This window comes from Vigna unguiculata, chromosome 10 (genome assembly GCF_004118075.2).
Source record: "Vigna unguiculata cultivar IT97K-499-35 chromosome 10, ASM411807v1, whole genome shotgun sequence".
NCBI classification, from domain to species: Eukaryota; Viridiplantae; Streptophyta; class Magnoliopsida; order Fabales; family Fabaceae; genus Vigna; species Vigna unguiculata.
Genome location: NC_040288.1, coordinates 6004267 through 6118954, shown reverse-complemented (window position 1 = coordinate 6118954; position 114688 = coordinate 6004267). Strand labels below are relative to the sequence as shown.

Sequence of the window (114688 nt, the reverse complement as noted above, 5' to 3'; positions counted from 1 at the left end):
AAGTAATGATATTTTATGGAGATTTTGGAAGTTCCTTTGGTTAACGAGGACTTTAAACTCGTACAACTACTAGAGGTTTTGAAACATCTGTTAAATATATGTGTTTCCTGATGTTAGAAAAAAATTTTAGGAAAAAACATTGTTCAAAGATGGTTTGCATGAAAAAACTCTAATATAGAGTAAAAGACTTTACGGAGATTTTAACTTCTAGTAATGAAAAAATAAGTCTTAACTAGAACTATTTTTGTTTTGTAACAATATAATATTATTTAAATTTATTTTAAAATTGATAGAAATATGTATATTGATTATATATATTGATTATATATATATATATATATATATATATATATATATATATATATATATATATATATATATATATATAGGGTTAAGTATGTTTTTAGTCTCTGAACTTTGGTCAAAAATTGAAATTCGTCCTTGGTCGAAACTTTGATAAATTCTGGTCCCTAAACTTTAAAAATGAATGAATATAGTCATTTTAACCCAATTACGTTAACTTTTTTCAACATGTCGAATGTGTTCCATGTTAATATTGGAGTTGTTTGTGCCGTTTGACACATTCTCGACTCAATATTTACTGAGAAATGCGTTCGAAACTTAAAAAAAAGTTAACAAAATTGGGTTAAAAGGACTATATTCATTTATTTTTAAAATTTAGGGGACCAAAATTTATCAAAGTGTCGACCAGGGACGAATTCCAATTTTGGATCAAAATTCAGGGACTAAATACATATTTAACCCATATATATATATATATATATATATATATATATATATATATATATATATATATATATATATATATATATATAATATGAAAAATACATACCCTTTTAAATTGGACATAGAACGTACGTATCTTATTTTTTACTTTTGCTATTAGAAATAAATATATACCATTTTGATATTGAATTTTAACTGATATGATATTTTTTTTTCTAAAAAGTTATTTAATTTATATGTCACTTATTAATACAACTACAAACATATTTATCATCTAATAAAAATTGCGTTGAAACACAAATAGTATATTAGTTAGATATCTAAAATAGGTGAAATACAAATCAAAAGTCAATAAAGAAAGTGATTAAATTATTTTACTTTGGATAGTAATATAATTAAATTTAAACATTGAATATAATTTTTGTCTTTAAACTATTATGAAAAATCATATTTTATCTTTAAACTAAATTCTAAAATATTTTTACTGTAAAATAGAAACGAAAAATATATTTAATACAACGATTAAACTCACATTAGTTCACGTCTATTTTTGCCAAAAAAAAATCTATTATTAAGTGAAATAAAAGAAAAAGAATGGGTGAAAATTATTAATAGACAAGAAGTGAGGGAATAATATTAATTATTAATTAAATTATGATAAATATTAACATTTTGATATAAAAAAATGGATTAAATATGATTTAGATCCCTTAACTCTTAGTGAAAATTGGAATTAGTCGCTTTGAAACTTTGGATCAATTTAATCATTTATATTTAGAATTAGAAATAAGTGAATTTTAGTTTAGTTCATTGATCAAACTTTGTTTAGTTTATTTCACATTTCAAACCTATTTTCTAACTAAAATTGAAGTGATGGGTCAAAAGTATAACCAACTCAAATATCAACATGAAATCCATTTGAATTCATCAAATAAACTTAAAACAAATTTGGTTTAAAGGACAAATCCATACATTTCTAAAGCTAGATGACTAAATTGGACTAAACTTTTGGAGATGGACTAGTTCCAATTTTCATTAAAAGTTAAGGATCAAAAATATATTTAACAAAAAAAACATATAATTTTAAATTGGAACACATTTATTTTTAGAGTTAAATATGTTTTTTGTAACTTAACTTTTAGTGAAAATTGAAATTAGTCCCTATTTGAAACTTTGGTCTAATTTATCTTCTCAACTTTAGAAATGTGCGAATTTAGTATTTTTAACCAAATTTTGCTAAGTTTTTTTGCGTTTCATGTTTCATGATAGAATTTGATTTGTTTATACCATTTGATATATATTCGCTCTATTATTAGTTGAGGAATGCATTTGAAACGTCAAATAAATTTAATAAAATTTGGTTAAAATGACTAAATCTATACATTTCTAAAGTTCAGAGACTAAATTGAGAAAAAATTGATCCATATATAATAAGCATTTTTTTTCTGTGTGTATATTTGTTTCTACAAGAATGCTTATTTTTGAAACGTGAAAATCTTTTATTCTTCTGATTTCTCGTATTCTTTCTTCCAAGCTTTCTAGCGTCTCATAAGAGTTTCAAATAAACCTTGTGAAAAATAGTAGTGCTTAAACACAAGTAAGTAATTTGGAGAGTAACTTATACACACTATGTCAAACATCTGTTTTTTGTGCAAAATATGTCAGTTTTGGAAAGTGTATAATAATATGATAGTGCTTTTTTTTTAATTATAGACGCAATAATTTATAACGCATAAAGCTAACGTGACCTGTAAGTAACATAGACTGTATTGCTTTATTAAAATTATTATGATTTGCTTTCAAATTATTTGTCAACTTTTTGAGGATTTAAAATTATTTATCAATCTATTATAATTGAGTCTTTTTAGAATTTTTAATTTACATAATTTTAATTAAATTAATCTATTTTTTCAGACATGATTAGTATATAAGATAAGATTTTACAAATTTTATTTTTAATAAATTTGTCCTCATCCAAGTTGAAACCTTCAACATGATTTTACATTGTAAAATATAATTAAGTGAGAGATAAGACAGAAAAAAAAATTATGATTGGAGACTACGAATGGCGGGAGGAATGGAGAAAACAAATAATAATATCAATAATATTATATATATATATATATATATATATATATATATATATATATATATATATATATCCTATTGCTATTTTTTTCTATTAATAGTGTTTTTTTTAGATTTTTTTAACTCATCATAATCTGTTTTTTTTTCTCTTCTACTTTTACGGTGAAATCGATTTTATATATATTTTTAAAGAAAATAAAATCAATTAAGTAGTTATATGAGTTAAAAACTATTTCCAATATTTTTGCAGGTGAAAGAGTCTAGTTGTTCACCCTCTCATGAACTGAGATTTAGGTTGTCATAAGATACTTGGTCAAAACAAAAATAAATAAAAGCTTAGATGAGACATTATTTTTATATAAAAGGGAAATCATCATATAATATAATAGAAAAGAATTAAGCTTACTAAGTTGATATTTGATAATATTTTATAATTATTATAATTTTAAAACTCTATTACCAACTAAACTAATTCTAAAAGTGTAAAGCAAGGTTTTATATTTAATTGTATAGCGTCAAACTAGCCTACCATATTAAATACTAACAAGTCGCATATTCAATTTTCTCAAAGATTTGGGAATTTACATGAAATCAGAACGCTATAGTTTTCATAATCTGTAGAGAAAAAAATTGTATACTTCCAAAACAATAATGTATAATACAAAAGTGGGTAGGGTTTAAGTTGCGTAATAAGATCTAAAACAGATTTGGAATCTCATTCATGTACTACATAGACATATCCGAAATATATACTATAATTAAGGAAGTTGCTTTCATACAGATCTTTATATAGCTGAAAATCAAAGGATATGTGTGTGTGTGAAGCAAATGATTTATATGCAGTTTTAAAGTAGACTTCCGTTGGTGACCTCATTGATATTAAGTCAGCTACATTTTTCTGTGACTTTTTTTTTAAAGAATAAGAAATAAGATATTGTTGTTTATTCTTTTATTGAAGCTTAATATCATGTTATGACTCTAATCACTAACTACTATCGAGATAGATCGATCGTTGAGTTTAGATTCTCTACTGATTATTTTGGTGTTATTTTTTGTTGAGCATTAAAAATACACTGTGTTGATATTTTAAATATTTTTTTAATATATTTTAAAATGTAAAATTAGTGGTAATCAGTGTACTATGGAAACACAGTAGAGAAACAACACCAAAAAATCCAGAAGAGAATCCAAATTCTTGATTGCATCGACTTCTTTCTAACATGGATGTTTCTCTTTTTGGACCAACTCGCTTATATATTGTGACAATAAAGAGAACTATTCAAATCACTCATAATTGAAGTTTATTGTCATTTCACTCACCATTATCTTTAACATGGAGCTATTACATTGCCTTTGATCTCTTCATATATGCAAATTGCTAACTCATTTACAAAATTTATTAAGTATTTCATTTTTTGAATGACATACTCACGATATTTCATGTTAATGCTAAATAATGCATTATGAGTTTGAAGAAGGATGTTTGATAATATTATATATATTAGTTAAGGGTAGTTTACTCTTTATACTTTTGCCACATTTATATATTTTTATCTTTGTTATATCTCATGTATCTTTGAAGTATTTATATAAGAGACTTAGACATGTCAAAGTGAGCTAATTCGGCTCACACGGGTTGACTCACCATTAGCCGGATTGAAAATGAGTGAACTCAACTCGACTCATTTTATGGTGAGTCATAAATTTTGTAACCCGGCTCAACCCATCACGGGTTGGTGGGTTAAGTGGGTTGGCTCACCAACCCGCGTAAAAAATTATTTATGTATTTATTTTTAGGTATTCAAATATTTAAATATTTTTTTAAGCAACCCATGAGATGACAATCATCGTAAAATCAAGACCAATGTTTTCATCATGCTCACTACCAATATATGATGAATTGTTTCCAAGAAAATGTCCATATAGTCCAAGAAAACATGACTAATATTACACATTTTCTGTCATACTATTCAACAAAATATAAATAAAAAAACTACACATTTTTGTCATGCTAATTTAGAAAAAATTGTTTATAAGACGGTTTCTTAAAGTATCAACATATATAACTTGACAATCAAATTAATTAAACATTCAAACTATTCAAATATTATTGAACAACATTCTAGCATTTAAAAGTATGAAATTGTGAACATATATAATTAGTAGTAGTAAATAATTATTAAAAAACAAAAAAAATTGTAAAAAAATGTTGGTGGGTTAAGTGGGTCAACCCACCCTCAATCCGGGTCGAACCCGTTTAACCTGTGGGTTAAGTGAGCCAGGTTGAATTCAACCCACTTTTGAAAAAACTAAATTTTTCTCAATCCAATCCGGCTCAAACCCGTAGTGAGCCAAGTTGGCTAGGTTGGCTCACGGGTTGAAACCCATTTTGACATCTCTAGACTTTGCGCTCTCTTCCTTTTCATGTGTCATCAATCTTTGTTTCCTTGTTATCAAAGAATTTACCCTTTGATTGGTTGTAATATGTGATTTATACTAGAGTATTTAGATTGCCAAATAAACTAAAGTTGTGAAAGATGTTAGTTTCTAAGCTCAAATGTGATATTTTTTAATGTTATGGTTATAAACTTGCCAAATTTGCTGCCTTAACTTTTACCAAGAGTGTTTCTACCTCTCATACATCTTTTGACTTGGTTCATTTTGATTTATGGGGTCTATTATTGGTTCCTACAAATGGTGAACCCTAATATTATATCTCATTTATTTATGATCATACACATTATTGTTGGGTTTATCTTATGGAATATAATTATGAGATTTTCCTTTTTATATATCTTATGTTTTGTAATATGTCTAAAAGTCAACATAATGTTGTTATTAAATGTTTTTTATCTTATTTGGGTGATATAATTTTTGTGAATTACTTGCCATTAATGATATTCTTGATCAAACTTGTTGCACTAATAATCCTTAACAAAATGAAATCATTAAAAGAAAACATCCCATATTCTCAAAACTATTTGTGCCTTTCTATTGTCTACATTAATTTCCAATGAATTTTAAGGTGAACATTTCCATTGTTGTCAATGTTATCAACAAAATTTTTGTGTTTTCATATCACATCTATGTCTTCCTTTCAAAAGTTTTATGCTAGTGTTACTAATTACTCGTCCCGAAAGTTTTTTATTATGCTTGGTTTGTCTTTTTCCATATGTATAACATAGTAAATATGTATTTTTCATGGTTATGGTGATGATCAAAGGGCTACCGTTTGTTAATCCTATCAACCACAAACTTTATGTTTCTCAAATAAGTCGATGTTAGACATTATTATGAACTTTGACATTTGAGTTATGTTGTCACCACAAAGTCTATCTATTATTTGTCATCACATGAATATTATTAAAATAAAATAAAGATAAAAGATAATAAAAAGCATGGGGGCACCTCAAACCTATGAAAAGAAATTACACTGCATGAAACATAAACAAATTATAACTATTTTGAAAACAAAAATCTAAAGAAATAAATGGTGGCAAGATATCAAACAACTGATATTGCTCCATATGTAAAAATCAAAATAGCTAACTTATCAACACAATATGTAAAAATCAAAATAGCTAACTTATCAACACAATGTTTATCTTCACAACAAACATGAGAAACCTTAAACTGATATATTGAATGAAAGACAAATACATGCGCCACCTTTCTCTTAGAACCGAAGGTATACCACTTGTTGATTCACAAAAAGCTTGATTCATTTGTAGTTGTTGATAACAACTCTTTTCTCATTATGTTGTTTTTCCTAAACACATTTTGTTCTATTTACTTTCTTCTAACTGCCAGAACTCTGTGTACTACATTTTTTCATTTTTTAAGAGACTCTATCTCTTGAAACAACAGGAAATAAGATATTGTTGCTTATTTCTCTGTTGAATTTGAATATCATGCCACGACTTAACCATTGTCTAGGTGTTTGATTGCCTTTGCTTATTTCTCTTTTTTACAATTTTATTCAAATTGCCCATAATTTAGTAATTTGTAAGTGTATGAAGCGTATTGAAATTGATTATGATGTTAAGAGAGGATTTAGATTACTAAATAAACTGGATTTGTAACATACCTTAATTTCTAAGTTCAAACTTGTTATTATTATGGTGCTTGATTTATTTTTACATTCTTTAGTATTGTGAGATGTATTCTTTATTTTGTTATATAAGCAACCTTATATAAAGTTTGAGATATACACAGAAATAAAATATTTCCTAGCGTAATTGTGAATGTAGGTATATACATTGTACGCTGAATCACGTTAAATTTTTATGTCGTTTATTTTTGTCTTTTTTATTCTTTAACAAAACTTATACCAATTAATATACTATTGATTTCTCAATCTTATATCCGGCCATCAAGAATAGTCTTTTAAGGTGTTTGAAGTTTTCCACAAAAAAATACATACGAAAAAGGGTTTCTATATCTCTAACATTAGAATCGGGCGTCAAGTTAAAAAAATAGAGTTTAAGATACTCTGTGAATCAAATGGTATACACAACACAATTTTTCTTCACCGAAAACACCTTTAACAAAATGGGTTTAAAAGGAAAACAAAACACTTCAAGAGATGACTAGAACCATGCTTTGTCAGCACTCCTTGCCAAAAACACTTTTGGGTAAAAATAATGAATACTACTTGTCTATGATGCACATACACGATATATGTATCGGATACGATATAAAACCCTATTTTATTGAGTGCTCTAATGTTAAGGGCTGCCACACTATTGGGCCTAAAGGGTTGGCCCATAGGGTGCCAAGGCCCCTAAAGCAGCCAAGGTCCCTCAATTGCAAGCCATTCTGGAAAATCAGTGCCCTAACTCACCCATTTTCTCTCCACAGAACCTCTGCTAGGGTTTGGAGATCTACCCAAGTTCAAGTAAGCTCAACCTCCGTCTCCCATTCACGTAAGTTAGTTCTCGAACCTAGCCTTTCTAAGTTGTTTTCGTGGTTTATGTCGGGACTCACTATGTGAATCCAATCTCCTTTGTCGTGCCACTGTTTCAGTTCATAGATCTGTCCTTGGAGCTACTGGTTTCGTTGGCTTAAGAGTTGGAGTCCAATATTAGTCCTTTTCGAGGTAAGGGAAGCTAGATTCTTTTTCGCGTTTTTGAAATATGTGGTTTGTTTTTGTTTCTGTTTCATGCTTAAATGATTGGAAAACGTTAGTTTTGGTATATTTCTGAGTTAGGGGTTCAAATATTCATGAAACTGTGATGTTTAACGTCATTTCTCGTATTCTGATGCGTCGCACAGTCGCTGGGCGAGTTCCTTGGCTCGTTGGGCAACTGTGTATTTTTTTTTATATGCATAGTTTTAGTAAAATTGACTTTCCCGACTCATTAATCGTTGGATTGATCTCAAATTTTGACATGTGGTTCACAACATGCTATTTTATGGTTTGACCGGTTGGATCGTCGATTAGATATCTGTAGCTTGAGAAATGTGTCACGCATTACTACAATGATTTTGGTTTTGTGATAATAAATTTTCTTGAGAATTTTGGTATAAGAATTATGGTTGTGGGTTGTGCTTGATTGTATGGAATTGCATGTACTTAAATGTTGACACTCATTTATTTGGGATGAATACTATTTTGTGATATATGTATGTCTTGGTATGCATTTATAAAGTATGAGATGAATGAATTTGCATGAGTGATGTGATTCATGGAGTGTCAATGATGAACTTGGATAAATCTTGGCATGCGATTTCAATGAAATGGTTGGTTATATATGTGGTCATGAATTCGGTATGAACAATAAGGTTACATTGATGACATGGTATTGGTATGAGGTGAAGCTCTATATCCCCGAATTGGGAAGAATGGGATGGTATGAAATCAACATGGAATATTAATGAGGATGGGTTACAAAGGATGGCGTGAGGTGTCAAATGCATGCTCAATATTATTTGTTTGTTTGGAATGTGATTGGTATGTTGTCAGTACGTAAATCCTTGAGATCTCTAGGTGGGATTTCAGGGTCGTGCTTCAGTGGTCGGGACGTAATTCCATGGCCCCTGTTAGTGGGTGTCCATGGTGGTGCCCCATCTGTATAATTTGGTAAGGACTCAAGGTAAGGTTACATCCTGACACTCTAAGGAGTCAGTTAGTCTCACTTAGAGCAGACTGACTCTTGTGGTGAGACTAGCAGGAGGTCTGAAACTCACTAAGGGCTAACCTTGTGTGTGAGGGATTGATTCATTGTAACACTTGTAACACTTAGCTCAGAGGTGAGCAGCTCGGGGGTGAGCAGAGGTATCCACCATAAGTGCAAGCATCCGCTGAATCCGACCAGATTATATGTATCCGGATGAGTCGAGTCAAGTCTTAGTGTATGGATTGGAAGGTCATAACCTGCTTGGATGATGTATGTATATTGGATTGTGAAAGTATATTTGATTGCATGATAAAACTAATTTTGGCTCTACCTTACCCTTCTGTTGTTTGTTGTATGTTCTGTGGTGTGGTTTTTTTTCTTTTGCAATGATCATCAACTTGTTGATGTGAGCAGAGGTGAGAACTTCCCGTAATCATCAGGGTGATGGAGGTTCCGCTGTATAGTCTGCTTGGACTGGATCTAGGTTTACTTGGACATTCCTTTAGGGTTATGGCCCGTGTACCACTGGTCCTTAGGCTTAAAATTCTAAATGTTGATGATTTATATTTTATACTTTGTTATGGCATCGTAGTGTGCCCTTTTCTTATTCGGGTTTTCTCTTGGATAATCTAGAGGAGTAGTGTCTACACTCCAGGACTTTGTTTCTAATACTATTCTGCGTGACATTCCTTTAATTAGCGTTATTAATTAAATGGGGTGTTACATACGACACGTATCCAATACGTTGATACATTTATTTTCAAAATAATAGGATAAGATACATGATAGATACGTGATATATGAATATTAAAAATTTCATAATAATTCTTACAAATATAATAAATATATGATTGTTAATGTGTAAATCCAAATTTTCTAATTAGAGACTAATTATTTTGGTAGCTAAAACTTGATAGCTAATGTTAGTAACCAATTTAAAAAACTAATTCATAATTGAAAATATTTTAATTATCAATTAGAGACCAATTATAATTTTTTGAAAATATTTTAGTTGTCAAATTGGTCACTATATATTGACTAATTATTTTTTGTCACTAAAATTAATAATTATTCAAAAATTTTATTGTAGTGTACTACGACTTTATAAATTAGATATTTCATTGATAATTATTGTTAAAGTATCCTAAAGTATCACATACGATACGTGTCGGACACGAATACGTGACCCAAGTTGAAGTATTGGTACATCATACCTACTTGTTATATTAAAAATAGTGCTATTAGACCCTTGTTGAAAAAGACTCCTTATGAACTATAAAGGAATAAATAACCCAACATTGGTTATTTTCACGCTTTTGGTTTTCTTTTTTATATCCTTAACACTATTGGAAGTTCTTAGTTGCCACTAAGGTGAGCCAAGGGCCCGAAAATTGTTTTATACATTTAAAAAAAATTATAGAAAAATAAAAATATTATTTTAATTTTAGCACATTTATCTCTCTTAAATTTATATATATACACTTATAAATAAAATTTTGACATCCTTAAAATATTTCTTAAAAATATGCCAAATTGGAAAGGTTGACTCCAATGTTTATAAAGGTATACTTTTGGGTTAATGAAAAAAAAATCAAAAAGCTCATAGAGTTCACAAGTCAAGTTCTTTGATCGTTGAAAAAATCATAAATGTTAAATTTGATGATTTTGTACAAACAAATAGGAGGCTATCAAATCTCAAAGATGATTTTGTAAATATATTGATTAAAGCACAAGAAGCAGATCTATATGAGGAAAAAAAATTTAGATGCAATGAAGGGATCAAATAAAAAAAGGCTTCAAATGAAGGTCCATTTGCTTTAGATCACACACATCGGACCCAACACAAGGACTACAGGTTCATTTTGTCTAACCCCCAATGGTAGAAGGGAAATTATAAGTACTAAGGTGGCAAACGAGTCGGTCGGCCGGTTTTGGCTCGTCCTGTTCTTGGTTTGTCAAAGACAAGTCGAGCCGAGTTGACACGTCATTTTTTTTAATCTTTTAAAATTTTGTTTATATAATATAAAAAATTTATTTATTTTTAATTATTTTTAATTTTAAAACATATAAAAATTAAAAAAAGACGAACCAAGATGGACTGTCCCGCCAGTTTAACGGATTGGCAGGTTAAAAATTTTAACTGGTACGTCTTTTTCTTGACCGGCCTAGCCCGCTTTGAGATTCTTAATAAATACCATGTCCTCCTTCAAAGATTGACATCTTTTACTTATGTTTCCCAACTGGAACAAAAGAATGTTGAAGAAGCTTTGGCTATTGAAGGTTGGATCTTAGCCATGGAGGAAGAGCTCAACGAGTTCACCACAACTCAGAGTGTGATCATAACATGGTGAATCTTCCGCAACAAGCTCAATAAAGAAGGAAAAGTGGCAAGGAATAAAATTAGAACGGTAGCACAAGGCTATAATAAGCAAGAAGGTATAAATTTCAATGAAACCTTTGATCCAGATATATGCTGAGAAGCTATACGGATTCAATTAGTTATGTTGCTCATAATTAAAATCATGAAGCTTTTTTTCCAATTGGATTTTAAAATCACTTTTCTAAATGATTTCATCGAAGAAAAAGTCCTTGTAAAAAAACCTCCAAGTTTCGAACATCTTTCAAAATTAAACCAATTTCTTAAACTTAAAAAGACTATTTATAGTCTTAAACAATGTCCAAGAGCTTTGTATGATAGACTAGGCAATTTTCTTTTGAAAAGTGGCTTTGTGAGAGGAAAGATTCATACAACCTTATTCCAAAACGAAAGCAATAAAGATTTTCTTGTTGTACAAATATATATTGATGATATTATGTTTGGTGTTACAAATGCAAGTTTTATAGACTTTCTAAGTTCGTTCTGAGAGATTTTGAAAAATGAGCATGATGGGAAAAATAAATTTCTTCTTAAAACTCTAGATCAAACAAAAAGTGAAGAGCATAAGCATACATCAACAGAAGTACTTCAAAAAGACGCCGAAGAAGTTCAACATGATAGACTCAAAGCCAATGAACACTCACATGCATATAAACAAAGACGAGAATATTAAGAAACCATATCAAATTATCTATCGAGATATGATTGGATCTCATATTTATTTAACTTCAAGCAAATTTGCACTAGTGCAGAATTATATTTTTACCTCGCCTTATAGGCCTCGGTTGGCGAGGAACCGAAGCCTATAATGACGCGGTGGCAATTTTGCAATTACAGGCAACTTTTATGCCTCGGTTCACCTAGAACCCGAAGCCAAAAGCAGTTATAGGCCTCGGTTACAAAAAACCCGATGCCAAAAGGGGTGTTAGGCCTCGGTTAAGAAGGCCCGAAGCCAAAAAGGTTGCCAAAAAGGGGTTATATGCCTCGGTTCTAAATTGAACCGAGGCCATATAATTTAATTAGGGTTCAAAACTGAACCCCATTTCTTCCTCGCGCGCACTGCTATCCTCCATTTCTTCCTCGCGTCGCGGAGCATCGTGTTTTTCTTCGTCACCACCGCGTCGAGGTCGTCGCAGAACCAGATGGGAACCTGAACCCTAGCCACCGTCCCAGACACTTCGCAAGGAAGAAGAAGATCGGTGAACTAGATCGGTACCGCTGCGACCACCGCGAGTCCAGATCAGATCGCGTCACAGGCACCTCGCCACCACCGCGAGTCCAGATCGGTGCCCCTGCGACAGCCCTGCAAAAAACCACACAAGACAGACGCAAATGGAGACCACCGCGACGCGAACCCGTTGTGATGCGAAACTATCGTTGCGACTCAGATAGGTGGTGGCGCGAAGCTTCACCACTGCGATGCGAAGCCTTCTGTGACGAAAGGCCTGACGCGATGCGAACCCACCGTGATGCGAACCCACTACGGCGCGAAGCTTCACCACTTCGATGACGAAAGCCTTCAGTGAAACTTGTGCACAAGCAGAGGAGTTGAGAAAGGAAACAGGGACTTTTGTTCCTCTTCTTTCATGTTAGATTCCATAATCTTAATGACTGAGAAAATCTATGACTTTGGGGAGGAATGCGGTTTGTGGGTGCCGGGGAGGAATGCGGTTTGTGGGTGCCATGGAATGCGGTTGAGAATGGTGACATATGGCCTCGGGTACTACACAAGCCGAAGCCAAAAAGGGACATATGGCCTCGGGTCATACTAAAACCGAGGCCAAAACGTGAGCGAATTTTTTTAAAATGTATAAATATGAACACATATGGCTTCGGTTAGACCTAACAACCGAGGCAGAAGAGGGACTTTATGGCTTCGGTTTACAACCGAGGCCAAATGCTACCCTCTTTTGGCCTCGCCCCAATATGCCTCGGTCCGGGAACCGGTGCAAAATATGAAAAATAACCGCTGCCAAAAGGCCTTCCTGCACTAGTGTTGATATTATACATAACATATGTATATGTGCATGGTTTTAGTCACATCCAAAATCATCTCATTTGAAAGTTGTTAAAAGAATATTTTGGTACCTTGTGGGGTCTACTAATCTATGTTTGTGTTATGAGAAAAATCTGAGTTTTAGTTTAGAAGGACACTCTGAGGCAAACTAAACTTAAGATAGATGGGATAGAAAGAGCATTGGTGGAGGACATCAACTCCTTATAGCTTGTTTGATCTCATGGTGAAGCTAGAAATGAAAATCAATAACTTTAGCTTAATAAGTCATGCCATGTGCTAGAATGTTTGTTAAAGAAGATGTTGAGATCTTAGATGATCTAATCTCTAAAATCCACTAGACAGTCTAAAACCAGTAGACTATGTAGTGGTTTTGATGATAATTTACACTCTAAATGTTATGAGTTTAAAATTATATGAACGTTTTAACGTGTGTTTTTGTGATAAGTCAAGGAAACTTTAGACCATATACAATTTTATCTTTATGTCTTACAAGAGACATTCTAATAGATTAGTACTTGGGAAAACTCACTTGTGAGGGAAACCTCCATGGCTAAACTTCAAGAATGGAAGCTAGAGCAGCACTTGATTTTTTATAAATACAGGGCATGTCCTTGGAATTCATATGTTGATTTTGTAAATTAGTTTTAGAGAGAGAAACTCCTTAGATAACTTTAGTTCTTATTATACATCTTTGTAAAGCTATGGAAGGAGGAAAGCTACTCCAAGTTCTTATTGTATTCATCATCATGAGCAACTAAATCTTTCCTAGTTGGGATTGAATGTAACTTCTAAACTCTTTCTATATTACACTTGATTATATATTTGTTGTGTTCTTGATTTACGTGTTGGTTACTTGATTTGTATTGAATTCCGTGGTGTTTTGGCCAATCATCATACCTTATCAACACTAGATCCAAAGACATCTAGTTTAATGTTTAGATCCAATCAAATCTCCTAATGCTTGGCATATACCTGACATGAATATGTGGCTTTAGTTGGTTTAAAGTGTCTTGTTCTCAATGCAATGGTTCCTCCATCTGGATGGGGACATCCTGTGTCTAATATCCTTAGGTTCTAACTCTCAGACATGAGGTTTGATCTACAATTGAAACATACTTCCAGGAACACTAAAATAAAGAACAGAATTTATAGATAATAAGGGCAATACAATTGAGTTGAGAAGTCAAATTCAATCCCAACACCTTAATCAACATCGCCTCTCTCAACTTAGTTTTAATATATTTTAACAATACCAAACCAAACCCTTTTAATCTATTAGAAGGGTGAACTACTAAGTAGGAGGTGGAAGTTCAAAAGTGCTTAAAAGATCTGAATCAAACAAAAGAAGTTTCCTCTTTTGCAGCCCCAATATTGGAGCTCAAGCCCAAAAATTAAAAATAATAGTACTAGTCAAAATTGGAGCTGAAGCAGCTTCCATGCCATCTTAAGTATGTTTACCTTGGAAAAGATGGTTGTCAATCAGTGATTCTGAGCAGTACAATCACAAGTGAGGAAGAAACCAAGTTAGTAGAGGTGTTGAAGGCTAACAAAGGTGCAATAGGTTGGATGTTATCTTACTTGAAAGGTATTAGTCCATCCTATTGTATACACAAAATCTCGATGGAGGATGAGTAAAAACCTGTGGCTTAACCCCAAAGACTTCTCAACCCCACTATGAAGGAGTTGGTAAGAAAGGAATTGACATAGCTACTTGAAGTTGAATGATATATCCAATATCAGATAGTGCTTGGGTAAGCCCTATGCAAGTTATTCCTAAGAAAGGTGCGATGATAGTGATTGTAACATCCAGTAGGATATTACTTAAAATAAATAATTAAACAAGGCGTAAATAAATACCTCATTTATTAAATAATCCATTTCCCAAAAACACGGGAAATTTTTATAACTTTAAAAGATTAATAGTCCAAATATTCCAAAATTCAACCGTACAACTTTAAGATTAATCTCCAAAACCATAAAAACTGTAATCAAATTACATGGAAATTAAATAAAAATAGTTATAAAATTCCCTCGTACTCTGAGCCCACTCTCCGCCACTAAGCGTCTCCTGGCTCACCTGAAACACCATTTGCCCTCGGATAATAAATTACCCGATCATCGCCACACACAAACAGATAGGGTGAGCTATGCACATAAACATAAATAAATATGAAATAATTTCCCAGCCCATTCATAAATATTTACTGGTTTCCAAAACACCACATTTCCACACTCATAACCAACATGAGTTTATGCATGTACTCTAAATCTGGGATTTCATGTGCTTCCACGACCCTCCTCGCTCGTGGTCCAACCTATAAGCCTATCCCGCTTGTAGTCCTACTTCACGGACTCCTTCGTCCGTCATCTGAACTCCTCGCTCGGACCTGGATCGCATACCCGCCTTTCGTACTATGAACTCCCTCGCTCATAGCATTCTCAAGTTGAGCATTAGATGAACTCCCTCGCCCACTCATCCCAACAAGAGTACATTCGGTGAACTAAATCGTTCACGTTCGGCACGCGGTCCACTTATCACGAACTCCTAGCTCACGACTCAATTTAGCACATCCCAGCTCCTATGGACTTAGTCCTTCAAGCGCAAAAACCGCAAACACATGCATATAAGTCCCATATTTAGGACAACTCAAGCAATACAACTCAAACAACACACATAAACATAGAGTCACATCATTCTCACCTAAGCCAGGGACCTTCGCCTAGGCTAGTCCATTAGCCTCGCTTAAGCTAACCTACCTCGCCTGAGCAAGCGTGAAACAATGACTACATCACGTCAACTCGCTAAGGTGAACCCGACTTGCCTGAGCGAGTCCCATATCGCTCAAAAAAACCCAGACCCTCGCCTGAACGAGGATTCGACGTAAACAACATCATGTCTCATCGCGATCTCTCTTAGGCAAGCCATTCTCACCTAAGCGAGAGTACCTGTCGCTAAACACCCCAAAACTCCTCGCCTGGACGAGAAGTCGCGCTCAACACGTACAGGTTACATCGCGACCTTGCTTAGGCGATCCATTCTCGCCTAAGCGAGAGTATTTGTCGCTCAACACTGACACAGGTCGCCCAAGCAGTAAGCGCGAACCAAAACCAGAAAAGAGGTTCTGCAACTCTCGCTTAGGCGAGCAGGACTCGCTTGGGCGAAACTTGTAGGGTTTCATCTCTGGTCACACACACAACACCAGCAGACATGCTAAAACTTATACCGATCCACACCATTCGTTTGAAAATAAGGCACACCCATATGAGTACAATTTAGGCATCACGTAGACTCCAACAATCCAGGTTCGCACAATTACAACACATACATGGAATAATCTCATCATATTCACACAATTCGGTATAAATAGTCCTATGAAACAGTACCAACACATAAACCCCAAATTCACTTCATGGTAGTACAAAATTCATGACATAAATCCATCACAATCATGCAATTTTCTCAAAAATCTACAATTACGGGTTTAGCTCCCCTCGTAAGACCCGAGAAAATTAAATAGTTATTTAATTAATTATTTAATTATGACGGGTAATAGAAACATTTAAAGCAATTAATGTGAGGAACTATGATGTGGAAAAGTGCTAGCTCAAGTGGTTGAGAGTGTTTTATTGTGTGTGAGGACTTGGGTTCGAGTCCTATGTGTGCCACTTGGGTGTTATTTAAATTATGTGTTTTTGTGTGTTTATATATTGAATACGTAGTGTAATGATAAACTCCTAAAATTGTAGGAGTTATCATGAAATATGAATTGTTTGAGTGGTTATGTACTTGAATTGTTAATTGATTAGTTGTGGGTTCAATCCTTACTAAGAACAAAACTAATTTTTCTTTTTGGCAATTTTAGGTTGCATGGTATTGAAGGGACGTAGAAACCCTAGCTGCATATGAAGATAGTCTAATGGGTAAGAAACCATTCAATAGTGGTTCATGAGTAGTCATTAACAATGATATTAAGGTATTTTCGTTTTTAGCATTGAGCACATTTAATTTGGGTAGTAAGTGAGAGAGAAAAGGCTAGTTGGAGAGGCAAAGAGTACTATAGTGGGTGTAAGGGTCGAATACTAGGTTTTCAGAAGGGAAAAACTGATTGTAAGAGGGTGGAGTGGCTGGAAAACATTGTGGACGTGCAAGAGAGGGTTAAGGAAGCTTTTGGATTGGAGATACATTAAGAATTCGTGGTTTAGCAAGAAATTCCAGGTAAGGGGAGTTGTTTTTCGCATGCTATTAATCGTGTACATCATTTAGTGCCTTGTACGATCATATGTGTTTGAATTCTCTGCTTGTTATGTACAACTTTTCGCATTTTCTAGGTTCAGCCCAGAAACCGCCTGGCGGGCATGCATGTGCCGCCAGGCGGTTCGTCCAGTTATGCATGGTTCTGTTGTCTGGTTGCTTAAACCGCCTAGCAGGGATGAATATCCGCCAGACGACGCAACAGAGTTGCGTTTTTCTGTGTGTTTGCGAGTTGAACAGGGGCGTGGGGACTTCTGATTGTGATTTTTGATATTATGAATTGGTTTAAATTGGAGTCTGATGGTGCTTGAGAATACCTTTTGATAATTTGACATGGACAAAGTTGGATTATTGGAATGGGTAGAACTCGAATTGAGTTGTTAGGATTAATGGTGTATGAATTTGAGGGGATTATGTTAAAGGAAATGGGGACAGTAAATTAGGTGTGAGTTATTGCGTAAAAATGTCTACATGGTATGGCTTGAATTCTGGATCACTTGGCATGACACGGGTACAGAAACCTGGAAATTTTCTGGGTTCTGATACACCGCCTGGCGGCGCCTAGCTTGCCGCCAGGCGATGACGGGAACAGTGACATAATCAATGTTGTTCTTGGGTGGTCGTGAGGGAAGGGTTACAAGTGATATTGGGACTTAAAGATGGGCATAGTAAGAAGTAATATATTTGGGTAAGTATGTATGGTAATGGGAAGAAATTGATGGGAGGATCATGTGATGGGTTGTTGAGAGTTGTGCTAAGTAAAGAAAGAGATTTGGATAATATTAGTTAATTGATTAGGATTCAGAAGTTTAGAATTCTACATAAAGGTTGTTAGATATCTTTGGGTATTCGTTATAGATGTTAAGTGGTTGATGCCTTGTAAGCTTAAATGTAAGTTGTGTGATTAGACAATATTGTATGGAACGAAATGCATGGTAGTGCAGCGTGAGATAAGCATGGTGAGAGTAGACTTGATAATGTTTCTAAATTGTGATATTTGATAGGGAATGGAGTGTCTTGTTACTGTAGCGATGGTGAACAGTGATAGGAGAGTGAAGTAGAGTGTTTAAACATCTCTAGTTTAGGTATAGAGATTATATATGGGAAGGTATGGGGCTGGGAATTTATAAACCCTGAAAGACAGTTGTGCAGTACATCCTAGGGTATTCTGGAATTGCATGATTAGCCGTATTGAGTGCCAAAATCAGTAGCAGGGAGTTACTGGTATGGCGCCTAGCGGTCTTTTGATACCGCCAGGCGATAGAAATCACTATAGAGGTCCCTGTATTGCGGGGCGCCTGGCGGCAAGGGAGTGCTCCGCCAGGCGGTGTTTGGAATCCAGTGGCGCTGGAAGGGCGCTGGCGCCTGGCGGTGGGACGTGAACCGCCAGGCGGCCTGAACCTATTTCGCCAGGCGGTATTGGTTGGTGCGCCAGGCGCTTACGCGGCAGGTTATGAGCTGTGTGTGTTGTTTCTAACTAACAATGATGCTTTGCTTGGATCAGGAGGTGCTGTGCCATGAGCGGGTAGGTTCATGGATGGTGGATAACATGTTATGATATGAGTAGGGAGGTTCATATCCAGTTACTCTCACGTGAGGATACGAGCGAGGTAGGTTCGTATGTTCCGTGCTCACGTTGAGAGATGCCACGTGCGGGGAGGTACGGGGCTGATGGATCACATGTGTTGGACTATGGACGGGTAGGTCCGTAGAGTAGGACTACGAGCGGGGAGGTTCGTAGAGCAGGACTACGAGCGAGGAGGTTCGTAGAGGCAGGACCACGAGCGGGCAGATTCGTGTGAGCATCATATTTCCGAGTCCAAGGCTAACCAGTTGTGTGATTTGAAGGCTATAAAGCCTTGGGGTTAAGGTCTTGGCCAAGAAATAAGTAGAATTAATAAGATGGGTATATGATGTTATCTTGTATTTTATATATCTGTTATCCTATTTTCACAGCTCCCCATTTCTTGTTTGTGTGTTTGTGTATGGCGATGATTGTGTGATTCGTTACACGGGAGCAGATGTTGACACAGGTGGAGCTGATGATATCCAGCCGACGGAGTGAGGGCTAGCTTTGGGGATTATGGCTAGGGTTTTTCCCTTATGTATCTATTATGTTTTGTTATGGAACAGGAACTTTTGGAAACTTGTAATCCTCGGATATTTATGTTATGAGTTTTGACGCGCAATTTAATATAAATTAAATTTCACCGCGTTGTGATTATTATATCGACGTCTTTCGAGTTAATTCATTTATTTTAATTATTTATTTTAAGTAATATTCCTTAGGGATGTTACACCCCTAACCTGGAATTCTTGATTAAAAATTGGGAAGAAAATTGAGGTTCCTTGGTTCACCAATGCTTTAGCCAAACATCAACTGCCAAAACCCTTCTTTTCCCCCAAATTGGCCCTTATATATATATGTGTGTCTAAAATATTTGTAATCCTCGGATATTTATGTTATGAGTTTTGACGCGCAATTTAATATAAATTAAATTTCACCGCATTGTGATTATTATATCCTGGAATTCTTGATTAAAAATTGGGAAGAAAATTGAGGTTCCTTGGTTCACCAATGCTTTAGCCAAACATCAACTGCCAAAACCCTTCTTTTCCCCCAAATTGGCCCTTATATATATATATATATATATATATATATATATATATATATATATATATATATATATATATATATATATATATATATATATATATATATATATATATATAACTTAATGGTGGGTTTATTTCCATTCAAAGGCACTTGAGCTAGTACTCTCAGCCACTTGAGCTAGTACTATTCTACGTCATACTAATCTCATTTAATGTCATTAAAGTTACCACCTCCCACATTTAGTTAATTAATTAATTATTTAATTAATTAATTTTGCACGGGTCTTACCGTGATCCAAAATGAGAACAATGAACTCATTCCCACTAGGACGATGAAAAGGTCGAGAATGTGCATTGACTATAGGAAATTGAACCAAACCATTAGAAAAGATCATTTCCCACTTCCATTTACAGATCAAATGTTGGAGAGACTTGTTAGATAAGTATACTATTGCTTTTTAGATGGATACTCAGGCTATAACCAATAAAAGTAGATCCATTGGACCAAGAGAAAACAACATTTACTTGTCCATTTGGAATCTTTGCATAGAAAAAAATGTCATTTTTCCTTGTAATGCCCCAACAAATTTTCAGAGGTGTATGCTATTCATATTCTTAGATCTAATTGAGAAATGCATCGAGGTATTCATGGATGATTTCTCTGTTTTTGGTTCATCATTTGATGATTGCCCTTAAAACCTCATTGTGGTATTGAGAAGATGTGTGGAAACCAATTTAATCTTAAATTGGGAAAAATGTCATTTCGTGGTGAAGGGAGGAATTGTCCTTGGTCATAAAATTCCAGAAAGAGGAATAGAGGTTGATCTAGCCAAGGTGGAATTAATAGTAAAACTTCCACCACCTACAAATGTTAAAGGAATTAGAAGTTTCTTATGGTCTGCTGGATTCTATAGGACGTTCATTAAGGATTTATAAAAGATTGCTAAGCCTCTAAGCAACCTCTTAATCAAGGATAAGAAATTCAATTTTGATAAAGAATATGAAGAAGCCTTTGCCACGCTTAAGTAGAAATTGAGATCAACACCAATAATCACTACACCAAATTGGAATCTTAATTTTGAAATTATGTGTGATGCAAGTGATTATGCTGTGGAAACTATGTTCGGGCTAAGGAAGAACAAACAATTTCATGTCATTTACTATGCCAACAAAGTGCTTAATGAAGCATAAAGTAACTATATAACAATAGAAAATGAGTTTCTAACTATTTTCTTTAGACTAGAAAAGTTCAGAACTTATCTCATTGGTTCTACAATCATAGTTTTCACTGACCATGCAGAAATCAAATACTTGCTTACAAAACTCGATTCAACGCTTAGGCTGATTAGGTGGATACTCTTACTGCAAGAATTTGATTTGGTGATCAAAGACAAGAAAGGCAGTGGAAATATGGTGGTTGATCATTTATCTAGACTGACCAACTTTGAAATCATGTACAAAGAAGAAGAAATTATGGACACATTCCTTGATGAGAAGCTGCTTGCAATCAAAGAAAGGCCTTGGATGTTGAAATGGCCAATTTCAAGGCAACTGGTGTGATTCCAATGGAATATCAATGGCACCAAAGGAGAAATATATTAAAAAAGGTGGTTAAACACTATGTTTGGGGTAAGCCTTGTCTCTTTAAAATAGATGTAGATGAGTTGGTGAGAAGATGCCTATTTCGTGATGAAATTAAAGATGTTCTATCGCATTGCCATAATTCACCATATAGAGGGCCCTATAATTGGGACAAAACAACAACCAAGGTATTACAATTAGACTTTTATTGGCCTAACATTTTCAAAGATGCTCATGAACATTGCAGAAAATGTGATGAGTGTCAAAGGAGTTGTGTTATCACGAAAGGAAAGAATTACCCCTACAAAGTATGTTAGAAGTGAATTTTTTTTTATTGTTGGGGGATAGACTTTGTTGGACCACTCCTTATGTCCAATAATCATGAGTACATCCTAGTTGTTGTGGACTATATGTCAAAATGGGTTAAAGACATAGCTACTCAAAAGGTTGATTCAATAACAATGGTCAAGTTCCTAAAAAGGAACTTATTTTGGAGATTTGGAACACCTAGAGTCCTTATAAGTGATGTAGGATCCCACGTTGGAGAAAGGAGGAAGTTGCATATTCATGAATTGAAAGAATGAGGCTGCAAGCCTATGAATCTTCTAGGATCTACAAAAGCAAAGTAAAGACATGATGGGAAGATTCTAAAAAGAGAATTCAAAAAGGGGCAACAAGTTTTGTTGTTCAATTCAAGGCTTAAGCTTTTCCTAGGAAAGATTAGATCAAAGTGGTCAGGACCTTTCATTATCATAGATGTTATACCATATAGATCCATAAAGATAGAAGATCCTAGAACAAATAAGAGTTGGGTTGTGAATGGACAAAGATTGAAGATTTATCATGGTGGAGACTTTAAAAGAAGCACCATGTTCACCAAAATTGAAAGATTAAATGAAAAAAGGCATCGAGCTAAAAAAGGTTAAACAAGCGCTCTTGGGAGATACCCTAAGTTGTTTATTTTGTGCATAATATGTTTTTAATTCTTAGAATTTGGATGCATGCAGTTTAGGTTTTTATTGGCTGAGGTGTGTAGAGAGGAAGTAAACAAAGTGGTCAAAACAACGTTCTAACTAATCTAAATAATTTTGGCTTGAACCCCAATTTTTGTTGCCCAACCACAAAACGCAAGATTTAAAGGAGCAGAGTTTAAATTTTCAAAACTGAAACCTATATAAACTACCACTCACCCTTTTAAACCCCACTACTCCTTACTCATTTTGTTCACTCTCTCAACTCCCACTAACCAAAATTCTCTGAGTTTAGTGAATGACAACATCAAACCCTCATTTGCATTTGCTAGAACAAGCATCTAGGTAACAAAATTTTCAATGTTCATCATCTCGAAGTCATTTTCTTCAAGCTTAGAGTTCGTTCAAGCACAACCCACGAACTATTACTGCAAAAATAAACCTTCTTGATTTTCAATGAAAAAGCAATATGATCAAGGAGTTTGCTTGAGTTGTCAACTGCATTTTTAAGAAAATCCAATTTTTGGAATGATCAACACCATGAATTTTAAGTTTTTAAGTCATGCATGTGCATTTAGCTATGAAAAAACATTTTTATGTTCATGTATGTGCATTGATGAGTAAATTGTATTATAAATTTTATTTGGATTGATTAGAGTTACTAACCTAGTTTTGAAGAATAGGGATTATGAAGTTGATGTTTCATTTATCATAAGTGTAGGATGACACCAAGAAAAAACCAAAAGATTGTTGCTTCAGGCAAAAGGAAAGGAATGACTAGCGAGGCAGCCCCAATTGCAATGGAATCTATCGATAGATCATCCACTAGGACAACACCTAATGTTCCTACACCAATTCCACATAAGAAATGTGATGAGCCTAAGTTCAATCCAGGGGAAGAAATAAGGATGAAACAAAAACATGAAAAAAGGCAAGAGAAGGGGCCAGAAAAGAGGCCTAAGCCTGAGAAAGAGAAAATCCAATTCCTGAAATAGTGGGGTGGGGCTTGAGCAAAACAGATCTCCCAAAGTGAATCATTCACAAAAAGAAATCCTTGCTCCAAAAGAGGAGAGGCATGACAGATTCAGATTCCTCACTAAGGCCAAGCAATTGAGATTTGTAACATCCCTACTGCATATTACTTATTTAAAATAAAGAAATAAGAAAAAAACATCAAGCATCAAATCTTTTATTATTCCCAAACGCGGGAAAATTCAAAATATCATTAAACGCGCCAAAACTATTTAATAATAGTAAATAAGATTATTACAATTTTCCAAAATCCAATAAAATAGCAACAACATAATAAATTCCTAGCTTCAACCCAAGCTATCCCCTCTCTCAGTCTCAAGCATTAGAAGCATCACCTGTATCATCAACTGCTCCCGTGTAAAGAATTACACAATCATTGCCAAACACAAACAAAAATGGTGAGCTTAATAATAAAAGAAAACTCATCAATTAAATAATATAAATAGACTTAGTTATATTATTATAGTTAGACCTTAGCCAACTCCTTAATGCCCCAAGGCTTTTCAACCTTCAATTCACACAACATAATTAGCCATGGACTCAGGATTTATGATGCTCACACGAACCTGTCCGCTCGTGTTCCTGCCTCTACGAACCTCCCCGCTCGTAGTTTTACTCTATGGACCTATCCGTCCGTAGTCCAACACATGTGATCCACCAGCTACGTACCTCCCCGCACGCAGCATCTCTCAAATGTGAGCACAGAACATACAAACCTACCTCGCTCGTATCCCCACATGAGAGTAACTGAGTATGAACCTCCCCGCTCATACCATCACATGTTAACCACCTTCCATGAACCTACCTGCTCATGGCACAACATCTCCTGATCCACGTCCGCATCAATGCACAAATTGCACTATTTTCGCTTGGGCTAGAAGCCTTAGCTTGAGCGAGAATGCCTTTTTCGCTTAAGCTAAGCTTTCTCGCTTGAGCGAGCGTGCTCCAGTGGCTCACTGCGAAGTCTGGCTTAGGCGAGTTCTTCTCGCTTGGGCAAGATCGCCCTTCGCCTAAAACCAAAACTCTCGCCTAGGCGGCGAGTTAAGCAAAAATACAAGGTCACGCACGAGTTCTCGCTTAAGCGAGAACCTCTCACCTGAGCGAGATAACATGTCACCCAAAACCTAGGCACTCCGCCTGAGCGAATGGCTCGAGTAGAATCAAAGTCAAGACTCTGCTACTTTCGCTTAGGTGAGCCTTGCTCGCTTGGGCGAGAATATCAGATGTCTTCCCTGTTCTTACACGCAAATACAGAAAAACCATGCCAAATCATGTTTCAGACATTACCAAGCAATTCCAGAACATCAATAATTATCATGAACGTGTATTAAACCCAATTTAACCATCACAATTTGAGATTAATTAACAATAGCCATATCATGCAAAAATCCCAAATTATTCATACCCAAACATATAATAGGCTTTTCCAACACTGTTAGAACAACAATTCTCACATCATATTTACACAGGTACGAAAATTCCATAAGCATAAAATTATGAGACAAGGGCTCTCAAACATGCGCATAACCACAGACACTAAAATAACTCCCTTTACCTGAAAAATCCTTGCTCCTGACGGTCTTTTAGCCCTTTTTCTTTATGATCCCAAATAATCTTGCTTTGCGACTCCAAAAACTCAACTCTCACACTCCTAAAGAAATTAGAATGGTTTTGTAAACCTCTTTTCTCAGTCCCTCGCAAAATTGCAGTCTCAAAACCCTCCCAATTGCCTTATTTTCCCTTTTTATATGATCCTAATTATAGTTAAATGAAAAAAAACAAAAATTACTTTTTCATTGACTATAATTGCCTATGGGTTGTTTTCCCAGCCTCCCTTGGTTGCCCATTGTCTCTAGGGTTTCCCCACCCTTTCACATTCAAACCACAACTATATTAGCAAAAATAAAGGGTTAATTTCGTTCTGAGAAAGATTTGAACACACAACCCTGAAATTACAAAGTTAAAGCACAACCAATTCAACAAATTCATGTTTCGTGATAATATCTATAATTTTAGGATTACATTATCACTGTTCCCATTCAATATATAGCATAAAAAGAAATGCACTATTTAAAACAACATACAATTGGCATACATAGGACTCAAACCCAAGTCCTCTCACATAATCAAGTACTCTTAATCACTTGAGCTAGTACTTTTCGACATCACAACAATATGTATTAAATGCCATAAAGGCTCATACTACCCACATTTATTAAATAATTATTTATTTAATTATTTAATTTTCTCGGGTTTTACAAGATTTCCCCAACTATAGGAAAGATCAATCTTGGTCGAAAGGAGAGTGGAAATTGAAGAAGGTGACTATGAGGAGTTCATGAGACTTATAGAGGTAATCAGGTGGGAGAAGTTTATCAAACCTGTCAGTCACTATAATGAGTTGATAGTGAGGGAGTTCTTTGCCAATGCTTACCCTCTTAAGCAAAAATATGAGAAGTCAATATCATGCTAGGTTAAAGGAAAGAAGGTGTTGTATGATAGAGACACAATCAAAGAGTTACCTAAAGCTGGTGGAGCCACATTTGAGGAGGAAAGAGAAGAATTTTAAAATTTGATGAAGGATGTTAGTCCACAAGGGCTCATTGCCCTTTTATGTGTAGCTGGAAGGACTTTTGAGTTGTGAAGAACTGGCAATCCTCAAAGATCCCTAAAGAAAGCATGAGAACAACAACATAGATGCGGATAACCTTCCTTTTTGCCAACGTGATCCCCAACTCTTACGTATCTAGTCTCATTATTCCTCAAGCTCAACTGATTTTTTGCATCATGCAAGGCTAACTGCCAGATGTAGCTGACATGATCGTAGAGAAAATATTCAAGATAACTTTGTTAGAAACCAGATCCAGAGCACTTCCAAGCCACTTCTCAATCAAGGAAGAAGTTGAGGTTGCCAATTAACAAGGCATATATATCAGGCAAACTGCATCAATACACTAGATAATATGCAAGGTACTGCACTTGAGCCACAACCCAACGCCATTGCACAACATCAACACTAGTAGTTCAAGAAGCTAGAAGATTCCTTACAATCTATTGAATCACGTATTTCATTCATGTAGTAGCAACCAACAAGGCCCAAATGACCCTCTCTAATTCATTCTCTTTAATTTTGCTCAACAACAAAATTTGAACCAACCTCTTCAATGCACTACACGATCCTTGAGCAATTTATGACTTTCACAACTTGGCCCGAGGATAGTCCCTTTCAAGAAGGAGGGGTTGGAGGTGCAACACAAGGAGCACCTAGTTCAGCACCTAGAGAAACATAAGGTGCAGAAGCAAAAATTGAGCAATTGCCTAAGCCACAGCCTAAGCCTGAGCTAGAACAACATAACTCAAGCAACAAGACTAGTATTGATGTTGGTGGATCAGGAAACATGGAAGGCACCAATGAAGCTGCTGAAACCACACAAGAAAAGGACACTAATACTGATAATGGTAATTTTGAGGAAACTGAAGATGATCCCCTCATTTGGACATTCAAGAATGTGAGAGAGGAAGGAAGTGAACAACCTTCCAGCAATGTGGAGGCAGTAGAGCAAGAAGTAGTTGAATTAGAGAAGGAAGGAGAAAGCTTTGAGGAATTCTTTGACTTTGAGAAAGTATCTAGATCATCTTATCCAGAGGAGTAGTGAAGAGCCACCCCCCACCATTAACCAAAATATAGTTCTTTTTAAATTTCTTGCACTTTAAATTCTACATTTTAATTTCAATTTTTAGTGTTTTTATTTCTATTTTAGACTAAGGTGTTTGATAGTTAAGTATGCATGTCTTAGGTAATCTAGTTTAGGATGTAAATACCTTTTGGACATGGTTGGATTAAGAACCAAGCAAGAAAAAGAAAAACACACTTTGAAACTATTTTGAAAAATTGAGAATGTAAGAAATGAAAGAATGAAGAACCAATAGTGTTTAATAGAAATTGATGCAATATAAGTAAGTTCTTAGTTAAAGGTTGACACAAGAAAATAAATCCAACCTTGTGAGATGAGTGAGCCAAACAGTTTATGTGAGAATGAGAGAAAGCACCTAAATGATTGAGCCACGAGTTCTGTGTCAAATTTCTGATGCTTATTAAGCATGATTGGCTTAGAAAGGATCAAGTTCATCACGGACAAAGTGATAATCCACTTCGATATGTTTGGTGCACTCATGGAAAACAGGATTAGTGGTAATGTAAATAGCAAATTGATTATCATAATAGAGTTTTATAGGGCTATGATGATTGATACCAAAACGTGACAAAAGTTCCTTCAGCAATTTTAGCTAACAAATGGTAGTAGCCATAAAACGATATTCTACTTCTGCGGAAGAATGAGGCACAATGTGTTGTTTTTTAGTTTTCCATGAAATGGGTGAATTACCAAGAAGAATAAAATAACCAGTAAGAGATTTTCCAATCGAAGGACAACCAACTCAATCTTAGTCACACCAAGCATAAAGTTGTAAATCTCAATCAGCACTTAACAAAATTCCTTGTCCAGGATTAGCCTTTAAAAAACGCACAACATAGGGCAACCTCCCAATGTTCCTGTCATGTTGCATAAACTATGCAAGTGTATGCACACAATAAGAAAGTTCAGGCCTAGTAATAGATAGGTAGATTAATCATCCTACCAAGCTTCGAAATTATTCTGGATATGGAAGAATAACACCTTCAGCTTCTAACAATTCTGTTTCAGATATAATATCCAATGCATATTTGCGTTGACACAAGAAAATTCCGTAAAGAGTTACTAGTCACCTTAATGCCTTGAAAATATTTCAACGATCCAAGATCTTTCATGTGAAAACATGAACACAAGTATGTTTTGAAGGCTTTGATAACAACGTCATTATTGCCAGAAATCACGAGATCATCCAAATAGACAACACATGGAGTTGCACATTTTTACGTTTTAGTGTAAATAGTGAATGATCATAAGCGGATTGTGTAAATCCATAGTGTTTCAAAGCACCAGCAAATTTTGCAAACTACCATTGAAGAGATTGTTGCAAGCCATACCACAACTTGTGAAGTCTACTAACTTTTCTTGAAGTTCCAGATCGAAATCTAAAGAAAGTTTCATATACACCTCTTCTTCCAAGTCTCCATGCAAGAAAGCATTGTGAACATCCATTTGATGAAGCTCTCAATTTCTAGCAATTGCAAGAGCTAGAAATGTGCGCACAATTACCATCTTTGCAACAAGACTGAAGATTTTAGTATAGTCAAGTCCTTCAACTTTGTTATTTCCTAGTATCACTTGATGGGCTTTAAACCGCTCAACCGAACCATCAGATTTATACTTGATTCGGTAAATCCACTTACTCCCAATAGCTTTCTTTCTAGGTAGCAACGATTTTGTGCAGGTCCTATTATTTTCCAATGCTTCTATCTCGATCTGTATGGCTTGCTTCCATGGTCACCTTTCATAGCTTCAACAAATGACTTAGGTTCAATGCTTGCATCGACAGTCGCCAGAAAATGTCTATGGTGTACAAACGATTTATGTGGTGTACTACCGAAATCCAGTGTATATATTCTATTATTTTATTTTATTTTTTAATATATATATATATATATATATATATATATATATATATAACATCTGAAAATCTAAAGTCTTCACTATATGTCTACATCTAAAAACATTCTTTATCGAATGTCGCCATTCAAAAATAACTTGAGAGTATGATCTGCATTATCAAATGTCGACATTCGAAAATAACTTCAGAGTATTTTTGAAATTTGAAATTTTTTTAAAGGTGCAGAAGAAATATCGAAGTGCAACAAGAAACCCCTAGATCGTTAGCTTTTTGATGACTACATAAGCCAATAAACTTAAGTGTTGAATTGTTAATGTCTAGTTATATTGAGGAAACTACTGATGATTAGGGTTGGGCATAATTTACTAAACTATAGTTAATTGTACTATATTAAACTAAAATATACTAAACTATTCATAATAATAATTGAACTGTACTATAAAATAGTTCAGTTTTAAGAAACTAAACTTATGTTAAGTTAACTAAGTTAACTAAGTTAACTATTGAACTATAATAGATTGAAAGAGCAAAATACCTCAAATAAAATATTGGTATTAGGATAAGAATTGGACTTATGTGTTTTATGTTTTACGTTCTATTCTTTCTCTTTCATATTGAAATATTTATTTTATTTTGTCTTAATTTTTTTCTTTACTCTTTCTTTGAGAAAAATATAAAATATTTATAATTAATTTATTAAAAAACATTATAAATTATTTCAATATCTTATTTTATTTTGAATGAATTTTACTATGTAATGTTATTTTTATGTTATGATTTTACAGAAGTTATTTTTAAAAATTAAATTTTGTGACAGCTAACATTTTTATAATTTTTTATTTATATTAAAGTTTTTTGTAACTTAAATATTGAAATTACTATAATAAATATAAATATTGGTACTAACGTATTTATATTGAAATTACTATACTAAATATAAACATTTTTATAACTTAAAATCTTATGTAATATTATTTTTTAGTTTTAAAATATTTATTATGTGGCATCAACTTTTTTAAAGAGAATTTATTTTAAAAGATTTTTAAAATATTAATTTTAGAACTTCATAAAATTTCTATAACATTTTTCACACAAATATTAATGAATACAAATGTTAAAGAAAATATTAATTTTGAGAATTTTCTAAAATAAATCCTTTTAAAAAATTTTATGCAACATAATAAACATTGTAAAACTAAAAAGTAATATTACATAAGATTTTAAATTTTAAAAAATAAGTTAATACCGATATTTATATTTATTATATTAATTTTAATATTTTAATTACATTTTAAGTTAGAGAAAACTTTAATATAAATAAAAAAATTATAAAATATTAATTGGTGTATTGAAGTATGATGCATATTTCAAGTATTATTTTCTAAGCACTTTCAAATTATAAACTTTAGATTATTATTGCGTAATACAATCATATGTAATTAGTGCAATTCGATTCAAAATAGAGTAATTCAGTTCAAAAGTAGTGCAATTCAATTCAAAATCAATGCAATCCGATTCAAAAATAGTACAATTCAATTCAAAAAGAGTGAAGTTTATTCAAAATCTGTGCAATTCGATTCAAAAACAGTGTAGTTAAGTTAAAAACTAGTGCAGTTCAGTCCAAAAATAGTGCAGTTCAGTTCTGACGTAGTGCAGTTCATAAAACAGTTCAGTTTATAACAGTTCAGTTCAGTTTATATTATAGTGCAGTGCAGGCCAGTTTATTTGTAAGAATAATAGTTCAGTTCAGTTCATGCGAACAGTTTTTTAGTTCAGTGCAGTTTTTAGTAGTGCAGTGCAGTTTGATTTATTTTGTCCAACCCTACTGATGATAGACTTTTTGTAATGTATTTCTAAACGACGAAGATTTTCTAAATATAATATCTCCCTATATGGAAAAACAAATTAGTGATGGTCATTTTAGTATAAATCCTCCTCAACTAGAAAATTAATGTAATAATTAATAAGTGGTATTTTAGCTTTGTTTTATAAAAGTTTTTAATGTGAAGAAACATAAAGAAAATATTGATGGAACTAGTTAAGAAAGTCTAACAATTGAGAAAACTTGTACTAACAACAATTAAAAAATAATTGTGATTTAATATAGAAAAAATAATTCCAATTATGTGAATAGAAAATAATCCTTTATGACAACACTAAAGAACCTATGATAAGATAAATTCCTAAAATATGTAAACTAATTATTCTTAATAATAATTATTTTTTTTACTAATTTTATAATAAATAATTAAATTATCTATTTCATTTAAAATTACTTTTTAAAAGGGTAAAAATTGTATTAATAATTAACATAAACATATATCCCAGTTTGTAACAAAAAAATCAATTTACATGATAAACTATCACTACAAAAAAGTGAACATTCTTGACAGTTAAAATTAAAAATTTTAACAATTAAAAACCGTCACAAATGAAATTTCTGACAGTTTAAGAAACCGTCAAAATTACGTATGTCAAAAATAAATTGACAAAAAAAATCTAACCGCTGGTATTGCTGTCAAAAATGAAAGAGATTACTAACGGTCAAAAATCGCTACAAAATTTACTTCTATTTTTTGATATTTTATCATATTTGGACGGTTAAAAACCACCACAAAATATATCAGATTTTGACGATTAAAAACTGCCACAAAATATATCAGATTTTGACGGTTAAAAGTCACCACAAAATATATCAGATTTTGACGATTAAAAACCACCTCAAAATATATATCACATTTTTACAATTAAAAATCGCTACAAAATATATCACATTTTGACGGTTAAAAACCGCCACAAATTAGATAACATAAATCAGATACATTTAAACTCATCTTTCAAACATTCCTTTTTAAAACTTTTTTAATCTCTTTTCACTATGTTACTATTTTCTTCATATAAGTCCATACATAAAAGGATAACCAACCACATGACCATTTGAGATTCTCATTTTATAACACTGTTGCTGCTATCAAATTTGGACAAATCTTTCACACATGAATCAAAATTTTCTTATATAAAACTAACTAAAAAATAAAGATAATCACACAAAGGGTTATTCTGATATATATCATGCAAAGCTAATACATTCCAGAAGTGTGGCACTCAAAATGTGATATACAGGCACAGGCGTTTAAACGAAAAAGATCAAACCAATATAGGAATCTTTCTCTGGTAATACAATATACTTTTCACTATAAATTATAAACATAAAAGAGATGACTTGTGCATATTCAAGAAATACAGTTCACACCTCTGTCTCACTTTTACTTGTGCCAATTTCAAAATATCTGCTCAAACAAGAAAGGAAAAAGAAGAAATTCAACACAGATAAAGAACAAAAATCAAACACTTCTATAGCTGACGAAGGATATCAATAACAATAGCCCTAATGATTTACTTTTTATAAACATCTTTCAGAACATTGTATATACAACAACATGCAGAAAAAAAAATAAAAGCATCAAAAGAAATTCCCTCCGAAACCATTCTAGCACTCAAAACTAAGGATGACAACAGCAACTAGAAATTCAGAATCGGACACCACATCAACAAGTATAAGAACGATAATCATAAGCAATAGCCAGAAACAAAAGGTTAGAGAAAACAAAAACAGTGCTGTGGCATGAGGGGAATATATAAAAAGTATGATAAAAATTGAAGAAAGACATAGAAAAAGACATCATACAACTGGCCATATGCATCTTAATGAGCTTAAAATCCTCCAGTGTGATACCCTTTTCCTTGTCAAGTGTATTCACCATATCCACATCTTCCTGGTCCAGAAGATGCTTGTTGTAAGGTTCATAACCCCAAGAATACCAAATTACAACACAGATGCATACATAGAGAAAGAAGGAATCTTGGGGAGGAGATGAAACATACTAATGAGATGATGTCCAGAAATTGGAGCCATATTTCTTCAGAGATGAGCGAAACTCAGCCAAAGAGAAACCAGAAAACGGTGGACAATCATAGTGCAACTGCAGAGTGAAGCAACCCCGTTTAGAAGAGGAACCCCATTAAAGATTGATCCAAGATTAAATGTTCTACCTTTCAACGAAGGATGAAAAATGAACGAGAATTGCACAAAACATGTAATATGTTCTATTAAGCACCCACCCTGAATAAAAATTTAGACTTTAGCTTTGAGTATACAAAAGAGAATTTCAAGATAGAAACTAGTTTTATATTTAAAAAAAACAAAAAGAGCTTGAAATGCTGAAAATGATTTTCGTGAAAACATTCCAGAAGGGTCAAGGGACCAAAATCTTTTAGTCTAAATAAACAACTGAAAATTGTGAATGAGATGAGACCCTTAAATGAGACACTGGTTCAGAAAATTTTTTATCATTCAAATTAAACTGGATGTGGGAATTCATGAAAACCTATTTTACTTTTAAAATTATGAATTGTAACTGTATAAATATCAAAATGGACTTATATTAATTAAGTGGCATACAAAATATGTAAATAAAAACAAATATTATTATCACTGCTCGTGATATGTAAATAAATAAACTGACGAAGATTGAGGCGAAGACACTTCCCGTGAACCTTCTGGAAGTTTTGATTGTGAGCCCAAAGGATGTTCTGGTTTAGCCTTGGGAATGTTGGCATCTGAAACAGGCTTCACATTGTTTTGTTGAGTTAATCCAGCTGCATTAGCTTTCAGATTACTTATTGCCTGCCCAAAACAATCATAGCCTTTTAAGGTAAGTTCATTTTGGAGTGGGGGGAATAGATGTAAGAGAGGTTGTGAAATACAAAGGGAAACAAGCCTTAACAAGAATCCTAAAAAATGATACAAATAAGAGTAGCTAGACATGGCCTGATAGAATTTTTACATGAAAGAAATACCATTTACAAGGAGTTTAAAAATTTTGTTGTCAACAAGGTATGAATATGATAGTTTATGACTTCTCTTCTTGAATCTCAGGGGCTTCCATTTACTTGGAATCTAATTTAGTTTCATGTTGATCAAGAAAACAAACTGGAAATAGGAGTATCGCTACAAAATAACTGCTACTAAATTTTTATTTTTGTAGTGACTACCTTATTTCACTTTGGAGGATAAATAGTGTTTACTACTAAATAACTTGCCATAAAATGTTTATAAATCAGGTGAATTTTATACATGAGAGATACAATATGAAAACATTCTATAATTAAATTGCTTAAGCTTGTTTTGCACAAAAATATACTAAGTAGTGTGTTCGTAAAAGTTTGACATACCCAGAAAATTATAACATTAAACCACATTTGAATTATGAAAGAAATATACATACCTTTTTAAATAATTATATAACTGACGGCTATAACAATTCATATACCATTGTAAATATATGTGAAATTTATAATACACACACGTATGTATATATATATATATATATATATATATATATATATATATATATATTATGTTTTATTTTAACAAACTTTTTGATAAATATTTTAAGAAAAAAATGAAAATAAACGTTTACACGAATTATAATGTTAATTTTCGACCATTTAATCTAGTCTCTAGAAATAAATTTATATAAATAAATATATTTATGTTTATGTATTCAGAGATATTTGAAGGAAGACTTACGCTGTGCTTAAAACAACTGGATGAACATTATATTCTTTGGCAAAAACAAAAGGAACAATTCCCTGAGGTAGAGCTGCCTGCCACATGCAAGATCATGCAAACTATTTACCTTTAAATGACCTGAAAAGTAGGAAAAAAAAATATATATTAAAGGGAAAATGACCTGAACAATTGTGACTTTGAACAGTGTGCATCTTAATCCTATCAGAAGAGAAGCCACTGTCATGAGACCCACATGCTATCATGCTCGACTGTGATGCCATAAACACACCTGATACCAATCTCCATCAACAAATATACAAAATTTATACCCTTTAATGCAATTTTAGAATTGCATTTTGGATTTTCTCAGTTTTTTTCAAAACTCATCACATCAAATTAGTACTTCATAACCAGAAACCATGGATTTTTGCTTTTACTTACCTAGGCTGAAGATTGCCATGCCAAGGCCTCCATTGGATAATATTTCTATTGACTGATTAACAATTTCAGGCATGTGTATCCCCACCTGCACAATTATTGTGTATGATCAGGAATTTAAATACAATGATCTTAATGGCATGATGACTGACATGTTATAATTACCTGAAATGTATGCTTGACCAAATAAAACCCGTTAAAGTTGCATATGTATTAGGAATTTTTATTAGCTTCTTTCCCACTTTGGCAAGAATGGGCAACACCTTCAGCTTCCTTTTTGTTCTAGGGTCTACGTCTTCTTCTCCTTTTGATTGTACCTCACGATCTGTGTCTGTTTCTCCTTACAACATAGAAAAATTATACAATTTTTATTTCTGGTTCAGTTTTATGGAAATATCTGCACTTAAATTTTACACCATATGCTAAACAAACATGATATGTGTTATAGTTTGATTTATATATGTTGCTACTAAAACACTGGGATATATATAGTTTCCTAACAAAATTGTATTTAAATATTCAAATGGCATCTAATGAGAAGGTAGAGAAAGAAAAGATCGCACAAAAACATGTCAACATATAAAAACTTATTTGTACAAGCTTATAATATATATAATGTTCAAATATAGTTACTCTTAAAATATATTAATGTTCAGGCCCTATTTAATCTGACTGTCTTAGATCACTTTACTTGGTTGAACAGGATTAACTGATCAATAATATATTATCTATCTATACATATATCAATTATGGCTTATGAGAGAAAAGTAATGGCAAGAAGAAGAATGAATCTAGATCAGTGTTTTGCTAAGTTAATCACTATTTTGTTTCACGTATATTAATTACTTTAATCTCATTCCTTACAAGTAAATTAACCTACTATAAACACCCACCAGCTGAGCCTTGTGATGGTGGTGCAGCTGCAGCAGGCCTGGTGTTGACAGCATCAAGTTCATAAAGAAACAACAACAAATTGTACCAGATCATGCTCTGCAAGAAAATAATCTGAGCAAGGAGAACAACTGCATCACCCTTATACATAGCTTTCATCAGAGGAATTCCTAGAATCAAAGTGTTGGGAAGTGTTGTTAATGACAAACCCGTTATGATCCACTTTAACCCTCCTCGGCCACTGATCTTCGTGATTGCTATTAAGACTAAAAGGGCAAGCAATTTCTGAACAAAATTGGCATATAAGAGTTTGAGGCTCATTTTGTAGATGTAGTTCGAGGAAATTATTTGAAATGACAAGAGGGGGATGGAGAACTTTGCCACAAATTTGTTTATGCCTGAACATTGATCTGGTGTGAAGATCTTCCACCATTTCACAGAAACATAGGCCAGTATCATGGTCACATATAATGGGACAATGGCTGCCACTACATGATAGGCTTCTGCCATTAAGAAACAAAATACACTATGATCTCAAAAAGCATTGAAAATAAAAATGCAAACACCTGTACGATAGTTTATAATGAGGATGGCTGAAGCACCAACTTCATCAGCAATATTTGCCTTTGTAGTGAAACTGCATTTTCCTCGATGCACCAAAATTATCTCGTTGTTTAGCTAATGGTGGAAAGTAATACAAAACTGTCTTATGTCTACACAATATAAAAAGTCATTGAATGCTAATGAGACGGTTCATGGAATGGTTAAGATTAACCAATAGCATTTTAAATGCATACATATCAATTTGGTTTTGCTCCCCAACGGTTATATTTGATTAATTTGTTGGCTAATAGTTGAAAAATGATCATGTATTCATCATTCATCATCAGCAATGGTTTCCCTTTCTACGGGTAAGTGCACTAGTAGTGATGGTCATGGATCCAACAAGAGAATAAGGTCCTGACTAATCTATCTCAGACATTTAATCTTCAAAAGTGACAATCCTAAAGAAAATTTCTATATTCTTCCTTTTTGCCTCACACATCAATCTATGTTGATGATATAGTAATTTCAGGAGATTATGTCACTAGGATTTTTCAACTAAAAGAACACTTATTTAGTCATTTTCAAACCAAAGACCATGCCTATTTAAAATACTTTCTTGGTATTGAAGTGAATCACTCAAAAGGTGTTGTATCCTCAAATCCCTAATATCACCTGTAATTTTTAAACTTTTTAAATTTTTATTCAGGAACCAAATAACTAATTTTGCAATAACATGGATTATTAAGTAACAGTAATAATCTCAATCAATCATTAGTTCATAAATGTATCTAACGGCTAAAACCTTACAAATTCCATTCATAGACAAATAGATTTCAATCAATCACTGCTTAAAAGCTCACTTAGACACACTAAATCAATCATTGGGGCATTGTTCATATCACAAGCAGTAGCAGAACGAAGAATAAAGTAAACATCATTCACAGAGCAAATTCATAAACATGTACCATTGTCACTAGATACTTCTCTGCTTCTTGTTCTTCTTCAACTCTCCAGAACCTTGTTCCTTCTTTTTGTGCTATTTTTGGTCCTTTTCTGGATTTTTGTTAGACATGTCAAAGCCAGTTACCTACACCAAGAATCATTGTCTTAGGATTCCCGTCACGAGCAGCTTCCAAGCTAATTGTAAAACTAGCAAAATCTCAGTGTTTCCACATCAGAATGATATATAAATGGTTTAGACTCATCATCCATATGACCAGTGAGATATGAAAGGCATTTATTAACCAATTCTAGATGCAAGTGTGAATTGTCTTCAACAAAAAAAGGCACGATCTTTTGGTTAATCTCAATCCAACTACACCCTGGATTCTTCTTTAACCCAAGCTCCTTCATCTTTGATCTCACCTTCCGTACCTCATCCCATTTATGTGCAGAAGCATACATATTTGACAAGAGAATGTAGGTTGATGAATCGTCAGGATCCTTATCGATAAGAATTTTAGCAAGTTCAACTCCCAGATCAATATTTCTGTGCAAACGGCATGCAGAAAATAATGTGCTTAGCAACCCAACATCATCCCTGGTTTCAGGGTTTCTTTGTAGAATCTTGTATGCTTCATACAATCTTCCAGCACGCCCAAGAAGATCAATCAAGCATGAATAATGTTCAACTCCAGGTTTAATGCCATAAACATTCATCATTTGACTGAAGTAATAGCATCCCTCATCAACCAACCCACTATGGCCACAAGCAGATAATATAGCAAGAAAAGAAACCCTATCAGGTTTTACATCGGATTGCAACATTTCAGTAAAAAGCTCCAAAGCTTCATAGCCCTGACCATGGGACCCATATGCAGTAATCATTGAAGTCCAAAGCACCAGATCTCTTTCTGGCAACCATTTGAAAACAATGAATGCTTCATCTACTGCGCCACATTTTGCATACATATCCAGCAGAGCTCCCATAACCACTTCATTGTTGTCCAATTTTTTCTCCATGATCAGATTATGAATCTCTTTACCTTGTTCTAGTGCTGCTAGTTGAGAACAAGCTACTAAAACACTGGTACAAGTAATAGCATCTGGCTCAACATAAGATTTTCTCATTTCACTAAACAGGGCAAGGGCTTCAAAAAGTTTCCCTTCAGCCACATATCCAGAAATCATGACATTCCAATAAACTACCTTAGACTTTGGTATTGATTTAAAGATGTTTTCGGCTAACCCTACCCTTCCACATTTGAAGTATAAATCCATGAGAGAACTACTAATGAAAACATCAGGTTGTATTCTGTTTCGTATTATATATCCATGTACAAACTTTCCGTCTAGTAGTTGAGCAGAACGTGAACAAACCATTATTAAACTACATAAAGTAGTCAAAGTTGGCTTGACTCCTTCGTTGTACATCCTCTTTAAAAGGCGAATGCATGGTATGCTGTCACCTCTCAAACCATATCCACTAATCAAGGAATTCCAAGCAACAACAGTCTTTTTAGGCATCTCCTCAAAAACCTCTAGAGCCTTTTCTAGGTGACCGCATCTTCCATACATGTCAACAAGAGCAGAGCTAATGAAACTGTCCAGCAAAGACCCACTGTTAATCAACTCCTCGTGAATTTCCATTCCCCTGTTCAAATCCAAAAGTCTGCCACACGAGGAAATAGCAGTTGTTATTGTAACTGAATCAGGTTCAAATTCAAATTTTCTCATCAGGCTAAAATACCGTAGGGCCTCTTTGAAGTTTCCACTTTGGTAATAACAAGAAATTATTGTATTCCAGCATGCCACATCCTTCTCAGGCATTTCATTGAACAATGATATGGCTTTTTCAAATGCATTGCATTTTCCATACATACCCACAAGAGAGCTTCCAACAACAATGTCCATCATTAAACCAGTTTTTATCAAGCATGTATGGATCATTTTTCCCAACAGAAACCTACACAGCCCCCCACAGGCCTTAATAACACTAGGGTAAGTATAACTATCAGGTTTCAGGTAAGGGTAATGTAAAAACTTCTCAAAAAGGTCTAGGGCTTCCACATACATGTAATTCTTAGTGTAACCTGCCATCAGGCCATTCCACAAGGATATCTCACATGGGTTTTTCATGGTATCAAGAACACACTTTGCATGATCATACAAATGGCACGAAAGATATAGGTTAATCAGGTTCTTGCGTAAACATATATCATTTTGCAATCCCAACGTTACAATTTTCTGATGAATGAGTTTGCCTTGCTTTAATGACTTGGAATTCTTACAAGCTCTCAAAAGGGGTAGTAGTTTTCTAGTATCCATTCAGCAATTAGCAAGAAATACACTACACAAAAACCATAATCATCAATCTAAAGCATGGTAACAAAACAAATAATAACAACAGCGAAAATACAAAAGGGTGGCAAAATCAATAGTGGAGAGCACACCAGCTTATAAATAGCTAAGGCACAAGCAAAAGATGAGGTGAAATACAAGAAAACTCATGAAGCTACAAAAACTGATAAAAGCTTGAACCTTTTTACAAAAGTTAATATCATTCCTTGTAACTTGTCGCAACTGAAATAGCGACGAGACGACGAACCAAAAAAACTATTTTAAAAAATAAATTTTTGTATGTCGTCACCATAGTTTATTTTAGAAAAACTATGGAAAGCCATAAAATAAGATATGCTTTGCGAAAACCGGATTTTGAGTCCAAGAGTCAGTTACGTGTAGGCAAAATATTAGCACTTTACTGCGCCAGCCCAAGGACAGTAAATTTAATTATTAAAGGTACAAAATTTAATTATTAAAGGTACAAAATTTAAGGTGCAAAATTGATATGGTTTTTGAAATGTTTATTTTCCCCTAAAAAATATAAGAAAAGAATGGACAAAAATATTGTTTTACTTTTTTGGGCCCAACAAGGATTAACCCTCCTACATATCTCCATTCACAATGAAGAACACGGTTATGTAGTTCTTTAAAAGAAGAAACTATTTGAAAATTGGGCCAACGGGAGCTGCACTTGAGTGAGAGGGAGTGCTGGTGAGAAGAAGGCTTAAGTGATTGAGTGTTCATATTTTTAATTCTGAATATATATTTTGCTATTTTTGAATATGAAAAGGGATTAAGTACTAAGGCGACGCAGACGGTGACCGGTCACATGAGTACTCAGACAGTTAAAAAGTGTATGTCAGACGGTGCAGACAACCATACAAACATTCAAAAGAGAAGCGTATTGGAAGCTTATCTTTTAATTAATTCATCAGAGAAGAACCAAACACTATATGATGCGAACGCTCGTACAAGTACTCAAAATCTATTTTGAAACTAATTTTATTTACTTAGAAGGAATTGAAATATTAAAATTTCAGCAAACAAACATTTTATTATAAAAAGTGTTCATGCCAAAAGGATTTTGCAATTGGACCAAATGAGAGAGGGAAGCGCCCTATGTATGGACATGTAAAAAGGGTACATATGGAAAACACAATCAGAAATTGGGCCCGCGATTGAGTCCGACCTATGGCCGTAGAAGTAAAAGCTTGTAGCCATTCCCACGAGAGTTTTAAACGTTACAACACCATGTAATTGGATTCTTTCATGCAAGTGAAACCCAAATTCACAAAAGTATTCCAAATGAATTTTAAAAGTTACGTGCATATTCACATTCAATGCAAGAAAGACCGCACACCAAATCAATGACATGTAAATTAAACCTCACATTGAGAAAGGGCCCCACATGTGCATTAATTAAGGAAAACCTAGACTAGAATAGACCACCGCCTAGAACCCACCATTATCATAAAACCATCCAAATTCATTCAAAATGTAATTGACATCGTTCATGCTATGCAAGTTGATATTTCTAATTGTAAAGATACAAAAAATAATATGGCACACCAGAGAAAAAAAGAAAGCCGCGCACATAAATTTAATTTCATGTAAATAAATCATCCAAGGTAGAAACAATCATTCACGATCAGAGTTCCTGCTGCAGTAGAATATTGAGCACACATATAACCACACGAACAAAGCTTCAATCAATCACGAAAACGAACTCAAAATAAAGCAAGCGCCAACAAACATATGCATACCCAGAAACCCGACCCACTCGTTTAATTAAACCAAAGGCGCAATATATAGCATCCCCACCACTATCTTTCCAAGACGGGAACCACCCATCTGCTCAAACATGCCCCCATTGCGATGCACAATACCCAGAATTCCACGAAACCCAAAACTCAAACAAAATGAATTTAAATATTCAAAACACAAAACATATCCCATAACCTAACAAACTCAATAATTTCCCAAAATTTAATATTCATTCTTCCTTTAATCTCCGCTCCCAACTTGGAACGTTACGACCAATCCAGAAACGCCTCCCGAATTCAATCCGATGATAGAATGCAAACACAAAATTCATTCGAAACAAAAAATTAACACTGGTACCCTATAACCAAAGACAGAGACCCCAACCGTGATAACAGAATCCAGAAACAAACACAAATCCCACACGAATGCGAGCCAGCAATGAAACTCTTCAACATTTTCACAGAACTTCGATTTCATATATCCATATGCAAATGTAGTCATCAAAGTAAAAGCCAAAATAACATACATGCTTCCCCTTTCAAAACCCTATCAGAGTCCCCAAAATGCAGCGAGCAACAAATAGAATGAATAAAACACCAGAACAACACCCATGGAGTTGAGTTAGGATGAAACCAGTTTGTCGCAGCTCTAACTTGACTTACGAGAACGGAGAGTGAAACCCTCGTCGGAAATTGCAGCGGAAGCCAAGGGCTCCGAAGTGGCAGAGTGGCGATAAGATGCGGGAGTTGAGCGAGAGCGGCAATCGCAGCGGACCACGGTGGGCTTAAAGACGCTCGAGGTGGTGGCTCGTCGACGCCGACAACGTTGGGATGCTGGAGATGGCAGCTTAGGGCTTAGGTGCTGCGTTATGCGCGAGAGAAAGAGACGGAGAAGCAAGCCGTTCAGAGGCGGCGCAGCGATCGTGATGGAGGAGGTTCCAGGGGGCTGAGGCGAGGCGGCTCCGATGGAAACCCCCAATCGCTGGCACAGCCGCAGGATGAAGCTCGCCGGAGACCAGAAATTGGAGGTTGGTGAGTGCTGGTGATGGTGGGGTGTGAGGATGAGTGTGTTCTGTGTGATGGTTGACGAAGGATGAGAAATTGGGGAGTGATTCTGTGTTGAAGGAAAAAAAAGCTGCAGTATGTTTCCTTGCTGCGTGTATGTCTGTTGAAGGAGAATAATGAGTTCGTTGGGACGGAGAAAAGGAGACTGCAGTGGTTGAGTGGGGAGTGTTTAGGAGGGTTCAAAGAGAAAAACAATGGATATTGGGTTATTAGTCTAATACAAAGAAAAAGAAAACAAGGAGAAGAAGAAAGAAATCATACCGAGCTATTGAGTCATCACAAAAACTTTTTTTTTAATTATATTTTGGTTATCATTTTCGTTCCATAATCTTAATTTGATCTCTCTTTTGTTAAAAGTCTCGAATTAGATTCTCAATTTCCTTAAAATGTATGGTAGATGTTCGTTATGGTAAAATGAAGTAAACATCGTTAAATGAATGAATGGTGACTTGACATTGTTGTACGATGTTGAAACAATAACAAGGGCCATAAATATTAAAGTTATTAATGACGTGAGAGATAAATAAAAATTTGATTTAACATTACAAGCTAATTTTTGAAATTAGGATTTATGAATATTCACCAATGGATAAGCACCATGGGGATTAGTCATTGTTCACGTTCTACCATACATTTGTCCCCTTTTCTAGGTGTAGGTTCATGGGGTTTATGTAGCAGTTTTTTTTATTAGGTTTGTTTGTTTCAATTGCATTGGATTTTAGTTACATGGCATGTTAACCACTTTATGTTTTGATGCAGATTTTTCTTGTGGAGCAAATGACTAAAGGATTGTGTTTCTCTCTATTGACTATAGTTATGCATTATAGTTGTAATTTTGAAGAATTGTAGCGGTGTTATTGAATCTTAAATTTTAATTTAATCTGTAACCTTGTGTTTGGATGGAATAATTTAACAATTCTAAGAAATTGAAATGTCTAGCATTTGAAATTTTTGGATAGGGTAATTAAAATACCATACATTTGAATTTCTTGTTTGGATAAGATAATTGAATTTCTTATAAGATAAAATTTTATTTTAACAATATTTATTTTAATTTATAAAATTTTTAAATTAAATTTAAAAAATATTAATGAACTTAAAGTATTTAAATAATATTTAATAATTCAATTTAAAAATATTAGCCAACTTTCTAATATTAATTAATATTAAAAATTATGGATCAAAAATATTTTATATCAATATCGATTCACTCTATCAAATAAATATATTATTAATTATTAATTACTTCATTTATAAACAATAAAATAATTAAGTATAAAAATCACAAGCTTAATATATAACGTAAAAACACTATCATTAATGTGATATAATTAACCCACAAATATAACATAAATCCATAAATTGATATCACAATTAACCAAACTCATTATCCAAAGTAATGATGTCAAGCATTTTACCATTAAAAAAGAAAACTAAATAACATGTTAAAACAAGTGTTTTCTTATTTAATATGTTTGTTTTATAATTTTTCAACATCCAACTAGTAAGTCTTTCAACACCCTCTTTAGTTCTCTTCAACATCTTGTTTTTGTCCTCTTCAACATCTGCTTGACCTACAAAAGTGCAACAAAATTTATCAATCATAGTGTTGTACAATTAATGCGAATATGCAACAAATTTAACCAAATACCATGAAATTAATCAATCACAAGAAAATATATATTACATACCATGATTTAAGTTGTAGAAATATGCATTAAAACATAATCTTCCTTATGCTCAATTGGAAGGGCTTTCACAATAGCTAATTGTTTTGGCATGTCAGCTAACCATTTAACAGCTTTAGCACATTGTTCCTTAGTAAGATTTGGCATTAAACGCACCTCATCTAGCACTTCTTTGATTTCACTTTCATCAACCTTTTTACCATATACATGTGTCAATCGCTTAAAAGACTCAGCCACATCTTTCATTGAAGCAACCATTAACTCTTTTTCACTAATCTTTCTCCTTTGAGATTGTGTACTAGTAGAACTTGAAGTAGATTGTGCTTTTCTTTTTAAGTTAGAGTTTGGTTCCTCCAAATCTATAGTAGCATTCAAGTCCTCCAAACCCACAAAATTTACTTCAATTACCTCTTTACTCATGACTTCATCAGCATCCATAGCAGTTTCAGCTCCATGACCAGTAGCTCTATCTTTAGCACATAAATTCACTATATCATCCCAATTTGGAATTGCTTTGAATCAAAAATGTCTAGCCTCCTTATGCGACTTGAAAATGAAAAGGAAGAAGTCAATAATAACACAACTATAATTCCATACAAAGGAATTAGACCGTACAATCACTGCTTACTCAAACATATAATGGCATATAAAAAAAACAATTGGTACAAGATTGCATGTAAAAGAGTACTTACAGTGACATATTCATTCCATACATTTTCATCACCAACTGTAATCATGTGTTTGGTTCCATCTCAATCAAATCCACTCTGACCAAGGATGTCACTTACAACTCCATACCATGATCTCCAAAGTTTGATTCGATTTTTAACATTCTCCCAAGTGACTTGGACTTTGAAGTTGTTGGATAACACTGCAGCTGCAACATTATATGCAACTCTTTTCCAAGCTCCGACACTCTTATTGCCCATGTTTCTTTGATCTCTTAATACTTCAGCTAACACACGTTCCATCTCCAAATTCCATGAAAAATAATTTCTTGTTTCATCATTGCTTCTTTCTGTCATGTTTTTTTTACCCTTCATATTTTCTTAACCTACACATAACAAATAACTTGCAGAAGTGATTCTAAAAAATAAACAAGAAATTTACAAAACTTATTAATTCAAGCAGAATTCTCAATTTACTGTGATGATCATAAAGATAATAATTTTCAGTCTATTTTTTTTTGTTAGAAGAATGATTGTTGCATAGCCTGTGCCAATCTATGCCTAGAGATAAAGAGAGAAAAAAATGGAAATGTTATAGGTAGTTTTATGTGATAAAGAAAACAAACAGTGTCAATTAAGTATGTGTATGTACTTTTCAGCAAGATATTGAGAGATGCTTAGAAGAATGGAAAAGAAAAGAATTTCGTGTAACAGGATCGTCATGTGATGTACTATTTTGTTACCAACGCGAAAATTTAATGAAAAACGTTGCTTCCATCTTTGACGGAAAACTCCACATTCTGGTATGATATGACCCTTTAGATTATTTTTTAAAAAGTCTATAGCAGTATGTGTCTGCATAACATGCAAAACATATATCATGACATTATTCATTTGAGAAACTTCTGTCTGCATAATTCATGATAGCATGAGAATAGTATTTCTAATAACAAAAATTTGGTATGGAAGCAACTACTGAGTACTGCTAATGCATGTTCAAAGGGATGAAAATAATTTATATTAAGATATATGGTACCTCAATTTTCTTTTGCTTTTTCTGGTTTCAATTTCCCCAATCTTGAATTACTTGGTAAATGGTTTTGTGTAGATAAACAATGCTGGAACATGCCCACCTAAGAACCTCATAGATTATACCGCAGAAGATGTGAGCAGAATAATGGGAACTAATTTTGAGTCTAGTTTCCACCCAATAATACAAGCCACAGTCATGCTTAGATCCGCGTGCTTTGATGGCCACACCACACCAGAGAAGGGAGAGTTTTAATAACATGAGTATCTAATACAACCCACCACACCAGACCCAAAAAACCCCATTCTAGAACTAGGACCATTCCTTCAAACACAACAGAGATTGTACATGCCATTTCTGAATCAAATATAATAACAGAGGCATGTAGTATCTGCTATTTTAATACTGATAAAAAGAATATCTTAGTATTTCAAATGCACACTGTATATGATTCAAAACCTGAAATTATTGGGGGTGCCGAGTGTGTGAAAAAGAAGTGAGACATAAATGAAAATAGATATGTTGAGCACACAACATAAACCACGACAATTGTTATAATCAAAAGATCATATTAGCATAACATCTATGTAACTCAAAGCAAGAATCATATCTTGAAATTAACACATTCTTCTAAAAAACTCCAGTCTCAATCTCAGATAAAGAAATAATCACATAATGAAATAAGCCAACTAATGACATAAAAGGTGACTTCATCTTTGATAACTAGCAAACATATTCATTGCTAATGTGTCTCGAAATCTTGTCCATTCTTCGGTGACTTGAATAGTTGCAACTTCATCTGTGATATTGTTTTGAACTATTTCCCTTGATAGGGTTAACTCGTCATCTACATTAGCTAAAAGCTCTAGGTCTTGAACTTCTAAAACTTTATCAGTTAGTCCCTCATTTCTGATGAAGTTGTGTAACACAAAACAAGCATTGATAATCCTTATTTGTGTCTTTATATCAAAAAATGAAGGAGTTCTTAATATGCTCCATCGTTTTTTTAATATCCCAAATGACCTTTCTATTGCATTTCGTGCACTTGCATAACGAAGATTAAACAACTTCTTGTAAGTTTGAGGGTTGTTCCCAATCCACTCATTGAGATGATATCTAGTCCCACGATATGGTGCTAAAAATCCAGGACCATAGTATATCCCGCATCCACAAGAAAGTACTTACCTACAACAGTTTAAAGTAAAAATCATAGGCTTCAATTAAAATTAAATTAAATATTATTTTTAAAAGATATTACCAGTTGGGATTTTAAGTTTATTTTGACGATGTAAAGCATCTCTTAATACTCGAGAATCTCCTGCAGAACCTTCCCACCCAGGTAACACATAAATAAACCTTAAATCTGGACCACAAACTGCCAACACATTTATAGAGACATCACCCTTTCTATTACGATATTTAGGCCTATCTTCTGGAGAAATTGTTATCGGAATTTGAGTTCCATCAAGTGCTCCAACACATTTCTACAAGCAACATACATTTATTAATATGTAATGTTTATACAAATGTGTAAAGTTAATTAATCTAGTATAATTATCAATAAACATACCTCAAACCATCTCCATCTACTTGCATCAAGACCTTCCAGGTTATAAGTATGAAACTTCAAATAATCCTTGCTCACTTTCATTATCGCTCTTAAGACATTATTGAATTGTCTACTTATTGTTTCTTTTGATCTATAGTAACTAAATTGTATCACCCTGTACTTAAGATTGTGAGCTAGGATATGTAAAAACATCGCCACTGCCTCATTTATTGGAATATTTTTCGTTCTTACCAATCCACCTCTCTCTTGTAAAATTTTACAAAGTTTGAGAAACACACTTTTACTAACTCTTAGTTGTTCAATACAATCTTTTTCTGTCCCTCTATAAAGACGATTAAGGAAATTACGTCGTTCCAATTCCCAATTACGAGCAGGTTCCTTATCTTAGTAATTATTGTGATACCATACTGCTACACTCATAAACATATAAACAACATAAGCAGCAACAATCATAATGATTTTCTTAAATTCCTCTCTTTTACGTTTCCTTGAAATAATTGCACCACCATTTATACTAGTATCCATTTCTTAACAATATGTTGGCACTGAAAGAGTAAAAGGAAACAACAATTAGTTAAGTATGTACTTGTGGAACCCGACTCATGAGATTAACCACGTGACAACAGCAAAATTCAGTCAATCATAATCTAGAAGCTGGTTTGAATTAATGTAGATGGGAACATGTTAAGAAATACTAATTAAACAACAAAATCCATATTGAATATAGTATCTAAAAGTTATGTGTGTTATGTGAATTTTGTATCTATCTATTATCATCCATTTATGATTACATATAGTATTATGTAAAGGAGCCATGATAGTATTATCTAATTAAACAACAAAATCCGACGTCTGTTTCCTTATAATGTAAAGGAGAAAGACACTAGATATAGGATTAAATTCATACTTGTTCACTATGCTAATTAATCTGAGAAAACCTCCACAAAAAATATCATACCAAATAATTTGAGTGAATATGCCATCAAAGTGGGTTGTTCCATCCTATCGCTTTTACATTTCCTCAAAGTATTGATTAGGTCCAATGAGAACTAAAATACAGTAGATGGACTGAACAACCATATTCTAGGTTGAGTTATTCAACTTAATTTTTAACTGGTACATAGAACTCTCTGCTACAACATTGTCTTCTTTTAATAAAAGCGGGTAGACTGATTATATGGTTAATAGTTTGTGTTAATCAAGTTTGTGGTTAAACCTGCTTTGTAACAGAGCAGAGGTTGTCTGGGATGCTTCCCAAATCCTCCTACGATTAAAGGCCAAGGAATGAACAAAGACATAACAGAGCAGATGTTGCTTGCTTAAGTTTAACACTACAGAAAAGTAGCTAACCTATTCAACTGAGATATGTGAAAAAAGAAAACTAACATTGTGACTTAAACATTTCATCGAATATGTAGTAGGCAAATGGGAAAAAATGATAAACACAAAATATTAAACTAACATTGAAACCTAAATCCCAAATGCAACAACCAAAAAAGGAAGAACAATGAAAATAAAACAAAAAGTAGAGAAGAAAAGGGAACGAACAAGTTGTGATGGTGTGAAGGAAATAAAAATGTGGTGGAAGAGGAAGAATCCTGTGTACCTGTAGAGGAGTAGAATGGGTTGAGCCAGTGAGAGAGGAACAGTGACGGAGCAGAGCCAGTGAGAGAGGAACAGTGACGGGGCACACCAGAATAGTGAGAGAGGAACCGTGACGGGGCACACCAGAATATTTGTGTGAGCAGAGTACAAAGTGTGAGGTGAAGAATTTGAAATTCTAACTATTTTGAGGGCATTTCAATTACTACTCTTTTAGTTAATTAAAATTCTTTAAAAAAATACTTGCATTTCAAATACCTTTTAATTTCTCTGTCCAAACAACACATTTTATCACAAAGAAATTTAAATTCTTTAAAAAAATGAATTGACTCATTAAATTACCCCATCCAAACACACTCTAAGAGTTTGTTTCTGGGGATTTTATAAATTCATATTGGAATTGGACAAGATTTTGAAAATGATTGTGAGGAACGGGTAAACAGATCGGGAATTTAATTTATGTTCATAAATCCTAATTTCAAAAATTATTTTTTAATATTAAATCATATTTTTATTTCTTTACTGTCATTGTTTCAGCACTACACAACCATGCTAGGTCACTGTTCAGATAACGACGTTTACCACAACTTAACAGAAAAGGCATTTGTGATACATTTTAACAAAATTGGGGACCTAATTGAGACTTCTAAAAAAAAGGGACCAATGCCATAATTAAACATTTTTTTAGAAGCTGGCTAAGCAGACGAGCCTAAACTTTTTTTTATTTTTAAATTTTAATTAATTTAACTAATTATTTTTTATAGAATTTTTCGCAAACTTTATTTTATCCATTTTCGTTTTCTTGTTCTATTTTTTTAATTTTTGAAAATATATTTTATACACTCGGATGAAATTAGGTGTTGATGGTTATGCTTCTTATCTAGATTTTACTAGATAATATTAAATTTTGACTTTTCATATTATCGTAGTAAAAAATAAGTAAAGATAAAGACACAAATTTCATCTGAGCTTCAAAGAATGAGAGGAAAAACAATTCAAGCAGGTAGGATAACCAATTATAGAGGCATATATAGAAAGAGAGTAATGGGATTGTTATTAACTATGGTTGAAACACCCTTTTATACACAGGATAGAACACACCAAAAAGTGTAACTAACAAAGTAATAAAAGTAAAAGCTATAACTAATGTAACAAAACAGAGTTCTCATATTTGGGTTAGATACAAAACTTAACACACCTCCCTCAGCCAATGCTTTTACACTGGCAACCCCAATTTGATTTCTCAAAGAACTAAATCTATCAAACTTTAATGGTTTTGTAAGTATTTTTGCAAGTTGGAATTTCGATCTATAGTGGCCAATATTAAGACAACCCTTGCTAACTTGTTCCCTTATAAAATAGTATTTAGTTTCTATGTGTTTGCTTCGGCCATGAGATGATTGATGTCTTACAAGATCAATAATTGACTTGTTGTCCACAAGCAACTCTATTTTTTACGATAACTCAAATTTCAACCCTTTCATCAATGAGCCTAGCCAAGCAACTTGACAAGCTGCTTCACGAGTGAAGATGTACTCTGCTTCACACTAAGATAGGGCCATTACTTGCTCCTTAGTTGAGCTCCATCATATAAGAGATTTTTTGTAACATCCCTACTTTTAATAAATTATATTATTTACTTTATCTTTACTCTAAATATAAAAGTTAGAAAATCCTACGTCTTTATTAGTGTTTTGTATATTATATCAAGATATAGTTTGAACAATGAGAAAGAAATTAAGTAGTTCTTAAGAAACATTAAGAATAAGTAAAATAATAATAAATGACAAAAAAAAAGTTACTAATATATAGATATATAGGTTAAAAAAAAGGAATCTTCTAATGTTAAATCTAAGAGATAAGAAAGGAAAAAAATTAAGTAAAAAGAAGAAGATAAGAATATAGGAACATGAGAATAAGAAGTGATAAGATCGCATTTAATGCATGCAATTATCACTTTGAACCTAAGTATATATGAATGTGATAAGAAAGAGCAAAAGAAATGAGGAAATGGTGATTAAGTAAAAAAGGAAAATAAGGCATAAGGCTTATCTCTTCATTAATGAAGAGAATCTTTGCATTAATTAAATGTGCACATGGCTTTCTTATAAAAGGATGGAATGAAAGAGAAAAATGCAGAAAGAATGAAGGGAAAGAAGGGGAGAGAGAGAAAGAGAGAAAGAAATAGAGAGAGAAAGTTTGACCAAAAGATTTGAAAGAGATCTTAGTCTTCTAGAAGTATTGCTATAGTGCGCCTCTCCAACTAATAAGGTAAGATGAGAGTGAGGTTAAGCTCTTTTTATATTAATCTTGATAAACTCATGTGTGTTATATTAATATTTTATTTATTTTGAATCATATATTATTCTATTTACTTCCATTTAACTTATTTTCATTTATTATCCTATTATATTTATATTATTTAGTCGATATCCAGTTATACATTGATCCTGTTTATTTATTTTATTTAATTTATCTCCAATTATGCATGGGTCCTGTTCCTTTATTTTATTTATCTCCAATTATACATTGGTCCTATTTATTTATTTCATTTAATTTTATCTCCAATTATGCACTAGTTCTGTTTATTTATTTAATTTAATTTAATTTCCAGTTATGTACTGGTTCTATTTAATTATTTCATTTAATTTATCTCCAATTACACATTGGTCCTATTTATTTATTTTTTTTAATCTATCTTGAGTTACACACTGGTCCTATTTATTTATTTTGTTTAATCTATCTCTAGTTACGCACTAGTCCTATTTATCTATGTTATTTAATTATTTCCCATTACGTACTAGTCGTATTCATCATTTCATTTCATTTTATTTATCTCCAGTTTTTCACGGATCTTTATATTTATTTATAATTCATTTTATTTTATAACATTCTAATCCATATATAGTTAATTATTTAAAGTTTTTGCTTTGATTCTTATTTTGTTTTATCATTATTTTATAATTTGAAAAATATAAAAATAAACTAAAAGCAAATATTATTTTATTCAATAAGCTTGGATAAGAGAAAGTTACCTATATGTTTTATTGTTATTTTATATTCTTTGTGTATGGTGTATATATATTATTGGTCAAAAAATGACATAACTTGATAGTCATCACATTTTATGATCTTTGAATATGTCCAAGAGTATGTCAATTAATAAATAATCTTAAGTCTAGTTTCAATAAGTTGAGATCTAACAAATGTCAGAGTGTTTGTATTTGGAAAGTCATAGTTTGGTACACTACGGGATGAAAGGTAGGGGCCATGGTGGGATCTAAAGAAGTTTTACCAAGTAGGTGAGTATCTGGATAGTTCAAAATAATGTCCTAAACTAGGATATTCATAGGCCAAACTTGGGACTATCCGATACCTGCTCGACATCGCCAAGGTTAGGTAGTGAGTATATATCTCTTTTATGGGCCTATAAATGGCTAATATTCTCGAGAAAGAAATAATTATGATTGTACCAATGTTTTTATGAGAAATATTCAACTACCTAATCACTTCCCAAAATAGCTTTTAATGTTCGTAATGGATCATTAGAAGTTAAATATGGATCCATATGTCTAGTAAAATGAGATTGAGTTCTGTGGTTGTAGGTCCAATTCTAGGCCCCTAGTGTATTTATTGTTTATTGAGTTTATTAAGATTGATATTTAAGGCTTATAAAGACCTCAGTCCTTTCATATGTACTTGATGCATGAGTAGAAGAGGAACATGCTCAGTAAGATTTGTTCGAGATATTATTGGTGGATCTTCTGAAGATTGGCTCGTGGATAATTTATATTAATATCTTGAGGAGATATTAAAAATATAGATAATCTTCTATTCTGATGTACAACTCTTAATATTATACAAAATACATATTTTTGTAATATTTCATTAATAATTACAGAAGTGTAAACTATTTATATATATATATATATATATATATATATATATATATGAAGTTATTTTATTATTAATGTCCGCTTAAGGAAAATCTTATTGTAAAAAAAATAATTAATTGTATTTTTATCAAATAATAATTATTTAATATAGTAGTCAGGGCGTTACACTTTCGAAGGAAGAAAATATACCTAATAGTACTCTTCCTATCCCATTTCTCCCCACACCAATCTTCATCTGAATATGCAGCGACTTCCAAGCCATTTCCTTTATCTTCCTTTGAAACCAGAATGCCAAACATATGTGTACCTTGCAAGTAGCGCAAAATCCTTTTAGCAACATTATGGTGTGATATTCTTGGATCATGCATGTACTTACTAATCCCTCCAACACTAAAACTCAGATCAGGTCTTGTATTGCACAAGTACCTCAAGCTTCCCATAAGTTTCTTGTAAGTAGTTAGATCCACTATTTCTTCTTCTGGCTCCTTTTCCAGTCTCAAGCCCACTTCTGCTGGTGTGTTGCCTGGATTACTCTTTTGCATGTCAAACTTTGATAGAACTTCTCGAGTTCAACCAGTTTCTATGTTTGATTATTCTTAATGGAATCAATCTCCTTTTGCATTACTCTCCTTCACTTCTCATTAGTAACTACTTGTTCAAACTCTATTGGCTTGGATTCGACTATCATGGCATAATGAACAAAGTTTCCTTCATCAATGGCAATTGCATCATAAAACAGTTCATAGTCCCTAATATGCAATGGTAGTTTAGTCTTTCTAGTTGACCTTCTTACATTACCATCAGGTGCACCAAACTTAGTTTGCGTTCCTGTGGTCCCAGTATTTCCTTCTACAGCTTCATCATCTATCAAGATATTAGGCAAATCTGTCTCTAGTTTATGTGACTTCCACTCCCAAACAACAACTTCTTCCACTATAACATCTCTACTTATGGCAACTTGGCTTGTTTTGGTGAAAACAACCTATAACCTCTTATAGAATGGTAACCAACTAGAATGTGTGTTGTTCCTTTATCATCTAGTTTCCTCCTCAATTGGTCCGGTGTGTGTTTGTAGCACACTAAGCCAAATACCTTTAGATGACTCACATTCGGTTTTATCTTTGACCATGCTTCCTTTAGTGTCACATCCTTCATCCTCTTTGTACGCATTCTGTTCAAGATATATGTGGTAGTTATCACAACTTCTCCCATAAGAACTTTGGCAAATTCTTACTCAGCATACATCTTACCATATTAAGAATAGTTCGATTCTTTCTCTATGTTGTTCCATTGTACTCTAATGTATAAGGAGGAGTGAACTCATGAGTTATTTCCTCCTTTCACAAAAACTTCTAAATTCATTAGAAGTATACTCTCCTTCACCATCAATTTTAAGCAAATTTATCTTTCGTTCACTATGTAGTTTAGCCATCTTCTTGAATTTCTGGAAAATCTCAAGCATTTCACTTTTATGTTTAAGGAGATAATATTTGTTGCCAATCATCTATGAACACAACATAATATTTGTTGCCTACAAGAGTTGTTATTTCATTTGGGCCACACACGTTAGAGTGGATTATCTCCAACACCGTTGCTGACTTCGTGGGTAGAAAGGTATTAAAGTTACCTCTACTTTGCTTACATTCAATACATTCCTTGCATACGGTTTCAGGAACATTAACATGTGGTAGGCCATTAACCATTGTACATTTTCTTAGCTTGGATAGGTCTTTAAAGTTTAGATGCCCAAACCTCAAATGCCATAGCCACTCTATGCTATCTGTTGTAGCCGAAAAACACTCATGCTTAACAACACTTATGATGATTTGAAAGGTTCTATTTGTGAGAGGTTTGCCTTGATTACAAGTCTTCCATTTTTGTCGAACATGTTGAGGCAATTGTCTGCTAGTTTCATCACAAAGCCTTTCTATAGAAGTTGACCAAGACTAATCAAGTTAGTCTTTAACCCAAGTACATATAACACTTCTTCAGTTACCACTTTCTTTCCATCATCATTCCTCAAAACCATTCTACTAAAGCCTTCTGCCTTTAAAATTATGTTATCTGCAAATTTTATTTTCCCATGCACTACTTCTTTAATCTTTACAAACCACCCCTTCCTCCCGATCATGTGAATGGAGCAGCCTGAATCCAGGTACTACAATGCATTTTCTAATACGTTTTCACTCGTTCTTGCCATTAGAATTATAACTTCAGAATCTAAGATGTCATCCTTGGCGTGAGCTTTAGATTTTTGATTCTTTGGCTTGTTTTTTGCACCAACACCCTTCCAACACACCTTGGCAAAGTGTCCAAGTTTGTGACAGTTATGGCATCTCACTTTTCTCTTATCAAATTTCCATTATGTTTCATCGTCTGAGTTGTTGCCAGACTTGTCACTAGTGCATAATTGCATTTTTACCTCGCCTTATAGGCCTCGGTTGACAAGGAACTGAAACATATAACGGTGCGGTGACATTTTTGCAATTACAGGCAACTTTTATGTCTCAGTTCAAGAAAAACCCGAAGCCAAAAGGGGTTATAGGCTTCGGTTAAAAAAAAACCGGTGCCAAAAGGTGCTTATATGCTTCGGTTGAACAGACCCGAAGCCAAAAATGTGGCTAGAAATTTCAAAAAAGCCACTAATCGTTGTCTTTGGCCTCGGGTGGCACTGAACCTGGGCCAAATAGGACTATATGCCTCGGTTATTAATTGAACCGAGGCCATATAGTTTAATTAGGGCACAAAAACGCGAACCCTTCTATTTCTTCCTCGCGCGTCGCTGCATCTTCTCCATCTCTCTCTGCATCTCGCTAGTCTCCTGGATCCCCTCTCCTTTTCACCTCACGCATGAACAAAGCAAACATCACCACCCATCTATGCCGCACCCATTTTGACCGGTGAGCTCTTCCTGTCTTCTCGCCGTTCGTCGCAGCGGCGCCGATGATGGCTTGTAGTGGTGGTTCGCGTTCATCGCTGCGACAATGGTTCACATTCATCGCTCTAGTGAACGATTTCGATTACGATCCCAGACTTGTCCCAAAACTCAGCGATACTAGAGCTTCTAGTTTCTTCTAGCACTCTCAAACTTTTGCCTAAATCTGACAAGTCACCGGAGCCGTCATTCCCGGTGGAGAACTCAAACGCGCCAGAACTGCTCAGCTCGCCGGAAAGCTCCCCGACGTTGCTCTACGAAGCTCGATGCTCGAATGCGATCACGGAGGTGGGAGAGACCGTCGTTTCGGACGCTAACTTGAAACCCCTAGGTTCGGAGCCAAGGGTTCTGAGAGGGGGTTGCGGCGGCGGCAAAAGCGGCTGCACAACCAGCAATTAGAGAGCATAGGAGAGAGGAACCTGGGAAACAACAGCAGTAATAGGAACTATGTTCTCTTAGGGCAAGAAAATTCGTGAATGTCGGGGTGGGTCGTATTGGGTGCACTTCGTATGCCTTAGCCATGAATAATAGGACAAATGGATCTTGTGTTGAAGAGATGAATGCTGCAACATCCATGAATGCTCCTTGCACTGTTTCAGGTTTCACTGTTACAAATGCTTCTTGTTGCCCAACGGGGACGAATGTGCTGTGTGTTCCTAATCAAACACTGTGTCAGAATAGAAGTCAGTATGTGTTTTAGGTGGTTGGTGATTCAAAATGTAGGAGTGATGTTGTGATGGTTTTGTGTGTTTGATTCATGTTTGTTAATTAAATGGTTCTGTCAATGGTAATCATCTTGAGGACAAGGAGAAAAGAATTTATGATGATGAACAGAGGAGCGTGCTGTGTCGCGAAAAATTTAATTGAAAAAATATTTTTACCATATGGCTTGGTTCTCGTGGACCCGAGGCAGAAAAGGAACTATATGGCTCCGGTCATTTAGAACTGAGGCATAAAAGGGACTCTATGGCTTCGGGTAAGAACCGAGGCCAAAAGGGGTACCTTTTGGCCTCACCTCAAAATGCCTCGGTTCCATACCCGAGGCAAAATGAGAAAAATAACCGGGGCAAAAAGCCTTTACTGCACTAGTGTGTGTTGCTTGTGCTTCACCATATTTGCAGACCCATCACACCTTTCATCTTATGAATCTTTATGTCTGGTAGTGTTTTTGCCACCATTTCTTGAACCTTTTCCCTTTGCTTTGTATTAGGATCGATTACACAAGAATTTAGTTCATTACATCTAATATCAACAAAAACGTCTAACTCTCCATAGTGGAGAATCTAGGGTTTACAAAATGAAGAGATAAGGAAAAGATGGAAACCAAAGAGAATATGAAAGCCCTCTCTCAAGGTTCTTAGCAACTGCTCCATGCTCCAATTGCACCTCCCATTTGCGTCTCCATCTCCAATTCACAACACATCTTCCTCTCCAACCCCAAAAGGGGAAAAGTCACCATGAATGGAAGAGAAGACCCAAGGAGGAGTGGAAGAATTTCCCAACACCCCTAGCAACCTCCAAGAGGTCTTCCAAGCTTCTAAAAGTGTTTCTGTATCACACAAAATGAGGAATCCCCTTTACCCTTGTGAGAAACATGTTTAAATACCCATTTTTGACACATCAACATCGGTGTCGCCCGACCCTAGGTTCCACTGCCCGACACTATCAGTTAAAATGTGAAACCATAGCTTCTTTTGTAGATGGTGCCCGACCTTGGCTTTTTGGACTCTTTGGCACCTGACCTTTTGTACTAACGCCCGACCTTAACCTCCCAGTCTCTCTCGAGCTTAGTCTTGTGTACTGGTGCTCGACCCCACACTCTCCAAAATACCACTGGTTATTTTCTATTATAAATTGGTTATTGACATTAACTACCAATATTTTGGTTACCAAAGAAATTGATTTCTACATGGATCTTTAAATTGTTTTGTTACTAAAATTGGCCATTATTTAAGTTTTTTTTTGTATATATGTTAGTATTTTTAGTGAAATTGGAAAACCAATTAAAATATATTTTGTTTTAATAGATTATTACACATGTTAATCGAATATTTCAGTTTTTCATTTATTTCAGAAAATAACTTAAAACCGTGTTAATTGATTATTAAAGAAGGTAATATGTTATTTTATGAGATTAGTTGAAAACATTTTTTTTTCTACTATCTATTTTAGTCAATTAACAAAGCAGATAATTGATTATCCTGTTTTGAAACATTATTTAAAGGATTATTGGTGAAGCAAACAAAATATATATTTCACACGTTTTAAACTTTTTGAAATAACTCTTAGTTGGTTAATTTAAACATTGTGTACTAAATTGAAATTCTCGTGAATATCTTATGTAGAAGACACTAAACGCATAAAGTGAAAGCTATAAATACATCTTTAGTATCAACGTATTCAAGCATCATCATCGAAACAACTCCCCCTTGAAGTTTGAATTTACTCTTAAAGTCTAACACGCACTTCCTTCATGGTGGTAAACACGTTCTTTGCCTTATTTGTATTTTGATATACGTTGTTAAATAATCTTGAGAAATGCATTTTTTGTAGATTAAGATAAAAAATATTAGTGTGGATAAATGAAATGATAATGAAAAGATTTATATAGAAAAGAGAAACAATTTCTATATTTTAAGACAAAATTAAAGTCACATAGATTATAACATTTTTGTCATATGATAATTTGAATTAAGAATGATGTACTATTTATATTTTATGTCCCAAAGACTTGCATATTTATACTCTAATACAAAACCTCATATTTTCTGTTAATTTTGTTTTGAATTTGTTTTTGTAGAAAATACTTATAAAATTTGTTATGAAAAAAAAATTACAAGAAATTATTACCAATATTTTTACAAAATATTTTGTATAAAACACTTTTCACAACAAATTTTATAAGAAATATTTATGAATTTTATAATTTTGTACAAATAATTATCTACGAAAAAGTTACCTGCCAATTAAGATTCTTAGAAAAAATAACAGAAAAAAATCTTTTTTTTTGCAATTTTTTTAACAAATTTATAAGAAAAATCCTATATAATATCAGAACTTTTAGTGGTGATAACACGTACGTAGAACTAACATAGACTTAGTTGATAATAATTTAAATAAATATTAAATATATATTATATTTGCATTATTCTAATCATACTAATATAAATATATTTATATTTTATATAATTTATAATATATGACCGATAATTATATAACATTCCATAATATATTAATTTAAAACATCACAAGCAGACATGTAAGGTGACAATTTAAATTAAAAAGAATGTTTAGGTGACAAATAAAAAAAGGAACATGTTTCAAGTTCAATGGTACCTACTTTTAAGTTTGTTTCAATGTAATACCGAAATTTGAAATTGTGCATCAATGTAGTACACTCCGTTAATTTTTTACAAACGTCGTTAATGGCGTGCCAAGCCTTTGGTTTTTTTTTAATTTTTTTTAATTTAAAAAAAAATTGCCACATGTCAAATCTTTGGTGTGACAGTGACATTGTTAGTAACACGTGGCAAGGTACCACCACGTGACAAGTAAAAAAAAGGAACATGTTTCAAGTTCAATGGTACCTACTTTTAAGTTTGTTTCAATTTAGTATCCAAATTTGAAATTGTGCATCGATGTAGTACACTCTGTTAATTTTTCATGTTCTTTTCCATTATGGATAGCAATGGTATGACCAATCATTGTAGGTATAATGGTAGATGCTCTGGACCAAGTTAATATTATATCTTTTTCCGCTTTTGTGTTAAGCTTCTTTATTTTTAAGGATATTTTTAGTGAACGCGTCACAGTTAATTACTCCTTTTTCTTGTAAAGACGAAGAAACAATTTTTATTTTCTCTACTATTTAGTACGACGACGAAGAATCAAATTATCACTATATTTCTTCCTTTTTCTACTTCTTCTTCCAAGTGCAGGAAAACCGCAACAGCCTCTAGTTTATTTATTTATTTTTTTAATAATTTTTTTGAATTTAAAAATAAAATTTGTCACGTGTCAAATCCTTGGTGTGACACGTGGCAAGGTACTGCCACGTGGAAAATACCTTGTCTAGTGTCATTGTCTTGATTTCAACTTAGTCCCCAGATATGTCTATTTGTTTCAATTTAGTACCCATATATGTTTATTTGTTTCAATTTAGTCCCCGCTCTATTTGTTTAAATTTAATACCCAATTTTTTTTTCAAAATAGAGAAATATTGTCTCTCTTCTAAGACAAATTTTTTTATTTATATAAATGCATATTGATATTTGTTACTAAAAATGACTTATAAAATTAAGTATTGAAATTTATATTAAAGTTAATGGTAAAAGTCATGAATAACATATTTATGTTTTGTTATATTAATATTTGTTATACTCATGAATAACAAAGTTTTGGTAAATTTGTTATTCATGGCTTTTATCACTAAACTTAATATAAATTTCGATACTTAATTTTATAAGTCATTTTTAATAAAAAAAAATATAACATTTATATAAATAATAAATTTGGTCTTAAGGGAGACACAATATTTCTCTATTTTGTAAAACAATATTCGGACAAAATTGAAACAAATAGAGCAGAGACCAAATTGAAACAAATAAACATATATGAGTACTAAATTGAAACAAATAGACATATCTAGAGATTAAGTTGAAATCAAGATAATGACACTAGACAAGGTATTTGCCACGTGGTGGTACCTTGCCACGTGGCGGTACCTTGCCACGTGTCACACCAAGGATTTGACACGTGACAAATTTTATTTTTAAATTCAAAAAAATTATTAAAAAAATAAATAAATAAACTAGAGGCTGTTGCGGTTTTCCTGCACTTGGAAGAAGAAGTAGAAAAAGGAAGAAATATAGTGATAATTTGATTCTTCGTCGTCGTACTAAATAGTAGAGAAAATAAAAATTGTTTCTTCGTCTTTACAAGAAAAAGGAGTAATTAACTGTGACGCGTTCACTAAAAAATATCCTTAAAAATAAAGAAGCTTAACACAAAAGCGGAAAAAGATATAATATTAACTTGGTCCAGAGCATCTACCATTATACCTACAATGATTGGTCATACCATTGCTATCCATAATGGAAAAGAACATGAAAAATTAACAGAGTGTACTACATCGATGCACAATTTCAAATTTGGATACTAAATTGAAACAAACTTAAAAGTAGGTACCATTGAACTTGAAACATGTTCCTTTTTTTTACTTGTCACGTGGTGGTACCTTGCCACGTGTTACTAACAATGTCACTGTCACACCAAAGATTTGACATGTGGCAATTTTTTTTTAAATTAAAAAAATTAAAAAAAAACCAAAGGCTTGGCACGCCATTAACGACGTTTGTAAAAAATTAACGGAGTGTACTACATTGATGCGCAATTTTGAATTTGGGTACTAAATTAAGACAAATTTAAAAGTGAGTAGCATTTAAAAATTTTAAAACCAAACTGAGTATGTTCCGAGTAATTAAGCCTAAAATAAATAATAACAAAATTTATCATTAACTGCCATATATGCATTGTGTACAAAATGAAGTATACTTTTAGAAATCAAAGATAAAAAATAATAATGATCAAGAACCTTAAATAGTTAAGAAATAAAAAATTGACCTTTTCGGTAAAAATAAATTATTAAAACATGTGGGCCAAAGTGGGAAGATTGGCAAAGTAAAAGAATGATAAGGAAGAGATGCTTTGTCTTTCCGAGCAGCAATGCGTGCTGACAGTAGAAAAGATTCAACAGTTGTAAAGTAAAGTAAAGGAAGAGATGTTTTTGTTTATTAGGAGGAAAGGAATGCGTGTTGAAATGGATTAGTATGAGATTGTAGAGTGTTCCAAGGTTTTACTCAAAAGAACAAAGAAGAGAAGAAGTTAAGTCTGAATGGTATGCTTCATTTCAACTCTAATTGCAGAGAGCATTATTATCTATCTGAGTCTTTGAAGGTTTGTGGAAGATTGCATAATTAACACACATATCTTCAGGTAAACACAAATCACATCCATCAGCTTTTCATCATCTGTTTTCTATTTTCAATTCTCGGGTTTTCTAAGAGATAGAAAGTTAAGTCTCGGCTTTTCAATTCTAATTGCAGAGAGCATTGTTTCAGTCTTTGAAGGATTGTGGTAGATTGCACAACACACGTTTCTCCAGGTAAACACAAAACACATCCTCTTCTTTTCATCGCTTTCTTTTCCTCGACTGATTTTAAGTATTCTTTCACATCAAATAACGCTTTAATGATAACGCTTTAGATTTATTTGCATCTCGAGGATTGTGCATGTGTTATGGGCCACATGGAAGAATAAAAATACCATTTTCTCTGATGAGTTAATTCATAATATTAAAGTTGAAGTTTCTAATTTTACTTCTAAATTTTGGTTCCAGTTGAATTAGAATTTCAATGGTTAGTTTGTAAGAGATAACCTCTCCAAGTAATTAGTAAAAACATATTCAGCAATTTAGACAAGTAAGGTTTTGAATTTTGAATGAAGTAGAAGAAAATAATCTTGATATTTCTTATCCCTTGCATTAAATTCGCCATATATAGTTACAAATCTCTTGTTTTGATCCTCATAAGAAAGATTTTACGTTATAATCTTATATTTCCATTTGATTATTCTTTGATTCATCTTATGATATTCAATGATATTCAATGCTTTTCAAATGATTAATTAAGACTCGGAATAGTCTTACCATGTTTTAATACTTAGATGAAACAATTAATTTCGTTCAGGCGATTATTTTTTTCGTACTTTTCGTTCAAGTTTGTGGATCCACAATCCTCTTCATAATTATCTTATGCACGAGTTATATTCTCAAATCTAGTTTGTTTTTCTTGTAATGTCAGAATGTGTCAAATGAAACTTTCCACTATAAAATATGTTGGACCAAGAGTGTCAAGTAAGGTCATAAGGTTTATCGAGTTTGGTAACCTTGCATGAAATAAAATGAGACGAGGTCTTCGTGTTCATCTGTTGTCTGATTTCATCAAACAAAAGTCCAGTCTCTAGTTTTGTCAAACAAAACTCAACCTGTGTCACTATCTGGTTCTATGCAATTGTTGTTCTTCATCTTTGGTCTGCTATATTGCTATATTGTTCTGAGTTGAAAGAGTTTGTCCATCTTTCAGCTATTGCGATGATTGATCCCTTCAACAGCCCGGTCCATTTAGAAGCTGGTGTAACCTCAATCGGTGCTTTTATCATGTTCGTTTATCATGTCGCAAATGAATCATTTGGGAGTCTAACCTTTATTGATTTGATGTCATATGTTGGTGCTGCCCTTCATTTGTTTATTTGAAAGTGAAGTGAATGTCGTGCTCCCCATGAAGAATACATATCCTGACATGTTTTTTCTGTCATCAACATCTCAACATTAGTCATTGTCTGAGTAGCCGACTAGTCGGTAATCATCCGTCCTAGTATAGATCAGGACAAGTGACACTATTTCTCTCACGTACCTTAGAATTCTCTTTAAGGCCTTCCAATGAGTATACCTCGGTTCCTCCACATACCGACTTGCTATTCCAACATTCAACATTAAATCCGGTCTAGTATTTGTAAGATACCTGAGACTTCTAATCAGACTTTAGTATTTTCTTGTATCAACTCGGTTTCCATCTGCATACTTAAATTTTTTTGTGCCCGGTTCCATAGGGGTGGAAACTGGATTGCAACTCATCATCTTAAAGTTCTTCAAGATATCCTCAGCATACCTTTCCTGCGACATAAAGAGTCGTCCTTCCCTTGAACGACTTCCAAACTAAGGAAATACTTCATAAAACCTAACTCGGTTATCTCGAACTCCTTCTTCATCACTTTTTTAAAAGCTTCAATCAGCTTGGCATTATTCCCCATGAAGATAAGGTCATCCACATAAAGGGCAATGAACATCACATCTTCTCCTTTCTTTTTGACGTAAAGAGCATGTTCATAAGGGCACTGCTTATACCTATTCTTCTTGAAGTAGGTGTCGATTCTTTCATTCCATGCTCGTGGAGCTTGCTTCAAGCCATAAAGTGCCTTCTTCAATCTCAACATTTTTTTCTCTTCGCCTCTTCGCATGTATCCGAGTGGTTGTTCAACATATACTTCCCCCTCCAAGACTCCATTCAGAAATATCGACTTCACATCCATTTGTAAGATTATCCATCTGTGTTGAGCTGCTAAGGAAATAAGCAGCCTAATTGTTTCCATCCTCGTCACTAGGGTGAATACTTCATCATAGCCGAGCTTTATATCGCTGAACTTCACCTTCAACATTTGTTTTCTTCTTGTACACCCATTTTACACCAATAGGCCGAGTTCTTTTGGGTAGATCGGTTAGCTCCCATGTGTTGTTGCGTTCGATTGCTTTGATCTCCTCATTCATCGCCCTCTGCCACTTCTCCTCCTACACGACCTCTTCAAAACTCAAGTCTTTTGAATATGCAAGGAAATATATAACATGTACTTCGTCAATGGAGTTATATATGTCTTGTAAGCTTCACGCTCTAGGCTGTAGAGGTTTATCTTCTTCATCAAAAGTCTCACGATCCTTCACAACAGGTGATGTATGTATTTTCGAGCTTCTAGACTTCTTCTTTGAGTTTTTCCACTTCCACTTGCTCTCTTCATCAATTTGAACATCTCGACCCATAATCACCTTCTTTGTTATTGAGTTGAACAAACTATACACCTTGGTTTTTCATCGTACCTAATAAATACGTACTTCTTGATCTGATATTCAAGTTTGGTCATTTGTTGAGTTGGAACATGACCATAAGAATTGTTGTCAAACATTTTGAGGTGACACACACTCGACTTTCTTACACTCCAGACTTCTTTCATCAGAATCGAGTAGCCTTTCCATTAGCTGGCCCATGCTCAATATGTTGCTCTTGAGATCGGGTACATAGTACACGTCTCTAATTTCTCCAACTCGGCTATTCTTCTATAGGTACCAGATTGTACCACGACCCTTTACTGCCATCTTTGATGCATCTCCAAATTACATGTGCCCGACATCAACTTGGGTGAACTCCTTAAAAAGATTCTGATCCCTACACATGTGGTTGCTTGCTCCTGTATCAAGGTACCAAACTGAGTTGTCAGAACAACTCAGACTTAGCTCAGCACCTGATCTCCTGCACACCATTAATACTCCTTCTTTCTCAGCGTCGTTTGAAAGGAAGTTTGTTTCCTTCTTACTTTCAAATCAGTAGTCCTTTGCGAAATGTCCAACCTTCCCACAATTGTAACATTTAACTCCTAGGTAGCAGTCTTTGGCAAAATGACCATACTTCCCACGTTTGAAGCACACAACTCCTAAGTTGTTCAACTGAGGTCCTCGGCCTCTACCACCACGACCTCCACCTTGTCCTTATGCCAGTTTTGTTGGCCAACTTGTTCTTGACCACTTTCATATCCTCCTTTGCCCCTACCACCTCAGCCTCAGGTGTTCTGAGTATAAGGAACCTTCTTCTCCCTAATGGTTGCCTTTGCTTGGAGTGCTTGATCAAGGGACTCTTCCTTCTTCTTCCTTCTCCACTGCTTATGCGCTTCAAGTGACCTGACAAGCTCTTCCACCAAGAGCGTTGTCAAGTCCTTGGATTCCTCTACTGCGTAAACTATATTCTCAAGTCGTTGGTTAACGACCTCAAGATTTTCTCCACCACTCGGCAAGTGAGCAACGTCCCTCTATTTCTACCGAGCTGATTCACTACGGTCTCTACTCGAGAGACGTACTCGACAACCCCTTCAGCTTCCTTCATCCTCGTCCTTTAAAGCTCGCCTCTAAGAGTTTGAAGTTGGACTTAATTCACACGGTTATCCCCTTTGTATGTCTTCTCCAGAATATCCCACGCTTCTTTTGAAGACATATCATTTGTTATCTTCTCAAAGCCAGACTCATCAACAACTCGGTACAACACATATAAAGTCATTTTGTCCTTTGCTCGTGTTGTTTTTAACATAGCAAGTTGGGCTATAATCAGTTCTCCAACGTCATCTGGTTCTTGGTGCCCATTTTTTACCACCTCCCATGCTTCTTGGGAACCAAGAAGAGCCTTCATTTGTAGGCTCCAGTTATCATAACTTACACCTTTTGATAACTCTGATAGGGGCATGCTGTTAGCTAAGCTGACCATCTCGATCAAACTCTCTAACCCACTCAGACACTCAGGTTCTTAAGCTCTGATGCCAATTTGTTACAAATAAGTCTCTCAGGATAAATACTCTCTATATTCAAATTTGTTGTATTTTACAATGAAGCACTACATGGTCCTTTTATAGGCCTTTGGACATGATCCTTCAACTATATTCATTAAATATAACAACTACCTAAACCAAAATTAATGAACTCTATTGCATGCTTAATCAATACTAGACCCACTCTCAACCATTTGCAATCTCCTAGACAATTAATATAACAACTTCCAACTACCCGCATTTAAGTTTACCCAACACTGGTGCATAAATAGTGGAAAATTGTATATTCAAGGTCTGCGAGTACATGTGGTGCACTTGTTTCATTGGTCAAATATATCCATATTAGTAGTGTTCCCTTTCCGTTTTGATTATTCTGAGACGTGCAACAATATGGGTTGCTTGGTGGTTCAATTAATTTTGCCACATTTTCGAATTGGATCATCCTGCTACGTAATTCCTTCCCACACTTGCAGTTGACTTACTAAATTGGTGTAAGAGGGATTGAATACAATTTTTGCTGCATAGGCATTTCAAAGGGTTTATGGCACGCCCAATGGGTTCACATAGTACTCCAACTAGAATTCGTAGTCAAATTCTCTCTAACCTGACGAGCATGATGAGGCATTGAGGGAGGATCCAACGTTGATGCAATCTTAAGGAGAAAGATATCTACATTTAGCTTAACATCATTAGAAAAGGAGAAGGAGAGCCTTAGAACAACCCAACGGAAGGCGCTCAGAGACGACAAGTAGGTGCCCAACGCAAATTTCATAACAAATGTTTTCACAACCTACGTGCATGTCGCTCAACGACAAGGTATTGGCACTCAACGCTCATGTCACATGTGTGCCTCTCGAGCTTGTGTCATGAGTATGATTATGCTCTACATAGCGATTGATTTGTTTTATACTTTGTTTAATGGATGGTAATTAGGTGCTTTGTTTAGAGATTATTTATTAAGTGCTTAACTTTGTATAGTTGGTTTAATACTCTATCCCCGCTAGATTTTAACTATAACTATAAATAAGGAGATGTATTCAATGTAAAAGGTAGATTTGGAATATACATGCAACTGTTATTGACATGAATTTTGGTGCACAATGCATGTGTATGTGAATTTTATCTTGAGCAAGGGGTTCAAGTGGTAACTCCTCCACTTATCTATTTCAAGACCTTGCCTAATCACTAACGGTATAAACAAGCAACCTTGGCTTGCCTATGGATTTCTACCATATACAATATTCTTTGGTTCCTTGTAGATATCTTAAAATTCGTTTGCCTAAGCCAAAATGTATTTCACTTTGCTTTTGCATGAATCTTGATAAAAGACTTGTAGCGAAGATGATGTATGGTTGTGTAGACGTCAGATAAAGTAGACTTCCAACTAGACTTTTGTACCAAGATGCATTGACCTTTGGTGCTCCATCCACCTTTTGTAGTTTCTCATTCGTCACTAGTGGTGTGCTTACAGGTTTACACTTGTACATCTTAAATTTCTTTAGTAGATCTTTTGTATATTTCTTTTTGTGAGATGAATATTCCATCTGACTTACCTCTATGCCAACAAAATAACTCATCAAGCCAAGATTAGTCATCTCAAAGGTCTTCATTATATCTTCTTTAAATTCCATCAACATCTTTGTATTGGTTCTAGTGTAAATAAGATCATCTACATATAGAGAGACTAAAAAAGTATGCTGACCTTTCATCTTAATGTATAGTGTAGGCTCACTTTTGCTCCTCTCGAATTCTTGATTAGTGAAATACTGATTGATTTTGTTGTACAATGCACAAGCACCTTTTTTCAAGCATATAAAGCTTTCTTCAATATCAAAAATTTGGCTTCTTGGACTTTAATCACAAATCCTGGTGGTTGTTCTATATAGGTCTCTTCTTCAAGGACACCATCAAGGAATGCATACTTGACATCTAATTGGTAGATGTTTAATCCTTTTTCTGTTGTAAGGGTTATTGGAGTTCTTATTATGTCTAGTCGTGCGATTGGAGCAAATGTCTCATTGTAGTCTACTCCTAGTTGTTGTGAATAACCCTTAGCTACCAACCTCACCTTGTGTTTTTGGAAGGTATCATTGGGGTTTAACTTTGTCTTGAAAACCTATTTAACTCCGATGATATCTTTATCTTTTGGACAATCTGTTAGCTCCCAAGTGTTGTTTTTCCCTATTATTTTTATCTCTTTTTCCATTTCCTTGACCCATTCTTTTTGTTTTGTGGCCTATTCAAAGGTTCTAGGCTCTAGTATGGCATGTTGCAAGATTCAAAGATCTGATTCGTCTCAGAGTGAATTCAGGCGATGATTCTTCTTGATCTTGGGATTATAATAGCATATTGATCATTATCTTCTTGGCTTGGAGATGGTTGATTATTGGGCATGTATATTGTCTTCCTCTCAATTCGTCCCTCTTCCCAGTTCAAAGTAGCGTTTTCATCTACTTCAATGTCTCTGCTGATAGTTAACTTCTTTGTCTAAAGATTGTAAACTTTATAGCCTTTGAATTAGGTACTGTATCCCAATAAGATACCTCGTACGGTCTTGTCTTCTTGTTTGTGTCTCTTTTGGTCTAGAACATGAATATAGCAAACAAATCCAAATACTCTTTGATGTTTAGCTAACGGTTTCTTTCCGCTCCAAACTTCAATTGGAGTTTTGTCTTGAACTACTTTATTAGGAAATCTATTGAGTAGGTATACATCAATGTACACTACTTCAGCCCAGAATGTATTTGGTAGTCGTTTCTCCTTTAACATTGATCTCGCCATCTCCAGGACTGTGCGATTCTTTCTCTTTGACACACCATTTTGTTGTGGAGTATATGAATCTGTAAGTTGTCGTTCTATGCCTTTATCTTCACTAAATTTGTCAAAGTCACGAGATGTGTACTCATTTCCACGATCACTTCTAAGTACTTTTATTTGTTTTCCACTTTGTTTCTCGACATGGGCCATGAATTTCTTGAATATTTCGAAGACTTCTAACTTTACCTTTAAGAAATAGACCCATATCATTTTAGAGAAGTCATCAATGAAGAGGATGAAGTACCTGTTGTTGTGATGTGAATGTGTCCTCATTGGTCCACAAACATCGATATGAATCAACTCCAGTAAGTATTTTGCTCTCTATGCTTTTTCTTTGTGAATAGTAATCAGATTTATTTGCCGAGGAGACATCATTCGCATGATTCATTATTTTTCTTCAAGCAATAATGGAAGCTTTAAGTTATGTGTGTTAAAGTGGCCAAATTCCCTATGCCAAAGCCACGAGTCATCAATTTCTACCTTCATGGCAATATTAGTTTTAGGTTTGAAGCTAATGGGAAAACTTCTATTTCTCTTCTCCATTTTTACTTCACTAATTTCTAACCTTCTACTATCATAAATTTTGCATGTATCTTTCTCAAAGTGAAGAGAATATCCATTCTCCATCATTTGGCCAATACTTAAAAGTTTTCTTTAAGATTGGGAACTAGTAAAACGTCCTTGATGAATTTCGTACCTTTCTTTGTCTCCACCATGACAATTCCTTTGCCTTAAGACTCTGTTGTGGTGTCGTTTCCCAACCGAACTTTGGCCATGTGATTGCTACATCCTCTATCAAAGTACCAACTTCCTCCTCTGCTAAGAGATTCTTGATTGGTATAAAATAAGCATTGCTCTTGATTATGTTCTTTGACAAAGTTTCACTAGTGCATTTTAGAGTTTTTACATCGTAGTATATGTCTCGGTTCCTGTGCACCGCTGCATATAAACATGCGGTGGCATTTTTGTAATTAAAGGCACTTTTTATACCTCCGTTGTTATACTAACCGAGGCATATAACTTAAAAAATTTTACGAATTCGCGCTGTCCACAAAATTTGAAATTTTTTAACCGCTTTTATGCCTCGGTTACTACAGAACCGAGGCCTAATAGCTTTTTTGCTTCAGGTTTTTTTTACCCGATGCAGTTACTTGGCTGTATTTTTTTTTAATTCACTGACAAAATATGCCTCAGTTCTTTTATAACCGAGGCAGTAGGGACCTTTTTGCTTCGGGCCTATTGCCAATCGAGGCATATAGTAAGACAATATGCCTCGGTTTCAAATTAACCGAGGCAGTATGGCTTCATAGGGTTAAAAAAAACCTAAATCCTTTCGCAGCCGCGCAAACCATCTCGATTTTCTTCTTCTCCGGGCATCCCCACACAACATCCGAATCTTTTCTTCATCTTCCACTGCGCCCCAACCTTCATTCTGGCTTCACCACCGCTGCACTGCCTCCAACCATCTTTGCTGCAACGAACAACCACAATCTTTGCACTAGATCTTCATCTCTGCACCGCGTTCCATCACGAACCAAGCAGCATGTATGTAGGTCTGCACCTGCAGCACCCATCCACGCAGCGCACCTTCGTCAGAGAAGAAAACGTGGCCACCAACGTTCTCTACCTGTTCGATCCTCCAATCGCAGCCACCATTGAAACCAGATCTGCGACGCATCCGACAAACATATTCTTCCTGCACCGTGAGTTCGCGCCACAATTGCTGCACCTACTACTCCAACCATGTCCACCATCGAGGAGGTTATTCCGACACCGTCAACAATATTTTTTTTTATTTCTGATACACCATTAGGCCTCGGTTGGAGAAAACCGAGGCAGTAACTACTTTTTCTACCTTGGGTTAATAACCGAGGCATAAACGAGAGTCTTTTTACCTCGACAGTATATGCCTCGAGTGCGAACCCGAAGCCAAAAGTGCAAAATAACCGCTGTCGTTTCCCTTTCCTGCACTAGTGTTTGCTTGATGCTTATTTTTATTATGGCAATACTTCTCAACTTGACCAAATTTCTTGTAGTACTGACATATTGGCTTCCCGCAATGCCAACAATCTTTTTCTGCATGACTTGACTTATTGCAAATGCCACATAAGGATATTTATTTTTCTTGCTTCCATAGAAATTTCTAGAATCTCTGCTTCGAGAATATTCTTCTAAATTTTTCTTTCCTCATTCTTCTTTCCTTTTGGACTATAATTTGAGCTTTGATTGGAAGTCATTCTCGATTGAATTTGTATCAGCATGATTATTAAATTTTGCTTCGTGCACTTCGAGGAGACCAACTAATTTATTTATCGATAGAGAAGATGAATCTGAAGAAGTTTCTATCGAAGTTACTATGGAATCATATTTTTTCTATGAGCATGATAAGAATTTTTTCTACCACTCTTTTTTTCTTAATTTCTTTTCCATATAACTTCATTTTATTTGCTATTTCTTTTATTATACCATAGTAGTCTTCAATGGTCTCAGATTCGTTCATTTTGATGGTCTCAAATTCTCTTCTTAGATAATGTAGTTTAACAGAGTGTACCTGTTAATTCCTTCATTGCTTTCAATTTTTTCCAAAATATCCCATGCACTTTTTGTAGTTTCTGCATCCACGATCTTCCTGACAATAGTTTCTCCAACAATTATTTGAAGAACAAACAATGCTTGGGCATCTTCTTATTCAAAATCTTCAAGCTTTTTTCGCTCCTCCTCAGATAGTGTCTCAGTATTATCTAGTTTTGTATAACCACATTGAACAATATCCCACAATTTTTGTGAGATAAAATATGTCTTTAGTTGAGTTTCCAAAGGTAAAAAATTTCAGCAGTAAAAGTTGGTAAGGGGACATAAGAAAAGTTAACATTGTTAGAAGCCATGGATTAGGAGAAAAATGTCTCTTCTTTTGGAAGTATAAAAAGAAGGTTTTGAAAGTAATAGGATAATTTTTCTATGCCCAATAGATGACCGAATGTAGCTTTGGTACCACTGTTAGTATTTAGAGGATGTGAAAGAAATAGTTGATGGGATAGAGAAAATGTGGAGATAGTAGAATGTGAAAGTAGTAGTTGAAAAAATGTATTTTGTAGTTGGGAGTAGTTGTACTAGATGTTGTGTTAGTTGTTGTCTTACAAATGGTAGTGTATATGGGTATTTATAGACCCATAGATTATTCAAAAAATCCCTAGCTAGAACTTGTATAAATAGTTCTAGATTTTTCTACCTATGTAGAATGTTCTTGACTTTTCCTCCTATCTTAGGCTTTTCTACGATAGTCTAGAAGTTTCATGGCATTTCTACATTTAATGGATACATGGATTATATTTGTTAGGACTATAAACATTTCATGTTTGTAAATAATAAAATGTACTATTCTAGTCTTTCTTTAATTTATTAAAAGAAATAAGATGTTATTAACATTAATTTATTTAATTTGATTTAGATGGCGAACATTGCACCTGATTTGGCAAAGTCAATATTAGAGAAATTGATTAATGCAACACTGGAACAATCACGCTATATTTTTTGCTTAACATGCATTACTGAGGACTTTGAAAAGGAAAGGGAAAATTTGATAGCAAAAGAGGAAACAGTGAAAGAGCGTGTTAGAGCAGCAAATAGAAGAGGCGATAAGATACAAAGAGATGTTGTACTTTGGCAAAAACAGGCTAAAGACCTTCTTGAAGAAGACACCAAAAAGAAAGTGACATGTTTTTTTGGATGGTGTCCTAATTGCAAGCGACAATATAGTAGGGGGAAGGAATTGGAAAGCAAGACAAAGGAGATTAAAAGACTCATCATGGAGAGCAACTTTGAAACTGTTGGAATCATTCGTGATGTTCCAGGCACTGAATATCATTCTTCTCAAAATTACATTTCTTTTAAAAGTAGAGAGTCGAAAATTGAAGAACTTTGTAACGCATTGAGAGATCACAACAAGTATATGATTGGATTGCAAGGGATGGGGGGCACAGGTAAAACAACATTAGCAAAAGAGATGGGCAAGAAACTTAAGCAATCCAATATTTTTGATCAAGTTGTTGATACCACAGTATCTAATACCCCTAATACAAAAAAGATTCAAGATGAAATTGCAGGACCCTTAGGATTGTCATTGGAGAATTGTACTGAATCAGAGAGGCCTAAAAGGCTATGGAATAGATTAACCGATGGTGAGAAAATTCTTGTAATTCTTGATGATGTGTGGGGAGATATCAGTTTTGAAGAAATAGGTATTCCATATAAGGACAACCATAAGGGTTGTAGAATTCTTGTGACCACTCGCGATGTAAACATATGCCATAAGATGGAATGTGAGGAGACAATTCAACTTGATATTTTACCTGAGGAAGATGTATGGAAATTGTTCCAAAAGCATGCTGGTTTAAATGATAGTTACCCCAAAAGTGTTCTTGATACAGGTCGCAAAATTTCTAAAGAATGTAAAGGATTGCCAATTGCAATTGTAGTTATCGCCGGTAGTTTAAAGGGCAAGCGACATCTAGAACAATGGGATGTAGCTTTAAAATCCTTGCAAAATTTCAAAAGCGTAGCTGGTGATGATGAAAATAAGAGAAAGATTTATTCATGTCTGAAGTATAGTTATGACAATATGCAAAACAAAACAGCCAAGAAATTATTCCTTTTATGTTCTTTGTTTCGAGAAGATGAAGAAATATATGAAGAACTTTTGGTCAGGCTTGCCATAGGAGGGGGTCTCATCGAGAAAAATAATGATGATTACAATTACGATGCATATCGTAAGGAAGTTATTGCAGCAAAATATGAACTCATAGATTCATGTTTATTATTGAATTGTGCATCTAGAAAAGTCAAAATGCATGACTTGGTTCGTGAAGTGGCTTTATGGATAGCTAATAAAGAGATTCTGGCAGTGAATACATCTAAGAAAAATGAAATGACAATGGTTGACAAGGGGAAGCATATTGAATATTTATTATGTGAAGGCAGAAGCATGGACGTGTTTTCCTTGAAGTTTGATGCATCTAAACTTGATATTCTAATAGTCTACTTGAACGGAAATTTTCATGCAGAAGTCCCAAATTCATTCCTTGAAAATATGATAAGTCTTCGAGTTTTGTATTTATCAAACATGACCTATGGAGCTTCGAAAGCAACTTTGTCATTACCACAATCAATTCAATTGTTAACCAATCTTAAATCTTTATACCTTGAAAGTTTCATCTTAGGTGACATCTCTATTTTTGGAAACCTACACGGTCTTGAGACACTCGAGTTAGTTACATGTCAGTTAGATAAACTGCCAAGAGAGATTATAAAATTGGTAAAACTTAAACTGTTAATGTTGAGTTACTGTGACGTCGTAGCGTACGATTTCTTTGAAATAATTGTACGTTGCACTTCATTGGAAGAGTTGTATTTCGTTCATCGTGATTTTTCAGAAACGTGTCATAGTGTAAAGCTTCCTAACTATCAAAGGTTTTGTATATCAGAATATTTTAATTCATCCCGTTCCGAATGGTTTTTATGGAGTTCCATAGAACTGTCCGAGGCTGATAGCGTTTTTTCTGAAGAGACATTCAAGAATCTAGTGCAAAAAGCAGAAATTGTTTCTTTAAAGAGACTTCAAGGAGTATGGAAAAATCTGATACCTGAGATTGTTTCTCCTGACGATGAAGGTATGACTAATCTAGTTGAGATTGGTTTGAAAGACATTTCCACAATGAGATGTCTAATTGACAATACTGATTCTCTTTCTCAAAGTGTCTTATCCAGGTTGGTTAACCTTGAACTTAGAACAATGGAAAATTTGAAAGAAATATGCAATGGACCCCTTCCCTTTGAACTTCTGAAAAATTTAGAATATTTCATTCTATATGATTGCATGCATTTAGAAGGCTCATTGTTTAAGAGCAAGATATCGCTCTGCCATCTTAAACAGTTGTATATAGAAGGTTGCCCAATGTTGACATCTCTTTTTGAGTGGTCGACCACACAAAGCCTATTGTTATTGGTGGAATTGCATATATCAAATTGTGAACAACTGAAAAGCATAGTAAGAGATGAAAACAGAAGAAAAGATTCAATAGAAGAAATAGTGGATGATAGTATTATTTCAAGGTTTCCAAATTTAACCACTCTTGAAATCTGGGAGTGTCCTCAATTACTTTTTATATTTCCTATGGCTTTCACTCGAAATATTCCAAAACTCGAAAGAATTAATGTATTCAGGTGTGATGGGTTGAAATACTTATTTGGTCCATACCAACATAAGCATGAAGAGGAAGATTTATACGAGGAATTAAAAGACGTCATATTCACTAATCTAGAACTAATGATTCTAGAAGACTTGCCCAATTTTGTGGATATTTTTCCAAAATGTGGTGAGTCAAAGTGTTTACCAGTGAAGAGGTCAACTTCCAAAGATGAGACCAAGGCACAAATAGAATCAAACCCCATGAAATGTAAAATCTTACATTGGATCGATAAATGTAGAATCAAAAGGGGAACTACCAAAATTCCTTTGGGTTCAAAGAATCAATTGCAAGACTCTTCTCTCTCACCGGTAACCTTCTCACCCTTTTTTATCTAATGTGGTTTCTAACTTCTTTTAGTGCATATACTTTATCTTAATACAAATGTTTAGCATTTTTACATAATAATGAACAATCATATAACAATCGGATCTCAATTATTTCAATTAGATTGACACTGTTAATATTTTATTTGTGGTCAAAATTGAGAACAAACTTTTTAGAAATAAATTACAGTTTATTTGATATTTCTTAAACATGACACTTTTTTTTTACGGTGGTGAATGAGTTGCAGGTAAATGAGTCCAATGCAAATGATGTGATTCCACAAGATATGAGCTTGACTTTGACAAACATTGGAATTGATGTGAGCTCCAACATTTTTGTCACTCTACAAAACTTTACAGAGTTAACGATTGAAGGATATGTAAAAGCTAAAGTATTATTCTGTGCTTCTATGCTGGAATGCTTTCCGTATTTGCATACACTTGTCATATCTGGATGCAATGAATTAGAACAGATAATTGGTGAGGATACAAAGAATCAAAGAAAGCCATTTTTCCCAAGGCTGAAACTACTTGCCATAAACAAATGCAACAAATTGAAATGCATCTTTCCCATTTCAACCTCCAAAATGCTTCCCAATTTAGAAGTTTTGATAATCATACAAGCATGTATGCTAGAGGAAGTATTCAAAGGGAACAGTGATGAAAAGGTTGAGATTCCAAATCTGAAAATTGCAGTATTTGCTGAACTTCCAAGCCTTCGACAGGAGATTCAATTTCTTACTGTAAAACATTGTATTGTGAAGAATTGCCCAAAACTTTCCTTGTCTTCATCCCTTCAAAGTTCCCACGATTTTCGTACTTCTATCGCAGGTACTATATACGATACCATCATATCTTTTCTAATTATTATAATTAGTTTAAAAATACTGTGAAGAGTCTAAATGTTGTTAGTCTATACAGGCATTTTAATTTATTATTATTCGAAAGACAACATGTATGTGTTTACAGTTTTAACTTTAAAATTATGATTCCTAAGCATAGATATATTTTTTATTATTCTTGTGATTTCTTTATGAAGAGGATGTTAATCTTTCCTATAGGATCTTTGGGAGGAGATATCCCATTTATATTAGATAAAGTGCTTGGTGAGCTTGATGAAATGATTCGCAATGAGAATGCAAGGACTGAAGACTCTGCAAGTGGGATTGAAGTTGGAACAACATTATTGGAAGGGAGTGAGTTGACTTCATCACACAACAATGATGAAGACAAGAAACATCATGAAAATGGCATTGAATCAAAAGAGTTGGAGGATGCAGTGAAACAAAGCAGAGAAAGAGTAGAGGAAGAACAACAAATTCTTGGAAAAGCTCCTCCTTTTGGGATATCATCAATGCCAATATCACAAGTAATTTCTTTTTAGGTTTAATTACCCTGTTTTTTCTTTTAGCTTTATTATAGTAGTAGTTCAATGAACAATTAACATGGAAACCCTTATTTCATGAACCAATAACGTATATAACACAATAACAAAACAAAATCATACTCTGTATAAATTTTCATTCCAACTTAGACTAAATACGAAATAAAAACAGTAATTTAACAACTTTTAGAAAAATATTGCAACTATAATTAACATTGAGGTAATTGAAGTCGAACTAAGGAACTGATTTTTTTTTATGCATAACGTGATATATCGTTCTTGCAATTAACTTTTTTATGTTTTTTTTTCTGAAAATTGCACCCCAATTCAAGTGAAAATATTTAATGGTTAGATTTTAATACTAATCTGGTCAGTTATTTACTCTTTATATCTAACATTAAAACTTTGTAATGGATATTGCTAAGTTCCCTTTTTGAATGACCTAAAAGATAATGGTTTCACTTAATGTATGCAGGAAAATGAAGAAGGACAAAACATGGAGCCTGCTACAAACAAAGATGTTAATGATGGAGATTTTGAGGGAACATCTAACACAGTGGTTATCCATTCTGAGAGTAGTAATGCTCCAGGTTATTTATGATTCTTTCATCTATTTATTTTCATCATAAGTCACCTCTTTGATCTTGTTTTCAAAATAATATTTTTTATACGTTATTTTATTAAAGATGATGGCGTATACAAATTTTAGAATGTAGGGCTTTTCTTATATATATTTTTTATAATTTATTGCATGCTAATATCTTTAATTTACAATTAAAGGTATTTTATATTTATTTATATTTCATTTAGATGATTTTTTTTCTTTATCTTTAATTGCATTCTAATTTATTTATTTTGTGGGAAATAGATTACTAAAAACATCTATAATGTGATAAACTAAAATTAAACATATGGGATTAGCATCCCAATTAAATCCACCCAAACAAAGAATATCGATACCAAAGTGTTTGCTGTGCGTCGACTTGTAACCCACTACCTTCTAAACATAAAAGCTATCCAATTTATGTGTGGGACGTTACAATGGACTCAACTAGAAACTAACACTCGTCCAAAAATATTCTTATATTTTCAAATTATTTTATCTAGCGTAAGATAACATGCGTTATAATCTTGCTAACATTTCTATTTGGAAATTGATGGGCAAAAATAACAACACAACCAAAAATATTAAAGTATGCATTGTAAATAATTTTCTCAAACTTGCAAAATTTTATGAGGAGTAACAACAATAGAAAATGATAACCGTAATAACAAAATAGAAGACCAATATTTTTAAGATGGAAAAACCCTCTTTATATGAGAAATAAAAACCTACAAGCATAAGTTAGTCGATCAAGTTCCACTCACATCAAATATGGGTACAAAAGAATCTAATCAAAAGTGCAAACAATTTAAACTAGCCAATGAGTAAAACCATTAAAATAGAACAATAGTGTGGAACTAATTAATTTCTCTAATCTCACATCACCAATTAATGATCCCACCGGTCAAAATGAAGAACAATATGTTAAAGTTTCAACATGATCCAACAATGAACAAAATAAAAAGAACATTTTTACAAAGGTTGCTCAAGATTGCATTTTGCACTCTCAATACATACCAAGAAGGCCCCTCTTACTTAGGTTAAGTGAGTAAAAAATGGGCTTGACTAATTGACCTTTTAGACACATAGTTGGAAGCCTAAACCCAACATCTGCCCCTCACAACTATGTGGTGGTGATCACCAATCCAGTAATTTCCCAACACATGTCAAACTTTTTCCTTAGCAGTGTCTTAATCATCATATATGAGCACAATTGTTATTTGTATGAACTTTATCCAACTCCAACAACTTAGCACACAAAAATCACATATCTGATGATACCTAACATACAATATGTTTGGATCTAGAATGAAAAGTTGGATTTTTATCGAGATGGATAACATTTAGACTATCCACAAATAATGGGTAATTGTGCTACACAAAACCAAGCTCTTACAAGAATTTATTCATCCATAACAACTCTTCACATGCTTTTGTAATGACAATGAACTTTGCCTATGTACTGGACAATGCTACATACCTCTGCAATCTTGATTGCAAAGCCATAATTCGTCCCCTGCAAACTTATTCAAATGTCTCCAACCATATCTATTTTTGAATAGCCCACCAAAATAGTTATCACCTCCAAAACAAAGCCTAAAAAACGTACCATTGAATACATGAAATTGTCCATCGTAGATGCATATGGAACTTTGCATATATATGTCTTATTAACTTCACTTAACACTACAACAACAGTAAAATTATCAATGGAATTTTACTGACGAAAATAAATATGTCGGCAACTTTAAATTATCGATGAATTATACCGACGAATTCTAAATTTTTAATTATCGAAAAATCTATTTTCGCGAGTAATACAAATTTTATTTACCAACAAAAATGCCTATTATCGATGAATTTGTTTGTCAATAAATTTGTCAAAAAAAGAAACAAAAAATTTCTTACCCAAATCTGAATCTATTACGGACTAAACTTAAACCCAACCAAATACCCTATAATTTGATTTCGTCCATTTTAGGGGCAATTTCCTCCACTAATGAAAGCAACCATGAGAGAGTTGCTTCATTCTTGATGCAAGTTCCACCTTCATACAAGCTTGTCACCGACATGCCGATCACTACTGGAGGCGGTATCAATGATGTAATCCTTCCTTCTCCGAAAAGGTTGATGCCCTTCTTCGCTTTAGTACAGTAGCGAAACAGAGAACCCAAGGTTTCCTCCCAATGACTCCAAAACGTGTCGTTGTAACTTGCTAACACGCTGATCCGAATCGTCGACGTTGTCGACTCGATCGACGCCTTCCCTTTTCTTTTCAAACAAATGTGCATGGCTTTCCCCTTTTTATTGACACACCATTGCATTCACGAGCAAAGATGACTTTATGGAGCTGGGTGTTGGTTGTAAAGGTGATTAGAGTTGCATAGGAGAAATATAATAGAAAAGAAGAAGATGAAAGTAAAGAATGATAGGTTCTAAATCGTGAATTGGTGAATGGCTTCTAGAAGAGTTGAAACTGTTTGTATATTTGGATGGTAAAATCCTTTGTGAAAGAAGCCAAAAATAGAGGTTGAAGATGGTGATGCAAGAAAGATGATGGAGTTGGAATGAGCGATAGTAGAGGTTGAATGGTGATGGTAATAATGGTCATAATTGAAAAATGAAAGAAAGGCGAAGGAGGGAGACCGAAGATGAACTAGATCATGATTTTATATATAAACGGATTTTATCGAGAAAATCTTTTTTTCTAATTACTGATTAATTTTACCAAAAAAAAATCAGTAAATTACTGGTGAAATTTTTGTCGATAAAATTTACCGACATATTTTTTGTCGTGGATAATTTGTAGGCAGTTTTTTATTTACTAATAGGTTTTAAGCATTGTCGACAGTATATCAATTTTTGATGTGAAAGACTCTAACATTCAATTTAAATGAGTAACGAGAAGAATGCTCATAACTTTAGTATTTTTTCCATTTGAATTATTTTTAATACATCCTTAATGTAGTATTCCTAATCTTATTTTCTCTTCTATCACGTGAAATGGTAATGCCATAAACACAATCTCTTCTTAACCTGTCAATTAAGAAAATATTTTTTCACACAATAAAAATGTTATCAACATACAACAACAATTCAAAAACTCTCTGTTTCTCTCTCCCTATCTCCCTTTCCCACTCTCTCTCTCCCTCTCTTTATCAACTCAATTCAATTTGGCAGAGGAACTTTAGGACACCCTTGGGAAAATCCTACATTTAGTTTTTCAAAAATTTTATTTCTCTTTTAAGCTATTTTTACTCGACTCAAATAAACCTACTTAGAGAAAATAAATAAACTCGTTTTCTCTTACACAGTTACAAACAAAAATGTTATCCTTTAAAATATAATAACATCATATACCTTTTATATCTTAACATTTTAATAAAATTAAAATATCTGGTCGGGGCATATAAACAAATGGAAATTTTAAAGTAGAAGTTTAGACATTAAGTATTTCTAAAACGTTTGTTCAAGAAATATGTGATTCGATGACAAAGAAGTACCCTAAAAGGCTTTCTAATTAGAAGATTATTGTTTAAAATTAAAACCAAACACTTTTTTAGTCTTGTTAGTTACTTTCTGAAGGGTGTTTAATCTGTATTATAGGGTCTGAAGTAACAAATCAGCATATAAAGAACATATTACAGGAGACAATGGATGATCTTCATGAAGACCCTAAAACCAGAGAGAGCAATCAAAATGAAATGACAAAAGTCACTGAAGACTTTCCATCTGATACTAAACCTCAAGTAGCATCAGGGAGTGAGTTGACTTCATCGCAGGTCAATATGCAAATCGATCTATTTCAGTTAACATATTTAAATGCTATACATGAAACAAATTCATATGTTAGTGTAAGGTTTTCTTAGTTTGCTCTTAATTAATTCTGAAGTTGATCGCTTAATTTTATTGAACCAATAACCACTAAGAGAAAACAACAGTTCTTGCATACATTTTCCTTGAAATAAAATGATCCTATTATATTTGTATGTAATAAGAAAAATACTATACAAACTTTAAATGACTTCTAGAAGTATAATTCAACTTATCTACATTTTCATATTATGCAGTATCTTGAAGAAAGAGTAGAGCAAAGAAATGAAGAGAGTCCATTATCTGAAAAATCCTTAAAATCAACACTTTCCAGTTATCCAAAAATAAGGGAAACGCCACGTGAACCAGTTCTTACTCCACCACAAAAGGCATTCTTGAGTTATTTTTGTTTTCTTAATTATTCACTGTATGAAAATAAATATATTCCACAATTTAATATATGTTGGTCATTTTATCCAGGAAAGCAAGAGAAAATTTGAAGAAGGAACTACTTCAAACTTGGCTGAAACAATAACATTGTCCACTGACTCAGAATCAGTTAGTTCATTGTTTTTGGCCCATTAGTTGCTTCTGAATGTAGTAAAATACATATACATACATAAGTTTATTCTATACAATCAAGTTTTGAAACAAGTTCCAATGCTTAAAAGAACGCTGCGTGTCTTCTATATGCATTAAGTGTCATGTGTTTTGGCTTAAACTAATGAAGGTTCAAACCATAATTTAGAACACCGAAACACGTAATGAATATGGTGACCTTCAACTTACAGATAACAGATAACATATTGTTTAATTGAATCTATGTAGGAACATGGTGCAGGACAAATATCCCTACCTTCGTTTTCAAATGTTGGTGTTGGAGACATTCAAAAAGCTTCTGAGTCAACTATTGCACTTTTTGAGACTAAAAATTCTCCAGGTTATGTATGATTCTTGTATTTACAAATTCTTTTTCTGATATATGAGTTTTTGCATTTGAAGGTATTTTTATTGCTTTATCCCCTGATACATGCTTAATTACGCTTTCCTATCATCCCCATTTTAAAGGTATTTCTCATTTCTTTATATGGGATTTATGTTTGTTCTGATGCTTGAAACTTTTTCCATAAATTTCAGAGAACCTTTCTCAGATCACAGAAGATTCAACTTTCACTTCTGTTATCAGAAGAGAGCTCGAGAAACTGGTCTCAAATAAGCATTTGGCTTTGGAGAACCAACCTTTGTTGGTTGATTTTCTTGTGAAACATCCTTCAGTTCGTTTAACAGACAACACAGTGAGTGATAGATACAAGGGTTTTGCTTACACTTGTCTTGCTGAGCTTCTGAAATTCCTGCAAACTCATAGTGTGTTGGATGTATTGGGGTCAAGCCACTCTGAATTTGTGGAGCTATTGCAAGATATGCGTAGATTTTCTTTTGATAGAGTTTGGTTGGATGGTGTTGAAAGACGTGCCTTGTTTCCTGGGTTACTACTGTCTCAAGATGCATTACAAAAATTGTCGCACTCAAAGAATACTTTGATTCAACATTTGGAAGAAGTTAAGGATCAATTGGAGTTGAGCATCACTGAGCAAGAAGAACAAGTTTTACGAGTCAAAGCCACTTTGAGCACCCCACTTGGCTATTAGATAATTGCTTTTCTTCATCTTTCTCCATTGTTGAATCTTGCTTGTGTTAAAACTTTGCTTGCTCTTTTTCATTTTCCAAGACTTTTCATGATTTCCCAAATAAAATGAACTAAACCATGGGTTTGTTTGTGTATTTTAAATCTATCACTCATTTGTCCATTATACTTGATGAATTATAGATTAATTCGCTCCAATTAACGTTGAATGCTTGTTATTCATAAATATCGTGATATATATATATATATATATATATATATATATATATATATATATATATATATATATATATATATGTTTGTTAATTTATATTCTCAAAGCAAATGAAATTATAGCAAACCTACAAGGAATGAAGGCAATATAGCCATGAAAAAAAATTGAAACTATTAGAAATGTAAACCTCAGAGCAACAAGAGCAAAGGAATCTATGAAGGATTTTCCATTATGCGCATCTCTAATCAAGAATTAGGAAGATTAGACAATTTCTACTTAACAAATTAAGAAAAGAGAAAACATACAAGGAAGTCAAGAAAATTTCATAATCATAAAAAAATAATAAATAAAAAAAGGTATCACTTTAAATTAAAATTTGAAACATACAAGAACGAAACTTCTACTAAAAAATCTAGACTAAAATTTACACTAAGTGAAAAGTAATGCTATTTATATTAGGGATTAAAATTATTAGGCTATCGATAAAAGAGCTTCCAATAAGCGTCACGTTAACGTTAACTAATAGAAAATAATGCTGATTTAATTTTCTAATTAGAAAAGTATAGAAACAATCATAGAGGTTAAATGAGAGTCATGACTTTCAATTTATTTTAGTGAGATTTATTGTTAGTTGCGTCTATTGTTTAATTCGCTACCGAAATCACTATATTTCTCGCACGAGATGTATATACCTTGTCGTGAAAGAGGGTTGAAATATAAGAACAAACTTTCATATCAACTACAGATAAAATTAATTCACAATTTATAAATATAGAAACAAACTTTACCTTACAAGTCAGTTTTATGAAATTGACTGATTTAGACTTAAAATATACTTCTTTAACACCAAATAAGAAATCTATATCAAATATAAAATTCTGTTATAACTTAAAATCTTCTTTTTGATTCATAATTTCAGGTACTCATCGACTACAAATCATATAAATTGCAACGTCAACTCTAGAATTAGATATTTCAATATCAAATCACTACTAAGAATTCTAATAATTGTCAAACAATTATTTTAGTTACATAACTTGTTTAGTTACATAACCAATATAAATAGTGTAGGTTATTCAAACTTAAACAAAACAAATTAATAAAACTGATTGTATTAAAGTAAGCTCCGATCTATATCCATCACTAATTTAACTTTTGTTATTTAATGTTAATCTATTTCTTTTTATATTTTAAATTGACGTCTGTCAACTTGATGTCTAATTTATGTCAATGTAACTTATTTATAAATATTTATCAACTTCAACGTTGTCTATTTTTATTTAATTTCAAACATCTTTATTTGTTCAAGTTTGAATGGAATAGATCAATACTAATGTAATTTATTTTTAATATTTATTTAGTTTAATATCACTCAGTTAATACTATAATCTAATTTAATTTTAATACTTATTTTAGTTATAAATAAGATTAAACTAATCTTAATTGCTTTTAATCTTTGTTTAAATTAACGTTAGTCTAACTAACACTCAATTTTTCAATATTTATACAAGCTATTATCATTTTAGTTGATGCTAATCTTACAATCTTATGCTCTATGACTCACACAATATAAAGTACATATATGTCTTAATCAAATGGTTCACATTTAAACATAACAAAATTTTGTGGTAATGCATGTGAGCTTAATTTGTATCAATGAGAGCTCAGGGTCTCCATATATCACTTTTTTTTTGTATAAAATGTCCTTACACAAAACTTTTCTTATTACATTTGTTTTCTCTACACAAGATGAAATCTCCTCTTCTTTATATTTAGTGTCACCTCCTTCTTAAAAAAGAAAACAACCTCTTTTCCTTTTGTGTGTTCCTCTTTCCTTTCTCCTCTATTGCCTTTTATGCTTTTTCTATCCTTTTTTTAGCCGCCCCTCCTTTTCTTTGATATGTTATATCACTTTTCTATCTTTTCTAGTCTTATCTCTTTTTTATTACTTTTTGATATTTTCTATATTTTTAAAAGTTAATACTATTTTACTTAGTTGATTTTTTCATTACCTTTAATGGATCATCTATTATATATTTCTAAATCAATTTATTTAATTAAATTGCATTAAGATAATAAAATGCACCAATTAGCATTTGTTCCTGCAGAGAACAAATAAGATAGGTTAGGCACAAGCGTCACCTTATCACGTAGTCCGCTATCTCCTTAGTTGGCCTCTTCCTAGTCGATACATGTTGGCTTGAACCCAAGGGGGGTTACCTGCAGAAGAGTCTCCGAAGCTCAAGTCAGTCAAAGCTCTTAGAGAGTCAAAATCAGTGATTAATGAATGTGTACCTTTAAATGATGGGGTCCACGTGTATTTATAGAGCATTAATGACGTTTGACCATTTCATAGGCTGGGCCTTGACTTGGGCTCTAGTTTGGGCCGTGAGTGGGCCTGGGCCCTAACCCAGGCCCTTGAGACCTATTGAATGCGGGGGCTTCGATTTTCGCTAAGTTTATTGAGGTAGTCGGCCTGGGCCTTAATCTTACCAGATATGCTCGAGCAGTCGGTCTAGACCGACTACTTGCCTAGATGGCTTTTGTTGGTGATATGAGGTGCAGGTTGTCCTCTTAGACATTTAGGTTAGGTTAAAACCGGTACAAGTTAGGCTAACTTGGCCTAGCCTGGGTACTTGGCGGTCTCGATATGTACACTGTTTACTTGGTCGAGTTTGGCTAGGTACGGTACACCAGTCTCCCAGCCTTGTCCGATATGGGTTGTCGGTCAAGGATGATATGTGTTGATAAGCTAGCGGAATCGGTTAGGTGTGATACACCAGTCCCCCAGCCTTTAAGTGTGGTGAACAGTGTTAAGGCTTAGAATTTGTAACCGTCAGAAGGTAGGTGAAAGGTGTCAGTTGGTCAAATCGAAAAAGTTTTGGCGCCGTCGTTTTGAAGTGTCATATCTTTTGCAATGATGGTCTCAATTGGTCTGTGGTATGGTTTTGGCGGGAAGAGGTTCGTCGTTTGGGATTGTGGGCTATAAATATGTGTTTGCAAACAGATGAGGGGTTACTTGTTTCATTTGTGAATTCTGAATTTAAAGACCTTGTGCACGTAAAAGTGTCCGACTAGTCCTCAATTTCGACCGACATCTTCTCGTAAAAAAAACGAAATCAGGTATGTCCAGTAGTGGTAGCGTGTCTTCGTCTAGTACTAGTGAAAGTACTGAGTCAGATAGAAGTAAGGATGGGCGACTTGGCGGAGAGGGTACGAGTTCTGGAGTTGTTACGAGCGGGATGCCGATGGAGGTGGTGAGGGAGGTTCGAGAGGATCCTCCCGACGAGTTGGAGGAGAGTAACTGGCCGGCCAAAGGCAGCTATGGGTGGGTTGCTACTTATGTTCGTGATCAATCATCTTTATTCAGGTGGTTTCGTCTGTTGAACTCTTGGCTGAACTGCACACCCGTTATGTCCAGGGGTGTCAGTAGAGACATTGTTTCGCTGGAGAGGGTGATTGTCGTCGACCGGGTATGCCATGGGCAGGAAGGGGCTACCAAAAATTCTTCTACATGTATATGTGCCACTTTTCTCAGCTTCATGTGCGACTACCCTTAGACGATTTCACTATGGGTGTGTTGCGGACGTTGAATGTGGCGCCTACCCAGCTACATCCTAATAGCTGGGCCTACTTGCAGGCCTTCCGCATTCTGTGCGAGTCCTTATATTTGGAGCCTACTCCCTATGCTTTCTTATATTTTTATGACACCAGGCCCCGGAGGCCGGCTACTTGGCTTTCTTTAATCAGTCGCCCCAGCATCAGCAGACTGGATGCTTTCTCCCAGTCTTTCAAGCATTTCAAAGACGGGTACTTCAAAGTCGTCGTTAAGGAAGGGGGTAAATCTCATTTTTTGAATGCGGATGAGAGTACCAAGTTTCCCTTTAGCTGAACCAACAATCCTTCTCGATATAAAGACATGGGAGTGGAGGAGTTGTCGGCTGGTGACAAGGAGGTGGTGGGGATGTTGTTGAAATTTGTGGATAAGTTGCCCACTAAGGGCCTAGTTAGGGTTTATAATTCGGTGCATCCGATAATAGATATTGAAGGTATCTGTTTATTACTTAAGTTGTGTTAATAATGCTAAGTTGTTTTGATCCGAGTCGTGATATGTTATTGCAGGGCATATGGCGCAATCTGGCAAGAAGAATTTGGCGCTCTTTCAATCACTAAGGAAGGAAATGGCCGCTAAGGCCAAGGCAGCTGGGAAAGCTGACGTTCCCAACCTGCAGGAATCGGTTGTGAAGGTGCATGTACACGGCGGGACGAAAAGGAAAGCTGAGCTTCCGCCTCGACCCGGGAAGGGCAAAGACGTGAAGAAGATAAGGGCAACTCTTCTTGGGACGGCTAGCGGGGCGGGGTCGGCTAGTGGAGAGAAGTTGCCTGAGGCCGGGTTGATCATGTTGCCGGAGATATCCGTTAGGAAGGATATCTCGATCGACCTTCGGATACCGTTGTTAACTCTATTGATAACATGGAGGTGGATCATATTGTGAGAACAATGGTAGAGTTTGGAAGTAAGGCCTTAGTCCTGAGTCGGTGTGTAGGGTCTCTTTACAGAAGGGAAGTAAAGGAGGTGGGGGAGTTGCAGGGTAAGGTGGATAAGCTTGAGGAGGAGAAGGTGGCTTTAGAAAAGGAGAAAGAAGGCTGGGAAGCGGAAAGGAAAAGGCTGGCAACATGGAAGGTGCGTTGCTTGGACTCTGAGGAAAAGTTAAACAAGCGTATAGGGGAGTTGGAAGAAGACTATGAGGATTTGAAGGATAAGTATGATGGGGCTGTTGGGGAACTTGATGATTTGAAGAACAACGTCATCCAAGAGCATATTAATGGTTTCGAGAAGGGGTTGCGGCAGGCGGCCTTCTTCCATCCGGGTGTGGATGTCATGGATTCAAGATTTGACGTAGATAAGGACGTAGTTGGTGGGAAGTTGGTGAGGGAGGATGAGGGGGATGCTGAGGAGGTGGAGGAGAAGGCGGCAGAGGAGGAGAAGGATGCGGGAGCTGCCGTGGGGGGTGATGAGAACAAGGGGATGTAGGGACTTCATTTTTTTATAATTTGAAACTTGAATTCTGTTTGTAATAATCCGTACACTATTTTACTTTGCCCTTAATATGATGAATGCCTTGTGTATGTTATGTTTGTTATTGGATGTCGATAACTTGCGTGATAGTGGTGCGTTAGCGGATGGGATAATTATGAGTGGATGTTTTGGTGTATGTGATGTTTGGCGATTTGGACTTGTTATTGAGGGTATTCGACCCAGGACGCTTAATTTGGGTAAGGGTGGAGAACGAATTAACCGAGAGTAAAGGGTGTTCGACCCAGGCTGCTTACTTGGGGTAAGGGTGGGAAACGAATTAACCAAGATTAAAGGGTGTTCGACCCAGGCCGCTTACTTGGGGTAAGGGTGGGGAACTTAAACGAATGAACCAAGATTAAAGGGTGTTCGACCCAGGCCGCTTACTTGGGGTAAGGGTGGGGAACTTAAACGAATGAACCAAGATTAAAGGGTGTTCGACCCAGGCCGCTTACTTGGGGTAAGGGTGGGGAACTTAAACGAATGAACCAAGATTAAAGGGTGTTCGACCCAGGCCGCTTACTTGGGGTAAGGGTGGGGAACTTAAACGAATGAACCAAGATTAAAGGGTGTTCGACCCAGGCCGCTTACTTGGGGTAAGGGTGGGGAACTTAAACGAATGAACCAAGATTAAAGGGTGTTCGACCCAGGCCGCTTACTTGGGTAAGGGTGGGGAACTTAAACGAATGAACCAGATTAAAGGTGTTCGACCCAGGCCGCTTACTTGGGGTAAGGGTGGGGAACTTAGACGAGTGAACCAAGAGTAAAGGCATAGAGTCATAAAGTAGGGAACCCTTCTTTTTATTTATTGAATAGGGGTGCCTCGTTAAAACCTCCTTGGCCAAAACCCTTCTTAGGGAAAAAAGACCAAGTGAGGAAAAAGAGTACACCCGTGGTTACAAGTATTGGTTCAATTATGATACATATTTAGCTGAAGTAGAACTTGAGGTGGGATACATTCCATGTGTTGGGAATCTCTTCCCCAGATAATTGTTCCAGGCGATAAGCCCCTCCTCCTGCGTCTTCTCGTATGCGGTACGGGCCGTCCCAATTGGCAGAGAACTTGCCATCCTTCTTTCTAGCACTGCTGGCCATTCTCCATACTAGGTCCCCGACGACAAATGATCATGGGTGTAGGTTTGCATTATATTTCCTGGCAGCTCGTTGTTTGGCGGCTAGATTGCGTATTTGGGCTTTTTCTCTGAGTTCGGGAAGGAGGTCGAGATGTAAGGCCATGTTTTGGTGGTTGTGAGTTGGGTCGTATAGTTCTCAGCGCAGGGATGGTTCGCAATTTCTACCGGTATCATGGCGTCTGCGCCGTAGACTAGGCTGAATGGGGATTCGTTTGTTGATGATTGAGGGGTGCATCTGTAAGCCCATAGTACTTCTATTAACTCTTCAGGCCATCGCCTTTGGCGGTATCCAACCTCTTGCGTAGCTCTATGAGAATAACTTTGTTTGCTGCTTCTGCTTGCCCATTGGTTTGTGGATGTTCTACAGAGCTTGTGATGTGTTTGATGCCTAGGCCGGTGTAGAATTTGGCTAACTCCTTGTCGATAAATTGTCGGCCATTGTCTGTTATGATGGTATGTGGTACACCATATCTGCATATAATGTCCTTCCACACGAACTGCTGGACTTGCTGGGCCGTGATGGTGGTCAGCGGCTTGGCTTCGATCCATTTGGTAAAATAATCAACGGCTACGATTAGGAATTTTACTTGCCCCTTGCCGGGTGAGAAGGGGCCGAGGATGTCCATTCCCCACTTAGCGAATGGCCATGGGGACAGTATGTGGTGTAGTTGTTCTTGTTTCTGATGGATAAGGTTGTCGTGCTTCTGGCATGGCTTGCACTTCCTGACATGATCCTGGCAGTCCGCTTCTATAGTGGGCCAGAAGTATCCGGCTCTGAGAACTCTTGTGGCCATGGTGCGTGCGCCTGAATGATAACCACAAATTCCTTCGTGTAATTCTTTGATGATATATTGGGCTTGCTCTGCCGTGACACACTTAAGTAGGGGTTGGCCGTACCCGCGTTTGTAGAGGTCATCGCCTACCATAGTGTACCTGGCGGCCTTAGCCAGCCAAGTTTTGTCCGCGTCGAGGGGGGGTTGCCGGTTTTGAGGTATTGAATGTAAGGGGTGGTCCAGTTTTGGGTTTGGGTGGGGGTGATGTTGTTTGATGGGGTGTGGGTTAACGTTTGGCAAGTGTGTGTGATGGAAGGTGTGGAGAGTGTTTGCTGTAGTAGGGATCGATTACGGTTTTTGAGTTTGGTACTGGCTAATTTGGAAAGGATGTCGGCCTGACGTTGTCGGTTCTCGGGATGTGTTCGACGCGGACTTGTTCAAAGGCGGATTGAATAATCGCACGACTAGATGGTAATACTGTTGGAGGATGGGGTCTTTGATTTGGAATTCGTCATTTAGATGACCTACAGTGAGTTTGGAGTCGGTTTTGCATGTTAACTTCTTGACGCCGACTTCACGGGCTAGGGAAAGGCCGGCGAGGATAGCTTCGTACTCGGCTTGGTTATTTGATGTTTTGAAAGCAAAGTGAAGAGATTTCTCGATGAGGATGTCGTTGGGGCCTTCTAAGACGATGCCAGCGCCGACCCCCTTGGGTTTGAGGAGCCATCTACATGAAGTGTCCACTGGTCCTCAACGGGTGTTTGTTGTAGGTCATTGACGAAGTCTAAGAGACACTGGGCTTTGATGGGGCCGTGGGGTTCATAGCGAATGTTGAATTCTGACAGCTCCACGGCCCATGATGACATGCGTCCGGCTAGATCCGGCTTTTGTAATATTTTTTGGATTGGGTAATCGGTCTTGACGGTTATGGTGTGGTTTTGGAAATATGGGCGTAGGCGGCGTGCGGCGTGGACCAAGGATAGGGCTAGTTTTTCTACCATCTGGTACCTGGTTTCAGGATCTTGTAGTGTTCTGCTCACGAAATACACAGGATGTTGCGTGCCTTCTACTTCTTGGACAAGGGCTGCGCTGACGGTATGGTCGGTGGCCGTGATATATACCAGCAGGGGTTGGCTGATGTCTGGTTTGTGGAGGATGGGGGGTGAGGTTAGGGTTGTTTTGAGTTTCTGGAAGATCTGTTCACAATCATCAGTCCACGTGAACCGGGCGGATTTCTTTAGGAGCTGGATTATGGGTTGAGTTTGTTCCGCTAGTTTGGGTAGGAAGCGAGAAATGGCCGTGAGGCGGCCGATTAGGCGTTGGACTTCTTTGACAGTAGTGGGGCTGCGCATTTCGATGATAGCCCTGCATTTTTCAGGGTTAGCCTCTATGCCGCGTTGGGTTAGCATGAAACCAAGGAATTTACCCCGGTCGACGCCGAATACGCATTTATCGGGATTTAGGCGGAGGTTATATTGGCGCAGGGCGGAGAACACTGCCTCCAAGTCTTTAGCGTGTTGATGATGGCTTGGGGACTTGACGACCATGTCATCGACGTAGACTTCGACACAGTGTCCTGTTAGATGGCTGAAGACTTTGTCCATTAGTCGCTGGTAAGTTGCCCCAGCGTTTTTTGAGGCCGAAGGGCATGACCCTATAGAAGTAGTTGGCATCGTCTGTGATGAAGGCGGTCTTGTGCATATCTGTTGTGGCCATGGGGATTTGGTTATAACCTGAATATGCATCTAAAAAGCTAAGCACCTTGTTTCCTGCCGCGCCGTCTACGAGTCGATCGATGTTGGGTAAGAGGTACGCACATCCGCCATTTGCCATTGGCTTTCTTTACCAAGACAACGTTAGAAAGCCAAGTGGTGTATTGAGCTTCTTCTATAAACCTGCGCTCAGTAACTTGTCGGCCTCTACTTTGGCCGCTTGTCTGCGTTCTTCCCCAAGCTTGCGCTTTTTCTGGGATACGTAGCGGGCTTCTTTATATATCGAAAGCTTGTGGGATGCCACCTGGGGGTCTACTCCAGGGAGGTCGGCGGCTGACCAGGCGAAAAGATCTGTGTTATTGATGAGGATGGGTGTGATTGTGGCACGCTCATCAGAGTTTAAACCGGTGCCTAAATTGATGGAGTGGCCATTGGGGAGTTCCAGGGGAGTGGTGTCCTCGACTGGTTCGAGGCGGACATCCCGGCCTATTCTGGGGTCAAGGTCCTCGCCGGATAGGGCTATGCGGGAATCAGGGGGTCGTTCGATATGGTTTGTTTGTTGGATTGGGAGTTGTGGTCTTAAGCTTGCCATATAGCACTCGCGTGCCAGGCGTTGGTCACAGTGGATGGTCAGGATGTCGCCGGATGGGGCTGGGAACTTCATGGCCAAGTGAGGGGTAGAGACGACTGCGCCAAGTGTATTGAGGGAAGGACGGCCCAGGAGTATGTTGTAGGATGTTGGCGCATCGACTATAAGGAAGCGGATTGGGATGGTTTTGGTTTGGGTTCCTTCCCGAAAGACGGTATGGAGGTCTATGTAGCCCCGGGTGGATACTTGTTCGCCGGAAAAGCCGTATATGGGCTCATCATATGGTATCATGGCGGTGTCAGGAAGTTGTAACTTTTGGTAGGTGGCCCAGTAGAGGATGTCAACTGAGCTGCCTTGATCCACAAGGACTTTCTTAACGGCATAATTTTCGATTTCAACGGTGATGACCATGGGGTCGTCCTGCTGGTGGTCGAGGCCGTGGAAGTCGTCATCCGTGAATACGATGGGGGGCATACGACGTCTGTGATGGGAATGAGTGATATGGTTGATGGATTGTATATGGCGGAGGTGTCTCTTTCTGGCAGACGAGGTGGAGCCTCCACTTGCGAAGCCACCAGAGATGGTGTTAATGGTGCCTCGTAAGGGGGGTCGGCAGGGGTAATGTTGGTGTGGGCGGGCTCTGGCTGTTGGTTGTTGGGTTGGGTGGGGTGGCTATTGTGATGGGCGTCGTTTGGTTGGCGTCTGTGGTCATGTCGTGGGGGGTGGCGGGATCGGGAGGAGGAGGAATGGTCATCCCTACGGATGAAGCGGCGAAAGTGGCCAGCACGGACCAGTTCTTCTATTTTATCCTGGAGCGCTTTGCATTCTTCCGTAGTGTGACCATGGTTGCGATGGTATCGACAATACTTGGTCATGTCGGCGTTAGGAGGTGTGGTTGTCTTGCGTGGTGGGGGGAGGAGGTCAGCTTGGAGGGCCTCGTCTAGGATGCGGGAGCGGGCTACTGTGAGGGGGCGTATCTGGTGAAGCGAGGTTGGCGGGGTTCGCGTGGGCGGGTATCAGGGCCGGGTGAGGTTGTGGGGTGGGGTGGGGGTGGGTTGGAGGTGTTGGCGGCGTAGTCGTTGCAGAATTTGGTGTGAAGGGTTTGCATTTCCTCCATGCGGACGTAGTCGGCTGCACGTAGCTTGAGTTCGTGCATGGAGGTGGGTGGGTGGAGGTAGACATTGTTGGCGAAGGGGCCGAGCTGTAGGGTGAGAGTCATACATTGGAGTATCATCTCCTGGTTGAGGTGTGGTGTACGAAGGGCGGCTTTACTGAAGCGATCGATGAACGTTCTGAGTGGTTCATTGGGTTCCTGTCTGATACCCAGTAGGGATATGGTGGTGGTTTGATGTGGGCGGCTTCCAGCGAAATGGGTGGAAAACATGTGGGAAAGGATGTCGAAACTATCAATTGAGTAGGGCGGGAGGGTGGTTAACCATTCTAGGCAGGGCCTTTGAGGGTGGTGGGGAAAGCTTTGCAAAAGACTGTGTCCTGGGATGTGTACAGGGAGACGTGGGTGATGTAGACTTTCAGGTGTTCGTCAGGGTCAGTTTTGTCGGTATAGCGATCCAGGTTGAATGGTTCCCACTAGGCCGGGAGAGGGGTGTTGGCGATAAAATCCGTGAATGGGTGGCGGCGTCTGGGCTGGTGAGGGAGGGGCATGTGGGGTGGGGGTGGGTGGTTGATCATAGCAGGAAAGGTGGAGGTGATGTTGTGAGGAGGAATGTGGGTTGTGGAAAGATATTGTGGGTTGTAGGGTGGGATATGTGTGGTATGGAGGGCGGTGGGTATGTTGTAGGGGGCGTGGGTGGTGGGGATGGTGGGGACGGGAGTTGGGGGTGCGGTGAGCCCTGGTTGACCGGATGGAAAGTGATGGGGATGGGTAGAGGTAACAGGTGTCTGTTGGGTGGTGGTGAAGGTGTGGGGGTGAGATTGTATTCACTTTCTTCCTCTGTAGGCTGGAAGGCCGGAGACTTCACAGCTTCAGAGGTTTCTTTGGCTTTTCCCTTCAGGTTGGCGTCTGCCTCGATCCTTCTCCTGAGGCGAGAGTTCTCTTGTCTTAGCTCTTCCATTTCTTCAGCACTGCGCTTCTTCAGGTCTGCGAGTTCTTGTTGCATCTTTGCCTGGCCGTCTAGGATAGTGGCCAAGTCAGGGGTGATGCTGGGAGGTCTAGAGGGACCAGCGTCCGCTTGCTTGTTCGCTCCATCTCTACTGCGGGTAGAAACCATCTTCAGAGAAAAACGGGTACTAAAGGTGTTCGTCTCGTGCCCCACGGTGGGCGCCAATTGTTCCTGCAGAGAACAAATAAGATAGGTTAGGCACAAGCGTCACCTTATCACGTAGTCCGCTATCTCCTTAGTTGGCCTCTTCCCAGTCGATACATGTCGGCTTTAACCCAGGGGGGTTACCTGCAGAAGAGTCTCCGAAGCTCAAGTCAGTCAAAGCTCTTAGAGAGTCAAAATCAGTGATTAATGAATGCGTACCTTTAAATGATGGGGTCCACGTGTATTTATAGAGCATTAATGACGTTTGACCATTTCATAGGCTGGGCCTTGACTTGGGCTCTAGTTTGGGCCGTGAGTGGGCCTGGGCCCTAACCCAGGCCCTTGAGACCTATTGAATGCGGGGGCTTCGATCATATCAGATTAATGAATATAGAAGACATTGATTTCTAACCTAATGTCAGAAATAAAATTTACTTCGTTTAAAATGTTTTCCAAGTATTAGTATGTAATAACGTATGCCACAAAACAAAGTACGCACTTATCATTTTCCTATTAGTTATTAGCTAGACTTCTACAGCAAGAACTTCTTTTCTTATTCCATCTTATTTACTAACCTATATAAGTAAATGCATCAAAGAATAGAAATAACATCATTGAAGAGTCTCCATAAATTGCTTACAAAAAAATGAAGCGTTTCTCTCTTTTGTTTTGGTTTATATATGTTCCCCTGCTTTTCCACTCTACATGCAACTCCAAACACACTGTTTTTGCTTCAGAAAGTGAGATCGATCATATGGCACTTATCAAATTCAAAGAATCAATATCGAGTGACCCAAATGGAATCTTGGTTTCTTGGAACACTTCAATTCACTTCTGCAATTGGTATGGAATCACATGCCATCCCACACTTGGAAGGGTTACTGAGCTGAACTTGCAAGGGCACATGTTGAAAGGGTATATATCTCCTCATATAGGTAATCTCTCTTACACGAGAAGATTTGAACTTGCAAACAACAGTTTCTATGGCAATATCCCACTAGAAGTGGGAAGATTGTCCCAATTGCAGATATTTGATGTTCAAAATAACACATTGGTAGGAGAAATTCCTTTGAATTTGACACATTGTACTCAGCTCAGAAGTTTATATTTGTATGGAAACAATCTGAAGGGAAGAATACCTACTGAAATCGGATTGCTCCGGAACATTCAGTTTTTGAACTTTGGTCAAAACCAGTTAACAGGACAAATTCCATCTTCCATCGGGAATCTTTCTTCAATAACAGAACTCTTTCTTAATAATAACATCTTAAAAGGAGAAATTCCACAAGAAATATGTCATCTCAAAAGCTTGGTGATTGTAGCTTTAGGTATTAACAATCTGAGTGGATCATTTCCCTCCTGTCTTTACAATGTGTCATCTCTTATTCGAATTAATTTAGTGGAAAATCAATTTAGTGGCCCTCTTTCACCCAACATGTTCCACTCCCTCCAAAATCTCCAAGTACTTTTCCTTGCTAACAACAAATTCTCAGGTCCAATCCCACCTTCCATTGCAAATGCATCCAGTCTTTCAATCCTTGGTCTCTCTTTAAACCGTTTTGTGGGAAGAGTTCCAAGTCTTGGAAAACTACAAGATCTTTATCACCTAAATTTGGCTTATAACAATTTAGGTTACAACTCAACTAATGATTTGGAGTTTTTAAAATCATTGGTAAATTGTACCAACTTGGAAATTTTATGTCTATCTTACAATATCTTTGGAGGTCATTTGCCAAATTCTTTGGGAAATTTGTCCACCCAACTAAGTAAAATATATCTCGGAAACAATGAGATATATGGAGAAATCCCTGAGGCAATAGGAAATTTAGTTGGCTTAACTCTCTTGACAATGTTTAATAACCACGTTGATGGGATTATCCCAACAACTTTTGGGAAGTTAACAATGCTTCAAGCGTTAAGCTTACTGGGAAACAAGTTATCTGGAAAGATAGAACCCTGCATTGGAAACTTAAGTCAATTGTTTCATTTGGACCTACGCGCAAATCGGTTCGAAGGGAGTATTCCTCCAAGTATAGGAAATTGTCAAATGCTACATCATTTAGATCTTTCACTGAACAATCTCACAGGAACCATTCCACCAGAGCTTTTTAATCTTTCCTCTCTATTTAGCAAGTTCGATTTGTCACGTAACTCATTGAGTGGTAGTATACCAGATGAAGTGGGAAATATACACAATATTATCTTTCTAGATATGTCAAACAATCATATATCTGGTCACATTCCTCTTGGTGTTGGAAAATGCGTAATGTTAGAGTACCTCTTTTTGCAAGGGAATTCTTTACAAGGAGTCATACCATCTTCTTTGGCATCACTTAAAAGCATTACAGTTTTGGACCTCTCACAAAACCATTTGTCTGGATCAATTCCAAATTTCCTGCAAAACCTTTCTTTCTTGCAGTATTTGAATGTATCTTTTAACGTATTGGAAGGTGAAGTACCCACTAAAGGTGTCTTTGGAAATGTAAGTGTATTGGTGGTGAATGGAAACAGTAAGCTTTATGGAGGTATTTCTGAATTGCATCTACCACCATGCCCTGTTAAAAGTGAGAAACATGCAAAACACCACAAATTCAGATTGATAGTGGCGATATTAAGTGTAGTTGTTTTTCTCATTGTACTATCATCTACCTTTGCTATCTATTGGTCGAGGAAAGAGGGGAAGAAACCTTCCCTTAATTCATCAACAATTGACCAACTGGCTAAAGTTTCCTACCAAAGCTTGTACAATGGAACTGATGGGTTCTCAACTACAAACTTGATAGGGTGTGGGAATTTCAGTTCTGTCTACAAAGGAACTCTTGAGCTCCAAGACAGAGTTGTTGCCATAAAGGTTCTAAACCTGCAAAGAAAAGGAGCTCACAAGAGCTTCGTGGCCGAATGTAATGCACTCAAAAATATTAAACATCGAAATCTTGTTCAGATTTTGACATGTTGTTCCAGCACAGATTATAAAGGTCAGGAATTCAAAGCTTTGATCTTTGAGTACATGAGAAATGGAAGCTTAGAGCAATGGTTGCATCCTACCACAACAAGTGTTGAGCAGCCAAGAACATTGAGCCTTAAGCAAAGATTAAGTATCATGATTGACGTAGCTTCTGCATTACAATATCTTCATCATGAATGTGAGCAACCGATCATTCATTGTGATTTGAAGCCAGGCAATATCCTTCTTGATGATGACATGATTGCTCATGTAAGTGATTTTGGCATAGCAAGACTTCTCTCAACAACCAAAGGTATTACCTCCAAACAATCAAGTACATTTGCAATAAAGGGGACCGTTGGCTATGTTGCTCCAGGTATTTTCTTGTTATTAGCGATGCAGAATCATGGCTAAAGAATTGAAGAAGCCTTGAGAATATGAAAGATCAACTCAACTTTTATTATTGTACAAGTGTTGTTATATACAAGATAAAAGAGAGAGAAGAAGAGGTGTGTTGTTATAACAGAAACAGTTGTACAAAGAATATGTGTGCTGTTATAACAGAAACAGCTGTACAAAGAAAACAAAATATTGTTTATCAGAAAATAAACTCTAATACTTGTGTTTTTGAAACGTTCAGTTGCTATGAATTCTCACAATTTTGTGCTTTGAATTTGTTATTTCATAATATTATGTGTTGATGGATTTTGTGTATATATGTTAGAGTATGGAGTGGGTGCTGAAGTGTCAACTTATGGCGACATGTTCAGCTTTGGAATTCTGATGTTGGAAATGCTTACCGGGAGAAGACCAACAGATGAAATGTTTGAAGATGGTCAAAATATTTGTAACTTCGTTGCAATTTCATTTCCCAGTAAACTTTTTCAAATTTTAGATCCGCGACTTATTCCAATTGAGGAAAATGATTGGAATCTGAATCCAGATGTTGAGAAGTGCCTAGTTTCACTTTTTAGGATTGGACTTGCCTGTGCCATGGAATCACCAAAAGAAAGAATGGATGTGGTTGATGTCAGCAGGGAGCTTCATCAAATTAAAAAAGCTTTTGCTAGTGAGTATAATTTTTTGAATATCGTTTAATAATTATTGCACAATTACGTCGTTTTCCTTTTAAAAATTCATAAATTAATAAAATTGATAATTTATATTGTCTTTTCTGTATTTTGATTTATATAAAATGGATGTTTAGATGAATGTGTTCTAACCAAAAATTGAACTGCTTAGGTTGTTGTGCTTGGAAATGATCCTTCAATGTCCATACTGTGTCAAGGTGTTGATACTACAACAAAAACAATTTTTACTAGAGGTTATTTATGGCATTTTCGGGGGTTTTATCCCCCGTTAAAAGAGTTTCCAGTGGTTTATTTTTTTCCTAGAAAAACTAGCGTTGTTAACGGATTACCGACGGTTTTGACTAACCCCTGGTAAAACGACACTTACCGGCGGTTTTGAAACCCCTGGTATTTACCGACGGTTTCAAACCCCTGGTAATTACCGGTGGTTTCAAACCCCTAGTAATTACTGGCAGTTTTAAATTCCCTGGTAATTATCGGTGGTTTCAAAATCCCTGGTAATCCCTAGTATTTATCTGAGGTTTTAAAACCCCTAGTAACTACCAGCAGTTTTAGAACCCTTGGTATTCACTGCAGTTTTGTAATCCTAGTACCTATTTCTTGTATGTAGTTTTAAATCCTTTATAATGTATAATAGTACTGAAAGTTCATTTTTACCCATACAATGCAATTCATTATTTATTGATGTTTTTACTTTTCAAATTCTCTTAATTTTATTTATTATACTTTTTGAGTGCATATAATTCATAAAACATATGATATGAAAATTTCTAACATTTAGATATTTGTTTATAGCTAGATATAACATTCATAAAAACAAGGAGCGTAGTCTATAAGTTCAAAGTAAATAATAAAGTTTAAACGTTCAAACTAGTGAAATATTACAATATCTTTGTTATACTTGTTGTAAAGTCAAATAAAATGAAAGTCTAATAAGATTCTTCTGTATCAATCTTGATTTGAGTCATTTGCTTCTCCATTGGGAACACTCCCCTGATCAGATACCTAACATTAAAAATAATTATAATTGGTAACATTCTTCACATTATAAAATATATATTAATATACTTAAAATTTAAATATTACCGATGATGAATGAAACACAGGAAAGTCATGAGGCAATTCTCCTTGATAGTTTTGTACAAAGAAAGTCATCATTGCCTTCATTTCATTGACTTGCGATGTTAATGAAGAAACCTATTTGAGAACATAACTAATCAAATTAATCAAACTGCCTGCATTTTACAACATGCCTAACAATAATACAAACTTAAATCAAACTCAAAATCATCAACAATGAAACATATTACATCATGTTCATATCTTCTTTTGTTTGTAGTGCGTGATCCAATACATCATGTACATATCGAAATTAAATAAGCTCTAGTGCGCCTGTATGCTTTTTGTGAAAGATAATAAACCATATATTATTTTCAATCACTGTGCAGAGGGTTGAAATTTCAAATTTATTTAACATCACATTAAATATGCACAAGGGAAAGAGAACTAACAATGATAGGTGCACTCTGTAACCACTCTTCACATTCACAATGTGATACATACACCCAAATGAGGATAATGATGCTTAATAATGATAGCAATAACAACAATGACAAGAATAACAATTTAAGGTGATTTAACAGCAATAGAAAACATTCCTTTCACCACGTTTTTGGTAACCATGTGGGATGCTACTGTGCAGCTTAAAAGTGGGGTTTTGTATTCCCAATATAACAACAAAAAGACTATATTCATGGCAATAAAATACCATTATACAGAAGAGATAAACTAAAAAAAGCAATAATTGAAAATAAGAAATTATTAACCTGATTTTGTAACTGTGTATAAGAAGGACAACTCGAAGACGCCCCACTATATGAATGTACATTGAAGCCAAACACTTTAGATGGACAAGGTCCCGAACCTAAACCCCTAACATGTCCGCAATGTTCTTGACTTCCTAAAGCAAAAGCTAAGGAATCGGTGCTAGATACATCTTTTGATTGGGATGTTGATAATTTTGATTCATATGATTTAATTTTTTCCTATACAGAACACGAGAAGAAACTAATTAAAATAACGTGAATTGTGGATGATAATTATAGAGTTTATTAGAATCAAACTTACACCAATTTCCCTTGCTTCATCACTAACAAATGTTCCATTAGCATGCTTGTGGGTGGCTATCCATACCTCTCCTCTACTGACCTTTTGGCCACACTCTTTTTCCTATAGACTTGAAGAAAAATTTTATGACACAATTCAAAAAATTAAAACATAAATTTAATTTGAAGATATGTAATATTATCACCATTTCATCTCTTTTTCTTGTAAGGCTCTTAGATCCACCTATGTGAGCAATGGTTTGCTTTGCTCTATTGTTTTATTTTTGAGGGCATGGTCCTAATCATCAAAGTATACAAATTAATAATAATGAATAAGGTTGATGAAAAAAAGTTTCAATTATACCTTTGTTTTTGAATTTAGACGATAGTCAATAAAAGAAGCCCACTAGTCTCTATCTATTCCTTTTGGAGCCATTGTGATCAATTCATCTCTAGTACGTTCTGATGAATTCATCTCTAGTACGTTCTGTGTGATCACAATGGCTTAGGTGTCATCAAACTTATTGCCTTCATGAGTGAGTTAGGGGTCTACAAACCCATATAAATCATTCAGCCCCATAGTTTCAGTGACACCAAACAAATACCTACACATAAAATTGATTTGATATAAGTAAATAGATAAATATATAAAATAACTATAATAATGACTGAAAGACTTACATCATTCTTAACTGAATAGTGGTAATATTAAGTTCCTCTTGTCCTTGTGGAAGCTCCAAGACATCTTGGAAATGCAAGTAAAGTGGGATCTCAAGGTCTCTCCCAAAAATGTTAGAATCCCAAGGAACCTAAAATTAACGTAACCAAACATAATATGTAACAAAGTCAATATAGAACGAAGTCCAAATAGTCTACATAATCATTCAAATGATTTTCTTCTTCCACAAGGTCTTATTGTTGCTAAGACTGTGGCTGAACTACGGTGGGCTAGACTAGAGTGGGCTGGACTATAGTGGGCTGGACTATAGTGGGCTGGACTAGAGTGGGATTGACTGAAGTAGGCTGGACTGGAGTGGGTTGCTATTGGGGCGGTGTTGGGCTGGAATGTTGTTGTTAAAGATGAGTGTGGGCATCAGGAGGTAGATAGGCCATGACTAGATTTTGGAGATTTTAAAAATCCCGACTCAAATTTGATAAGCTTGATCACACTCTTAGTCATTGCGTGAGTCAGTTCACGGCCTCCTCAACACTGTTGGAAGACGATGGTTGTTGGATGTGGATACCTCTTCCAACAGTGTAACTTTTCCCAAGTTCTCTAGTCTCATAAAGTCTTCTTTTATTTTTTCCACCAACAATTAGAAATTAGTTAAATAAGGTATGATATTTAAGTTTAAAGGAATTAATAGTAAAAGTTTTTGCTTACATGTGTTCTTCGAGACCTTGCATCAACAAACTGGTCAAATCCCTTGTAAAGATGTGTTTGGTAAAATACTTCATCAATATATGCCTCCCGCCCCAACTCTTTTGCATTTAACAAAATAAAATGATATATATATATATATATACACATCAATTTTAAAAGATGTAATTTATATCATAATATGAAAATAAAAGGAATTAAGTTTTATACCATATGAAGGGCATGCTCATGAGTGGTAATGGAACCACCTGTGTGTAAGGTCCCACCCTTTTCTGAAGCTCTTTTCCTTTGGGATGTAGCACATTTACTATGATAAGAAGCAGAACTCCAATGTTCTAGCATTCGATTTCAAATATGGTCCTCAATCCAATAAGGGTGCTCTCTTGCATTCCTAGCACATCTAAACATCTTAGATAGCCTATGAGATGCTCTATTGTGGATTTTTTCTAATTTGAGCTTTGTGCTCAAGTCTCCATTGAATCTTCATCTGTAACAAAAATCAAATGCAAATCATTTTCTTGACAACACACTATGAAGCATGGTATTTAAAAACAATGGACATCTATTTTGCATTTAAAATAAATATATGAATAGAAAATGAAAATTAGTTTCATGTCGTTTTATCTTAAATCGCAGCTAAAAAGGTTCTTTTTCTTCTAGAGGTATTGTTTCCCATGATGGCCAAGGCGAAAGGAATTGTTACTTAATAGATCTTATGATGGCCCGAGAAGCAACTTTAGAAGGAACAAACCTAAATATAAATGCATAAAAGTCATAAAAAAGAAGCCAAAGCAAATAACAAGTCATCTAATACAAATTAGTATTCAAGATAATAGGATATTGTCCTCGATTAAAAGGGTCAATCATCAATCGTTCATGGAGAGTTGGGTCAACATCATCAACAGTTGAATCAGGAGAATATGATGTATTGGTAAGATCAGAAGTGGGATTTGAGGATGAGGAAGGTCTAGAAGCAATGTGAACCATAATAGGGGATGATGCTGTATGGGAAGGTTGTGGTGTGGGAACCACAATAAGGTGTGGTGTGGGTACCGCAATAATGTGTGGTGTGGGTACCATAGTAAGGTGTTGTGTAAAGTCTGCAATAGATGATGGAGACTAAATGGGTGTGGTAGCCACAACAGGGTATGGTGTGGATGTAGATGGTGTGGTAGCCACAACAAGGTGTGGTGTGGGTACCCCAGTAGGGGATGGTGCTTAAATGGGTGCACTCTGTGGTATTTGGTTAGGAACCTTTACGATATATTGTGGCTGCCTTTTTGGTTTTCCTATCTTCTTCCCTTTATCGAAACGAGATGGACGTTTAGGTGACATTGCAACTATCAAACTATATGCAACCAGAAAATTCAACATCAAGTATGAAACAAATAGTTATTTTATAGTTTCAGATGACAAATGTTATTTCATAGTATCAACCACAAAGATATTACTTTTATAAGTGGTATATTTAAATTTTGCTAAAGGTAATTAAGGAATATTTTACACAAATTTAACAATTACAAAACCACAATAACATCTCAAAACAACCAAATAATTCAATCATTATCATCATCGTCATCCTCATCATTTTTGTCATGATTGTCATTGTCGTCATCGTCATCATCATCATCATCTTCTCCATCATCATCATCATCTTCTTCTTCTTCATCTTCTTCTTCGTCGTCCAGATCTTGTTCGTCTTCTTCTTCGTCGTCCAGATCTTCTTCTTCATCTTCTTCTTGTATTTTTCCTTCCAATTCTTCAAGAGCACCATCAAAGTCATGCAATGTAGATATACCTTCAACTTTAATTATTTCATGGGCATGTGACATTTCATCAACTTGATAGGTAATGTCCTTTTCCACCTCATTTCACTCAATGCGACCCTATACTTAGTTTGTATTGCAACACACCAACCACCTTTTTTAATGCTCCTAAATGCTGGATATGGGACATAATACACTTGCCTAACATTATTTGCTAGAATGAATGGATCAAATGGTCGGTATGTATTACTTATTTCAAGTTCGACAATATTATACCTATGATTCACTCTTGTACCATCTTTAGAAGGATCAAACCATTCGCAATAAAAAACAACTAGTTTCTTTAGAGAAGTACACGTGTTGTACTCTACCTCATATTTTTATGAATTATTCCATAAAAATCATCATAACCACCCATACACACCATAGTTAATTCTCTTCTTTCCTTTGGACCATTCGTTAGTGTGAAACTTGTACCCATTGAGAATGTAATGTGGTATTCTTTGACGCATCTCATGGGCTACTTTGCCAAATCCCTTAACTCTTGATTTATGGGACTTAATGGCGCGTTATTAACCTACAAATACGCAACAATAAATAGTTACATCAACTTCGATAATAACAATTTGTTTAAGAAACAAGAACACATAATATAATCTACCATGTGTGCTCCAACCAGATAACATTTCATATGTAGGAAAGTCATTAATAGTCCATATCAAAGCCTCCCTCATAAGGAAATTTTGCTTCCTTGAAACATCATACGGCCAAATACCATTTCGCAACTTATTCTAATCATCAATCAAAGGTTCCAAATAAACATCTATGGAGGCCTTTGGATTAAATGGACCTGGTATTTGACACGTTAAAAACATAAAAGGTTTTTTCATACACATATCAGATGGAAGATTGTATGGAGTAATAATCACAGGCTAACAAGAATGTGGTGAAGACGACACTTTAATGTATGGACTAAATCCATCTGAACATAGTTCAAGTCAAATGTTATGGGGATCGTTGGTAAAGGATTAATGCTTTCAATCAAAGTGCTTCCACGCTTCATCATCAGATGGATGACGTAGCATTTCTTGAGTTTTGTTCTCGTAATGCCATGTCATGTGTTGTGCTATTTGCATTGAAGCAAACATTCTATGTAATTTTAGAATTATAGGCAAGTAGAACGTAGACTTCAATGGAATTGGTTTTTTTTGCCTTCGTCTTGGATGGATTGTGTGATGCCGAGCATGTCCACAAAATTTACATTCAAGCAATGATGCATCATTTTTGCTATTATCATTGTCATATAAAAGCATACATTCATTCACACAACAATCAATTTTCTTAGATTCCAATCTTAACTTTGAAACTAATCTCTTGGCTTCATAATATTTCTTTGGCAAAGAATTATTTGGTGGTGTTTGATCTAAATAGATTTTTGCCATAATGTGCAATGCTTGGTTGGGAACGTTCCAATTAGATTTGCAAGCCAAAAGTCTAATGCATACTGATAGTTTTGACTTTATTACCCCTTCCAATATAGGTTTATTTGCCTATGCCAATATATTGTAAAACCTCTGAGTGGCTTCATTTGGAGACTCTTTTAAATGATTATCGTCTTGTTGTTCAAATGAAGCATGTCGGTTAAGAGCATCATTCACCATTTCTTACATAGACATAAATTGATAAATCTCACAGGTATGTGCAACAGTGCTTGAACTATGAAGGCAATTTTCACATGCAGTCAAATCAATTGACGACATTTCTTCACCATGAAATGTCCAAATCTTGTAATTTGGCATGAATCCTTTTTGGTATAGATGAACTTTAACCATGTGATCTTTCAAAATTTTAGTGCATTCGCACTTTAAGCATGGGTATCTAATCCCCCCATCAAGAGCATAATATTTATATTGTCGAGCGGTCCTAACAAATTCTTCAAATCCTATGAGAAAAGTTTCCTTCAAACCTCTTCTATCAGTGTAACAATGGTCATACATCCAACCACGATGGATGGAAACTTTGGCCATGTCCTAGGGCAAGCCAAAGGAGAAAAATGTTATGTTACACTACATAAGTGCAACAAACGACAATTATCAAACATGGGACTTAAGTAATAAATCTATTACTACTTAAGCCCATGCATGTAGAAGGTAAAGACAAATGGTGCACAAATAATTTATTCATTGTAACACACTTCTAGTTTAGTTTATTCCAATTTTTGCACCTCTTTTATAGTATTCTTTTAATCCAATTACAATTTACATATAGAAATCATGATCAAGGTAGCAATTATATAAAGCAATTGGTATTTGTTATAATCAACAATATTAAAAAAACAAAAGTAACCACGGTGGATGGGAACTTCGAACATGTCCTAAGACAAGCCAAAGGAGGACAATGTTATGTTACACTACATAAATGCAACACAAGACAATTATCAAACACTAGACTTAAGTAATAAACATATTGCTACTTAAGCCCACGCATGTAGAAGGCAAAGATAGAGGGTGCACGAATAGTTCTCATTCTAGCACATCTCTAGTTTACTTGATTTTAATTTTTTCACCTATTTTGTAGTATTCTTTTAGTCCAATTATAATTTAAATATACAAATCGTGTTCAAGGTAGAGGTTGAGTCAAAGAAGAAGGAACTGAAAACAAGGTAGTCAATGTACGTGTAAAACAAGAAGCTATTTGGAAAGTAAACATAAGTCTTTTATTTGCACAAGAACTTGCTTCAATGCCAAAATAACTTAATAATGATGAAAGTTACTTAAGCTCAAGATTAATAACTAGTGTAGTTAGTATAGTTAGAATTAAGTATAATTCACTCTAGGTTAGTCTTCTATAGGTTAGTTCTGCATTTTTTTTTCTTTAGGACAGGTTAGTTAACATAGCATTAAGATAGTGTTAGTCATCATCTCATTCCAAAGCAATATGGTCAAGCATGACTAATCTAGAAGGACTATTGGAGATATATTTAAATTATATTTGTGCTTGACAAGATTTTTTTATTCAGTCTTAATTACCCATTTAATTTAACACTCTTTCGCTTTTGTCTCTTGACTGAGACTATAGTACTAAAAGGAACATGACCATGAGACTTTAGTCACTCTAAAATGAACATAGTGAGAGGGTAAAAATTTAAAATATGTATTGAATAACCTAGACAACAAGTAACTATCTACACAAGTCCTAATTGACTAAAAATAACCAAAGTATGACTCAAAAACTAATTTCAAACCAAAATACTAAAAATCACTACTCAAACCTTAGAAAGTTCACTAGAATTTCCTAGAATTTGCAAATATACTAAACTATCCTAAAAAATTGTAAAGAAACTAACCCAACCGTTTTAAAATGATAAAATCTACCTAAGAAAAAACTCAACTTACAAAAAATACCAAAAACTCAAAATATGCCAACCTAGAACCTAAAACTAATGACTAGAATAGGCTAAAACTTTAAAATGTGAAAACTACACTAATCTAGTTATTTGAACTACTAAACCACTATCTAAACAAGTTTTGAATCCTAAAAGAAAGATAAAAATCAAGTCAAAATTCATAATTAACAAGAAAATTAAAATTTGACTATTTAGAACCTACAACTAGCAACTAAAACTAACATTATTGCTAACACTATGCTACAATGACTACAAATTAATACCTACCTAAACAACAAACTCTCCTTCTAAACAATTTCTTGGTGATAAAAGAGTGCTAGTAAGTAGGCTAACTAGTATACCTAACAATGTATCCTAAACTAGCAAAACCTAGAAACTTGACTAAATCTGAGAATAAAATTATAATGCAAATATCTAAATAGGTTTTAAGTTCTAAAGGACTATAGAAAACTGAACTACCTATTAAAATTCACTAGGGAATCAAAATATGCCTATATGACTAAAATTTAGAACACTAGAATTAGTAAAATTAAACTAGAAACCACAATTAGGGGTATTATCTACTTGAAACGTTATCTGAAAGAGAAGTAAATATTTCGCACAACCTTAAAATCATCAAACTAGACTAACTATGCTTATTTTTTCTTAAGAAAACTAAAAATGATAAATTTGACTACATGAAACTAGAAAATAGGCTAAAACTAATGAAGAGTTAAACCAATTAATGGGAGAAGAGTTTTTGAGTTTGAAGAGAAGGAAGAAAGAAAGGAATGAAGAGAAAATAGACAAAAAACTTGTAAGGATTGGTGGAGGGTAGGGTGTTATTATGCCACACATGCCTCCTCTTTTACCCTTAACTAGTTTGTTGCCAAGTAGGGTTTAAGGGGTGGTTTTGTGATTCCAACATCTTTGATTTACTTTCTTCACTACATTCATACTTTCATTCATATAGAAACATGTCTAGACAATGAGCATTGCATTAAGCCCACCATTTGTGTGTAAATGACATTTTGAAGCATGTGTTGTCCAAGTTGGATTAACTAATGATTTTGTGATTTTTGAGTTTTTAATTTAGTTTGAGCATTCATTTAGTGTAGTTTATCCTATATAAACATTTTTAGGTCATTTGCATTACATAATTCTTATGGTAGTTTATTCAAGAGTTTCATCAAACAGTTAGTCAAACCTAGGGTTTCATTTAGGCATTTTATCAAACAGTTTCTGATTTTGCATTTAGGCATTCATGGCATGTTTCTTTACAGTTTTGCATATTCATACCCCATTATAAACCTCACACACTCAATTGTTTGAAAATCCTCGTATCAAAACCTTAAAAATTTGAGATGAGTGTGTGATTTGTGTTGGGCTGTTTTGCATGGTTTCAGTACAATTATTGCATTAGAGTCTTTTGTACAGAAAATACCTTCTTTGTTTCTACTTTGTGTTTTATTACTCAAAAGTCAAAATGATAGGCATTGTATCATTTGATGTTGAAAGACTTGTAGCTAGAAGAACTCCATACAAGGTTCATCTGTATTCTACAGTGTGCTGTTTCCTAAGGGTGGTGAAGGCCTTTGCTGCCCTCACTAGCAGCTTCAAGGTTTGGCTGCTGCAGGTATGAGTTTTCTTTTTTCTGTTTTATTTTAGTTTTTAATTTTGTTTTGGTGCAATTTAAATTTGTTTTGGTCTTCTTAGAATTTTAGATTTGCTAACATGTTTCATTAGTTAGATATAGTTTGTCTTTCTTGTTTTTAGGATATAATTTGTTTTAAATTGTTTTTCCTATTCAATATGTAGTTATGTTTTTTTTTATGCTATTTATGTTTTTGCTAACTAGTTTCATGATGCCGTTTTATATTCTTTTATTGGTTTTAGACATGCCATCAACTTTATTTTGTTATTTTTAATAGTGTAGTGGTTTTAGACATGCCATCAGCTTTTGTTATTCTTTAACTTTGTTTGGGTAATTCAGTTACTATTTTTGAGTTTTAGATAGTAGTTCAGTCTTAAACTCTTTTTTTCAAGTATGATAAGAAGTTTCTTTTACTTTTAAGCCTTAGGAATTTGTTTTTCATGAGTCTTTTCCAGGATTGCCTTGCTTTTAACACCTCATGTTTTCCAAATAAGCAAATGTAAAAGGTACCTATCAACATTTTATGTAATCATAAAATGAATTCGGCCAACAATATTTCCATAAGCATTAAAATTCAAATATGCACACATGAATACACTTGTGCCAAAATTCATGGGCGAATTCTTCATGAAGTAACAAAGCCATGTGATTAATTACAAAAATGAATTTCAAATATTTTATTTAATCTTTCAGTTTCATTAAGCACACATGCCAATTATTTCTAACACAATCATCATCAACCGGGACACATTTTAATGAAGTTAGAACCAAGATTTTACTCAAAACTACTCAAAGTTATCACCATTGTGCCAATCCTAGTTTGTACCCAAGCATCATGATATGCACATCAATTAGAGAAAACCAAACAAACAAGAAACATGAATCATCATTTCAATACTACATGTATACACTACCCATTCTCCTACATCAAACTATACACAACCCATGATGCCCCTTACCTGATTATTTCTCCTCTAATATGTGTTCCCCTTGCAATATCAACTTTTGCTCCACCACAGTTTCTCTGACCTCAGACCGGTGCGGCACCAACCCTTCAACCACCTTCACAGAATATTAACGCTTGAACTGTGGCTTCAAACTTAAACAAATTCAAGACAAAATTAAACCAAATACAACTAAACCCAACATTGAATCTCAATTAAACCACTAAAAATTGGATTGAACATCCCTTGAACAAAACACTCGTCAAAATCACACATGTTCAACGCTGGTGTGCACGATGGTGGTTGTGTTGACCTCGAGCAACAGTAAATGAACAGCGAAAGGAAACCCCTATTCCACAAGCTTAGCGGTAGTGACTCAACAAGCGCCTTCTGCTCTGTTCTAGTGGATCGTCGGCGAACAAGGATGTTGACATGAGAAGCCAAGGTGGTTTGCTTCTTGAAGATTTGATGAAGATTGAATGAAGCTCTTTTGAACTATCTTGAAGCCATAACCATTGGAATGAAGTCTACATTGATGAAGCAAAGGAGATTTGATGATATCCATGGTGATCAAGGCTGGAATGTGTGCTCTCCATGTAGTTACATCATTAAGAAAGTGTACTTGTAGTTTGTAATTCATGTTGTAGACCTTAAAGCATTAATTAGATGTAGTTTGGTCTTTGTTGTGTTTTTAATCTGTTGAATGGTTTTTCAACAGGTTAAAATGTCTCTTTTAATCTGTTGAATGGTTTTTCAACAGGTTAAAAGGTTAGCTGCAGTAGTCTTAAACTGCAACAAATTCAATCAGTTTATTTAGTTTTTAATCGACTGATTTCACTTAAGTCAAGTGAAATCAACCAATTGATTTGAAAATCAACCTGTTGAATTTCGTAACAGTTTGACTATAAAAGCTGTGATTTTCAAAAGAGAGGTCGGTTGATCATTTTAGAGCACGATTTGGTTCTGGAAACTTGTGGAAACTCTCTCCTTCGTGATCACAGGTGTTGCAGTTGTTGAAGATTGATCTTGGATCAATTCTTGAAGCTTTTGGCTTGGTTTGAAGCTTGGAGAAAGTGGTTTGTGGTAGGCAAGGTTGTGCTACCACTGAGGTTTGATCTTTCTCAAGCTTTGTGTGTGTGCCTGGTGGTTTTCCAGGTCTGCAAGAGGGTTCTTGCTGTGCTGGTGTGATTCTTGTGTGATTCAAGAGTCTTTTGTGGTGTTTTTGCATATTTTGGAAGTGTAAGGGTGGATACTTTGTAAAACTTTTGAAATAGTGCAAAGTCAAGCTAAGGTTGCCTTGACAAACTCGATGTAGCTCAGGTTTGAGTGAACCAGTATAAAAATTCGTTGTGTCCTCTCTTCTCTAACCTTTCTCTTGCATTTTCACTTTAAAGTTTCAAGAACTTGTGCTTTAAACATCTTTTTCATGTTCTTGCATGTTTTCATAGCATCTAAAGCATTGAGCATGTTTGTATAATCATTTGGAACTGATCTTGATCATTCTTGAGCATTGTTTCTGGTTTAAAATTCAAATTCGCATTTCTGCATTTTTCCTAGTATTTCAGTCGACTATTTTTCTGTTTCAATCGATTGATTATACCAGAACAAAATCTGTTTAGTAAAATCAATATGTTAACTCTATTTTTGATCGACTGAAAGTGTACAGTTCAGTATTGTTTGCATCCTAACTTGGTGATCTATTTGATTCAATAAAAAGTGATTTTTAGCTTGCAAAAATAGCCTAAAGTTTTAACTAGCCAATTCAACCCCCCTTCTTGGCTTTTCAACCATTTCAAAACTAACAAAGGACACTCAGGCCACAGGGAGCGGCAAACACGAACACTCAGGCCATTGATGGCTCGACAACGCTTTTGGCTTCGAGGGAGGGAGAGAAAGTGATTATGGTGGAGGGAAAGAGAAAGTGAAATTGGGGGAGGGAAACTCAATTGAAATTTTGATTTAATCGACGATGGCTACGATTCGTCGATCAATTAATTCAACAGTTTTATCACTGACTTTACTAACAGATAAATCCGTCGGCACATTCAAAACCAATATCTGTCGGTAATTCTGTTGGTAAACTAAATCAACAATTTCATCGTAGACTTTACCGGGATATAGGCTGTCAATAAAATTAAAAGGTTGATCTATCGGTAATTCCGTCGGTAAGTGATCATTACCATTGGATATAAATCCGTCGGCAAAATGTCGTGGGTAATTAACATTTTTTCTTCTAGTGTTTATGAGATTTAAATATTTGTATTAACTATTTAATTTGTATATATGCTTTTGAGTTACATTTTGTATCTATAAATAGGACTTTTTCTATTAGTAATAAAACACACACAAAATTAGTCTTCCTTCTCTCTTATACTCTTTTCTTCCTTTTTCTTCTTCTCTCTATTATTAGCTCTATTTTAAAAAAAAATCCTTTCAATTTTCATAATTGTGTGCTTTGAATATGTTATTTCTTAGTATTATGCATTGATAGTTTTATATATAGTATGTAGTGGGTGCTAAAGTGTCAACTTCTAGCGACATGTTCAGCTTTGGAATTCTGATGTTGGAAATGTTTACTGAGAAAAGACCAACGGATGAAATGTTTGAAGTGTGAACGTAACTATGGTAAGTAAAAGTTCTCTGTGTGCAATCTGAAACTGTGTTGTTTATTTCATCAAATTATATTGTTTAAATGAACTGCAAAATAAAAGAAAAAACTGCTCCTTACTCTACCGAAAATTAATGGACAGTTTTCTAATAATAGGTAGCTAATATTTAGCTCCCACAATTTCCTGAAATTCCGTCAGCATAAGACCGTTATTCAACAAAAATTTAAATAAAACATAACAAATCTGCAATTTTAAAACAGAAAATATCTCCTAACATGAAGATGGTCAAAATATTTGTAACTTCGTTGCAATGTGATTTCCCAGTGAACTTTTTCAAATTTTGGATCTGCGACTTATTCCAATTGGGGATAATGACTGGAATCTGAATCCAAATGTTGAGAAATGCTTAGTTTCACTTTTTAGGATCGGTCTTGCCTGTGCCATGGAATCACCAAAAGAAAGAATGGATGTGGTTGATGTCAGCAGGGAACTTCATCGAATTCAAAAAGCCTTTTTTGCTGAGTTTATTTTTTTTAATCCTTTAATAACTATTGAACAGTTACATCAAGTTTTTCTTTTTAAAATTCGTAAATTAGTAAAAATGAGGATTTATGTGTCTTATGCGTATTTGGATTTATATTAGAAATACAAAATGGATGTTTAGATGAATGTATTCTAACCAAAAAGTTGAACTTCTTAGGTCCACGCTCTGTGTTGGGAAATGATCCTTAATCTTCTTACTGAGTCAAGGTGTTGATAATGTTGAAGGTTGACCACATCATCAAATCAATATTTACTTGCTAACGATGTTTTAGTACCGAAGTTTCCATATTATAGGTAGGTTTATTATATATAAGTTTTCGTAGTCTTAAATCTTAGTTTGTTGTAGGTTACTTTTTTATTGTATAACGTATGTCAAGTTGTTTTGGTAAGTAGTTATTATTGTTCATTATTGATAATAGATAAATATATACTGTAACTAAGTTTATTACCGGATGTTGAAAATCATTAAAAAACACAAGAGATTCACTACAATACTTTATTTATAATAATTTTAGAAAAAATTTCAGAAGTTAATTAAGTGTAGAAAAAAATATTAACACCTACAATGTTTGTCATGGTTACCTTTAATTGAATGCATAAAGTGAAGATAATGTAATTTTCTCAATAATTATATTTGTGGTCAGCATGCTAATGGTGGTCAGCATGCTAAATGCAAAATAGAAAGAACAAAATGATAGAAAAGAAAAAGGTGCAAAAGAAAACAAAGAAGAGAGAATACCTCTGATATCTTTTTTTTCTTTATCGTTTTGATCTTTATGTTATTATGTCTTCTTCATTTTCAACTAAGTTTCCTCCTCTTTCTCTGTTTTTTTTATCTCCCCCTCAGTTTTTCCGTCGCTATCTGCTTTTCCTATCTTTCATTTTTTGCCGCCCCTCTTTTTCTTTTCTTTTCTTTATCTTTTCCACTGCCCTCCTATCTGCTTTTTATCTTTTCTCCCTATATCACTTTTCTATCTTTTATAATCTTGTCTCTTTTTTATTACTTTAATTACCCAAAAAATTTGAATATTAATATTGTACAAAAATATAAATCTTTTTACAAATATAAATTTTATTACAAGTTATATATCATTTATTACTAAATTTTAATTTATCATAAATATTATGTATAATACTGACAAGATTAAAAAAGTGTCACAATAGTTACATTGAA

General features: G+C 35.0%; 5 protein-coding genes and 1 long non-coding RNA gene across 24 annotated transcripts; 2 read left to right on the top strand and 4 right to left on the bottom strand.

Annotated features, from left to right (window-relative positions):
- Positions 1-32384: 32384 nt before the first annotated feature.
- On the bottom strand, positions 32385-43117 carry LOC114165772 (pentatricopeptide repeat-containing protein At5g27110-like). Of its 16 annotated transcripts, none has more exons than XM_028050354.1 (12): positions 42509-43117; positions 38046-40089; positions 37766-37887; positions 36821-36901; positions 36257-36294; positions 35529-35703; positions 35367-35451; positions 35107-35214; positions 34944-35020; positions 33236-34037; positions 33039-33126; positions 32385-32640 (listed from the first exon to the last, which is right to left on the bottom strand). In XM_028050354.1, the coding sequence occupies exons 2-3, from the start codon at positions 40065-40067 to the stop codon at positions 37837-37839; spliced, it is 2073 nt and encodes a 690-aa protein (XP_027906155.1). In that variant the 5' UTR covers positions 40068-40089; positions 42509-43117; the 3' UTR covers positions 32385-32640; positions 33039-33126; positions 33236-34037; positions 34944-35020; positions 35107-35214; positions 35367-35451; positions 35529-35703; positions 36257-36294; positions 36821-36901; positions 37766-37836. The 16 variants fall into 16 exon arrangements, with proteins under 16 accessions (XP_027906155.1, XP_027906156.1, XP_027906153.1 ...); XM_028050355.1 differs by having other exon boundaries at positions 36821-36891; XM_028050352.1 differs by lacking the exon at positions 36821-36901.
- On the bottom strand, positions 33843-36833 carry LOC114165144 (probable auxin efflux carrier component 8). The gene is made up of 6 exons (XM_028049810.1): positions 36251-36833; positions 35606-35694; positions 35367-35451; positions 35107-35214; positions 35053-35063; positions 33843-34037 (listed from the first exon to the last, which is right to left on the bottom strand). Exons 1-6 carry the CDS (start codon positions 36762-36764, stop codon positions 33843-33845), a joined length of 1002 nt encoding a protein of 333 aa, XP_027905611.1. The 5' UTR covers positions 36765-36833.
- Positions 43118-47431: 4314 nt separating the features above from the next.
- On the bottom strand, positions 47432-48058 carry LOC114165143. Its single transcript, XM_028049809.1, has 3 exons — positions 47867-48058; positions 47555-47780; positions 47432-47481 (listed from the first exon to the last, which is right to left on the bottom strand). The coding sequence occupies exons 1-3, from the start codon at positions 48056-48058 to the stop codon at positions 47432-47434; spliced, it is 468 nt and encodes a 155-aa protein (XP_027905610.1).
- A 13968-nt stretch (positions 48059-62026) lies between these two features.
- Positions 62027-83467, top strand: LOC114167346. Of its 4 annotated transcripts, none has more exons than XM_028052415.1 (11): positions 62027-62293; positions 62404-62462; positions 72765-75869; positions 76133-76715; positions 76946-77253; positions 77744-77858; positions 81479-81654; positions 81943-82074; positions 82166-82243; positions 82514-82625; positions 82823-83467. In XM_028052415.1, exons 3-11 carry the CDS (start codon positions 72765-72767, stop codon positions 83332-83334), a joined length of 5121 nt encoding a protein of 1706 aa, XP_027908216.1. In that variant the 5' UTR covers positions 62027-62293; positions 62404-62462; the 3' UTR covers positions 83335-83467. The 4 variants fall into 4 exon arrangements, with proteins under 4 accessions (XP_027908216.1, XP_027908217.1, XP_027908215.1 ...); XM_028052416.1 differs by having other exon boundaries at positions 62038-62293; positions 62419-62462; XM_028052414.1 differs by lacking the exons at positions 62027-62293; positions 62404-62462 and adding an exon at positions 64414-67315 and having other exon boundaries at positions 81943-82011; positions 82042-82074.
- Positions 83468-95719: 12252 nt separating this feature from the next.
- Positions 95720-99645, top strand: LOC114167525 (probable LRR receptor-like serine/threonine-protein kinase At3g47570). Its single transcript, XM_028052626.1, has 4 exons — positions 95720-96723; positions 96817-98412; positions 98761-99105; positions 99279-99645. Exons 1-4 carry the CDS (start codon positions 95739-95741, stop codon positions 99296-99298), a joined length of 2946 nt encoding a protein of 981 aa, XP_027908427.1. The 5' UTR covers positions 95720-95738; the 3' UTR covers positions 99299-99645.
- A 443-nt stretch (positions 99646-100088) lies between these two features.
- On the bottom strand, positions 100089-101010 carry LOC114165979. The gene is made up of 3 exons (XR_003599826.1): positions 100954-101010; positions 100214-100324; positions 100089-100132 (listed from the first exon to the last, which is right to left on the bottom strand). It is a non-coding gene; the product is annotated as an uncharacterized LOC114165979 (long non-coding RNA).
- Positions 101011-114688: the final 13678 nt, after the last annotated feature.

Bases quoted from the DNA above. Each gene is read 5' to 3' on its own strand.
- LOC114167346 (XM_028052413.1), top strand. From the start codon at position 67,277: ATGTTTTCACAACCTACGTGCATGTCGCTCAACGACAAG. The intron at 82,244-82,513 runs GTTAGTTCATTG...GAATCTATGTAG, and splicing joins TGTCCACTGACTCAGAATCA to GAACATGGTGCAGGACAAAT. The intron at 82,626-82,822 runs GTTATGTATGAT...CATAAATTTCAG, and splicing joins TGAGACTAAAAATTCTCCAG to AGAACCTTTCTCAGATCACA.
- LOC114167525 (XM_028052626.1), top strand. From the start codon at position 95,739: ATGAAGCGTTTCTCTCTTTTGTTTTGGTTTATATATGTTCCCCTGCTT. The intron at 96,724-96,816 runs GTTACAACTCAA...ATATCTTTGGAG, and splicing joins TTTGGCTTATAACAATTTAG to GTCATTTGCCAAATTCTTTG. The intron at 99,106-99,278 runs GTGAGTATAATT...TGAACTGCTTAG, and splicing joins AATTAAAAAAGCTTTTGCTA to GTTGTTGTGCTTGGAAATGA.
- LOC114165143 (XM_028049809.1), bottom strand. From the start codon at position 48,058: ATGTTTTTACATATCCTAGCTCACAATCTTAAGTACAGGGTGATACAA. The intron at 47,781-47,866 runs GTATGTTTATTG...TGTTGCTTGTAG, and splicing joins GTAGATGGAGATGGTTTGAG to AAATGTGTTGGAGCACTTGA. The intron at 47,482-47,554 runs GTAATATCTTTT...AAACTGTTGTAG, and splicing joins TAAACTTAAAATCCCAACTG to GTAAGTACTTTCTTGTGGAT.
- LOC114165144 (XM_028049810.1), bottom strand. From the start codon at position 36,764: ATGGCAGAAGCCTATCATGTAGTGGCAGCCATTGTCCCATTATATGTG. The intron at 35,452-35,605 runs GTGGGAAAGAAG...ATAATTGTGCAG, and splicing joins TGTTGCCCATTCTTGCCAAA to GTGGGGATACACATGCCTGA. The intron at 35,215-35,366 runs GTAAGTAAAAGC...GATTGGTATCAG, and splicing joins CATGGCAATCTTCAGCCTAG to GTGTGTTTATGGCATCACAG.
- LOC114165772 (XM_028050342.1), bottom strand. From the start codon at position 40,067: ATGGATACTAGAAAACTACTACCCCTTTTGAGAGCTTGTAAGAATTCC.